The following is a 124,375-nucleotide window of genomic DNA, read 5'->3' on the forward strand; positions in this document are numbered from 1 at the left end:
CAAGACGTCGTCAGCAACCAGCACACCCGCACTAGGAGCACTCACCGCGTCAGAAGTGACGGCCACAGAAACTGCAGGGATGGGATTGTTGCTGTCGGGGAGTTGGGTGCTCGAAGGAAGCACATTGCTCGGTGTAAAGAACTCCGGAGCCACCGTTGGCGGATTTACAGACAACGGCGTGGCATGACTACACGGAAATGCTTCCGATGGATGAAGGTGGGAGGCAGGCGTACCAATCGGATTAGGTTGCAAGAGATTGGTATCATTATGTGGAATTTTCCGTCTAGGCGATTCGCTCAAGAGTTTGAGCCCAAGAAACTGTGATTCAAGGGCAAGAAATTTCTCGTTGAGAGCCACAAATTGTTTCCGGACATCCAGAAACCCAGTTCGAGTCTGTCTCATAAATGTGCGCATTTCGGCCTCAATCTCCCGACAAGCCAGACATGACCAAGACAGGCCCATGCGTTTTGAGATCAGATCATTCAGCCGGCTAAAATTTCCACCACCAGCACAGCCGGCAGCTAAGAAATGAATCACTTATGATAACACCAACGAATTCACATTTCTTTGCACTGTAAACAATTGCCATTATGGACAGTAGTAGAATCACTGTGCACGAATAAAAGAAGAACGGAGTGAGATAGCAGGTAAAGTAGGAGAGCAGACAGCAGAGCGAGCCAGACAATCAGCTGCAGCGGCAATAATTCAAAGCAGATGATCCAACGAAGTGCAGAAAACGAGCAGTAAACTCACCAAAGCAGAGACACAAAGGAAAAGTCCACAGAGAGGGAGAGTATAGGCAATCCAGAGAGAGTGAGAGCAACAATGCGAGCAGCCCGCTTATGCTCACGAGAGAGTGTGGGCGATGCAAAACACAACCGGCTTAAGCAAGAGCTAGAAGCAGTTTTAAATCAGTTGACTTAGCCGGAGAGCCAGGACGTGGCCGGAGGATGGACAGGGACAGGGTGAGGGACAAGGACAGCTGGCCAGGACATATCAACTTGTAATTGTGACAATTGCTGTCAACAAAGCCAGCAGCGATGGGGCATGGTGGCAACAGGAAGCCAGACAGCGACTGCTTAGCCAGACCATGTCTTTTTTTTTCTATCTCCATCTCTGTATCCACCTCTTTGGGTCTTTCTCTTTCCCCTTTCCTTGGCGTTGACAATTTTTTGACAAATGCTGGCTGATTTCTGGGCAGATCAGGAAGCAAAATGAATGTGTGCCTTACAGAACTTGGAAAATGTACAAGGAAATTTCAAATTTCAAATGATTTTCGCACAAAAGTAACCTACAGAATTCTCTACAGGTTCTCTCGCCATTTTGGGGGCTGGCTTTTCACAATAAATTCGCGATTTAGCTTCAGTTTGTTGACTCCATCCTTCTGCTGCTGCTGCTGCTCCTGGCTGGCTTCTTTGCCCCCAACCAGTGGCTCTTCACTTTTTTTCTGCCATTTGGACCATTGACTAAGCCAAACAAAGTCTGATGCCCGAATTTATTATGCTCACTCCAATTTCTGGCTGGACTTGTCCATTTTTTTTTGCTTTCAGTTTTTGTTGTATCCTTTTTGTTTTGTTTGTTTTTTGGTTCTCTAGCCTTTTTTAATTCAATTTATTTTTGGATTTATACGTATTTATGCACATGGGATTCATTTCCGCTTACGGTTTTCTAACTTTTCGCGAGAACCGTAGGAAAAAAAGCGCGTTTTTAATGAAAATTGATGCAGCAAAAGTGCGCAGAGGTTATTGGCGTGCCTAAATTAATGTCGAGGATATTCCCGGCCCGGCCTGACCCTGAAGCAGAGCCCGGAATCTGCATTGTGTTCAATAAAATTTTGACAAAGTGGCTGTGAAGAGCGGTGGAGCGGCGGGGAGAGAACTCAAACAAAAGCCAACAAACCAAAAATCAAATTACAACAAAATTTATCCCAGCAATGAAATTTTCACCGCAACACATCGCACAGCACACACGTCCTCCTTCACGTGTCCCTGATCAGCACATGGGCCAAAAATTGTATAACTTCATTAAATAATTGCGCGACCCGAAATGCAGCGACGACAGCCGCAAGGGGCTGTGGCAACGGTGTCCTGGAAAACTTTTCCGAAGGCATCACTAACTGGCAAAAGACGGACGGGACCCGGGATGGCCAGGTAAGAAGGCGACTTACAACTTGCAACTTCAACCAGACTCACCGACACCCCCCGGGTCCGGTCGCTCTCCTGCCACACTTTGTTGCCCCTGCTATGTTCTGGCCTGTTCCGGCATGTGTTGCAGGTGCTCAAATATTGAATTTACGATTTTCCATTGAACATTTTCGGGATCGTGTCCGTGTTGTGGCGTGGCCTTCGGGGTGTAAATTGGGCAAGGTTTGCCCAATACTTGTACTCAATTAGGCAAAATATCCAACGATATTTGAGTAGTTGCTGCGACCAGAGTTTGGCTGTGATGTGGGTTGAAGGAAGCACAAAAAGTACAGATTTAATAAAGAAAATTACTTGCTTTTAAACAATACGAATTAGTTGAAAAGCGTACGCACTACTTCACATATTTTAGCTGTATGCTTGGCAATAGGTTGTACGCCCAAAGATTGGCAGGTGGAAAAAGCAAAGGGGAAGCTCTTTCTTTCCAGAGACACCGAGCAAAGGAGTAGTTCCCCATGGACACATTGGAGGAGATCCTTTCAGGACTTCTGTTTGACTAGAAGCAAATCGGAACGCCCCCTGCTAAATGAAAACAATATATGCCAGGAACTAAGGAAAGTGCAATTCAGTGCAAAGTTATTTATTTGAATCGATCTCTTGGCACCTAAGAGTGTCTCCAGTCTCTCAATGTCCTTATGAAAAACTTTCGTTGCCATGGATCGACTTCGTTTTCTTAAATTTCCATACATTTGAGGCAATTAAAATCTGATTATCGGACTTAATTAAGGGCATATTGAAAATGTATTTACATATGCAGCCCAGCCGTCTTATCAGCAGTGCAATAATTTACAAATTATCAACAGTTGCAGTTGGTAGTGGCATAGCCCCCGCTGCTCATTTTCTGTAATTTTCAATAAATGCAGCGACTATCAACTGTCTGCCATCGTCGGAAGGGAGCAGGGAGGAGGTGGGGAGTTGGGGCCTGCCACAGACCACAAGGCGTGGGAATTATTTTAATTTTAATTTGCTTATTTTATATTTCAATTAAGTGCGTACTCTCGAAATATCGGTTGTAAAAGCCATCTCCTTTGACTACTCGCGTATTTAAGCTTTGTATTTGCTCTAAAGTGCAAGATTAAAACTACTATATTCATATCCTGGTATATTCTTAAAAAAGAGCGTATAAAACACTAATGAGGAACTGATGGCTAGAGCAACTGCTAGACGCTTTGCTTTGGTGCGTCTGTAGCGGCCAGATCTGGCTTACCACTATCAAAGTTGGTGAAATGCAAGGGCGTACGGATTCGTCGATGGCTAACCTCGCCGATGAACACGTGCCAGATGTAGGCCGAGTAGGAAAGCCTCGACAAGGGCTGCCAGGGGGGGGGGGGGGGGGGGAGAGGAAGCTGTTGGCCAGTCCACCATGGCCCTGCATGCAGGCAAAGACCACCCAGCAGAGGGCCAGGGGCCAGCCCATGCGGGTCGTGTAGAACACGGCCTGCGTCAGAATCGATGGCGAGGGTTTCAGCAGCTTGGCGTAGACAGAGCAGCCAGCCGGCCCACACGACGAGGCGGCTGAGCCGGAACGGGAACGGGAAGCCAATCAGCCACGGAGCCGCATGGGTGTGTGATGGAAAGTAGAGCTTCCGCTGCTTCTCCACGGTCGGGTCACCTTTTCTGATCGCGGAGGGGCATGAGCACGGGAGGAAAGAGTAGATCTCTCGGGGGGAAACTTACTTGAAGATCACTTGGTACTTGTTGGTCAGAATGGTGGCGAAGAGGCACGACGAGAGCAGCAGCATCAGCAGCAGAATTCCCGCAGCTCCCTTCTTGCCCCACCTGTAGAGAGCGATCAGAAGAAACGGGGCAACGAGATACAGCTGCATGTCCACGGCCAGATACCAACTATGGGGAATGCACTAAAAATAGTTCAAGGGTCAGAGGGTGTGTCGACGGGCGCCCCAATGTCACCCACAATCTCCTTGGTGGCGTAGTTCTGCACATAGAGGAGGGTCCAGAACCAGGTGCGCTCGCACACGGCATAGTCCCCAAAGTTGACTTCCTCGGACAGGGGTCCGTCGTCCAGGAGGGGCAGTAGCTTCATCGACACGAGAATGACGGCCGCCACCATCGGTGTGAGGCGCAAGTACCGGTGCTGGTACATCAGCGGCACGTTGATCCTGCCCTTGGTTCTGCCAAATCAGAGGTAAACTTAGACCAGCCTCGCCGAGACGGATTAGACGGCGGCACTCACTTCTCCAGAAAGCGCAGGGAGACCACGACTACCAGCAGCCCGCTGAGGAAGAAGAACGTGTCCACGGAGAACGGGGCGTATATGATGAAGCTGGAGAAGGCCTGCTGCACCCACTGCAAGAAGTTCGAATGGGTTGGAAAGGGTGTGACCGCCTAGATGGCATTGCTATGGCAGCGGTACCTACGCTAAGCAGATCGCTTTGGTTGATACTGGGCGATATCAGGGCGTAGATGTATTCGTGGCCAAATATCACCCACATAAGCGACAGGCAGCGTATGCCATTGAGGCAATGGATGACGTTGGGACTCGACTTGGGGTCCACGATGGCAAAGAGACTCCGGGAACTGGCTCGAGCGGAGAACGTACCGACCAGACGGGGCGGTGGCGTTTCTGCCGGAGAAGGGAAAAGCATTAGCCGGGCTGGGACAGAGTCCGGCTCTTCTCACTCACTCGTATCTCCGCACAGGAGGTAGTCGTAGACAGTGCAGATAATCGTCGCAGAAGCCAGAACTGATAGCAGCACACTGGCGTGAACAGGGTGAACAGCCTGGTTAGTCGCGGCCAAATGATTTCAGCTAACATTTCAGTACATACATGGTCACAATGGTGAGGCTGTCCAGGGATGGGGTCTCGCCTGTCCGGCAGGTCGCCTCGTCTATGGCAAACTTCTCCTTGGCATCACTGACACCGAGCAGCCGCTGAAGAAGCTGGCCCAAAATGGTCTCCATAAGCGCGGCAGAGCAGGAGGACGGGAAGCACACAGCGGTCCTCATGTTGGTGGCCTTCAAGAGGTCCATGTCAAAGCCAAGCCACTTGGCAATAGGCAGCTCCAAGAGGCAGTACTTCCCCTGAATGCTGTGCCCCTCGCTCACCGCCTTGTGCACCCCGGTGCACTTGTCGTAGTTGTCCATATCGATGATATTCCCCTTCAGATAGCCAGCCGGTATGGTGCCCCACGAATCAATCACTATGAAAAGTCACACATTGCCGAGCGTTTTGCAAAATTAGTTGAAAAATGCCACTTACTGTTGAGGGCCCACAGCCGTCCCGTCGTCAGACTCTGCATTAACTGGGCCATGTCTGCAAGGCACACCAGATCCTGCTGACTGGGCAGCCACCCCTCGAGGAGCTCTGAGTCCGCCTCTGAAATGTTCCGGAAATGCCGAAAGAACTCCGTGCCCAAGGTACGCAGATCCATGAGCCGTTCGTGGTCCACCATGCTGAATCCATCCTGCTCCCCCAAGCCCACCTCCCAATCGATAAAGTGCGGCTCGGCTCTGGCTAGCGACAGCCAACTGAGCAACAACGTGGCCAGAACACCTTTCATATTGGCCCCCACTACCGGTGTTTAATCGAAAACTGTTTCCTGATCCGATGGGGAAACCTATTTATACCTACCTGTAAGGCCCAATCATCGAATTCGATTCCGTTGAATGGACGTTATCTGTGCGGTAATTGTAGATTACTCGCTACTATGAAATGATTAACTTACAGGAGAACACCATATGTATTCCAGCCAGTGTCAATGTTTCTGATAACCAAACAAGAAACAAACAAAAACGAGGGGGAACGCTGTGAGTTGCAGCGGTCACCGCAACTCTACAGTTATACCCGATACTAAGTCAGTATGGCTCTCCTCCGGCAGACGCCGCTAATATTGAACGACACGACAAAGAGTGCGTGCGAGAGAGACAGAAAATCAGTCTGAGCGTGGCGTCGGGCGCTGCGTAGCCACTGCAAATTGATTTGTTGCTTTTGGCTATAAAAATGATCTGATCTAATCCAGATTCAGCAACCGAATAGATATGATCATTATCTATGATTCTGCGTTTTTAGTTTTCTCGTATCCTCAATATTGTGGATGCAACAGATTTTCGTCTTTTGTGGGGGCGGAAGGGGGTGCGGCGAAATTTTGAGATATACGTTTTATAGTGAGATCTAACAGGAGTGCGGATACCAAATTTGGTTACTCTAGCCTTAATAGACTCTGAGATTTGTGAATATCCCAGATTTTCATCCTTTGCGGGGGCGGAAGGGGGTGTGGCGAAATTTTGAAACAAACTCGTCTCGGTCCGATATATTAGGAGTGTGGATACCAAATTTGGTTGCTCTAGCTTTTATAGTCTCTGAGATCTAGGCGCTAATGTTTTCCTCTAAGCAAAGCCGGCTATGCTACGTGTGTGTTAGAGAGAGACAGGGCGAGAAAAAATGAAATTGTTTTCTTGATACTGGCTATAATAATGATACGATCCAATCATACGATCAGATTCCGCAGTCTTAAAGATACGGTCATTCTCTACAATTCTACGTTTTTGGTTTTCTCATATCTTTAAAATTGTGGATGCCACAGATTTTCGTCCTTTGTGGGGGTGGAAGTGGGCAGGCCGAAGTTTTGAAATATTTTTGTAGCAGTGACATATCACAGAAGTCTGGATTCAAAACATCGTTGCTCTAGCTCTTATAGTCTTTGAGCACTAGGCGCTAATAGGGAGGGACAGACGGACGGACGGACAGACGGACAGACGGACAGACGGACAGACAGACAGACAGACAGGGCTCAATCGAATCGGCTATTGATGCTGATCAAGAATATATATACTTTATGGGGTCGGAAACGATTCCTTCTGGACGTTACACACATCCACTTTTACGACAAATCTAATATACCCCAATACTCATTTTGAGTATCGAGTATAAAAAGACCCTTCAAGCGGCGAAGTGGAAATACCCTTGCGGATCGATCGTTCCCGTGGACTGGGATAAATCTTGCAACAGCCCTAAAGTCGCTCACATCCGACAGGTGATCGCCTCGACCGACCTGACTTGATCGGTCAAGGGTGTAGATACCAAAAATTTCGACAGAGCTGCCAGTCCATCACAATCACCGCCACACTTCCCAGAAGGCCGCCGCTTCGTTTGAAAGTAAAACGAGGTGGAACGTTGTGAGTTGCGGCGGACACCGCAACTCTACAGTTATACCCGATACTAAGTCAGTATGGCTCTCTCCGGCAGACGCCGCTAATATTGAACGACACGACAAAGAGTGCGTGCGAGAGAGACAGAAAATCAGTCTGAGCGTGACGTCGGGGGCTGCGTAGCTACTGCAAATTGATTTGTTCCTTTTGGCTACAAAAATAATCCGATCTGATCCAGATTCAGTAATCTGATAGATATGGTCATTATCTATGATTCTGCGTTTTTAGTTTTCTCGAATGTGCAATATTGTGGATGCAACAGATTTTCGTCTTTTGTGGGGGCGGAAGGGGGTGCGGCGAAATTTTGAGATATACGTTTTATAGTGAGATCTAACAGAAGTGCGGATACCAAATTTGGTTACTCTAGCCTTAATAGTCTCTGAGATTTGTGGATGCCCCAGATTTTCGTCCTTTGCGTGGGCGGAAGGGGGTGTGGCGAAATTTAGACACGAAACGGTCAAGGTCCGATATCACAGGAGTGTGGATACCAAATTTGGTTGCTCTGGCTCTTATAGGTTCTGAGATCCTTGAACTCATATTTTGCAATTGGCAAAACCGACCATGAAACCTGTGTGTTAGAGAGAGACAGAGCGAGAAAGAATGAAATTGTTTTCTTGATTCTGGCTATAATAATTATACGATCTGGTTCAGATTTTGCACTCTAGAAGATATAGTCATCTTCTACGATTCTGAGTTTTTAGTTTTATACTATCTTAAAAAATGTAGATGCCACAGAGTTTCGTCCTTTGTGGGGGCGGAAGTGGGCGGGGCGAAGTTTTGAAATATTTTTGTAGCAGTGACATATCACAGAAGTCTGGATCCAAAATATCGTTGCTCTAGCTCTTATAGTCTTTGAGCACTAGGCGCTGAAGGGGACGGACGGACGGTAGGACGGACGGACGGACGGACGGACGGACGGACGGACAGACGGACAGACAGACAGGGCTCAATCGACTCGGCTATTGATGCTGATCAAGAATATATATACTTTATGGGGTCGGAAACGATTCCTTCTGGACGTTACACACATCCACTTTTACCACAAATCTAATATACCCCAATACTCATTTTGAGTATCGGGTATAACGAGGGGGAACGTTGTGAGTTGCTGCGGAGACCGCAACTCTACAGTTATACCCGATACTAAGTCAGTATGGCTCTCCTCCGGCAGACGCCGCTAATATTAAACGACACGACAAGGAGTGCGTGCGAGAGAGACAGAAAATCAGTCTGAGCGTGACGTCGGGGGCTGCGTAGACAGTGCAAATTGATTTGTTCCTTTTGGCTATAAAAATGATCTGATCTGATCCAGATTCAGCAATCTGATATATATGATCATTATCTATGATTCTGCGTTTTTAGTTTTCTCGTATCCTCAATATTGTGGATGCAACAGATTTGCGTCTTTTGTGGGGGCGGAAGGGGGTGGGGCGAAATTTCGAGATATACGTTTTATAGTGAGATCTAACAGAAGTGCGGATACTAAATTTGGTTACTCTAGCCTTAATAGTCTCTGAGATTTGTGAATATCCCCAGATTTTCATCCTTTGCGGGGGCGGAAGGGGGTGTGGCGAAATTTTGAAACAAACTCGTCTCGGTCCGATATATTAGGAGTGTAAATACCAAATTTGGTTGCTCTAGCTTTTATAGTCTCTGAGATCTAGGCGCTAATGTTTTACTCTAAGCAAAGCCGGCTATGCTACGTGTGTGTTAGAGAGAGACAGGGCGAGAAAAAATGAAATTGTTTTCTTGATTCTGGCTATAATAATTATACGATCCGGTTCAGATTTTGCACTCTAGAAGATATAGTCATCTTCTACGATTCTTTTAGTTTTCTCGTATCGTCGAAATTGTGGATGCCACAGATTTTCGCCCTTTGTGGGGGCGGAAGTGGGCGAAGTCTGGTTCCAAAACATCGTTGCTCTCGCTCTTATAGTCTTTGAGCACTAGGCGCTGAAGGGGACGGACAGACGGACGGACGGACAGACGGACAGACAGACATGGCTCAATCGACTCGGCTATTGATGCTGATCAAGAATATTTATACTTTATGGGGTCGGAAACGATTCCTTCTGGACGTTACACACATCCACTTTTACCACAAATCTAATATACCCCAATACTCATTTTGAGTATCGGGTATAAAAATACACACTCTAGTACTTAGCAAGCATTTACGCATCAGATAAGGTATTTGTGGCTAAAAAGAGATTATTATGATTAAAGAAATATATGTTGTTTTCATTGAAGTCAAGGGACTACATATACCTACTTGTAAATACATTTCTTATGCCTCCTTCACTTTCAAGCCATTTGAAACAATTAAAATGGGACTTTATTAGTTGCACATTGACAAAAATAAATAGCTCTATGTGCGGTGTTATCGGAACTGCAATAATTTACAAGTAATCAACAGTGGCAGTGCCACACCTGCAGCTCTACCATCGTCACAGGGGGCACAGAGGTGGGGCCTACCATAATGCGTGGCAATAATTTAGTTTTAATTGGCTATTCTATATTTCAATTAACGGCGGGAGGGACAAAACCAAAACATGCGGAAAAGGTGCGAAAATCTGGATAATAAGTTGTGTGTGTGTGTGTGTGTGTGGGTGTGCGCGCGACTGCAGCTCTCATTAGTACCACACACACACACACAGGGAGTCGATTGTTGGTTTGCATGCGGTCGCATGGGGCGTATGAATAATATGTACAAACATTTCCTGATTCTGCGGTGAGTGGATACTGGTGGTTTAAAGCGAAGAGTTTTACTAAATTAATTTTGGAAAACTGCCTAGAATTTTTTCCCATCTCCGCGACCAGAGCAACCTTTGAACTGCCCATAAATGTCGGGAACACAGCAACAATCGCTTAATTCATAATTAAATTAATTGTTGTAATTACTTCATTAGCGTGTGCTTTCAGCCCCGCTCCTCTGAGCCTTCATTAGTGGCAATTCCCGCACCATTACGAGGGACCGTTCCATTGTTATGTCCTATGTAAATGGCGGCCAAAAAGCGACACCAGAATTATACAATTAGGCGACATTAACATTTGATGCGTTATGTTTACAGTTTCATTTAACTGTTTGCTTCTTCCATCCCTTTATTCGCTTTCCACCCTTCCTGGAGCTGGCCCTCTCCTGCGGGGGACACTATCTGCTTATAGACCGGCACGCAGGTCGTAAGCCTTTGTAATCGATTGTTAGCTAATAGAAAAGTTCTTTGGGGCGACATTATGGGTATTTTTATATAATTTTTCCTTTCTAGGTTAATGAATGTCGTAAAATGGTTGAGTAATGGCTGCGATGGTCTCATTTAATAATGTGAAATTATAAGGAGTCCATTCGGGCCGGCAGTTTAAATTAATAACTAATAGTTTTTCCCAAAACTCCGTTGAGAATCCAGTGGAATCTTCAAGGATATTGGCCATTATCGCTTCACTAATACTTCTTTAAATATAAAATCTTATAAACTCATTCCTATCGTTAGGGAATTCATAAAACATTTGCATTTCAGAGTAGGTTTAGTGATTCTAATCGCATACTAAACTGATATCAAATCCAATTAAAGTCGCTTAAGATTTGGTCAGTCTTCGCCCCCTCCCCCGAGCATTCCACTACCATTCGCTCTGGCCAACATTCATCAAACATTCACAAACATCGAGCATTCAATTAAAATTTTGGTGAAAATATTAACTAAAACATCAATCGAGAGAAACTCGTTCCCCGATCCCCATCCCCATTCCAAATCTCAAACCAGTCTCCCAGCCAACCGCTCGCTCTGCTCCCCAGCCAGCCACTCAATCCACGGGCAAAACTCAGGCGAAAGAGCACCAAAGAGAATGGGCGCCGCTTAAGAGAGAGCTCGCTGTGGATAAAATAAACGAGGGGGAACGTTGTGAGTTGCTGCGTACACCGCAACTCTACATTTATACCCGATACTTAGTCAGTATGGCTCTCCTCCGGCAGACTCAGCTAATATTAAACGACACGACAAAGAGTGCGTGCGAGAGAGACAGAAATTCAGTCTGAGCGTGACGTCGGGCGCTGCGTAGCCAGTGCAAATTGATTTGTTCCTTTTGGCTATACAAATTATCTGATCTGATCCAGATTCAGCAATCTGATAGATATGGTCGTTATCTGTGATTCTGGGTTTTTAGTTTTCTCGAATCTGCAATATTGTGGATTCAACAGATTTTCGTCCTTTGTGGGGGCGGAAGGGAATGGGGCGAAACTGTCAGATATACGTTTTATAGTGAGATCTAACAGGAGTGCGGATACCAAATTTGGTTACTCTAGCGTTAATAGTCTCTGAGATTTGTGAATATCCCCAGATTTTCGTCCTTTGCGGGGGCGGAAGGGGTTGTGGCGAAATTTTGAAACAAACTCGTCTCGGTCCGATATGTTAGTAGTGTGAATACCAAATTTGGTTCCTCTTGCTTTTATAGTCTCTGAGATTTAGGCGCTAATGTTTTACTCTAAGCAAAGCCACCTATGCTACGTGTGTGTTAGAGAGAGACAGGGCGAGAAAAAATGAAATTGTTTTCTTGATGCTGGCTATAATAATAATACGATCCAATTCAGATTCTGCAGTTTAAAAGATATGGTCATTCTCTACGATTCTGCGTTTTTGGTTTTCTCATATCTTTAAAATTGTGCATGCCACAGATTTTCGTCCTTTGTGGGGGCGGAAGTGGGCGGGGCGAAGTTTTGAAATATTTTTGTAGCAGTGACATATCACAGAAGTCTGAATCCAAAACATCGTTGCTCTAGCTCTTATAGTCTTTGAGCACTAGGCGTTAATAGGGACGGACAGACGGACGGACGGACAGACGGACAGACAGACATAGCTCAATCGACTCGGCTATTGATGCTGATCAAGAATATATATACTTTATGGGGTCGGAAACGATTCCTTCTGCGGCAAAAGCAACAGAAAGAAAATACTTGGGGAAAAAAGAAAAATCCACCCACAGCATCGCTCTCTCTATCGCTCTCCATCTCCGTCTCTCTCGCGGCACAGTTTTTTTATACCCGATACTCAAAATGAGTATTGGGGTATATTAGATTTGTGGTAAAAGTGGATGTGTGTAGCGTCCAGAAGGACCGGCATCTGCCGGAGGAGAGCCATACTGACTAAGTATCGGGTATAAATGTAGAGTTGCGGTGTCCGCAGCAACTCACAACGTTCCCCCTCGTTTCTTCTTTATGCGTGTGTGTGTGTGTGTGAGGAAAATTGCCTATGCGCCACCCCAAACTACTATGCGAAATGAGTGTAATGAGCGACCGAGAGAGCCGGCTCTGGGGATGGCTAGCTGGCTCTCTCCGTCTCCCACGCACGTTCCACATACGCCGCGTTATCTATGTATGAAATAGCTCCCCTCTCCCGCGCGCGAGCCATAGTTTTTCTCTTGTTGCTTTTTCTAACTGCATTGCCGTTGGCCGTTAGTGCTTAGATGACGCCTTCCACAGCCCGACCACCCGACCATCGCTGTACATACGCCGTATGTACAGAGTGCGTTGTGTTTTTTATGCATTTACTGGGCGCACGTTTTTTGTTTTTGTGGATTGCCTTCCGTTACGTTTTTTCTCCTCCTTTTTTTTACGGCCGCAAATGAAAAACTGTTCACGGCGCATGCTAGAGTGTTGGATAGTTGGAAGAAAACCCCATTTTTAATTGCAATTTTTAATTAATTAATTTAATTTGTAAACGTAAGAATTGCACACTTTTTCGTATTAATACCTCAGAAATATGACCAAAAACCATACTTTTTCTATAGATACGTAGACATACATAGTCCATCTGTAATCAAACACGATTAAAGCCTATACAACATGCATGCCCTGGCCTCCAACCATTGCAGGGCCTTCGCTATATCTCCTTTATTTCCATCCGCTTTTCTGTCGGAGTTTTTTCCATAGCCGTAGTTTCTATACAAAGCGTGTTGCCCACTTATTTGTGTGTGTTGCACGCTGGCCGTGCCTAGTTCCTGTTACCAGCTAACGGCAATTAATGATATGGCCACAGAGTCACAGCCGCATCAAATGACACGGCCTGGGAAAATGCGGAGCTAGAAAAGCCCTAAAGAACGCCATCAAGGAGAGCAAGAGGGAGTGCTTCCTGCAGCTTTGCGACTCAGCCGAGAAGGATCCGTGGGGACGTGCCTACAAGACGGTAATGAAGCGAATTCATGGCAGCAACGCGGGGTCGCCGTCTGACCCAGACCAGTTGCGGACGATTGTTGAGGCATTGTTCCCATCCGTGGCTCACGGTCTTGCCATCAGTGCCGTCGCACACCAGCCTGCATACTCGGTCGAACCGGTCACGGAGGACGAAATCGTCGCCCTGGCCCAAAGCTTAAAGGCCAAGAAGGCTCCAGGCCCTGATGGAATCCCCAACCGTGCGGTAAAACTGGCGATGGCATACAACCCGCACGAGTTTGCTAAGGCATTCACGCAGTGCCTGCGGGCTTCAGGAGTGGTAGGTCAACGGTGGACGCCATAGGCAGGGTAGTTGACATAGCCTCCAAGGCAGTGGAGGGAACTCGATGGAAGGGCGGCAAGAAGGAATACTGCCTGATTGTCACCCTAGACATCAGGAACGCCTTCAATACGGTGAAGTGGGAGTGCATCCTGGACTCACTTAACCGGCGCGGTGTACCCCAATACCTTCAGGCAATCGTAAGGAGCTACTTCGCGGGGAGGAGGCCGGCGCGCAGACTCACGGCATAACGGCAGGAGTTCCCCAAGGATCAGTGATGGGTCCCCTATTATGGAACATTGCCTACGATGGAGTCATGAGATTAGCTCTTCCAGGCGGATGTCAGCTAACCTGCTACGCAGATGATGTCGCCCTGACGGTGGTGGCCAAGCACCTGGACGTCGTCGAAGCAAATTGTGACACCGCAATCCAGCTGATTGCAGACTGGCTCCGCTCTGCGGGACTAGAGATAGCCGCTCATAAAACCGAGGCAGTATTGGTGAGCACCCGTTCGACTGTGGAGACCGCTCACATCAGGGTTGGCGACCAGAGACTATCGTCGAAACGAGCCATTCGGTATCTGGGCGTGATGATCGGCACCAGGCTCAGTTTCCGTGAACCTAAGCTACGTCCAGGACAAAGCGGCAAACACGAGTCGGGCGCTGTTCCGAATACTGCTGAACACCCGTGGCCCGAAGCAGGAGAGGAGGATTCTGCTGACCAGTGTAGTCCGCTCAGCCATGACCTACGCAGCAGACGTATGGGCGGATGGAATTAAAGTTGCCAGCTACGCTAGGGCGTAAAAGCCACTCATCGCCTCTACGCGCTCCGGATCTGCTGCGGCTTTCGGACCATATCCGACGACGCTGCCCTAGTCCTGGCGGGTGTCCTTCCAATTGACCTTCTGGTGCTTGAGGAGAGGGCCGTGGCCGAAGCCATCCGGGCCGTCGCGGCAAGGAGAGACGCGCGCAAGCAGGCCCGTGAAGGAAGCCTCAGAGCATGGCAAAGCCGCTGGGACGGCTCTGATAAAGGACGGTGGACATCCGGATGTCCGATATTGGATCGGCAGGCGACACGGTGTGGTCAATTTCCATTCCACACAGCTTCTGAGCGGACACGGCTGCTTCAGCCATTACCTTTGGAGGTTCGGCCACGAGGACTCGCCGAACTGTTCGTGGTGCGGCGACGCCACTGAAGACGCTGAGCACATCATTTTTCAATGTGGGCGCTTCTCACTTTTTAGGGAGGAGTTGTGGCGAGCCGCCGGCGGGCAGCTCACGCCGAACAACCTGATCGAGGCGATTGTGGAAGACCCCATGGTATGGTCGGCCTGGAGCAACTTTGCAGCCGGCGCCATGAAGGAGCTGCGTAGGTGCGTCGAAGGAACGAGAGTGGCTAGGAGGAACCATGGTCCCTGCGAAGCAATGCTTTGCGGCCGTCCCGCAGAGACCCGGAACTTCCTGCCGGTCTCTCCAACTCAATACAGCTCCCTGTCTAGCTTTAGTTAAGTCCCAGGCTTATAAAATTTAATAAAATTAAGAGTTAATACAGAATAAAAAAAAAAAAAAAAAAATAAACCTACATAAGTACTCGACTTGCAGCGAGCACGTTATGGCAGATCAGCGAACAGTACACCGTGAGCGACCACAACGCTATCCTCTGCAGTATCCAGACCAGAAGAGCCACCCAGAGTATCGCTACGAGGGGGCACTACAAAGAAAACACGCTGAACACACCAGCCTTCAGGGCAGCCCTAGCAGGACTAGCCGAGGTGGAAGGCGAAGACGATCTAGTGGCACAAGTCATGGGACAACTCGAAAGGGCGTGCAAAGCTAGCATGGAGCGCAGAAAACCATTTAAAGGCCATAGGCCGGTATACTGGTGGAACCAGGCAATTGAGGAGGCCCGCCACGCAGGCGCCAGAAGAGCATACCACAGATCCCGCGGAACAGCAGACTTTCAGGCTCTCAAGGAAACCTTCACCGGAAGAAGGAAGGCACTGAAGAAGGAAATCAAAAATAGTAAAAAACGAAGTTTCCTAGATCTCTGTGACGAAGCCGAAAACGATCTCTGGGGTAAGGCCTACAAGGTGGTCATGAAGAAGACCGGCGCATTCAAGCACGCGGCACCAACGGGAGCGTGGCAATCGTTATGGCGTGGAGGCAATCGCAGGATACGCAGGTAGTACCCCCAGTGACCCCGCATGAGTTGGCAGAACTAGTAAAGAGAGTGCCAAACTGCAAGGCACCAGGACCAGACGGCATCCCAAATCGGGCCCTCAAGCTGGCTATTAACCTGCACCCGACGATCTTTGCGCAGACCTATACCAAATGTCTCACCGATGGGTGCTTTCCTGGAAGATGGAAGAAGCAAAAGCTGGTGCTGATACCAAAACCTGGGAAAGACACGGAGGACCCATCGGCATACAGGCCTATCTGCCTCATGGACGGCGCAGGTAAGATGCTGGAAAGCGTAATCAGCGCAAGGTTAACGGAGGCAATCGAGGCCGCTGGTGGACTCTCCGACAGCCAGTACGGCTTTAGGAAGGCTCGCTCTACCTTGGATGCGCTAGACAAGGTGTGCGGCACTGCCAGAAAGGCCTTGGAAGGCACACGATGGCTCGGCGGGGCCAAAAAATACTGTCTGGTGGCAACACTGGACGTGAAAAACGCATTTAACTCGGCATCCTGGAGCAGGATAATGTCCTCCCTGCGCACACTCGAAATCCCCGGATATCTACAGGCGATTGTCAGTGACTACCTGGATAACAGATGGCTGATTTACGACACGGAAGATGGCCCTCGGTCATACTCCATCACGGGAGGGGTCCCACAAGGATCTGTACTGGGACCTCTACTGTGGAATACCATGTATTTATTTATTTATTTATTAAATTAACAAATTATCTGTTAATAATGGTACTTAGATTAAAGGCGGAAAAGGATAAGTTAAAAGTTAGCTAAATTTAAATGATTATAAATATTGCATGCAATTAGTTTAGGAGACAGTTCAGGGAGTTATAATTATGGCATAAAACCCTAAAAGGTTCATGATCAGCATAATTAGACCTGCATATGGGTAGACGGATAGGCCTAAAAGTACGGGTAGGTCTGGATGGAACGGCCAAGTCAATCTGACCCAAGAGAGTTTGGGAGTCAACAGTCCCAAGAAGGAGCTTGTGCACGAGCATTACGCCATTGCATATTCTGCGATGGTGAAACGACGGCAGGTCGATAAGATTTCGCCTAGACCGGTAGGGTGGCAAGATTCTACCCGAGTCCCAGTTAAAGTTCCGAAGGGCAAAAATTAAAAATTGCTTGTGCACGGATTCAATAACAGCCTGCTGCTCTTTATACTGCGGGCTCCACACACAAGAACAATACTCCAATATAGGACGTACTAACGAGATGTACAGTTGTTTCGTAACGTACGGGTCGTCAAACTCCATGGACCAACGCTTGATGAACGCTAAAACACCCTTAGCTTTATTTACAGTTGCAGCTATATGGGTGTTGAAACACATCTTATGATCAAAAAGGACTCCGAGGTCATTTGAACTCGAAATTCGCTCAAGGACATGATTTCCTAGAACATATGATACAAAATGAGGAGCGCAACGGTAAAATGTCATAAGTTTGCATTTGGAAAGGTTCAGAAAAAGAAGATTAGTTGAACACCACAATAGTAGTTCACTTAGATCAAGTTGAAGGCGTGTGTGCAAATACCAATCAGAGTAAGAAAGGCAGATTTTGACATCATCAGCATACATTAGTGTAGTAGAGTATGTTATAACTTGAGAAAGGTCGTTCACAAATAAAATAAACAGAAGCGGGCCCAGATGACTTCCCTGTGGCACACCTGAAGTAACATTAACAGTATTTGACAACACGTTAGAAAACAAAACACGTTGAGTACGGTTAGAGAGATAGGACAAAATCCAATCTAGAAGATTCGTTGGGAACCCTAATAAAGAGAGCTTTTGAATAAGCAGAGCATGGTTCACAGAATCGAATGCCTTGCTGAAGTCCGTAAAAACTACATCCGTCTGCAAACCAATTTGAAAACCCCGGTGGATTAGGTTAGAAAACTCAAGAAGGTTAGTCGATGTTGAACGATGTCTGAAAAAACCGTGTTGCAACGGAGATATCAAGCTGCAACAAAGATGTTGCAGTTGCCGGGTGACCAGGAACTCAAGAAGCTTCGGGATGGCGGAAAGCTTTGCGATGGAATGATGGAATTCTTCGCCTCAACTTTCAACAAGGAGTCGAAATCGTGGGATTCGCTGACGATGTCGCGGTGACGGTCACGAAGAAAACCCTGGCGGAGACCGAGAGCTGTATGAACGAGGCAATCGGAACCATAAGCGACTAGCTAGACCTGGCAGGGCTCAAGCTAGCCGAGCACAAGACGGAAGCGGTTCTCATCAGCAGCAGGAAACAGGTGGAGACGGCGAGGATAACCGTAGGAGGAGCCTCAATTACCTCAAAACGAGCGATTAGATACCTGGGAGTTATGCTGGACACCAGGCTGTCGTTTAGATAGCACCTGCAGCAGACACACCAGAAGGCACGCGGCGTAGTCATGGCGGTTTCACGCATGATGCTGAACCACAGAGGCCCAAAGTCAACGAGTAGGAGACTGTTATTTAACGTGGCCAAGTCATCCATACTATACGCAGCGCCAATATGGGCCCAGGCCACGAGGACCAGGAGCTACACTAAGGGCATTGAGTCGGACTTCAGACTCGGAGCCCTGCGGGTGAGCTCGGCGTTCCGTACTGACTCCACAGAGGCAATAATGGTAATAAGCGGCATACCACCAGTAGAGCTCGCAGCGAGGGAAGCCAGCGAAATCCACAAGGGAAGAAAGACCGCCAACACACAGGCAGACGCTAGAACGGTTAAGACCAGGGCGAGGGCTGAATGTCTTGAGAGCTGGCAACTCAGATGGGATAATGCTGAAACCGGCCGTTGGACCCACCGACTAATCCCCAACATTGCAGCATGGATGAATCGGCGGCATGGAGAACTTACGTTCTCGCTGACACAAGTTCTCAGCGGCCACGGGTGCTTTAAAGAGTACCTCCACCGCTTTGGCCACGAGGAAGATGGGCTGTGCAGCTGCTGCGGAAAAATAGAAAACGCTGAGCATGTCCTGACCGCATGCGCCAGATTCTCAGAGGCCCGCAGGCGAGCAGAAGGCACCCTAGGGGTGCCCATTACAGTGGAAAGTTTGGTACCTAGGATGCTTGAAAACGAAGCAAATTGGACGGCGATATGCAGTCTTGCATCAGAAATCGCTTCGAAATTGAGGCGGCTTGAACGCACACGAAACGAACGGCCGTAATAGGCTAGCCAGCCTTGCGAAGCGATGCTTCACGGCAGTCCCGCAAGTCTGGTCCATATATATATGTATGTAGTAGTTTAAGTTGCTTGATGGCAACGAGTAACATTTATTTGATAAGTATGTTCGACTTAAAATTATAACAGCTCCAAGTTTTACAAGTATGTTTGTGAATAATTATATGCGTGTACGTCTGATGCGTGGCTGAACTGACAACTGACTATCTCTCTCTCTTGCTATCGGCTCTCTCAGAGCCGTTTACTGCTCTATCCCGACGACACGACGAAAACACGACCGCTTCGTGTCTCTCTCTTTCCTTCGTTTCCTACATTCGGCTGTCCTGACGGACCATTCGCCTCGGATGGGTCTAGCCAAGGTTTCATATATTCTGAAACTGTAGAGGTCTTATAGGGACCCTCAGTATCCCCAATCTTCTCGACTTCGTACCTTCCATGATTCTTTACCCTAACCACCTTATACGGCCCTAGATACTTTCCTTTTAGCTTTAATCCAGTACCATACTGAGTACGCTTGATAGCTACTAGCTCATTAACCTCATACTGTCTATCTAGTTTCCTTTTTAAGTCAAAACTCTTCTTGTTTTCCTGCTGTAACCGTGCAATGTTTTCAACTACTTCCTTTCTAATTTTTTCGCAGTCCTTGTTCAACTCTTCGATAAGTGATTCTTCCAATATTTCTTTTATTTTTGGATCCATTCCTATACGCATGTCTAGCCCAGTCAATATCTTGAAAGGTGTTACCTTGGTACTTCGCGGCTCAACACTGTTGATCATTTGCTGTACTTTTCCTAGATGCTTATACCAACTACCGGAATTACCCTGACACAATTTCGACAACATAGGCACCACTATCTTGTGCATCCTTTAATTCCAAACCTGATGGAGTGAAAATACCTTAGGGCTTATCAACGACTTCCTTATCTCGAATAATGTTCGTATTCGATCTCTTTTCTTGTCTGGTTTCGACCTTGACATTACAGCTTGCAGCACGGTGTCCTGGTTGGCCACATTTGAAACAACAAAAATCATTTTTGGGACAATCTTTCCTCAAATGCGATTTGTCTCCACACTTAAAACATTTCCTAAAATTCTCTGCCATCGACCCTTTCACCGAACTCTCACTTTTATTGCTCAGCGGCCAATTCTTACTCATCGGCTTGGATCCGCCTCTAGCTTTCTGGTAAACATCGATCTAAAATTTAAGCTCCTTTAAGTTTCTAGCTTGGTACAGCATTGCCTTACTTGCCCTAGCGTCTGGTATACCATCCACAAAATATTCGATTAAACTCTCATCATCTAGTTTAATTGGCTTGGCTATCTCCATTAACGCATACAAAAACTCATGCAACGACTCTCCTTTTTTCTGCTGGCGCTTTTGCAACATTCTATGTACTTCTACGGACGACAGTTTAACACTAAACTCATCCAACAGAGTTGCCTTCAACGAATTCCAGTTACGAATATCACGCAAACTACGAGCGAAAGATTTTGCTGCACCAACTAACAACTGCTTGGCATAAATGAATAATTGTAATTTACTCCATTGAACAGTAGCTGCGCATTCTTCTAATTCCTCTATCCATTGATTGATGTCGGGGTTATTAGAACCAGAAAATTGTGACACACTACCTTCCACGTCTTTTAGCGTAAACCAAGATTTATACTCTGCCTGTCGCGTACCTGGTTGAACTGCTACGGTATCATCCACTGCTGTTACTACGGACTCATCCTCTGACTCTTCTTCATCCTCAACTGGAAAGCCGTGATGTATTAATAGTCTATCTTGCAAATCGCGCTTTCGTCCCGTCGTCTGCAACGCAAGCTCTCTTAACTTCTCTCGCAAATCTGCGACTCTCAGTGTCATTATCTCTTCAACTTGCATCGTGACGATTTAAATACAAAATAATTGATATTAGCTTATATCTAAGAAAATGTAATTAAATCAACTTAAACAACCTTATTACTGCTGGCCTGTTAACAATTTTCCAGTTAACATCGATTTCGAAAACGCCTTTAAAGTCGTCACTGTTAACGATCGCTTCTCTGTTAACGCTCACCTTACTATGGGTTTACCCTTGTTAACTCTCGCTTCTGCGCAGAACTTTCCAGACTCCAAATTTGACGCACACACACCACCACATCCAGATCTCGCTTGCCTGTCGATGTCGCTGTTGCCGTCCTCTCTTTGTTGCCTTGCCTTGCTCTCGCCGTTCGCCGATAACTCGTTGTCGCTTCCCGAATCGTCGCTGCTTCTGCTGTTACAAAATGAACTGCTGCTTGTCTTTTCTTGTAGTTGTAGTCTCCGTCCGACGCAGTGCAACACAACAACAATCAACGTCCTGAGAGACTTGCTGTTTGCTGCCGTCGTTTTGTCGCTTCTGCTTCCTTTGGAACGAACGCACTCAGATTGTCGTCTCTGTGCCGCTTGTCTCCTTGTAGCTCTAGCCTCTCAGACGCAATGCACAACAACAACAACGAAGGTTTTGATTCTTGCTGTGTTTGCTGCCGTCTGCCGTCGTTTTGTCGCTTCTGCTCTCTTTGGAACGAACGCGCTCAGATTGTCGTCTCTGTGCCGCTTGTCTCCTTGTAGCTCTAGCCTCTCAGACGCAATGCACAACAACAACAACGAAGGTTTTGATTCTTGCTGTGTTTGCTGCCGTCTGCCGTCGTTTTGTCGCTTCTGCTCTCTTTGGAACGAACGCGCTCAGATTGTCGTCTCTGTGCCGCTTGTCTCCTTGTAGCTCTAGCCTCTCAGACGCAATGCACAACAACAACAACGAAGGTTTTGATTTTTGCTGTGTTTGCTGCCGTCTGCCGTAGTTTTGTCGCTTCTGCTCTCTTTGGAACGAACGCGCTCAGATTGTCGTCTCTGTGCCGCTTGTCTCCTTGTAGATCTAGCCTCGTGTTCGCCAAAATTTCCAAATACACGCACAAATCTCACTTGCAAATGTTGTTGTCTTGGGCTTATTCCCGGACGAGCCCCCAATTTGTAGTAGTTTAAGTTGCTTGATGGCAACGAGTAACATTTATTTGATAAGTATGTTGGACTTAAAATTATAACAGCTCCAAGTTTTACAAGTATGTTTGTGAATAATTATATGCGTGTACGTCTGATGCGTGGCTGAACTGACAACTGACTATCTCTCTCTCTTGCTATCGGCTCTCTCAGAGCCGATTACTGCTCTATCCCGACGACACGACGAAAACACGACCGCTTCGTGACTCTCTCTTTCCTTCGTTTCCCACATGTATATGCTATATATTTTTATACCCGATACTCAAAATGAGTATTGGGGTATATTAGATTTGTGGTAAAAGTGGATGTGTGTAACGTCCAAAAGGAATCGTTTCCGACCCCATAAAGTATATATATTCTTGATCAGCATCAATAGCCGAGTCGATTAAGCCATGTCTGTCTGTCCGTCTGTCCGTCCGTCCGTCTGTCCGTCTGTCCGTCCCCTTCAGCGCCTAGTGCTCAAAGACTATAAGAGCGAGAGCAACGATGTTTTGGATCCAGAGTTCTGTGATATGTCACTGCAATAAGAATATTTCAAAACTTTGCCCCGCCCACTTCCGCCCCCACAAAGGGCGAAAATCTGTGGCATCCACAATTTCGACGATACGAGAAAACTAAAAACGCAGAATCGTCGAAATTGACTATATCTTCTAGAGTGCAAAATCTGAACCAGATCGTATAATTATTATAGCCAGAATCAAGAAAACAATTTCATTTTTTCTCGCCCTGTCTCTCTCTAACACACACGTAGCATAGCCGGCTTTGCTTAGAGTAAAACATTAGCGCCTAGATCTCAGAGACTATAAAAGCTAGAGCAACCAAATTTGGTATCCACACTCCTAATATATCGGACCGAGACGAGTTTGTTTCAAAATTTCGCCACACCCCCTTCCGCCCCCGCAAAGGATGAAAATCTGGGAATATTCACAAATCTCAGAGACTATTAAGGCTAGAGTAACCAAATTTGGTATCCGCACTCCTGTTAGATCTCGCTATAAAACGTATATCTCAAAATTTCGCCCCCCCCCCTTCCGCCCCCACAAAGGACGAAAATCTGTTGCATCCACAATATTGAGGATACGAGAAAACTAAAAACGCAGAATCATAGATAATGATCATATATATCAGATTGCTGAATCTGGATCAGATCAGATCATTTTTATAGCCAAAAGGAACAAATCAATTTGCACTGTCTACGCAGCACCCGACGTCACGCTCAGACTGATTTTCTGTCTCTCTCACACGCACTCCTTGTCGTGTCGTTTAATATTAGCGGCGTCTGCCGGAGGAGAGCCATACTGACTCAGTATCGGGTATAACTGTAGAGTTGCGGTCTCCGCAGCAACTCACAACGTTCCCCCTCGTTATTTTTAACTTTTATATTCTTATATTTTATATATACATATATCCTATTTTTACTAAGAATAAAAAAAAAAAAAAAAAAAACACACACACAAAGGAAAGCTGTTAAGAGCAGGTCACAGGGAGACACAGTGTGTATTCTAGTGAGTGCGGTCGTGTTTTTAAATCGTTCCGTATAATTCCGTGGAAAACGTCGGAAGTTAGCCTGGAAAAGAGGCAAAGAGTAGTTAGCGCGAGCCATAGTAGTGCTGCGTTGCTTACCTGCGCGGAACGCAAGTCCGCAAGCAGAGAAGCGGCCACCTGGCCAATAGTACTGGCCGAAATCCCAGTGGGACGCCGTCGAGCCCTAGGCCGAAGGGGGGGGGGGGGGGAAGGAACAGCAGGTAAGTGCCTGTTTTCCTATTCTTCTTCGCTGTGATTCTTGGCGCCCCTTGTTGGTTGCTGCCTTCTTTTTGTTTTTGGGCAAAATTGGCCAAGCACACCGCAAGTGGTGTTGGATAGCGACAGAGGAACAGCTGACTGCAGGCACGGAGCTAAGTGCTGGAAAACAACAGCGTCTGGCCAATAGAGGGCGCGGCCACAGCAACCGGAGTTGCCAGACCAACGGCCAGATCGGGGATGAGCGATCAGCGGGAACAAGCTGCGGCTTGCAGCACTGCGCTGACAAGCTCATTCGCCTGGGATGACGAGAATCCCTTTCGCCGGAAAAATGCTCTGGCGCGATCGCCAAACCAGCCGGCGGAAGCAGTGGAGGAGCGCGCAAGATCCTCTCCTCCAACGCTGCAGCGCCCCCAAGAGGAGCAAGCAGACCCGAAGGAGAGGGCCATGGCGCATTTGGCGAGCTTGGGCCAAAAGGCCAGAGAGTTGAGGAAGCTGATGGTGCTCCCAAAGAGGTCCATCACGAACCCAATGAGGGATCTGGTGGATGAGATCGAATATCTGCAGCGAGAGTTGGAATCGTGCTGGCAGGCGATCTCTGCGGAGCAGGCTGTAGCCAAGGTTACACAGCCGGAAGTGACGGAGAGGGCGGGAAAGAGGGCACGGCCAGAGCCCAGGAACACCACCCACCCGTCCCCGTCCCCAAGGCCGAAGAAGCCAAAACATGGACCCAAAAAGTCAAAAAAAAACGGAGAAGAAGCCGCAGGAAGGCCAAATGAGGGACGCCGTAGCTCGCAAGGGACCGGTGGACGCCCCAAAGGATCGAGAGGTGGGGTGGGTGAAGGTCGTAGCTAGGCAAAGGCCAAAGCCAAAGCAGCAGCAACGACCAAGACCGCCACGCAGCGATGCAATAGTCATCGCCGCCACCAGCACTGTCTCATATGCAGACATTCTAAGGAAGGTTAAGACAGAGCCAAGTCTTAACGAGGTGGAACGTTGTGAGTTGCTGCGGACACCGCAACTCTACAGTTATAGCCGATACTAAGTCAGTATGGCTCTCCTCCGGCAGACGCCGCTAATATTGAACCACACGACAAAGAGTGCGTGCGAGAGAGACAGAAAATCAGTCTGAGCGTGACCTCGGGCGCTGCGTAGCCACTGCAAATTGATTTGTTCCTATTGGCTATAAAAAATGATCTGATCTGATCCTGATTCAGCAATCTGATAGATATGGTCATTATCTATGATTCTGCGTTTTTAGTTTTCTTGAATGTGCAATATTGTGGATGCAACAGATTTTCGTCCTTTGTGGGGGCGGAAGGGGGTGGGGCGAAATTCTGAGATATACGTTTTATAGTGAGATCTAACAGAAGTGCGGATACCAAATTTGGTTACTCTAGCCTTAATAGTCTCTGAGATTTGTGGATGCCCCAGATTTTCGTCCTTTGCGGGGGCGGAAGGGGGTGTGGCGAAATTTGGACACGAAACGGTCAAGGTCCGATATCACAGGAGTGTGGATACCAAATTTGGTTGCTCTGGCTCTTATAGGTTCTGAGATCCTTGAACTCATATTTTGCAATTGACAAAACCGACCATGAAACCTGTGTGTTAGAGAGAGACAGAGCGAGAAAGAATGAAATTGTTATCTTGATTCTGGCTACGAACTGGTTCAGATTTTGCACTGTAGAAGATATGGTCATCCTCACCGATTCTGCGTTTTTGGTTTTATCGTATCTTTAAAAATGTGGATGCCACAGATTTTCGTCCTTTGTGGGGGCGGAAGTGGGCGGGGCGAAGTTTTGAAATATTTTTGTAGCAGTGACATATCACAGAAGTCTGGATCCAAAACATCGTTGCTCTAGCTCTTATAGTCTTTGAGGCGCTGAAGGGGACGGACGGACGGACGGACGGACGGACAGACGGACAGACAGACAGGGCTCAATCGACTCGGCTATTGATGCTGATCAAGAATATATATACTTTATGGGGTCGGAAACGATTCCTTCTGGACGTTACACACATCCACTTTTACCACAAATCTAATATACCCCAATACTCATTTTGAGTATCGGGTATAAAAAGCTAGGGCAATCGGTGCAAGGGGTGCGACGCACAGCAAAAGGAGAGCTGTTGCTGATGCTGGAAAAATCGGCGGACCCGAGAACCCACGAAATGCAGGCAGCAGTCAAGGAAGCGCTAGGAAGCACGGTTGAAGTAAGGAGTCTTACCGAAACTGTCATCTTGGAGGTAAGGGACATAGACGAAGTGTCCACCCAAGAGGAAGTCCTAGCGGAACTCAAAGCGCAGGCAGGGGTGGAAATCTGCGAGGCCGCAGCCATCTCCATCAGACCAGCCTATAGGAGCACGCAGACCCTGACTCTGAAAGTTCCACCGGGTATAGCAAAGCCCCTCCTGGAGAAAGGAAGAATTCGCCTGGGGTGGGGGTATTGCAGAATACGACCCTAGTCAACTCCTCAAAGATGCTACAAGTGCATGGAGTTTGGCCACATCGCGCCTAAATGAAGGATAGATGAAAATCATCCAACTAAACCTCAACCACTGCGAGATGGCACAGCAGCTGCTGGACCAGACCATAAGGGAGCACCGTATTGATGTAGCAGTCATAAGCGAGCAATACCGGAATCGCAACTCGGGAGAGTGGATTGCTGACTCGAGCAAGAAGGCAGCGATATGGAGCTGTGCGAGTCCCACACAGCAACTACTGCAAACATACGTCGGAGACGGATTCGCCAGAGCCCGGATAAATGGAGTGCAAATATATAGCTGCTACCTGCCCTCGAGCCTCAGCCTACAGCAGGCGACGCAGGCACTGGAAAGGATTGCTGAAGATGCGCGGGAGAAACACCCTACGCTCATAGCCGGCGATTTCAACGCTTGGGCGACGGAGTGGGGATGCCCGAGAACGAACCCAAGGGGACAGGCGACGTTGGATGCCGTACTGCTGAACACAGGCACACAGCAGACGTTCGGCAGAGCTGGAACGGGGTCTATAATAGACCTTACGTTCGTGAGCAGCAGCCTCAGCCGCAGGACAACGTGGGAAGTTAGTGGCTTATACACCGGAAGTGACCACCAAGCCCTCATATGTGAAATCCAGGAAGCGGGCGCACCTAACCCGTTCATTGGCAAGCAGATCGGTTGTAAGACCGAAACGATAGAGCCGGATATGGTCCGGGCCATGTTTGAGGACTACGAGACCAACGGTACGGCTGAAGAGAGAGCAAGCCAACTGGCCATACATACGCTGGAAGCATGCGATGCCTCCATGCTAAGGAAAAGAAGAAGCCTGAACAACCGCAGGCCAACGTATTGGTGGAACGCTGCAATAGGTAGCGCCAGGCAGGAGTGCCAGCGGAAAAGACGACTATACCAGCGTTCGAGAGGTTCCCCGGAATTCGAGAGGCTCCAAGGAGAATATTAGGAAAGCAGACGCTGCTTGAAGAGGCAGATCAAGGATGCCAAGCGCAAATGCTTCGAAAAGCTCTGCGATGACGCAGATGCGAACCCTTGGGGCTACGCATACAGGCTGGTAATAAAGAGACTGCGAGTGTTCAGTCCCCCGCCGCCAATATGTGCAGATCTGCTGGTTAACATAGTAGAAACCCTATTTCCAGAGAAAGTGGCAGCCCAGAGGGTGATGGATAGAATACCGCCACCTGAAATAGAAGCCACCACGGAAGCATAAGTCCTCGAAGCTCTACAACGGCTCAAGAACGGCAAAGCACCAGGACCTGATGGGGTCCCAAATGCCGTTCTCCGCACGGCTATTGAGACCAATCCACAAATGTACGTGGATTTATTCAATGCGTGCATGTCCGAAGGGACCTTCCCCAGACCATGGAAGCGACAGCGGCTAGTCCTCTTACCCAAGGGGAACAAGCCGACCGAGGAGCCATCATCCTATAGACCACTCTGCATGCTCGACACAGTGGGTAAGATCCTCGAGCGCATAATCCACACCAGGCTGGAGAAGGCAGTAACGCGTCAGCTCTCACCGAGACAGCACGGGTTTTGCAAAGGCAGGTCCACGGTGGACGCAATCGGCGAGGTATGTGAGATAGCAAAGCGAGCTATCGATGGCACCCGATGGATGTACGGGACCAAAGAGTATTGCATAGTGGCAACACTCGATGTCCAAAATGCATTCAACTCTGCCAATTGGGATCACATACTAGAAGAATTGAGAAACTTTCAAGTACCGCCGTATCTGCAGAATATCATAGCGGACTACCTAAGAGACCGAGTGCTCATATATGAGACGGATAAGGAGACACGTGAGCACCAAATCACTGGAGGAGTTCCCCAAGGATCGGTCCTCGGCCCGCTGCTGTGGAACATCATGTATGATGGAATCCTCAAGATGGATATGCCAATGGGCGCCACGGTGATAGGCTTTGCCGATGACATAGCAATAGTCGTAGTGGCAAAACAGAAAGAAGCGGCGGAAGAAATCTGCAATGACGCGGTAGAGAGAGCCAGAACATGGCTATCAGGGAGGGATCTCTCATTAGCCACCCACAAAACGGAGGCGGTGCTCATAAGCAGCAGGAAAGTAGTGGAGACGGCCACGATCCGAGTAGGAGACTGCACTATTAGCTCCAGTCCAAGCCTGAAGTACCTGGGGGTCATGATTGACCACAGACTCAGCTTCAAGCATCACATGGCGTATGCAAGCAGCAAAGCAGGAAAGACGGCACTGGCCCTATCCCGCATCATGGCCAACACCGGAGGCCCGATACAGCCAAGGCGAAAGCTACTAGCGAGCGTAGTTGGCTCAACGCTAATGTACGCTGCACCAATATGGGTTGATGCAATGAAGCATAAAACATATGCCCGAGAATGCAACGCAGTCCAGAGGCTGTGTGCCCTGAGGGTGTGTTGCGCATTCAGAACGGTATCCCAAGACTCCGCACTAGTGGTAGCAGGAATGATTCCCATCCATCTGCTGGCAAGAGGATCCGCAGGAATCAGGGCACAGCGAACCCTGGGGACTACGGACCAGGACACCAGAGGTGCCTTAAGGCAGCGCACAGTCCTGCAATGGCAAGATTCGTGGGATAACAGCAGCAAAGGGCGATGGACCCATAGGCTAATCCCAGACCTGAAGAGTTGGCTGAACCGTAGCCATGGACAAGTGGAGTATCACCTGACATAACTGCTGACAGGACACGGTTGCTTTAAAGCCTACCTGCATAGGTTTAAGCACGAGGACGACCCCTTCTGCGTGGTCTGCGCAGGGGTCATCGAAGACGCAGAGCACTGCTTCTTCGAATGTCCAAGATTTCGGCAAGATCGAGAGGATCTAAGCAACAAGCTTGGAAGAATGCCAGCGGTGACAAACCTGGCAGAATGCCTGCTGGAGTCGGAAGGAAACTGGGCCGCGATTAGATTCATGGCCGTAACTATGGCTACCAAACTGCGTCGCGAAGAAAGAGCACTCAATGCAAGGAGATAAAGGATAAAGGAGATTATTAAGAGAAGAGCCCTACGGGCATCTCCCCCCGGCGAAGTAATATCTCGCGACAGTACCGCCGGGATGGTTGGTTTTAGAGCGGTTAGAGTCCCTCACTTCGGCTTCGGCTGAGTTGGCATGAAGCTTTCCTGTAGTCACACAACAACAACAAAAAAAAAAAAAGAGCAGGTCACTGAAGCACCGGTACGTACTGCGTATGAAATCGGCCCTCGCCGACCACCCGTTCTGTTGCAGGGGCATATCCAGTGGGCTCCGTTCAGGAGGCGGAGAGGGGTGAACTCTTTTTTGGCGCCTTCCGCTATACACATTGTTGGTGGAGTTGAAGCAAAACAATTTTCTCACTCAAATTTTTCTTTCTTTTTCTGTTTACGGTTCCCGCCGGGAGCCTCCCACTCAGCAGCTGATCACTGAGCTGCCAGTCAGGTGATCGCGCAGGGTGGCAGCTCGGACGGTGTTGCCGGACAGCCTCGTACGGAACAGGGCTGCCGGAGGGCCGGAGCAGAGTTACGCGCCAAACGAAATTTCAAATTTCAAATTAAAAGCGACCCAGAATTAACTGAAACATCGATCAAAAGAATGGAAGAGGACGAGAACCTGGCTTTCATGAAGGGCAGCAAGCTCGCCCGATCGCCAGCAGCTGCGTCAGCTCCAGGAGCAGAGTTACAGAGCATGGACCCGGACGCCCGGGAGACCCCTAAGAGGGTACGGGACCCAGCCAGCCCAGAGAGTTTGCAAAGAAAAACGCCGCCTAAGAGAAGTAAGGCCTGCCAGGAGGCAACCTGCCTCGAAAACCTCCAAGAGCTGGGAAATATCTTGGATGAAGTCCATAGCAGAATGATGTATAAGAATACGCGCCACATCAACATGGCGACGAGAAACATGTTCGTGCGAATGAAGGAGCTTCACACGAGCATCAATGAAGCAAGCCAAGCATCAGCAGCGGGCAGAAGCGCCAGGCAGGAAGGCCTCGACGCCGCAGTCCTGTGCTCAAAATGCTCACAGAGCACCAAGAGCATGAGCATGGACAAAGAGCAGCAGACAACGACAGCCTGGAAGAAGGATGCCGCGGCGCAAACGGAGCCGTGGCGTAGGCTAAGCCAGCCACTGGTGGATCCGGATCGCCCCCCTCCCCCCACGCGCCCAAGGCAGCCAAAAGGCGCCAACGCAACCAGGAGGCCGCAGAAAAAAGCCCCGTTGCCGCCACAAGAAGACGTGGCGACGCCCAGCGTTATGAGCCAGACTAAGAGCCCCGATATTCCGGTCAGCGGATGGAGGGAGGTGGCCAAGAAGACGAGGGCAGCCAAGAAGCCGGCTAGGAAACCTCACCGCCCGGACGCCGTGGTCGTCGAGGCGAAAGGAAAAACCTACAGCGAGGTGCTGGCCATGATTACCCGGAGAGAAAACGGTCAGCTTCAGGACCTGAGTACGAGCGTCAACAAGGTCCGCCGTACCGCAAATGGTAACCTGATCCTTAAGCTGAACAGAGGCGATAAAGAAAGCGCAACAAGGATTTAGGAGAGCCTCGAATCGGTACTGGATGGAGTAGCGGAGGTACGAGGCCTTTCCGAAGACACGAGGACGAGGGGGCTAGCGATCAGCGTCCTGGAACCGCTAGTAACCGCGGAGGACCTTGTCAAGGCCTTAGCGACTTGGTGAATGTGAGACGCCCATCATACTGGGACACCCAGACTGCCGTAATTGGACTGCCGAGCAAGGATGCTCAAGTGGTCCTCGGCAAGGGCAAGGTCAAGGTGGGATGGACGGTATGTAAGATCAAGGAGAAGGACTCGCAGCCTAGGTGCTACAAGTGCTTGGAGATTGGGCACATTGCGCCAAACTGCCATAGTGCGGTGGACCGAACTGGGTGCTGCATTCGCTGCGGCGTCAATGGGCACAAGATAGCAGACTGTCCAAACAAGGCAACCTGCTTCGTCTGCGCCGGGAGAGGCCGAGAGGACAGAGGCCACCAATCGGGAAGCCGGCAGTGTCCCTTCTCGAAGCTAGGAGAGGTAGCCGGAACAAGAGGATGGAAGTGATCCAGCTCAATCTGAATCACTGTAGGGCCGCACAGGACCTGCTCCTGCAGACGGTGAGAGAACTCAAATCGGACCTGGCCATACTCAGCGAGCCGTACAAATCAGGTGACAACGAATCCTGGGCGACCGACAGAACAGGGAAGGCATCTCTGTGGGCATGTGGAGGCGATCCCTGCAAACTCAGCAATGTGCTGGCAGGAGACGGATTTGTGCGCGCGAGAGCTGGCAACCTACGGGTATACAGCTGCTACCTAGCGCCCAGTCTACCCTTCGAGTCCTTCGCCCGAATCATTGAGGAACTAGCTGAAGACGCAAGAAACCGCGGGGCAGTCCTAATCGCCGGGGACTTCAACGCGTGGGCACACGAGTGGGGCTGTCAAGTCACCAACGCAAGAGGCCGAATCCTGCTAGAAACTTTAGCATCGCTAGACCTAGCGCTGCTGAACGAGGGCTCCCAGCAAACCTTCTGCAGGGGTAGCGCTGGGTCAGTCATTGACCGGAAGCGACCACGAAGCCATAGTATGCACCATTGGCGAACGCCCCAGACCCAGCAGATCAAGCGCGAGGAGCAAAGCCTACATCGTGGACACGCTCAACACCAGCGCTCTGGCTAGAAGCCTCGAGAAGTGGGAGGCGCTCGGGGACACAAGTGCCAACGAATCGGCCAACCAGCTCGCCTTGCGAATGGAGGAGGCCTGTGACAGGAGCATGAGACAGCGGAAGCCATTCATGCGGCACCACGAGCCAATCGTGTGGTGGAACGCCGACATCGACAGGCTCCGGACAACGTGTCTAAGGGCCAAACGAGCTATGCAGAGAGCGCGGCGCACGACTCGGTTCGTCACATCGCATGAGGAGCATAGGACCGCCAGGAAGGCACTGAAGCATGCAATTCGGAGCAGCAAGCGGGAATGCTTTCTCCAGCTCTGCGACACAGCGGAACAAGACCCCTGGGGCAGGGCTTACAACATCGTTATGAAGCGGCTAAGTGCCGGGAGCAAGGCGCCAACGGACCCCAGCACCCTCGAGGACATAGTGCACACCCTGTTCGCCAGCGAGCAACAGAAGCGTCCAGGCCCCTTAGAAAGCGACGCACCGATCACGGGCATCGAAATGATCACGGAAGCGGAGATCCTGGAAGCCGGTAGGAGCCTGCCCAGCAAAAAAGCCCCAGGCCCGGATGCAATCCCAAATAGGGCACTACAGCCATCCGCCTTCGCCGAGGTCTTCAATAAGTGTCTGCTAGAAGGTACCTTCCCCGATAGGTGGAAGATTCAAAAGCTACTGCTGCTCAATAAGCCAGGGAAACCACCAGGCGAGCCTTCCTCGTACAGACCAATTTGTCTCCTGGACAACGCGGGGAAGGTATGCGAAAAGCTCATTGCACGTAGGCTCAGCCGTGCCATTGAAGATGCCGGCGGCTTGCCGCCCAACCAGTATGGCTTCCGGAAAGGCAGATCAACCCTGGATGCCATTGGCATAGTCACCAACATAGCGGAGAATGCAATAAGTGGGACCCGCTGGAGAGCGGGCCAAAAGCAGTACTGCCTGCTGGTTACCCTGGATATAAAAAACGCTTTCAACTCTGCGGACTGGGGTAAAACGATGGAAGCCCTACGGAGGCTACGGATCCCGGAATACCTCCTGAGAATAGTGGACAGCTACCTCAGTGAGAGGGTGCTGCTGTACGAGACGAGCGAAGGGATAAGATCATATAGAGTGACTGCTGGAGTCCCGCAGGGGTCGGTACTGGGGCCGCTCCTGTGGAATACGATGTATGATGGAGTTCTGCGACTGAACCTTCCCGAGGGCACGACGGTCGTCGGGTTTGCCGATGACGTCGCCATCGTAGTGGTAGCCAAGGACCTTGCAGCAGTTGAAGCAGCTGCAAACGGGGCAATCCGTGCCGTGGAGACGTGGCTCGCCATAGCGGGATTACAGCTGGCGGCCCACAAGACCGAGGCTGTTCTGATTAGCAGCAGGAAGAAGGTGGAGACGGCCCGAGTGTCGGTCGGCGGACACGACATTACTTCGCAAAGGGCTCTTAAATACCTAGGAGTAATGCTGGACACTAGGCTTTCATTTAGAGAGCACTTGGAGTACGCCAACACAAAGGCCGCACAGACTTGCCGAGCACTCTCGCGAATCCTGCTCAACACCAGGGGGCCAAAGCAAGCAAGGAGGAAGCTGATCACCAGCGTCTTCTCCTCTCAGCTCCTGTATGCTGCCGCAGTGTGGTCCAAAGCGACGAAGGTGCCGAGCTATATGCGAGGAGTCGAAGCAACGCACCGCTTATGTGCCATCAGGATCGCCTGCGCGTTTAGAACCATATCTGACGACGCAGCACTGGTCATCGCAGGACTAGTCCCAATAGCAGAGCAAGCGAGGGAAAGGGCAGAGGTGTACGAGCTATCTCGCAGGGACACCCACAATCCTCCCACCGGAGTCGAGAGAGAATCACCCAGGCACGAGACCGTCAGGAGGTGGCAGATGAAGTGGGATTCCTCGACTAAAGGACGCTGGACCCACCAGCTGATTCCGGATATCAAGCTGTGGTTGGAGAGGAAGCACGGACAGGTGGACTTCCACCTCACTCAGATGCTGAGCGGCCACGGATGCTTCAGATCGTACCTGAAGCGGTTTGGACACGAAACGGAGGACTGGTGCCCATCATGTGGTCGAGGTATCGTGGAGGACGCTCACCACGTCTTCTTTGAATGCCACCGTTTCGAGTACGAGAGGCGCCAGCTAGAGGATGAGCTAGCCACCAGCATTAGCGTCTGAGGGATCGTGCCGCTCATGCTAGCGAATCCCAAGGCGTGGGATGCCACCACTAGGTTCGCCGCCACTATAATGCGGGAACTATGGAGAGCGGAGAGGGAAAGGAAAGTGTCGGAGGAGTAAGGAGGAACGGCTGTGCGAAGCAATGCTTTGCGGCCGTACCGCAGAGCTACGCCCCATTAGGTTAGGTTAGGTTGAGGCGGCTGCCGGGCTCGCTCGGAAACCCGTCACACTTAGGCCGGTTTCGGCCCGTTGTGATACCGCATAGGATCATTTCCTTCCTGCGTTGTGAGACTTCCTGTCAGCAATTATCCCATCCAGATGCTCTCACAAAGTTCGCTATCCTCCTGGGACATAGTTTGGACATCTCTGAGATGTCGTGTAGAAAGGCTGAGCCCAGGTGCTGTAGCCTTCTTCTGCTGAGAGCTGGGCAGGAGCAGAACAGATGTTCCACTGTCTCCTCCTCTTCCTCGTCTCTACAGCTGCGACAAAACTTATGTGGGGCCCCCAGCCTGTTAGCGTGGGTGCCTATTAGCCAGTGTCCCGTGAGGGAACGTGTGACTACGCTGCACCTTTTCCTGCTTAACTTGAGGAGCTCGGAGGTGCGCTTCATGTCCATGGTCGGCCATGTTTGCCGAGTTGTGCGACATCGTGGCACTGTTTGCCACATATCGTTTTTTAGTCGCTTGTATTGCTCCCTTATAATGAGCTTACAGGTGGCCATTGGCATACAGATATCCTCCTTGTCTTGGAGAAGGGGGATTGTAGTGCCAGATTGGCCAGCTCGTCCGCTATACAGTTGCCCTCGAAGTCCCGGTGGCCCGGGACCCAAATCAGGCTAATAGCAAATTGCTGAGCCATCTCGTGCAGAGATTTGCGGCAGTCTGCCACGGTGGCCGAGTTCGAGGAAATCGCGCTTAGCGATTTGATCGCAGCCTGGCTGTCGCTATAAATGTTTAGCTTGGTTGCCGTGACGGCAGCCGCTTGTAGGCAGTCTAGAGCCTCCCTGATTGCTATGACTTCCGCTTGAAAGACACTGCAATGATCTGGGAGTCTGAAGGAATGCCTTATGCTTAGCTGTTCAGAGTAGATTCCCCTCCGACTCTGTCGTCCAGCTTTGATCCATCTGTGAAGATGTTTATGGCCCCATCTGGGCTTGGGAGTCCCTCGAGCCATTCGTCTCTGTGAGGGATGATTGTGTCGAAGGGAGTGTCTGTGTACTCTCTTGGAACTTGGTAGTCTGTTTTTGAGGGGACGGTACTGCTATTATTTAATATGGCTGAGTGACCTATGCACTGTATCACCCATTGATCTGAGTCTCTTAGACGTATTGCTGCTGCTTCTGCCCGTTCCTTTCCTGCGAGGTCAAGGCTCTGTAGGCATAGGATGGCATTTAGCGCATCATTTGGGGTGGTGCGAAGAGCTCCGCTGATGCATAGGGCGGCAGTCCGCTGGACTTTGCCCAGTTGCTTGGTGATCGCCCTTTTTGATAGGGCCGGCCACCACACCGTAACTTCGTAGAGTAGTATTGGTCTAACTATAGCTTGATATATCCATTGGACTATGCTTGGGATCATACCCCATCTTAGCCCAATAGCTTTTTTGCATGTGTAGAGTGCAGTCATTGCCTTCTTCACTCTGTCTTTGACATTCAGGTTCCAGCTAAGCTTCTTGTCAATTACCAACCCTAAGTAACTGGCACTGTCGCTAAAGGAGAGCCTGCATCCTTGTAGTATTGGAGGGTTGAGAGGCGGGACCTTGTATTTATTTGTGAATAGTACGAGTTCCGTTTTTGAGGGATTTACTCCCAGACCGCGCGATTCTGTCCAATCCGACAGCTGCGCTAGCTTTGTGGACATTAAGTCGCACAGTGTTTGGGGGTATTTCCCCGAGAAGATAATCGCAACGTCGTCCGCATAGGCCACGACTTTGCAGCCCCCCCTTCTAGGTCACATAGAATCTTGTTGACTGCTATGTTCCACAGAAGAGGAGACAGGACACCACCTTGCGGGGTGCCTCTGTTGACATACCTTGACTGGGCGGACGATCCCATCGATGATGTCACCGTCCTGCATGTGAGCAATTGATCAATGAGCATCACCAAGTGACGGTCCACCCTCAGGTCAGTCAGGGCCTCTGTAATGGCGCCCGGTACAACGTTGTTGAAAGCTCCCTTAATATCGAGAAAGGCTATGAGTGAGTACTCTTTGTGATGCAGAGATTTCTCTACCGCTGAGATCACTTCATGAAGAGCCGTTTCCGTGGATTTTCCTTTCCGGTAGGCATGCTGTGCGCCTGACAGCAACTGAGGGTGTATAGTTGTCCTCAGTTGCAGCCCGACGAGTCTCTCAAAGGTTTTGAGGAGGAAGGACGATAGGCTGATTGGTCTAAAGTCTTTTGCAGCTGAGTGCGAGGCTTTCCCAGCTTTGGGAATGAAGACTATCTTTGACTTAAGCCATGTTCGCGGGATTGTACCCACAGCCAGTATCTTCCTGAAGATAGCCTTGTAGCCAGTTGATGGCCGTATCCCCGGCCTTCTGAAGTTGGGCAGGGATTACCTGGTCTGGGCCTGGCGATTTGAACAGGTTGAAGCTGTTTATTGCCCAGCTTATGTTACGTTTTGTGAGGATGTGATCCATCGAGGTTACCGGTCCCTCTCCTGGAAGATGTGCCGTCTCGATGGTTGTGCACCCTGGAAAATGTGTGTCTAGTAGAATGTGCAGGGACTCCTCACTGGAGTTAGTCCACGTGCCGTCATTCCTTTTAAGATACCCTACCGAGGGGTTAGTTTTTGAGAGAATCTTGCGAAGCCTTGCGGCCTCTGACGTTTCCTCAATTTCCGAGAAAAATTTTTGCCAAGAGGCCCTTTTTGCTTTCCTTGTTTCCTTTTTATATAGTGACAGACTGATTTTGTAGTCTGCCCAGTGGCTCTCCTCGTTCGCGCTTTTAGCCCTGTTGAAGAGGGTCCTGCAGCTTTTACGTAGGATGTCTATTTGTTTTGACCACCAGGGGGTTTCTTTTTCCCCCTAGGTTTGCTAGAGGGGCACGCTGCCGCGAAGGCTTTGTTGCATGCCTCTGTGAACCTGTTCACTAGGCGATCTCGGTCGTCTTTTGTGTCAGGGCATGATGGTGCTTTGGAGGGGAGTAAGTCCTCCAGGGCTGAGCTATATTTTTCCCAGTGGGCTTTCCTGGGATTAATATAGTCCTTAGGTTTCGGACACTCGAGGGATAGTGTGGTCTCGATGTATCTGTGGTCAGAGAAAGAGTGGTCATCAAGGACTTGCCAACTCTTGACTATGTCTAACAGGTTGGAAGACACTAGGGTGATGTCAATAACCTCCTGTCGATTTTTAATTATAAAAGTGGGGTCGTTGCCCCGATTACAAATAAATAGATTTGAGTTAAGGATGAAGCTGAAAAGTGACTCACCCCTTACATTTGTGTTTGAGCTCCCCCATTGAGTGTGGTGAGCGTTGTCATCGCAACCTATTAATAGGTCTATGTCCGACCTCTCGCTGTCGCTGGCTAGTTTGCGAACCAGGTCGTTGGGAGGATCGTTTCCCTCATGGGCCATGTAGGACGACATCAGCCTTAGATGTGTCCCTTTCAGCTCTAGGCTTGCCGCCGTGTTGTCGCTATCGCTATAGTTATGGAGCAGAAAGATATTAAGGTGCTTCTGGCGAGAATGCAGGTGCGGGGTTTACCTTCATGTTGAGCTACAATTATCTTGTACTCCTTCGACCCTAGTCCACAAACCTTGTCTCCCACTATCCAAGGTTCCTGGATCAGGGCTACGTCTGCTCCGCTCTCTTCGAGGCGGAGTATAAGAGCAGCGGATGCTGCTTTACAGTGGTGGAGATTGATCTGAAGGAGCCTCAAGGACATCCTTAGTGTTCTCCACCACTGTAATGTCGGCATCCGGATCGTCCTCGACTTCCTCGTGGCAACACATCGCCTCGAAGTCGCATCTCAGCGTGCCATCGGTGGAGTAGCCCTCTGGGTCTATCTCTGTGTGATCGTCGGGTGCTTCGATCTCCGAGGCAGCGTCCTGCTCGACTGGCTTGTCGACAGGACGTGCCTCGGCCGCCGCATCCGACTTGTAGACCTTTACGGTCACAGAGCTGAACCCAAAATTGAGCTCGGCTTTGGCAGCCTCAATCGGGGCCAGCGACTCTTTGTTGAGGACGACCACCGCCTGGTTTGTGGGGCCCTGTGTCGTCTCAACTTTGACCACCTTCCAATCCGCTGTTGGGAGGTGGGGGTTGCATCTTTGCAACATTTTTAGGATGCGCTCCGGCTCCTTCATGGAGGCGGGCACCCAGACTCTCCCCCTTGGTCTACTGGGCACTTCGCTCCAGTCTATAGCGACGAGCTTCGCCCTGGGTAGACTTCCCCGACTTGCGCTACCGCTGCTTTGTACAGCTGTACGGAGCGCTCGTCTTCACAGGCTACGATTTTTATGCAGCCCTGGTACCAGCCCATGTCTTTGCAGACGGGGGGGGGGGGGGGGGGGGGGGGGGGGGTCCAGGCTGCTTTTCCAGCAGCTCGAAGCAGCGGTCGGCCAGTGCCGCTTCCACCCACTTCCACTGGTTTCTAGGTATCCGGGAGTCCGCGCTGCTTTTGTCCAGGACGCCAATCAGCGTCCTTTCTCTGGCAATCTGCGCGAATGATGTGTTAGGCAGCACTCTGGAGCGCTTCGGTGTCGGCTCGGAGTCTCTTGTGCGCGCTGCCTTTTTGGCTGAGGGGCTTCCTTCTTCGGTGCTTCCTTGCCAAAGTTCGGCAGCACCTTCGAGGCCCACTCAACCTTCTTTATCCATTTGTCCGTTGGGCTGGACATCTGGCTTGCGTTCTGCCGACGGAGTATATTGCCAGCACTCCTTCTATCGGCATATGTAAAAGATTTGGCTTGGACACTAGTAGATGGTGACTCATCACCCGCCACTTTACCAGCAGGCAGAGCAGCCGCAGGATTGCATAGCCACTCTGCCAAGGTATCGGTTTTGGGAGCCAATTCACCACCCACCCCGACACCGGGATGGGACCCCTTTGGGCTCTCCCTAGCATCTTCCGCCGCGCAGGTTTTCCCTGCTGATTTGCGGGTCGGGCCAGGCCTTTGGGCCGCTGCCTTCCCCTGTTTGGGATTGCTCCCTGTTGGCATTTGGGGAGTGCCAGACTCATTTTTTTTGTTTTTAAATTCTTCCATTCTTTTCCCACGAGCTGCAGAGAAGGGGTACGATCCGTCCGGGCAGAGATCCACGTTGCCCGGATAAGGCATACTTAGAACAGGGGGCTGCCAAGTCCCTGAGCTCTCCGTTAACGACTGGGCTAGTTTTATATACCGGGCCCCCAGCCAGGCTGACTCTCGGCACGGGTCGAATAACACTCTTAGTCCGGCCCGGTGTGAGCTGAATGTGGGGGGTTGGGATGTGGGTAGGTAGTGTGTAGGGATAGGGGAGTGTGTGAGCTACTTATACGAGGCGGCACCACAAGCGCATCGTCAGTGTTGCTACTTCGCGAACACCCGCTGGCTGTCCGGGGCTGCTTATTTTCGGTACTCTCCCTAGGGATGTCCGATTATTCGCAGCTAACCTACCTATATGACCTGTATATAGGTAGGTCGTTTGCTATCCGCAACCTGCGACCCGTCCGGTGGCCTCAGCTAGGCCCCCTTTGAGCCACCTCACATGCTCATCAGACCATTACCCACCCAACAAACCACAGTCCCAGACCCCCACCACTAGTTGCTAACCCTATATAAGATCTAGTATTAAAGCATAATAAAAGTAATAGAATACAAAAAAAAAAAAAAAAAAAAAAAAAACCGTTCAAGTGAACGGAAAGTGAACAGACGTGTTTCTAGTGTACCTCCAGTGATCATCAGGAAAAAACAAGCCTTAGACCCTCCTGAAAAAGGTAAACAAGTAAGCGCGTGGATTCCATTAGGAAGGGGTACGTACCGAGCCTGGCCCAAGCGTGAAGGGCAATCCCACAGCGCAGAAACCAGGTGAAATCGGGTGCTCCAGCCAGGGCTGAGGGGAGGAGGGGAAATCCAGTCCCGCTATCTCTCGCTCTCTCCCCCCTGGGACCACAAAAACAAAGTTTTTTCGCGCGAACTTCACTCCACATCGTTCTTCCATTCTCGGCGACTCGAGCAGCTGATCGATATAGTAGCAGTGTTAGATAGTGCGCAAACTATCAGCTGTACTATCGGCTACACAAATCTTGTAGCAACCAGCCGCCGACAAGCATAAAACCAAAAACAAAGAAGAAGAGGGAAAAAACAAAAAAGACAGAAAGGTGCATACCTCCAGCCGGAAATTATTTGTTCTGGTAAGGAGTAAGCGATACCTGCCTACATCTAGGCCAAAATTAGCTAGCACAAGTCTAGGTAGGGGAAAGGGCTGAAGGTCGCGGATCCGACTATTTTCCGACCCCCCCGCCTAGGCGGCGCCACGGAAAAAGGGGCTCTGGGGACCGAAAAAGGGGCGGTATATCCCCCATCGACCAGAAGCCAAGGGAAACGTGTGGCCAGCGCGGGATCCCCTATCGCCTGACCTGTTAAAGCACCTGTTAGCCACCCTATCCCTCCATGCAGTCGCCGCCAACAAACTCGCTGCAATGGGGAAGATAAGAGTCGGCTGGGTAAACTGCCGTATCAAACAAATGGTGTCGCCAAAACGATGCTACAAGTGATTGGAGTTCGGGCACATCTCGGTAAACTGCACCGGAGAAAAGGACCACAGAGGAGCGTGCTTTAGATGTGGAGGCAGAGACCATGAGGCCAGAAATTGCAGCAAGGACCCACACTGCATACTCTGCGCTCAAAAAACGGGTAGCCCCACGGACCATGCCTCAGGAAGTTTTAAGTGCCCAGCGTACCGCGAGGCAGTTAGAAAACTCAAATGTTAAGGATCATCCAACTGAACCTTAACCATTGCAGGGTGGCCCAAGACCTTCTCACCGAATCCGTTACAGAGCTCAACACGGACCTGGCACTGCTGAGCGAGCCCTACAAGACCGTGAGATCCAACACGTGGGTCATGGATCAATCGGGGAAAGCGGCAATCTGTATGTGCGGCAAACCGGCACAGCATCTAGACGAAGTTAAAAGATCCAAAGGATACGTACGAGGGAGGCTGAAAGACCTATGGGTATACAGCTATTACCTACCAGCCAGCTGGTCACTCGAAGAGTTCAGCGACACAATCGACAACTTGGCAGATGACATCAGAGCACACTCGCCGTCGCTAGTAGCTGGGGACCTCAACGCCTGGGCAACGGAATGGGAGTCAGCAACAACGAATGCTAGGGGCCGTGTCCTAGTGGAGGCTTTTGCCTCCCTGGACATAGTCCTAAAAAACGCTGGTTCCAACCCAACATTCAGCAACATACCACATCCATCATAGACCTCACCTACATAAGTACAGTACACCGCGAGCGACCACAACGCTATCCTCTGCAGTATCCAGACCAGAAGAGCCACCCAGAGTATCGCTACGAGGGGGCACTACAAAGAAAACACGCTGAACACACCAGCCTTCAGGGCAGCCCTAGCAGGACTAGCCGAGGTGGAAGGCGAAGACGATCTAGTGGCACAAGTCATGGGACAACTCGAAAGGGCGTGCAAAGCTAGCATGGAGCGCAGCAAACCATTTAAAGGCCATAGGCCGGTATACTGGTGGAACCAGGCAATTGAGGAGGCCCGCCACGCATGCATAGGCGCCAGAAGAGCATACCACAGATCCCGCGGAACAGCAGACTTTCAGGCTCTCAAGGAAACCTCCACCCGAAGAAGGAAGGCACTGAAGAAGGAAATCAAAAATAGTAAAAAACGAAGTTTCCTAGATCTCTGTGACGAAGCCGAAAACGGCACCAACGGGAGCGGAAAAAATGGAGGCAATCGTCAAGCACCTATTCACAGCGCAGGGCACGCAGGTAGACAGGATCACGAGTACGGGACACCAAGTACCCCAGTGACCCCGCATGAGTTGGTAGAACTAGTAAAGAGAGTGCCAAACTGCAAGGCACCAGGACCAGACGGCATCCCAAATCGGGCCCTCAAGCTGGCTATTAGCCTGCACCCGACGATCTTTGCGCAGACCTATACCAATGCCTCACCGATGGGTGCTTTCCTGGAAGATGGAAGAAGCAAAAGCTGGTGCTGATACCAAAACCTGGGAAAGACACGGAGGACCCATCGCCATACAGGCCTATCTGCCTCCTGGACGGCGCAGGTAAGATGCTGGAAAGCGTAATCAGCGCAAGGTTAACGGAGGCAATCGAGGCCGCTGGTGGACTCTCCGACAGGCAGTACGGCTTTAGGAAGGCTCGCTCTACCTTGGATGCGCTAGACAAGATGTGCGGCACTGCCAGAAAGGCCTTGGAAGGCACACGATGGCTCGGCGGGGCCAAAAAATACTGTCTGGTGGCAACACTGGACGTGAAAAACGCATTTAACTCGGCATCCTGGAGCAGGATAATGTCCTCCCTGCGCACACTCGAAATCACCGGATATCTAAGGCGATGGTCAGTGACTACCTGGATAACAGATGGCTGATTTACGACACGGAAGATGGCCCTCGGTCATACTCCATCACGGAAGGGGTCCCACAAGGATCTGTACTCGGACCTCTACTGTGGAATACAGTGGAAAGTTTGGTAGCTAGGATGCTGGAAAACCAAGCAAATTGGACGGCGATATGCAGTCTTGCATCAGAAATCGCTTCGGAATTGAGGCGGCTTGAACGCACACGAAACGAGCGGCCGTAATAGGCTAGCCAGCCTTGCGAAGCAATGCTTCACGGCAGTCCCGCAAGTCTGGCCCATATATATATGTATATGCTATATATTTTTATTTTTAACTTTTATATTCTTATATTTTATATATATATATCCTATTTTTACTATGAATAAAAAAAATCGAGGGGGAACGTTGGGAGTTGCTGCGGACACCGCAACTCTACGGTTATACCCGATACTAAGTCAGTATGGCTCTCCTCCGGCAGACGCCGCTAATATTAAACGACACGACAAAGAGTGCGTGCGAGAGAGACAGAAAATCAGTCTGACCGTGACGTCGGGCGCTGCGTAGCCACTGAAAATTGATTTCTTGCTTTTGGCTATAAAAATGATCTGATCTGATCCAGATTCAGCAATCTGATAGATATGGTCATTATCTATGATTCTGCGTTTTTAGTTTTCTCGAATGTGCAATATTGTGGATGCAACAGATTTTCGTCCTTTGTGGGGGCGGAAGGGGGTGCGGCGAAATTCTGAGATATACGTTTTATATTGACTTATAACAGAAGTGCGGATACCAAATTTGGTTTCTCTAGCCTTAATAGTCTCTGAGATTTGTGGATGCCCCAGATTTTCGTCCTTTGCGGGGGCGGAAGGGGGTGTGGCGAAATTTGGACACGAAACGGTCAAGGTCCGATATCACAGGAGTGTGGATACCAAATTTGGGTGCTCTGGCTCTTATAGGTTCTAAAATCCTTGAACTCATATTTTGCAATTGGCAAAGCCGACCATGAAACCTGTGTGTTAGAGAGAGACAGAGCGAGAAAGAATGAAATTGTTTTCTTGATTCTGGCTATAACCATTATACGATCTGGTTCAGATTTTGCACTGTAGAAGATATGGTCATCCTCACCGATTCTGCGATTTCGGTTTTATCGTATCTTTAATAATGTGGATGCCACAGATTTTCGTCCTTTGTGGGGACGGAAGTGGGCGGGGCGAAGTTTTGAGATATTTTTGTAGCAGTGACATATCACAGAAGTCTGGATCCAAAACATCGTTGCTCTAGCTCTTATAGTCTTTGAGCACTAGGCGCTGAAGGGGACGGACGGACGGACGGACGGACGGACGGACGGACGGACGGACGGACAGACGGACAGACAGACAGGGCTCAATCGACTCGGCTATTGATGCTGATCAAGAATATATATACTTTATGGGGTCGGAAACGATTCCTTCTGGACGTTACACACATCCACTTTTACCACAAATCTAATATACCCCAATACTCATTTTGAGTATCGGGTATAAAAAAAACACACACACACATATATGTAAATGCAGACGACACAGAGCCACATAGAGAGATAGATGGATAAAACCCAACCCCCACCCCCAAGCCCAGCTGTAACCCAAAACCAAACCCAATCACACGCCCAGTCAGGCTCTCGACAGCCAACCAATGCATGAAAACGCATTTTCCTCAACGAAAAGTCAAAAAGTGCGTAGCGCAGTCCACCCCACCCACCAATACATGCGCGCAGGCACACACATACTATCAGAGATGTGGCAGAGGAAATGCGATTGGTGGAAAGCCAAAAGGACCAGCAAAAAACTCCAACACATAAACGCGCTGCCGGGCAGGGGTACCGCAGGGGGAACCGCAACAATACAAAAGTCAAATTAGTGCAAATGCAAATACATGGCAAAAAAATTGAAAAAAAAACAAATGGGAAAGCTCTTCAAATGGAGCAACAAAAATTGTGTGTGACACTAGAAAATATAGACATGGCACATAGACATATGTTCAACAGAGGCAGTGGGGATGGAGGGTCAAAAGAGTGGATAAAAATGCTGCCATATTATAATTACATGGCTCGGAGCGCGGCAGAGACCCGAAACTACTGCATGCTTTTAGGCGCTGATTTTTCTATGCGCTAGCATGTGTGTGTGCGTATGTAAGGACAATTTTTTATAGACACTTTGCCCGATATTCATCAACATTTACCCGCACCCTTTCAGCCCTTTCATAATTGCTTTACTATCCCCCCTCCCCTCAATAATAAATTTTTCGGCCTTTTCATTGTATTTTTAAGACATTTTTTTGCAAGTTTGTCCACGAGTTCCGAAGGAGATTTACATGCGGGTATTGTGTGTGTACAAAGTTAAAGAAAGACCAACAAACTTTTTGGAGTGGGAAAACTGGCATTTTCTTTGTTTCAAACAAATATATTTGCACAAATATGAGAGTAACAAACGCAAAAATAATCCCATCAAATGACAGCTTTAAATAAAGATTGATAACAAATTTCCATCCGCAAAAACAAAAACTGCTGGAAATGTACCACAAATGTATGAATTTAAAAGATACAACTTTGCTGTTTATTTGCTTCTTTTTTTTAACCCCCAAACAAAAGGTATTATACAGATAAAAGATGGTGCTATTGATGCCATAAAATAGCCTAACATTGTATTTAAACAGCTGCATAATGGGGCGAACGAGGCGTATACTCGATGTCAACTTCCAACTGTTTTATCAACTGTTGGAGCGTGGCCTTTTCTTTCTTTTTTTAATTAACTTTGGCACTGTCTCTGGCATTAGTTGTGGGTGGCATTATCGGGGCTGGCCCAGTTGAGTTTTGGCTTCAAATCCGTAAGGTCTGGCCAAAATGTTTGGCCGCTGTTTAATCTGGCTCTTGGCCCTGGCTCCCGTTGCTCTGGCCTACTTCGAGGGCTGCGATAATACGTACAACCTGAGTCCGGGCACGACCTACGTGGAGTCCCCCTACTATCCCGGCAGCTATCCCGCGGGTACATCCTGTCGCTACCGGTTCGTGGCACCCGTGGACTATTCCGTGCAGGTGCAGTGCACCATTAGCCTGCCCCAGAGCAGTGGCCAGTAAACTACGGACAACTTCTGGCTGGACCCCGAGGGAGACCTGTTGATGCGCGGGGCCGAGAACTTCTGCGTCGCTCTTCACCGAACTGGTCTTCGCCTACATCTCGACGGGACAGCAGGGGGCAGCTTCAAGTGCACCCTCACCACCAGCCGGCAGAACTGCAACTGCGGCTGGTCGGTCAACTCCCGCATTGCCAATGGCCAGCCAGGACGAGTTCCCCAGCATGGTGGCCCTCAAGGACGTGACCAGCAATCAGCCCTCCTTCTGCGGCGGCACCATAGGGGAGTGGCGGAGTCTGAGAACAGCTGGTGTGACCTTTTAACCCGCAATTGGCATCTCCTGTTAGTGGCCCATCGCTACATCCTTACCGCCGCCCATTGCACGCTGCAGATCAAGCAGGCCACCAATATTGTGGCTATTGCCGGAACCAACAACCTACAGAACCGTGAGAGCTTCTATATCGAAAGCAAGGGGCTGACTGAACCCAATACTTTCTTCCGAGACAGCTTCAAGTTCGAGGTACTACCAGCAGAACGCCGTACAACAGATGATCCGCCATGAACAGTACGAGGACGAGCCCGATGTGAAGAACGACATTGCGGTTCTGATAACGGCCAAGAACATTCTCTGGTCCCGTGGCGTGGGTCCCATCTGCCTGCCGCCGGTTGGCACGTGAGTACCCAGAGTCCCCCCGAGAGAGCTCTGATTGGCTGGGGCACGCTCTTCTTTGCCGGGCCCACATCCGCCGCCATGCAGAAGATCAACCTGATGGTGGTGAACAACCAGGACTGCAAGGGGGGAATGCCTTCCAACTTCCAGACGCTGGCCCTGGCGTACTACTCGAGCAGCGCGCAGAGCCGCCAGAGAGCGCGGCTCAGCTGCCAGGCCGTGGCCCGTCCGGCGGCCTGCGACTGCGGCTGGTCCTACCCCAATCGTGTTGCCAACGGCGTGGAGACGGCCAAGCACGAGTGTCCCTCGATGGTTGGACTCAGGGACCTGGCCTCCACTCTGCCCATCTTCTGTGGCGGGACGATCGTGAGCGATCGCTTCATTGTGACAGCTGCCCACTGTCCGTCAGCCGGTGGCCAGTCGTCTGCTGGCGGTCGTGGGAGAGCACGATCTCAGCACGGGTGAGTGGTCCATGGGGCCATAGTCGGTGCAGCCCCCTAAAACCCTCTCTTGTGCAGCGAGCGAGTCGATCTATGCTGCCCAGCACCGAATCCTCAGCATCATCAATCATCCCGCGTACACGGTCACCTCCTCCGAAGATCTCAATGACATTGCTCTGCTGCAGACGGCCACAGCCATGGAATGGTCGAAGGGTGTGGCTCCGATTTGTCTGCCCGTCTGACAGTCGTAAGTGGCTCAAATGTATTTTGCTTCCAGGCTCTGAAATCTGCTTCCATCCACTCCCCCCCCCCCCCCACAGCGACAGCGCGTTCAGCTATCAGAACGTGGACATCACCGGCTGGGGCACCCTGGGATTTGCCGCCGCCAAGTCGAACACTCTGCAGAAGGCCACGCTGCTGACTCTGGAGAACTCGGTGTGTCGCCAGCAGTACAACTCGAGCATCTCCGCCAGCCAGCTGTGCACGTACGACTCGAGCGGACGGGGCCAGGACTCCTGCCAGTACGACTCCGGCGGCCCGGTTATCCTGCGCCAGCGCGAACGCATGTATTTGCTGGGCGTGATCAGCTACGGGCGGGCCTGTGGACAGCCCTACGGCATCGGTGTCAACACTCGCATCACATCCCACCTCAACTGGATGTGGCGCCATGTGGGCGGGGCGGTCTGTGTGCGTTAAGGATGTGCAGCATTGATTGCTTGTGTATCTAAAACTATGCATACTCGTATATGTAGTCCTTAGCAATTCCTTAGTCGTACGGCTGGGCGCCTCCTTGGCCTCGGGCTGCCAACGTTGTCATCGCCGTTGTCTTGAGTTTGCCAAAGTGTTGACAAAGGCCTTAATTTGCATTTAAATTAAAAAGCAGTGACATGTCTTTGCCCCCCCAATCACACCCCGCTGGCCTCAAAATACAACACCATCAGGCATGGTTCTTTCTCCGCAATAAACTTTTATCGAATACCCTATCTCAATCTACGTTGTTGCCGTACTTGCCGGCCAGAAAGTAGTCCCTGTTCGGTCAGACGATGGTGTTGATCATCTAATACTGTTTTCCATTTATTGTAAAATGGCAGACCTCATTCATAATTGTTGTTGTAATTGTGTACTAACTCAATTTGCAGACTCGCTCTCATCTCAAATTGGCCCCCAGCCGTGGCCCCCCCCGCGAACACCGATGAAAAATTAATAAATCTGTGGAAATCATGCGTTGAAGACGCATTCTGTGTCTTGCTTTGTTTGTCCGAACTTTGAATTGCTTTTGGCAATAAATAAAATCATGATATTTATTTCCACAGACTTACCTTTGTGATGTACCTATTTCAGGCAAAGGTAAGCTCAGTCCCGTCCAGGGGTCAATCCACAAGAAATTTTTAGAAATGGATGGAACTTCAAAGGAGACGTCGGGGGTGGCCTATCGTAGAGTAGATGGATCGGGGCTTGGGCGGGAGTTGCTAGCGTTGTTTATCGAATGGTGTACGTGGACGTGGAGTGGGGTGGAGTCGGTGCCTCGGCTAATTGGGGTGAACTTACGCGATCGGGTGTTTTTACTTTAATAATTTGACACTTTATTGTATTTCTTAGCGGTTTAAATGAACTTATTTTAAATTGTGCGCCGATTTCTTCTGGTGAGTTCCGGGTACCGCGTCTGTACTCCGGGTCGAGTCTCTGCGTAAGTTTTGGTACCACGACCGTACTGTGAGCCGGGTCTCTGCGAAAGTCTTGGTATCACGACCGTACTGTGAGCCGGGTTTCTGCGTAAGTCCCTCTTTGGTTCTCGTCGCCGTCTTTTTATACCCGATACTCAAAATGAGTATTGGGGTATATTAGATTTGTGGTAAAAGTGGATGTGTGTAACGTCCAGAAGGAATCGTTTCCGACCCCATAAAGCATATATATTCTTGATCAGCATCAATAGCCGAGTCGATTGAGCCATGTCTGTCTGTCCGTCTGTCCGTCCGTCCGTCTGTCCGTCTGTCCGTCCCCTTCAGCGCCTAGTGCTCAAAGACTATAAGAGCTAGAGCAACGATGTTTCGGATCCAGACTTCTGTGATATGTCACTGCTACAAAAATATTTCAAAAATTCGCCCCGCCCACTTCCGCCCCCACAATGGACGAAAATCTGTGGCATCCAAAATTTTAACGATACGAGAAAACCAAAAACGCAGAATCGTAGAGAATGACTATATCTATCAGATTGCTGAATCTGGATCAGATCAGATCATTTTTATAGCCAACAGGAACAAATCAATTTGCAGTGGCTACGCAGCGCCCGACGTCACGATCAGACTGATTTTCTGTCTCTCTAGCACGCACTCTTTGTCGTGTCGTTTAATATTAGCGGCGTCTGCCGGAGGAGAGCCATACTGACTTAGTATCGGGTATAACTGTAGAGTTGCGGTGTCAGCAGCAACTCACAACGTTCCCCCTCGTTATAGGCCTGTATTGCTGGGTCGGCGGGTTTGACAGATGCACTTCCGCGTCGGGGTGCACTTTGCCGTTCTTGGTGATTGTTGCAGATTTTGGCGGCGCCGACTTTCCTCCGTCGATGAACCCGGAAGGCCGCACTCGGCCGATGGCTTGGCTTGGGGGGGGGGGAAGCTCGCGGGGCCTGATGTCTTTGGTCATCGTTCTGGAGTTGGCGCGTGTTGATCGGTGGTTGCTTGCGGAGGGGGCGCTGGTTGTGGGGTGCGGTGCGATGTGCTCATTATAGGTCGGGGGACGGATTGTATCGAAACCTTTTAGGTTCGTTACACCCTCCCCTTTCGTTGCGCTTGCATTCTCGGCGATATTATGCCATCGGGCTCGTTTTTGTCCGTGTGTCCGGGTGTCCCGGGTTTCGCTGACTCAGTGGCGCCGTGGTTGGGGCGTCGGGTTGAGGTCTCGTTGCTTTCTTCGTGGATGTCAGCATTCTCGAGTGGGTCAGTGGGTTCTTCGGGCTCGTGATCGTGGAACTCTCTCAGGTCGTTGATATTTGCGGTTTTGTGTTTCCGGCTTTCGCAGTGTTGTAATTTGGCGATGTTTGGCGATGGAAAACTCTTGACCCGGTAGGGGCCGTCGAACTTCGGGGCTAGCTTTGCCGCAAAGCCCTCGGCGGCGTTTGAGAGGTGGTGTTGGCGTAGTAGTACCAACGATCCGACGGCGGGGCGCCATAGTCGCCGGCGGAGGTTGTAATGTCTCCCTCGTTCTGGACTGGCTCTCTGTATGTTGTTCCGGACGATGGCGAATACTTCTTTCAGCCTCGTCGCTTTGCTGGTGGCCGGCTCTGGCGTACTTCCTGTCCCGGGCGTGACTTCGTCGTAGAGGGCGCCGGGGAGTCGGGGCTCTCTTCCTTGCAGGAGGAAGGCGGGGCTGAATCCGGTCGTCTCGGAGACGCTGGAGTTGATCGCCAATGTCATATCGGGTAGGAGCTCGTCCCATGTGTTCTGGTGGTCGTCGACGAACTGGGCGATCATCGTTTTAACAGTCCGATTGGCTCTCTCCGTCGGGTTTTCCTGGGGGCAATATGGGGCTGTGTGTTGCAGCTCCACGCCTGCGCTTCGCATGAATGTTCTAAACGATCGGCTGGTGAACTGGGTTCCGTTGTCGCAGACGAATAGTTTCGGTACGCCGAAGCTGCTCAGTATTCGTTCTCTGAAGGCTCGTTCGAGGTTCGCTGTTGTCGCTTTCTTGAGGGGTACCAGTTCGACCCACTTGGAGAAAGTGTCGAAGAATACCAGTAAGATGGTGCTCCCGTGCTTGGACCGTGGTAATGGTCCGACGAAATCGGCACACAGGGTGGCGAAGGGTTCTTCGGCTTTACGTGTGAGCATCCTGCCCACGGCCTTGCGCTGCGTGGCTTTGAACTTCTGACAGCTTACACAGCCCTGCACGTACCGTCGCACGTCTCTGTGTAGTCCTGGCCAATAGTATCGTTGTGTTGTCCTCAGGATTGTTTTTCGGACGCCAAGGTGTCCTGCCGTTGGTTCGTCGTGGCATTCGCGGAGTACTCTCGTCCGGCCGTTTTTGGGCACGCATAGTTTCCACGGTATGTGGTCGTCGTCGTCGGCTCCGTGTCCTAGGTAGCGGTATAGCTGCCCATTTTCGTACGTGTAGTCTGAGTACTTCTGGGGTTCGTCTTGGACTTGTCGGATCCTTTGTTTAAGCCAGGTGCATGGTGTGTCGTCTTCCTCAATGCGGGAGAGGGTCTGCAGTGGTTGTCTTGACAGTGCGTCTGCGACTACGTTCTGGTTGCCGGCCCGATAGTGCACGTCGTATTGGTATTGCTGTAGTTGGAGCGCCCATCTTGCTACTCTACCGTAAGGGCTCTCGAGGGTATTCAGCCACTTTAGTGCGAGATGATCGGTTATGACGTCGAATCGGTAGCCTTCGAGATAGCATCGCGGGTTTCGGATCGCCCAGATGACGGCGAGGCATTCCTTGTCGGTGGCCGAGTAGTTTTCTTCTGCCTTGTTGAGGCGTCGACTCTTTCCCTTCGATCTCTTGGGTGAGGACCGCGCCTACTCCAAGGTTGCTTGCGTCCGTCTGCAGGGAAAATTTGACGTTAAAGTCTGGGCAGGCGAGTACCGGTGCGGTGGTGAGCAGTGTTTTCAGCACGTCGAAAGCGTCTTGTTGTTCTTGACCCCATGTCCATGCTTTCCCTTTCTGCAGCAGCAGTGACATTGGATTACGGTGGCAAAGTTTGGGACAAATCTGCGGTACCACCCGGCCATGCCTACGCATTGTCGTAGCTCCTTCAGGTTGGTCGGCGGCCTCAGATCCTTTACGGCTGCGATTTTGTCGGGGTCCGTGTGGATACCTTCTTCGCTGATCACGTGGCCCAGGTATTTTATCCGGCGCTGGAAGAAGGCACAATTGTCCGTGTTGACCCGTAGGTTTGCCTTTCGCAGTCGTGCGAAAACTTCTTTTACGTTGTTCAGGTGTTCCTGGAAGCTTTTCCCGACGATGACGATGTCGTCGAGATATGCGAACGCGAATGGTTCCATGTCTGCGCCGATAACGGCGTCGAGGGTCCGTTGAAACGTGGCTCCCGCGGAGTGTAAACCGAAAGGCATTACTTTCCATTGGTATAATCCTCGGCCGGGTATCGTGAATGACGTGGCTTCCCGGCTGTCGCGGGCCATTGGTATCTGCCAATATCCGTTTTTCAGGTCGAGGGTCGTGGTGAAGTGGGCATTTCGGAGTCGCTCTAGTATGTAGTTGATCCTGGGTAGCGGGTACGCGTCCGGGATGGAACGCTCGTTTAGCTGCCGATAATCTACACACATGCGCCATCTCCCGTCCTTTTTGCGGACCAGGACGATTGGCGCGCTGTGGGGGCTCCGGGATGCTTCGATTAGGTCCTCAGCTATCAGTTGGTCGACCTGTTCATCGATGATCCGCCGCATGGCTGGATTTTTCGGGTAGTACCGTTGTTTTATGGGTCGGTTGTCCCTCATGACGATAGTGTGTTCCGTTAGGCCCGTCGTCCCTCGGATGCCTGCGAGTGTTGGCAGTTCCTCGTCTAGGAATTTCCGTATTTTCGGCGCGATGTCGGGAGGCCATGGGTCGGAGATTCGTTCCGAATCGTCCTCGGGTGGGTCGTCGATTCCTGGGTCGCAAGTGTGGTCGGGGTTTTCGGGGAGGATGGTTGTGTCGAATGCGCTTGGTGGTTCGACTTCGCGAGTGTGTTCGCTTATGCTGGCGACGATGGCGAGCGCCTCGATCATGAGTAGGGGGCTCGTGTGGGTCCTGGGGGGTGCTTGCGCGACGTTGTACTCAGCGTGATGCACGAACGTGCGGGTCTCAATGGCGATCGTAGCGTTTGACCGACGGCTAGTTTGGGCGGTGAGGTTCACCGACATGGCTCCAGGCGTGGTGCTGGGCCGCATGCCGGCGCCGTACGAGGTGTTGCCCGGGGGGCGTTCCATGATGTCGGGGACGATCGATGGTGCGTCGGCTCCAGGTGCGTCGGGGTTCCGATGGGTGCCTCGCGTGGCAGTGATCGCCTTTCCCGGTTCCTGCCTGAGAGGACGCGGGAGTAGCGGGTCGGTCGGTGTCGTAGGGGTCGTTTTCGCGTCGAGGGCGGTGTCGACGCGTTCGTGGGCCAGGGTGGCTGTCGGAGGTGGTACCTCGAGCGCCTGGCTACTGCGTGGCGGCTGTCGTTGCTGGGGCCGGGTTGTCTTTTGGAGGGGCGTCCTGGGTTCTTTTCCCTTCGTTGGTGGAACCGCGTCGGTGCCCTCGGGAGACCGGCTCGCTTTCTTCGTGGCTTTGCTTAGTTTTGGTTTTCTCGGAGTGGGCCTGGGGCTAGTGTGCTTCGTCGTGGCCGTGGGTTCTGTGTTCCTTGTTCCTTGTGTTCTTGTCTCATGTCGTGGCGGGGAATTCATTGGCGGCGGAGGTCTCGAGTTCGTGGGTCCGGGGGCGTGTACTTGGCTGGCGGTGATAATCGGCGTGTTTGGGATGGGGCGTTGGGAGCCTTGGAGCTGGAGGCGTGTGGCGCCACATTGTATTGTGGTTTCAATGGCGCACAGGAAATCCACACCTATGATGGCTTGCTCTACCATATTGGGTAGTACCAAGAGTGGCATTTGTATCTCTTGTTCGTCTAGTTTGACGCGCGCTAGCAAGATCTGAGTTATCTCGCGAGCCGAGCCGTCTGCTAGGCGTATCGGGACGCATGCGGCTCGCAGGTCGTTGTCGCAGCCGAGTTTGCGGGCGAGGTCGGCGTTGATGAAGCTTCGGGACGCCCCGGTGTCGACCGTGGCTTCCGCGCGCCGTCCTCCGATGGTCACTCTCGCCATTATCCGGCCGTCGTGTACTTGTAGCGGGTTTCTTTGTTGGTTGTCTGAGGAAGCGTCGTGCCCGGCTGTTCCCGTGTCAGCTGGGGACGCGAGTCGTTTCCTGACGGGTCCCGGCGGCAACAGCCCACGGTACGCGTTCCGCGCCTGCCGCATTCCCAACAGAAGAGGATCGATGGGTTGATGCAGTCGCGAGAAACATGTCCAGCTTCTCCGCAGCGTCGACAGGCTGCGCGTGGGTTGGCGATGGGGGTGGTGATCATTCTATGTGCCGTTTCCTGTGCTGGAGCGCCGACCTGGTGCGGCTTCCTTGCGGGTTCCGAGGTGTTCCAGTGAGGCTTTCGGAATTGGGCCCGATTCGTCCCGCTTTCGTTTTGTTGTGCCGTTGGCCGCGTGTACCTGGGTGGTTGTCGAGGGGGGATGAGGGTCGCTGGTACGTTTCGTTCCTGGATACTCTCGAACTCTGTGGCCAATCTTGTTAATTGCGTCAGACTTCTCAGTTCGTGCCTTCGCACGTACAGATGGTACGCCGGGAGGGTGTTGTCATAGATCCGGCTAAGTTCCTTGGCTTCGTCGTACACGGCGTGGTGCATGAGCAACCGGAGCTCGATGACGAAGTCCTTGAACGGTTCGCCCACCGCTTGTTTGCGGTCCCTGATCTGGTCTTCCAATTGCTCGAAGTACCGGGGAGTCAGGAAAAAGGCTAGGAATTCCAGGCGGAAATCGGCCCAAGAGGCGCTCTGGAGGCGGCTGGTGCGGAACCAACGGTTGGCTCGGTCGGTGAGGAGCTCTGCCATAGCTCGCGGCACGTAGTTCATGTCTACCCCGTACGAGAGGGCACGCTCTTCCAGTAGTTCGACGAACGACAGTGGGTCGTCCCGCCCGTCGAACTGGATTCCCCACTTTCGGATCCGTTCCGCCATCTGTGCGGCGTGACTGTAGTAATAACCGTCTGTGGGGCCATTTCCTCCTGCTGTCGGCAAGATCCTTCTCATGGGCGAAGGCCTTGGCTCCGGGGGCGGGGGCTTCGGTAGATCTTCGACGGTTATCGATGTCGGTGAGGTGCTGGCTTTGCCCTCCATGACTCCTGGAACTTGTAGGCTGAGTTTGGGGTCCGTCTTTCGCTTCTCCGTTAGTGCTGAGATGTCGAGCTGGGGCGATCTGGCTCGTCCTGGCGATCTGGCGTACTGCCGCTCGAGCTCTGCCAACCTGACCCAGGCATCGTGTTCGAGGGGCCCGGCGACTAGCTCGGCGAAATTTCTCGGCAAATCTTCCACGTTACCTTCGCGGCTGAATCCGAATTCCTCCGCGAAGGACTCCAGCTCCTCTCGGCGGCGTTTGTGTATCCAGCCGGTACTCACCCCTGGGTTGGCGACGAATTCTCTAGGGTTATACCCACTGGGCTGTTCCTCTGTATGGGATTCCATCGCTTCGATTGTTACTCGAGCTGGCTGTTTCGCTGGGCTAGCGCTTTTCCTTCACTAGGGCACTGTGTCCAGCTTCGCGGCTGACGCTTCGAATTTCTTCTCGGGGTGACGGCACTGTTCCTGTTTCTCTGTCGCTGTGTCGCGCTTTCGTCTGCTCGTTGCGCAACTCTTGCCGTTGGTATTGTGCGAGGTCGGGGTTTTCTTTGAGTCGTTTTCTTTTGTTCTTCTCTAGTGGCCGTGGGGTTTTATTCCACAAGCCCTCGCTGACGTTCCCTTGGGTCCCTGCTCGGGCGCCACTTGTGATGTACTTCATGGATGGAACTTCAAAGGAGACGTCGGGGGTGGCCTATCGTAGAGTAGATGGATCGGGGCTTGGGCGGGAGTTGCTAGCGTTGTGTATCGAATGGTGTACGTGGACGTGGAGTGGGGTGGAGTCGGTGCCTCGGCTAATTGGGGTGAACTTACGCAATCGGGTGTTTTTACTTTAATAATTTGACACTTTATTGTATTTCTTAGCGGTTTAAATGAACTTATTTTAAATTGTGCGCCCATGTCTTCTGGTGAGTTCCGGGTACCGCGTCTGTACTCCGGGTCGAGTCTCTGCGTAAGTTTTGGTACCACGACCGTACTGTGAGCCGGGTCTCTGCGAAAGTCTTGGTATCACGACCGTACTGTGAGCCGGGTTTCTGCGTAAGTCCCTCTTTGGTTCTCGTCGCCGTCTTTTTATAGGCCTGTATTGCTGGGTCGGCGGGTTTGACAGATGCACTTCCGCGTCGGGGTGCACTTTGCCGTTCTTGGTGATTGTTGCAGATTTTGGCGGCGCCGACTTTCCTCCGTCGATGAACCCGGAAGGCCGCACTCGGCCGATGGCTTGGCTTGGAGTGGGGGAAAGCTCGCGTGTCCTGATGTCTTTGGTCATCGTTCTGGAGTTGGCGCGTGTTGATCGGTGGTTGCTTGCGGAGGGGGCGCTGGTTGTGGGGTGCGGTGCGATGCGCTCATTATAGGTCGGGGACGGATTGTATCGAAACCTTTTAGGTTCGTTACACCTTGTTTTCCACGTCATCTGTTCGTCATGTGTCAGGCAAAAGGAAATGGCAAGTAGTCCATGACAAAGGCAGCATTTGAGTCTGTTTCGAAGGACTGTCTGGGCATGTGTATTTCTCACAGTTTCCAAATTACTGTCTTCCCAAACACAACGAAAATTTTTTTGTTCGATCTTTTTTTTTCTAAATTTTAAGAAAATTTTTTTGTTAATTTCTCTCTTGAATTGTTGTTGTTGAAACAAATTTGTTGACGAAATTTCACAAAAAGTGTTTTTTTTTTGGCTCGAAGCAAAGTGTGCAAATATTCCCGAAATGCCGGCTCGCGTGAAACAGTTCTCATCGATGTGCACGTCGATGAAGCCGGTCCTCACTCTGTGCCTGCGCTCGTACAGTGGCTACTCGCCGTTGCACAATGCGGCGATTAATCGGGCGATGATGAATTTCGGCTGCGGCAGCCGGCAGTGGCCCGAGCGAGAGGACTGGTTCGCAGCCAGGCAGTTGATGCTGCAGAACCAGAACCAGAACCGCTACTGGAGCCACAGCAGTGGCAGGCAGGGACTGGACCAGACCAGGAGCTGGCGACGTCGATCCCAGGATCTGAGGGCACACACCATTGGCGATCTGGACACCAAAGTCGGAGCTCACAAGCGGGAGCAGCTCAGGCAGGCCTCGAGCGGGACGGAGTCCACCCCGGAAGATGAGCGGCGATATTACCCGGACCAGGACCGGAAGGCACAGGCCCTGGTGGAGGAGCGCTACGAAATGCAGGCCCCCCATGACGAGCAGCGGGTGGGCACCGTTCGCGAGGTCATCTTTCGCCAGCGACAGGACGACAAGGAGGACGAGGATGAGCTGGAGCGCAGGCGAAACAGCAAGGAGCTGCGGCGACAAGTGTCCGCCCAGCGAAACAAATACAACGTCATCTCCCGCAAGGTCATTTGTCCCTATCCATCGTACACCTCGCACTGCACCCGATGGGCGGAGTTCCGGCATGCCATGATCTACGGGCGAACGGCCTTCTAAGCTCTGGGCCTCGGGCCTCGGCCCTCTCTTCGATGGCATACTCTTTCGGAAACATTTCGAGCAGACTTTTACCAAATATATAATTAATACGAACGAGTAATTGGTAAACTTTTGAATGGAAATGGAATACTTTTGGAAGAATTGGAGAGGAGCATGGGAATCAGTTGCCTTGGAGTCATAATTCAAGGTAAAATATAAACCCATTTACATTTACGTTTACACTTCAGGCACGACAAGATAAAAAGAGGAACTCGAGTGCCCTCAAGTAATATGCTTCATAATTTTTATTGTCAAGCCTTTTTTTCTTTGGGTGCGGCTGCTGCACTCGACAACAAAAGCTCAAAAGCGCTTGGAAAAAAAAGGACTTTATAAAAAGGAAAGGCAGAAAATGAAGTGCTGTCCTGGAGGTGGAGCACAACAAAGCGCAGAGAGCGAGCACGAGTAACATAAATTTTATAATATACAAAAAAAATCAATGGCAGAAAAGCAAGGACTAGCTGGTCGAGTACTCAGGTCACTCGTCCTGCCGCCACTTCTAGTCTATTGCACTGTCCTATCCGCCAGCCCGTGTCGGGGCTCCTCCTTTCACCGAGTTGCACAATTAACTTGCCACCCCCTCCCCCCCCCCCCCCGACCAACCGCATATTCTCGCTCTCAATTGCTGCCAGTTAATTATACCCGATACTCAAAATGAGTATTGGGGTATATTAGATTTGTGGTAAAAGTGGATGTGTGTAACGTCCAGAAGGAATCGATTGAGCCATGTCTGTCTGTCCGTCTGTCCGTCTGTCCGTCCGTCCGTCTGTCCGTCCCCTTCAGCGCCTAGTGCTCAAAGACTATAAGAGCTAGAGCAACGATGTTTTGGATCCGGACTTCTGTGATATGTCACTGCTACAAAAATATTTCAAAACTTCGCCCCGCCCACTTCCGCCCCCACAAAGGACGAAAATCTGTGGCATTCACATTTTTAAAGATACGATAAAACCAAAACGCAGAATCGGTGAGGTTGTCCATATCTTCTACAGTGCAAAATCTGAACCAGATCGTATAATGATTATAGCCAGAATCAAGAAAACAATTTCATTCTTTCTCGCTCTGTCTCTCCCTAACACACAGGTTTCATGGTCGGTTTTGCCAATTGCAAAATATGAGTTCAAGGATCTCAGAACCCATAAGAGCTAGAGCAACAAAATTTGGTATCCACACTCCTGTGATATCGGACCTTGACCGTTTTGTGTCAAAGTTCGCCACACCCCCTTCCGCCCCGCAAAGGACGAAAATCTGGGGCATCCACAAATCTCAGAGACTATTAAGGCTAGAGTAACCAAATTTAGTATCCGCACTTCTGTTAGATCTCACTATATAACGTATATCTCAAAATTTCGCCCCCCTTCCGCCCACATAAAGGACGAAAATCTGTTGCATCCACAATATTGCAGATTCGAGAAAACTAAAAACGCACAATCATAGAAATTGACCGTATCTATCCGATTGCTGAATCTGGATCAGATCAGATCATTTTTATAGCCAAAAGGAACAAATCAATTTGCAGTGGCTACGCAGCGCCCGACGTCACGCTCAGACTGATTTCTGTCTCTCTCGCACGCACTCTTTGTGTCGTTCAATATTAGCGGCGTCTGCCGGAGGAGAGCCATACTGACTAAGTATCGGGTATAAATGTAGAGTTGCGGTGTCCGCAGCAACTCACAACGTTCCCCCTCGTTAATTGTTTAATTATGTTTTACGCTGCGCTCTCAAGGGCAAGTGTGGCAAGGGGGTGGCCAGATGGCGGGCAACTCGAGACTAAAGTGCATGCAGAGAGATTTTTTTTATAGAAAACAAGTCAAGGGAGATCTGACATCTTTCGATGTTTTCCTACGCCCCTCTCCCAAGAAAAACCATTTGCGTTTCAGAAACCTTTATTTTGAAACGGCTTAGTGCCGCTTTTCTCCAATTTATCCTGTAATTTTGCTCATCCTCGCATTCCACCGTCCACGTTCCTCAGCTAAAGCTCCAGTTCCCCCCCCTTTGGGGCCCTCTGCCCTGGCGGTCCTTCTCTTCTGCTTGCCCCTGAACGTGGACAGACAGTATCGACCGTCTAGCAGGCAGCGATAGGGCTTGAAGTTGGGCTTCCAATCGTCGATAATCTGAAGGATCACTGGGTCCGGCACAGGCCGCACTGCCGTAGCCACCATCATCCGCAATTTCAGATAGCTTTTGATCATCGTGAGGGGGGGCGTGCCGGCATGCCCGTAGACTTGGCTCTAAAGCATTGGGTGTAGGCGAGGGTCTTAAAAGTCTGGAGAAGCTTTCCCAGAGCCGAATTTCCTAAGCCGCGACAGATGGACATTATGCGTTTTGATGTCTGTTTTTTAATCGAAATATGGTATGAATGTAGGAAACTTATGATTTTGAGGGATACGAACACATCACCAAACTGATACTTTTGTGATTTTTGTCATGTTTGTGATTTCAGAGATGCGAAGGGATTTCATTGGCCTACTAGTATCGCCATAATACCAACAAAAAAACGCCCAAAAAACCCAAAAAAACCACCCAAAAACGATGCTAATTTCTGACCACGAAAGGAATTTCTTTCCGGGCCGTTCCCAGAAACGTTTTCCCTGGAACATTTTTGGAACATCACCGATTTTGTTATTGTGGTGCAGCCATTTTGTATTTTTGGCTGCTGGGGGCCTTGTGAGCGACGACGATTTGGCGGCTTTTGTGCGACGCCTGGTTTTATGTATGTAACTGGCCCCAATCGCTAGTCCCCCAAAATCAATTCCCCTCCCCCCCCTCCCCCACCCCCCTTCCCACACAAAACGTCAATTGCACGAGCGAGCGCGTCAATATTTTTGTCAATTTTTTCGACGGCCTCTTACAAATTGCTTTTTGAGCTTGTTAGTTTTTCGGCGCACACACACACACACACACACACACACACACGCACAAGGCGGCAACCTGTCAAAGCGATCCGCGGTGTTTCATCTGCACCGCTAACAACAGCAATGAGACGAACCATTATGCGGGTAGCAGGAGATGTCCAGCAGCCAGGAGCGTGCCCAGCTTGCCGGCCCAATAATGAAGGTTATGCAGCTCAACCTCAACCACTGCGCTGCGGCTCAAGACCTGCTGAGCCAATCCATAAGAGAATTGGCAATTGACCTCGCCATCCTCAGCGAGCCATATCAAACTAGGGAGTCCCCTGGGTTCATCTTGGATGCCACCAAAAAGGCCGCGATATGGCTATGCGGGGCCACGCCATTGCAGCTTTCCCTCTCAAGCGCTGCTGCTGGGTTTGTGCGCGCCAAGGTCGGAGGTGTGTGGATATACAGCGTCTACCTTGCCCCAAGCCTGACGCTCTCCGAGTTCGCAGGTACTCTAGACAACCTAGCGGCTGATGCTAGAGGACGTCACCCAATAGCCATTGGAGGGGACTTCAACGCGTGGGCTGAGGAGTGGGGAAGCGTGGCGACGAATGCGAGAGGTAGAGCTCTGCTGGAGATCATTGCGCCCCTGGACATCGCGCTCCTCAACGAGGGAAACCAGCATACCTTCTCCAGAGCAGGAACAGGATCGGTCATCGACCTTACATTTGTCAGCAGCTCACTTTTTAATTCATCGGGCTGGAGCATCAGCAACATCTACACAGGGAGCGACCACAGGGCAATTATATGGGACACAGGCCAACAGACGTGTAGCGTAGAGACAGCTGCGCCCAGATGGAGATGCTATCGCGCCGAAACGCTCAATACGGCCCTGTTCATGGAGCTTATGTCCAACCTCACGGCGAATGGAAATGCTGAATGCATGGCCAACCATGTCATGGAGCATCTGGAGGCAGCATGCAATGCCACCATGGCGTAGAGGAAGCACTACGGTCGCCACCACCAACCTGTGTTCTGGTGGAACGAGGACATTGCCGCGCTACGCCGGGAATGCAACCAAGCTCGACGCCGCTACCAGCGCTCGCGCGGAAGCACTGCCTTTCCGCAATGGCAATCCACGTTCAGGGACTGCAGAAGGGCCCTCAAGGCGGCCATTAGGGATAGCAAGCGCCAGTGCTTTCTCAAGCTATGCGACTCTGCGGAGCAGGACCCATGGGGAAGGGCGTACAAGTTGGTGACGAACAAACTTTGCGCCAAGAGGCAGGCACCCCCATCGGACCCCGACACGACAAGATCTATCGTGGAGGAACTCTTTCCGCACAGGGCTGACCACATCGGGGATGTCCGTTGCCTCACACTGCAGCCGCACAGTCAGGCACACATCGAGGAGGTGTCACTCGAGGAAGTCGAAAGCGCAGCCAGGAGCATCAGCCCGAACAAGGCTCCTGGGCCGGACTCTATCCCGAACAGAGCCCTCTTGCTCGCCCTCTCCACGCGTCCGGACATCTTTGCGAAGCTGCTAAATCAGTGCCTTCGGGAAGGAGTGTTCCCTGTGAGGTGGAAAATACAGAAGCTGGTGCTTATTCCCAAGCCAGGCAAGCCGCCGGGGACAGCGTCGTCGTATAGGCCTATCTGCCTGATCGACACCGCGGGTAAACTGCTTGAGAAGGTGGTCTGCGCGCGACTGGAACGCTCCATCGCGGAGGCTGGCGACCTCTCACCGCACCAATACGGCTTTCGCAAGGCCCGATCCACGATAGACGCCGTTCGTAAGGTGGTGGACATTGCCTCCGGTGCAATTGCCGGCACTAGGTGGAAAGGCGGCGGGAAAGAGTACTGCCTAGTAGTCACCCTAGACATTAAGAACGCGTTCAACACGGCGAGGTGGAGCTGCATCCTAAGGGCGCTGGAGAGTTTCGACACACCCAGGTACCTGCAGCGGATGGTACAAAGCTACTTTGAGAGAAGGCTGCTTTTGTACGACACGCAGGCTGGCACGGAGGAATACGAGGTATCGGCAGGCGTCCCGCAGGGTTCAGTGCTAGGCCCCACTCTGTGGAACGCAATGTATGACGGCATCTTGCGACTCAGCCTCCCCCACGGAGTACACATGGTGGGTTTTGCAGACGATGTGGCTGTCCTAGTGGTGGCAAAAGACCTGTCCGTCGTGGAAACGACCTGCAACCAAACGATAGCGCGCATTCAACAGTGGCTGGACCTGGTCGGGCTCGAACTCGCACCCCACAAAACAGAGGCAGTGCTAGTATCCAGCCGGAAGAAAGTCGAGACGGCCAACATCTCAGTGGCAGGTACCCCGGTTTCGTCTAAGCGCGCTATCAAATACCTTGGTGTCCTGGTGGACACACGTCTCTGCTTTCGGGAGCACTTGGCCTACATGGGCACGAAGGCGGCGACCACCAACGGTGCGCTCTCGAGGCTAATGCTGAACACCCGAGGACCAAAGCAATGGCGGCGACAACTGCTAACGAGTGTCACGAGATCGGTGATGCTATATGCGGCGCCAATCTGGGCAAAGGCCCTTCGAACAGCGAGCTACGCACGGGGTCTGGCAGCCACGCACCGCCTCTCTTCGATTCGGATCACCAGTGCCTTCCGAACGGTCTCGGACGAGGCAGCACACGTGATCGCGGGCATAGCACCCCTGGAATTCCTGGCGGATGAACGGTCCACATACTACCAGGAAACACATGGCAGAGGAATGGACGCGGCGGCGAAAAGGCAGGTACGCATGGCGTGCAAACAGGAGAGTCTCAGAAGGTGGCAACAGCGCTGGGACACGACCACTAAGGGGCGTTGGACCCACCAGCTTATCCCGTCCATCGACGCGTGGGTAAGCAGGAAGCACGGGCAGGTCAACTTTTACCTGACTCAGCTCCTCAGTGGCCGCAGCGGCCTCCGAAGCTACCTTCATCGCTTCGGGCACGCGGACTCCGCAGAATGCTCTTGGTGCGGGCACTACGTGGAGGAGGATGCCGAGCATGCGATATTTTCGTGTGGCAGGTTCGCAGCGCAGCGCCAGCGGCTAGAAGAAGCGCTGGGTGGAGCCGTAGTCAAGCAGAGCTTGGTGCCGTGCATGCTCCTGTCCCCGGAAAACTGGGAGGCGACGAGCTGCTTCGCGGCGACCATTATGAGGGAACTGCGCGCTGTTGAGCACCAGACAAGAGTCCAGTTAGTCTAAACGAAGCCTGCACATGTGTGAAGCATTGCTTCACGGCCGTACCACACATGTTGGGCTTCATAGCCTAACCTTTATTATAGTTTGCTTTAAGTATAAAATAAGTTGTAAATACAAGCAATTAAATGGAATTTAAAAAAAAAAAAAACACACGCGTCCCACCTTTTTTCATCCTTTCTCTCCTTTGGGCCGGTTCTCCCGTTCTTCTTCTTCACTCCAGGCCTCGCAGCTGATCGACTGGGTTACCAGGGCTGGATAGTGCAGGCCACTAACCAGCTGATCGACTGCAGTGCGGTGAAGGGGCACTAGGTGCCAAAGCATCCAGCCCTCGACAGAGCCCGCTGCGGAAGATAACTGCGCCCACAGCAGCTAGCTTCTGTCAGCGACCGCACCTGAGGGAAGGTACTGCCTAACTCCTAGGCGGGATCACTTGCAAACCGCACACACACCTACGCATAAGTTCCATCCCAAATTCACACGCGTGGAGGAATCCCGTGGCCGGGGCGCGGACCCTGGAGGCCCTGAGAGATGTTCCCCCGAATCCTGCTTCGCCGGTGGCACACTTGGCCGACGAAGCAAAATTCGCTACAAGCCAAGGAGCAATGGCTTTCCAAAAAGCCTCAAAGGTGGCCCGAACACCGCCACAAGCAGCTTTAGCACCGCCAATGAAGCAGAGCTCGTTGCACAGCTTTGCCAGTGGGGCTACGCAGGACGGCGGCAAGGGCACTGATACTCTGAAGAGGCCGAGGGACCCCCCTACACCATCGAGTAGCGGGAGAAAAACCCCCCCCAAGCGAAGCAGGAACTGCTTACAGGACATAGACGAGATTGGCGCAATCCTGGACGACCTACTCTACCAGATGAACGAGAAGGGCCAGAGGTCGATCAACATGGCCATCAAGAAGATGGTAGCACGCATGAAGGAGTTGCAAGTGGAAGTCAAATCCCATCTGCAGGCGCCAGAGGATAAAAGGGCAGCGCCAGGAGGATGCCTGTGCCATGATCACACTGCAGGCCCAACTGGCCCCCTACCCAGGATGACCAAGCCCAGTGCGTCTAAGGCGACGCAAACGGCATCAGGAGCCCACAAGAGCGAGGCAACACCCCGAACTGAGGAGAAGAGCAAGGACACCAAGCTGACGCCACTCGACAAGAGGAAACCAAGATGCAGTGCGGCAAGGCGGAAAACACCAACCCTACACAGAAGTGGAGTGAGGTGAGAGGCAGGCGTGCGAAACGCAAGCAGACAGGCCGACCAGACGCAGTGCTGGTCAAATGCACCGAGGAGGCATCATACGCCGACATCCTCAAACTGGTGAAGGCAGCACCAACACTCCAGAGCCTCAAAAGCAAGGTTCAGGGCATCAGGAAGACAGCCTCGGGCGAGCTGCTTCTAAGGATGCAACAATCCTCAGACCCCGCCACGCAGGAGCTGCAGATGGCCATTCAGGCAGCGCTTGGGGACAAGGCAGCCGTGAAGGCCATGCAGGAGACAGTCGCGGTTGAGGTACTCAACATAGACGAGCTCACGACAGGCGACGAGGTATGTGAGGCCATAGCTGCAGCGATCGACGGCGACTTAACACAAAGAGCAGTGCCGTACATGCGGAAAGCATATGGCGCAATGCAGGTAGCTACGCTGAACCGTCAGCCCGCACTCGCAAAGAAGCCCCTGGAGCTCGGAAAAGTTCGAATCTGCTGGGTTGTCTGCCGCGTGCGGCAACGGATTGCGCCAACCCGCTGCTTCAAGTGCATGGCCTATGGACACACTGCAGCCAGGTGCAGATCCAAGCGGCCTGTGTCAAGCAATGCATGCTACAAATGTGGTGGGGAGGGGCACAAGGACAACCAGTGCAACAACCCGCCAATGTGCATACTATGCGCTGGCAAGCCAGGAGACGTCCGCTCAGCAGCCCACTCGGCCCTCAGCCGCAGCTGCCCTGAGTATAAGAAGGCACTAGCAAAACTGGTTGATGGCTAAGCTCCTGCAGCTCAACCTAAACCACTGCCGAGCTGCTCAGGATCTGTTGGCGCAAACAGTCCTGGAGCAGAAGATCGACATAGCGCTACTCAGCGAGCCGTACGGCAAAAAACACGAAGGAGTCTGGCAGCAAAGCTCAGACGGAGGAGCAGCAATCTGGAGCTGTGGCCCACAACCAGGCCAGCTTACCCACAGAGCATCCAGAGTGGGATATGTGAGAGCTAAGCACAGCGGCACTTTTGTCTACAGCTGCTACATAGCACCAAGGTTCACGCAGCAGGAGTATGAGGCGATCATCAGCAACATCGCCAACGACGCACGAGGCAAATCGCCGGTCCTGATAGCGGGCGACTTTAACGCCTGGGCCACGACTTGGGGCAGCGCCAAGAACACACCCCGTGGGACATCGCTCCTGGACGAGTTTGCAAGCCTGAACGTCTGTCTCCTCAACACAGGAACCACACCAACGTTCAGCAAAGCAGGGCGGGAGTCTATTATAGACCTTACCTTTGCAAGCCCAGAGCTCGCACGCCACGCGAAGTGGCAAGTGCTGAGTGCTTACACCCATAGTGACCACTTAGCCGTAATGACGGAAACCTTTGCACCCAGGAACACAGGATACAGCGGGCGCTCCAGGCCGGGTACAAGGAGGAAAGCCTGAGCAGAGCCGCGCTCCTCTCGGCAGCAGAAAACCTAAGCGCCGCCGGGATGCTGAAGCATCCGCGCTTGCCGTTTACAGGACCGTCAAAGCGGCCTGTGATGCAGCCATGAAAAAAAGAAAGATCGGAGGAAGCAGGCACCGGCCAGTACCGTGGTGGAATGAGCACATTGCCAAGGCCAGGAGGGAGTGCTGCGCAGCTCGGCGTGCCTACCAGCGAGCAAGAGGCTCCGCACAATTTGGCAGAAATGGCGAGACATTCAAGGCCAAAAGAAAAGAGCTGAAGGAGGCCATCAGAAGCAGCAAACTCAAATGCTTCAAGGAGCTCTGCGATGCGGCCGATGCGGAACCTTTTGTTGGAGCATACAAACTAGTCATGGGGAGATTAAACAGACAGCCTATGCCCAAGGATCCGGTGCATATGAGAAAGATAGTCGGCACCCTATTCCCTGGACAACCACCCTTACAAGAGGAAGCTAGGCTAGAAGGAGCTAGCCTGAGGGACACCACCACCATCATCACTGCCAGAGAAGTACTGGAGGCCACGGGTAAGCTGAAGATCGGGAAAGCGGCAGGTCCAGATGGAGTCCCTAATGCAGCACTAAAATGCATAATTAGAGCCCATCCGGAAGCATTCGCCACAATGTACACCCAGTGCCTAGCGGAGCGGACAGTCCCACGAGCATGGAAACGGCAAAGGCTGGTTCTGATACCCAAGCCAGGCAAAGAGCTCAACGACCCATCGTCATACCGGCCGCTGTGCATGCTGGATACCATGGGCAAGATTTTCGAGAGGATGGTATGTAACCGACTGGAGGCGGAACTGGCTGAGCGTCGCGGACTTTCCGACCTCCAATTCGGGTTCCGCAAGCAGAGGAGCACCACTGACGCCATCGAGATGGTGACAAACCTTGCCAGGGAAGCCATGGCAGGAACGCGATGGGCTGGAGGCGACAAAAAGTACTGCCTAGTATGTACACTAGACGTACGAAACGCCTTCAACTCTGCCAGCTGGAAGAGCATCCTAGAGGCCCTGACCAGGAGGGGTATATCTGAGCAAATCACACGGACTCTGAATGGCTATTTCACGGACCGCGTCCTGATCTACGACACGGAAGAAGGAGCAGAACATCACCAAATCACCGGAGGCGTCCCACAGGGCTCGGTCCTAGGGCCGATACTGTGGAACGTGATGTATGACGATATCCTGCGGCTTACATTACCGGAAGGGTGCACCCTGGTGGGCTTCGCCGACGGCATAGCACTGATGACAGTGTCGAAACACGTAAGAGACGCAGAGGAGAAAACCAACGTAGCAGTCGGGATGATAGTGGCCTGGCTCGCAGCCAACGGGCTAGCACTGGCGGAGAAGAAGACGGAGGCTGTGCTAATGAGCAGCAGAAAAAAGGTCGAGCAGGCATGCGTGAGAGTCGGTAGCACGATCATCAGGACCAAGCCTGCGCTAAAGTACCTAGGGGTAATGATGGACCAGAGGCTGAACTTCAAGGCCCACCTGGAATACGCCAGCGCAAAAGCGACTGCAGCAACGGCGGCCATAAGCAGGATGATGGCCAATACAGGGGGACCACGGCAGCGTAGCAGGCAGCTCATCGCTGGGGTGGTCACCTCCATAATCTTATATGGATCAGCAGTGTGGGCACCAGCAATGATGGTTTACACATACAGCAGAGACTGCAGAAGCGCATACCGACGCTGTGACCTGAGGGTTACATGCTGCTTCCGGACGGTGTCTGAAGACGCCGCACTTATTGTGGCAGGCATGGTCCCACTGGATCTCCTGGCAGCTGAGCGGCAGAGCGGAGTGGAGGGAGCCAGCGAGCGGCGAGAGCGCACTATAGCCCAGTGGCAACGGCGCTGGGACCAAGCGGCAAAAGGGAGGTGGACCAGACGTCTCCTTCCCCAGCTTAGCCCATGGCTGCGAAGAAGGCACGGCCAAATGTATCATTATTTGGGCCAACTGCTGACGGGGCATGGCTGCTTCAAGCAGTACCTGCATCGCTTTAGGCATGCTGACGACCCGTATTGCAGCTGCTGCGGGCCTGGAGTCGACGAGGATGCAGAGCACGTCTTCTATGTATGCCCCCGCTTCTCGCAAGAACGAACGAGGCTAGGGGAGACGCTTGCAGAAGTGAGTGTGGACACCCTCACCGACCAGATGCTAGCCGATGAGCAATCTTGGAACGCGGTCGCCTACATGGCAGCAAGCGTGATCAAGGAGCTGCGCAGGCTGGAGCGAACCCGGACAAACTAAGCCAGAAAGATGACCCCACAGCCCGCACCGCGAAGTAATGCCTAGCGGCAGTCCCGCGGGAGCGGGAAATTTTAAAATTTGGTTACTCTAGCCTTAATAGTCTCTGAGATTTGTGAATATCCCCAGATTTTCATCCTTTGCGCGGGCGGAAGGGGGTGTGGCGGAAAATGTGAAACAAATTCGTCTCGGTCCGATATATTAGGAGTGTGGATACCAAATTTGGTTGCTCTAGCTTTTATAGTCTCTGAGCTCTAGGCGCTAATGTTTTACTCTAAGCAAAGCCGGCTATGCTACGTGTGTGTTAGAGAGAGACAGGGCGAGAAAAAATTAAATTGTTTTCTTGATTCTGGCTATAATAATTAAACGATCTGGTTCAGATTTTGCACTCTAGAAGATATGGTCATCTTCTACGATTCTGCGTTTTTAGTTTTCTCGTATCGTCGAAATTGTGGATGCCACAGATTTTCGCCCTTTGTGGGAGCGGAATTGGGCGGAGCAAAGTTTTGAAATATTCTTGTAGCAGTGACATATCACAGAAGTCTGGATCTAAAACATCGTTGCTCTCGCTCTTATAGTCTTTGAGCACTAGGCGCTGAAGGGGACGGACAGACGGACAGACGGACGGACGGACAGACGGACAGACAGACATGGCTCAATCGACTCCGCTATTGATGCTGATCAAGAATATATATACTTTATGGGGTCGGAAACGATTCCTTTTGGACGTTACACACATCCACTTTTACCACAAATCTAATATACCCCAATACTCATTTTGAGTATCGGGTATAACAACAGGCTTACAAGGGATTCCAGGCCCAGACACAGTCAGGCACCGTGCACCGTGCACCAAAAACTACAAAAGCAAACACAGATTCAATACATTCCCAAAAAGAAGGGAGAAAAACGCCGGCGAGCCGCATTGAAAAAGTGCAACGGCAAACAAAAGAGGCTCGCTCCTCTTCTAAAAATGGAATAAAAAGATGCCCCAAGCCACAGACATAGACATCCGGCAGAGACGATTCGCGTTGCCTTTAAGCCTAAAAGCGGGCTTCATCTGTTATGCGAATCGTTTAATTATTTATCTGAAAGGAAGCTACGGAAAAGAGTTTGTATTGACAGTACTGGGCCGGGTGGGTGGGGGGTTGCTGCCACAAACCCCCACACCGTTAATTAATTGACATTTGCTCTTAATTGCATTGCCTGCCCCACCTGGCTGGGCTCCATAGAGCCCCAGTGGAGCGTTCCGATTGCCATGCATCATTGATAGATGAATGGCGAACGCGTTCAGGCAAAGCGACAAACCTGACACCCACTTAGGGGTTAACGCGGCACGACAGGGCAAAAATGGAGCAAGAGTGGAGCGGGGGCGCGGCAGTGGGTTCTGTGCTCAGTCTTTCATGGGTTTCGAGCTGGTTTCCGATCTCCTTCAGCCCTATACCCTACTCGTACAATAGGCCACCTCGGCCACCAGACTCTTGGCCCTTATCCACTTGATGTAGGAGGCCACTCGCGTGTTGACCGATGGCTGGTTGGTGGCGCAGGCATGGCCGAAGCTCACAATTCCTACGGCCATCAGGCGGCCATTGATCCGCTCGTACAGAGCCCCGCCCGAGTCGTACTGGCACGTGTCGCGCCCGGCCGTGTACGTGCAGAATGTGTGCGGCGGGACCCCGGACGAGATGAGATTCTCCCGGCACTGCTGGCCGCTGATCACGTCCAGGGTGGTATTCAGCAGGCGATGGGTCTGGGGCCCGCCGTATGAGGTGGTGCCCCAGCTGGCTACTCACTGATTGCTACTCCGCAAAAGACCTTTCCCTGCTTCTTCGTCAGCACGCCAGCCATCGGGGGAAATTCGTGCAGGACGGCCTCCTCGCTGGTGGGACTGGCTATCCTGAGCGAGCGACTCCAGCCGCAGTTGCACGTGGGCACAAGGGCCTCCACGAGGCAGGAGAAACGCCCGCCACCGACGGCCAAGGGGGCGGATAACTTGACACAATCCTGGCACGTTTTGCGGAAGTCTTTGAGGTGCGATTTGGCAAGAGGCGGAGGTAGCGAGCATCGTTGTTGGACTCGGCCATGTAGGCCAGGGCATCGCTGACGCCTACATCCTGCAGTACGTTCAACACCTCGTTGCCAAGGTCCTCATCTTCCTCCTCCGCCTCCTCCTCTTCCTCCTCTTCCTCCTCCTCTGCTTGCGGCGACTCTGTGGTGCTTGTTGCTGGCTTATCCTTCAGCTTCAGGGTTGGCGGGGCCTGGCCGTACCGTGAGAAATGTAGGAAATCACGGCACGATTGAGAAAACTTTTGAGCTCGAATTTTCCGCTGCCACAAAAGTATTCGGAACTTGTTAACACCTCATCGCCCTCGGAATTGAAATGAAACGCCTGCGTTCGACACTGGAGGTCCGTGGACAGCTGAAAAGGTAAGAAAATTTCCAGAAATTCGTGTCTCTCTCTCTCTCTCTCTCTCTCTCGCTCTCCACCCCTCACACTCACCGTTTGCAGTTGCAGTTCGCACTTGAATTGCAGCACCTGATCCCTGGGAGTCTCCACCGAGTAGCGGCAGGAAGTGCCGACCGGATACAGGCCAGGATAATAGGGAGAGTTGATGAGCAGCTTCTGGCCCGTTGGCAGCGTAACCTGGTGATTGCACTCCTCGAAGAGTGCCACAGCGGAGTGGAAGAGCAGCAGCGCCAACAGCAGCTTTGTTGGGGCCGTCACGCGATCAGCCTACATGTCTCTTGAGAGACCTATCTCTCAACACCTGAACCGACAACCCACGCCCTGTTCCCGCTTTAAATATGAGTTAATTATGGTCTTTGAAGAAATCGTCAAAGGTGTGTCCGAAAAAGAAAAGTCTTTTGCGGCTAATTGAAAGAAAGTGCAAGTGTGTCAAACGAAAACCCGTTTGGAAGTCTGTGAAACACTTTGAAAATTGTGGATGGAAGTGACAGCATAAATAGCACACATTTGCCCCCCGTTTTGGGGTAGGTAAGGGTCGGCTTTGAGGGATCTCATTTACTTGAAACTCTTCCCCGAATTTTATTTAAGCCTTTGATAATTACTTTATTTTCATTGGCTCGTTAGAGCGGGCGCCCCCCGTATTCCCCGGGAACTCTTTTGGCCTATCTCCACCCCCCACCCACTGCTCATTTTTTAGACCATTTTCAGAGCTGCTTAATTGGATGTGCTGCATGTGAGAGAGGACGAGCGCACACGGCAACTACTCGTGGAAGCACAAACAAACGAGGGGGAACGTTGTGAGTTGCTGCGGAGACCGCAACTCTACAGTTATACCCGATACTAAGTCAGTATGCTTCTCCTCCGGCAGACGCCGCTAATATTAAACGACACGACAAGGAGTGCGTGCGAGAGAGACAGAAAATCAGTCTGAGCGTGACGTCGGGTGCTGCGTAGCCAGTGCAAATTGATTTGTTCCTTTTGGCTATAAAAATTATCTGATCTGATCCAGATTCAGCAATCTGATATATATGATCATTATCCATAGATAACAGATTCTGCGTTTTTAGTTTTCTCGTATCCTCAATATTGTGGATGCAACAGATTTTCGTCCTTTGTGGGGGCGGAAGGGGGTGGGGCGAAATTTAAGATATACGTTTTATAGTGAGATCTAACAGGAGTGCGGATACCAAATCTGGTTACTCTAGCCTTAATAGTCTCCGAGATTTGTAAATATCCCCAGATTTTCAGCCTTTGCGGGGGCGGAAGGGGGTGTGGCGAAATTTTGAAACAAACTCGTCTCGGTCCGATATATTAGGAGTGTGGATACCAAATTTGGTTGCTCTAGCTTTTATAGTCTCTGAGATCTAGGCGCTAATGTTTTACTCTAAGCAAAGCCGCCTATGCTACGTGTGTGTTAGAGAGAGACAGGGCGAGAAAAAATGAAATTGTTTTCTTGATTCTGGCTATAATAATTATACGATCTGGTTCAGATTTTGCACTCTAGAAGATATAGTCATCTTCTACGATGAAGTGGGCGGGGTAAAGTTTTGAAATATTCTTGTAGCAGTGACATATCACAGAAGTCTGGATCCAAAACATCGTTGCTCTCGCTCTTATAGTCTTTGAGCACTAGGCGCTGAAGGGGACGGACAGACGGACGGACATGGCTCAATCGACTCGGCTATTGATACTGATCAAGAATATATATACTTTATGGGGTCGGAAACGATTCCTTTTGGACGTTACACACATCCACTTTTACCACAAATCTAATATACCCCAATACTCATTTTGAGTATCGGGTATAAAAAGGAGCCACGCCACAGACAAGTTTGTCGCCCATTTTGTAAAATAAATATATTGAAAAACGAGGGGGAACGTTGTGAGTTGCTGCGGACACCGCAACTCTACAGTTATACCCGATACTAAGTCAGTATGGCTCTCCTCCGGCAGACGCAGCTAATATTAAACGACACGACAAAGAGTGCGTGCGAGAGAGACAGAAAATCAGTCTGAGCGTGACGTCGGGCGCTGCGTAGCCAGTGCAAATTGATTTGTTCCTTTTGGCTATAAAAATTATCTGATCTGGTCCAGATTCAGCAATCTGATAGATATGGTCGTTATCTATGATTCTGCGTTTTTAATTTTCTCAAATGTGCAATATTGTGGATGCAACAGATTTTCGTCCTTTGTGGGATTCTGAGATTCTGAGATATACGTTTTATAGTGAGATCTAACAGAAGTGCGGATACAAAATTTGGTTACTCTAGCCTTAATAGTCGCTGAGATTTGTGGATGCCCCAGATTTTCGTCCTTTGCGGGGGCGGAAGGGGGTGTGGCGAAATTTGGACATGAAACGGTCAAGGTCCGATATCACAGGAGTGTGGATACCAAATTTGGTTGCTCTGGCTCTTATAGGTTCTGAGATCCTTGAACTCATATTTTGCAATTGGCAAAACCGACCATGAAACCTGTGTGTTAGAGAGAGACAGAGCGAGAAAGAATGAAATTGTTTTCTTGATTCTGGCTATAATAATTATACGATCTGGTTGAGATTTTACACTCTAGAACATATAGTCATCCTCTACGATTCTGCGTTTTTGGTTTTATCGTATCTTTAAAAATGTGGATGCCACAGATTTTCGTCCTTTGTGGGGGCGGAAGTGGGCGGGGCGAAGGTTTGAAATTTTTTTGTAGCAGTGACATATCACAGAAGTCTGGATCCAAAACATCGTTGCTCTAGCTCTTATAGTCTTTGAGCACTAGGCGCTGAAGGGGACGGACAGACGGACGGACGGACAGACGGACAGACGGACAGACAGACATGGCTCAATCGACTCGGCTATTGATGCTTATCAAGAATATATTTACTTTATGGGGTCGGAAACGATTCCTTCTGGACGTTACACACATCCACTTTTACCACAAATCTAATATACCCCAATACTCATTTTGAGTATCGGGTATAAAAAGGAAAAGAAAAAGGAAAAGGGAGGGGATGACGGACGGCACAGAGACAAACGCTTAATGCTAATATTATTTTCTTGCTTAACAAGCGACGAGCTACACGTGGGGCACATCAGGTTGCGGCATCAGCGCCGTCCTCGAATGGCAGAGGGTACCAGATCGGTCCTGTCTCACTGGCCGGTGGTGGCCGGACGCCAGCATGTGACTTATTTGCACAAACCATAAAAAATTTAACTTTATTTCGCCACTTTTAATTTCCTACTCCGCGGATCGCGATGTGGCCGGGCGCATTCGGCGTAAACTGTCAACGTTGGACAATAACTACAAAACCGGTCCCGGCGACTGACGCCAGAGTCCCGCCAGAGTCCCCGTTCCCACGTTCCCCCATTCCTCCACCATGCATAAGCCAGGAGAACAATGCTGGACACAAAAACGAGGGGGAACGTTGTGAGTTGCTGCGGACACCGCAACTCTACGGTTATACCCGATACTAAGTCAGTATGGCTCTCCTCCGGCAGACGCCGCTAATATTAAACGACACGACAAAGAGTGCGTGCGAGAGACAGAAAATCAGTCTGAGCGTGACGTCGGGCGCTGCGTAGCCACTGAAAATTGATTTCTTGCTTTTGGCTACAAAAATGATCCGATCTGATCCAGATTCAGCAGTCTAATAAATATGGTCATTATCTATGATTCTGCGTTTTTAGTTTTCTCGAATCTGGAATATTGTGGATGCAACAGATTTTCGTCCTTTGTGTGGGCGGAAGGGGGTGGCGCGAAATTTTGAGATACACGTTTTATAGTAAGACCTAACAGGAGTGCGGATACCAAAATACGTTACTCTAGCCTTAATAGTCTCTGAGATTTTTGAAGATCCCCAGATTTTCGTCCTTTGCGGGGGCGGAAGGGGGTGTGGCGAAATTTTGAAACAAACTCGTCTCGGTCCGATATATTAGGAGTGTGGATACCAAATTTGGTTGCTCTAGCTTTTGTAGTCTCTGAGATCTAGGCGCTAATGTTTTACTCTAAGCAAAGCCGCCTATGCTACGTGTGTGTTAGAGAGAGACAGGGCGAGAAAAAATTAAATTGTTTTCTTGATGCTGGCTATAATAATAACTCGATCCAATTCAGATTCTGCTGTCTTAAAGATATGGTCATTCTCTACAATTCTACGTTTTTGGTTTTCTCATATCTTTAAAATTGTGGATGCCACAGATTTTCGTCCTTTGTGGGGGCGGAAGTGGGCGGGGCGGAGTTTCGAAATATTTTTGTAGCAGTGACATATCACAGAAGTCTGGATCCAAAACATCGTTGCTCTAGCTCTTATAGTCTTTGAGCACTAGGCGCTGAAGGGGACGGACAGACGGACAGATGGACAGACGGACAGACGGACGGACGGACAGACAGACAGGGCTCAATCGACTCGGCTATTGATGCTGATCAAGAACATATATACTTTATGGGGTCGGAAACGATTCCTTCTGGACGTTACACACATCCGCTTTTACCACAAATCTAATATACCCCAATACTCATTTTGAGTATCGGGTATAAAAATGTTTTGCCAGAGCTCCTGTTCCTGCTGCTCCCACTCCCACTCCTGCTATTGATGCCGCCTTCTATTTTTTTGCCCGTTTTGCCGCAGAGCGAGCGGGAAAAAACAAACAGCAAATAATTCAAAGTGTATCCACTCCAACAAAGTCAAAGCTAATATACGAAAATGTAATAAAAATTAAAAAGAAATAAAAGCGAATTAAAATGAATTTCGAAGGAAAAGCAAAGACCTTCTGGCGCAGAAATGAAAAAAAAAACAGTGGACCAGAGTCACATGGCAAGGATTGGGACGATGGAGGCGTGAGCTTGGAGCCACATAAAGCGACAGATGTAGGACTTCCCCTCTGCGGCCCCAGGGAATGACACATGAGAGTGGACGGTGTGGTGGTCCTTCGAAGGGAAGGAGGCCAGATAACATACACAGTTGTATGTGTATTAGATTTATGCTTCTACTAAAAATATAAATAGAATTAAATTTGTCTTGTGTACACATTGTTATGTCATTTTTAAATTTAATAATTATAAGAGTTTGGAATATAAGATAAAAATGTCGCAGAGGCGACATCTACAGGGCACAACAGGAGCTAAAGTAGTTTCGACATTTTACATAAAATATATGTATAAAACGTGTAGTATTTGGCGCCATTTATACTACGTAGTGTCTTCTAGACTACGTGGCGCCACTGTGTATTCCGATGTCAAATTGGTGTAAGATAAACCGCTGGTGGTTTGGCGAAGCTGGGATGTGTCCCTTTCCGCCCACTAAAGGCAATGGTCAAGGCGAAGCCAATGGGCCTCCTGCAAGATTGCCTGTAGGAGGGAAAACAGAAACACCTCGACTTTCAGGCGCTGGGAGCCCAAAGCAAGCCGTATCCTCCAGTGTCCTCCAGGCTGGCTTTTCCGTAGTGCCCCGACCGGACAGACCATTATACTGCCATGGAAGCTACTCCACTACGCGTTGAACCATATTAAAACTGAGACTTGCATAAGCCAAAAAAAAGGCTAACATTTAATTGGCGACTTCAAAGTCCTTGGTTCCTGCTTCAGCGATTGACTGATAGGGAAAGGGACTCCCTATGAGGGAACGCCAAGGAGAGAAGAGGAAAGGTCAGTCAATGGAACGAACGTCCTGGGGAGAGAGATGTATGTTCTTGGCTGCGTGAGGTCCTTTCCCACATGTGTTTATCCCGAAATTGAGTCTGGTCTGTGATTTCCGAACATTTCCACTGACCAGCGCTTTGATGAGCACCGCTCGGTGCAAATCTACTTAGCGCCGGCCGCAGGACGATAGAAGTGAGGGCCCGAATTGATCCATTATTGAATGTGTAGATTTGTTTGCTTACGTTGCGATTCGTTGCGACTACGGAGCTGCAGAGCTCACAGGACTCCCTCGCGTGGGCTACCTGTTTGAGGCTCCGTCGACGCTGGCAATCCGAGTCCTTGGGAAACGCACACCATAAGTGTGCGCGTATCAAATTACCATTTCATTCCAGAGTCCGTCCTTTGCTTAATTGCTCGACTAATGTGTGGACTCGGAAGCGGTGGAATGCAAATGAAGTCCATTTCTGATTTATGGGACATCGTACATGCTCCGTCGGTGCTCCTAATGGATTCCACATGTTCCCTGGCCAGTGGCCACCCACTCGAGTGCACGCATCCTGAGGCATCACTCTTAATCCTGACTGATCCCCGGGCTAAATACCTGTTAACCTGTTTTGCTGAACAAACAAACATTGTTGCCGTTGCTCCCCGGCGAACAATGAAATCTTTGAATCTTTCGCCCTGCCACAACAAAGGAGATTTTCTCAGCACCTCCTTGGACCCAGAGCTCAGACCCAGATTTCGTTCGGTTAACGATCTTATCGATGCGAGGGTGGGCCCACATCAAATTGGTTGCTGCCTGAGGACGCGGTTCCCACAGGCCTCTCGGCAGTGTGTGTGTGTGTGTGTTTGCCCTGGCCCATATTTTGCAATTTTTTTTTCATGTGGAAAATTTGTATTTTATTGTAAACAAGTTTACTGCTACCTTTCGTGGCAACTTAATCTAGTTTTACATTTAAGGGGAAAAACAATTGATCACAGGAGATACATACTTAAACTTAATGTTACATATATGGAGTAGGTACATACATTATTTAGAATATTTACAAAAAGTTAATGAGATGTTATAGGAGGGATCTAGTAGGGAGATCCAGTGGATGACTCCTTTTGAGTCTTCTTTTCCTTGGCGGGTTAATTAGACGTCTGGCTAGCGCATTAGGGTGACCACCAAGTCGTTGCAAGTACCTTGCTGCATGTAATTGTATAACATCGCCCACTTTGGGAACCTTTAGGTCCCTCTCGATGTCGCTGTTTCGTATGTACCATGGAGCATTGCATATTCGTCGTAGAATTTTTGACTGAGCAACTCTAATTTTATTTAAGTTGGTTTTTGACGCGATGCCGTAAACTTGAAGTGCGTATTTCCATATGGGGCTGAGGATAGACTTGTATATCGTGACTTTGCTGTACAGCGATAGCTTATTTCTTGGTGCAAGTAGCCACGCCATCTTTCCGCTTTCGCCATCACAGACTGTCGAACCATGGTAGTATGGGTTTTGAAATTTAGTGACCTGTCGAGTACAACACCCAGGTATTTGTACGAGCTCTTGTGCGTAAGTGTGGAATTTTGCAATTTAGATTTATATTTATTGTCTGGCCGAGATCCTTCCGCGTGCTCTTCTCCTTTTGCCGGAAGGAAGTGCATGAAATTTGTGTGTAATGTCTTAAACAGGAAATTAGCAAAAATCGCAAAACATGCGAATTTCATGCGAATTTATATTAATATTATAGGAATAAAGGATGGACAATGATGAAGTTGAAGGAACTAACATTTATTTAAGATAGTCAGGGGCAAATTGTAGCAAAGTTCTTTAGAGGCGATTTCTACCTAAAATATATTATAAATCTTTTAGAAATTCGTTGAGAATTTGGTTTTTTGTACTACATATATTTGAATGTTACTTTCAGCTCTCAACTACATAGTGATTCCGTCCAGCTTTCCCTTTCGCCTTCAGTCACTCCTTCACCATCTTCATAGCTGGATTTCTTCCTTTCTCTGCCGCCCACAATTTTCACTCCTTCCATCAAATTCACACCAGAAAAAGGGAGGAATAAGCGAATTCCCATCAGAGGGATTTACTCGCAAGCCCCAGACACCTTCGACAGATTCCCATAGCAAACAAATTTGACTTTTGCATACCTGTAGGCTGTACCCCAGCATAACCACCACCAGCACCAGGACCTGTTACCCCTCAGTGCATTCATTTCTCACGACCAGCAACGGTAACACTCCAACGCACACACAAAAGGACAATCCTGTGAACCCTGTGAAACAGGTTGATCTGAGAACGGACGGATAGGAATGGGAATGGGAATGAACCACAATGAGAATGAGAGTGGGAACCAGGACGATGACATGTCCTGAAGTGGGCGCTTCGTTTTCGGTTTTATTGATTCAGTTCGTTGATCATAATAAACGATTAGTGTAGCAGCCCAGAGCCCAAAGTATCCTTGCTGATCTGATCCCTTTTCCATTTTTCGCTGAGAAATTCCTCTATTTTTATACCCGATACTCAAAATGAGTATTGGGGTATATTAGATTTGTGGTAAAAGTGGATGTGTGTAACGTCCAAAAGGAATCGTTTCCGACCCCATAAAGTATATATATTCTTTATCAGCATCAACAGCCGAGTCGATTGAGCCATGTCTGTCTGTCCGTCTGTCCGTCCGTCCGTCTGTCCGTCTGTCCGTCTGTCCGTCTGTCCGTCCCCTTCAGCGCCTAGTGCTCAAAGACTATAAGAGCGAGAGCAACGATGTTTTGGATCCAGACTTCTGTGATATGTCACTGCTACAAGAATATTTCAAAACTTTGCCCCGCCCACTTCCGCCCCCACAAAAGGCGAAAATCTGTGGAATCCACAATTTCGACGATACGAGAAAACTAAAAACGCAGAATCGTAGAAAATGACTATATCTTCTAGAGTGCAAAATCTGAACCAGATCGTATAATTATTATAGGCAAAATCAAGAAAACAATTTAATTTTTTCTCGCCCTGTCTCTCTCTAACACACACGTAGCATAGCCGGCTTTGCTTAGAGTAAAACATTAGCGCCTAGATCTCAGAGACTATAAAAGCTAGAGCAACCAAATTTGGTATCCACACTCCTAATATATCGGACCGAGACGAGTTTGTTTCAAAATTTCGCCACACCCCCTTCCGCCCCCGCAAAGGATGAAAATCTGGGGATGTGCACAAATCTCAGAGACTATTAAGGCTAGAGTAACCAAATTTGGTATCCGCACTCCTGTTAGATCTCACTATAAAAAGTTAGTTTTACGGGTCTGCCCAGGGATACCTTTTGGGCTGAATTTACAATTATCGAAAATTTATGAATCCCTATTTGTTGTTTGTTTTGATAAGAAATTTTGTCAGCTTATCGGCTGGATAAGGGAATTCAGCCTGGGTTTACAAATTCTTTTTCCCGAGAAGAGCGAGGCGACACCTTTCCATAGAAACCTCCGACGGCAGTCTAGCCAGAGCCCAGGACAAGCTTGCATAACATTGCACCTCAATCCTGTGCCTGGATAACCGGACAAAGCCTTTCACAGACGCCATAAAAGGACGCAATAGACTTTCCTGGAACCAGAATTGACTTCTCTAATCGCCGGCAAACGTTTTTTACGCAAATCTAAGGAACTTTTTTACCCAAAACAAAAAAAATCTCTTGCAAGAAACGGGCAAAGAGGTCCTTGGAATTCCTGGAAGTCCGGGGGAAGCGAAGCCTCATCGAACCGACCATGCAAAAGCCGCTAATCGTCGTGCTAATGGCTGAAGGATTGCAAGGATAGCCCAGCATTATCCTTGCCACCCGTCGCCTTTAATGTGACCAAAGCAAATAATCACCCATTGCTCAATTGTCGAATGCTCAACGGGCTTTACGAGCCTCTCATAAAGTTATCCTTTCTTGCATCCTTCTGGGTTCCATCCCAGCCAAGTCCCGTCCCGGCCGAATCGCCTTACACGGAACTCCTCGCCCAGTGGAAATTTGCCAAATCATAAAACGTAACCTTGCCTCGAGGCCATTTCCACGGCTCGGTGCGAGTGCGTGTGCGAGTGGGAGTATCTGTGTGAGCACTATATATGATGGTGTGCACTATAAAGCAATTACTGGCTGGAAGACTGGACTCGGAAGAACAACAGCCCAAGGACTGTCTGCAATTCACCCAGTTTCAGTTCTTAACGAGGGGGAACGTTGTGAGTTTCTGCGGACACCGCAACTCTACAGTTATACCCGATACTAAGTCAGTATGGCTCCCCTCCGGCAGACGCCGCTAATATTAAACGAAACGACAAAGAGTGCGTGCGAGAGAGACAGAAAATCAGTCTGAGCGTGACGTCGGGCGCTACGCGGCCACTGCAAATTGATTTCTTGCTTTTGGCTACAAAAATAATCCGATCTGATCCAGATTCAGCAATCTGATAGATATGGTCATTATCTATGATTCTGCGTTTTTAGTTTTCTCGAATGTGCAATATTGTGGATGCAACAGATTTTCGTCCTTTGTGTGGGCGGAAGGGGGTGGGGCGAAATTTTGAGATACACGTTGTTCGGAGCAGAACCCAGCCGATTAGCTGCTTGCCAAATAGCACCTAATTCTTGGCCCTCAGCCGCTTATTTTGTTTGTTACTTTTGTCTATGTCACTCATTTGTTTGTTAAAGCTCTGCGCTTGCTTGCCCTGCTAAACGCTCTCTGCCAGCTCGCTCTTCGCTATCTCCGCTTTGCGTCTGCCTACCGACGTCGGCCGAGCGAAGCTGCGCTTAACGATCGGAGCGGCAATGTAAAGGGCAGGCAAGCCACACTTGCAATTTGGATGTCACGCATTAAAGAACATATCGTAATTTTATTTCTGCGCCGAGTTTTATTTAATTCGAAATAATTAGTCGGCCGATTGGGGATAAAAAACATTATCTCCACATAAAATTTGGTGACCCCGACGTGATCTCTGAGTTGCAGTGTCAATTAATAATCATTCGCGATCGACATTCGTTAGCCCTAGCAAATTTTCGGCGGTTAAGCACAATTCGGTGCTAAAACACACTTACATACACCTACATACACGCATTGCTGGCTATTAATTTCTCTGTCGCGACAATTCGGTCAGTGCAGTGCGGTAGGCAGTGCAGCGAACTCACTAATACACACAAGCGGAGTACAAAGCGGAATCGGACAGCTCGCACAGCCGCACAGCTAAAGGCATTAGCTGTAATCCCTTTGCTTTCGGTTCCCACGTTTATACGTATACAGGGTGTCTTTTTCGGTCGTGCTGAGTGACTCTTTTAAAACCTCAACATGGCAGCACCTGAGCCTACCAATGTCGCGAACGCAGCAATGCCTTGTGATGTAGATTTCTACAAGCACAAGGCCGAGTCCATCGCGCGCCAACTAAAGGCCATGGATCGCTTTCTCACCAAGGAAGAGCTTGCCGAGTTAGATGAGGCAGAACTTCAAGCTCGCTTAGAGCAGATCGAGCGAATGAATGCGGATTTCGATGCCGCTCAAACGAGCCTTGAAAGGCTGGATTTCCTGCAGTTAGCCCATGATGCCCGGCTGGACTTTTCGAATGTTTATGTCAAGGTTAGGTCCAGGCTGTCGCGGGAGTTGATGGCTGCTCGCACGGTAAATGTTGCCAATTCAACGGCTCGGCATACTCTCGAGGGGAATTCGTCGTTGTTCGCCTATAATAGTATAGGCCGTTCTCGAATGCCCGAGTTGCAGCTTCCGCGATTCAGTGGGAGCTACATGGATTGGCCAGAATTCCACGCGATGTTTTCGACAATGGTGCACAAAGACCATCGTATACCAATCATCGAAAAATTCCAATATCTTCGTGGATGTCTAGATGGTGCTGCGCTGGATACGATTCGTTCCTTGGAACTTTCTGAGGAGAACTACGACAAGGCGTTGAATTTGCTAATGTTGCGATTCGATAATAAACTGTTACATTTTCAGGCACACGTCAAGGCTATTTTCGGGCTGCAAGGGTTGGAGAAGGGCTCAGCTATCAGCTTGCGCGCGCTCAGCGACAAAATCAATTCGCACTTGCGTGCACTTCAGACCTTGGCGACCCCGCAGGAGATTTCGGATGGGTTGCTGATCTTCATCATAGGCACGAAACTGGACCACAAAACAAAGGAGAAATGGGAAGAGAACTTGCCGACGTCAGGATTGCCTCGGTGGTCAAGCATGGCCTCATTTTTGGAAGCGAGATGTCGGATGCTGGAGAATTTGGGATCAGCCATGGCAACAAGTCCTAGTCAACAGGTGGGAGAAGACAAACCTGTCACCCTTATCACCTCCAGTAACGACCATCCTAACCCCATATGTAACCATTGCAATTCCTCCGAGCATTACATATCTAGATGTCAGGCATTCCTGAATCTCTCTGCGTTTGAACGATACAAAGAAGCAAAGAAGAGCCGCTTGTGTTTGAACTGCCTCAACAAAGGCCATGAATTGCAGAGGTGCAGGTCAGGACTTTGCAGGCATTGCCAGGCCAAACATCACACGCTACTCCACATTCCATCGGGAACTGGTGCTTCATCTTCCTCTTCACCGGCCGAGGAATCGATCCAGCAAGAGGCCGCGACTGTGCTTCTAGCAAGCAGGTGTTCTAGCCCTCCCCCTCGATCCAGAAATCACAGCCTAGCCAGAACGTGTTGCTACCTACTGCCCTCGTCCATGTAACAGATCGTTATGGAGCACTTATCCCATGTCGTGCCATTTTGGATTCTGCATCACAGGCAAACTTTGTCCATTCTACCTTCGAGCAAGTCTGTACATATAGTTGTACAATCCCAGGACGCAAGCTATCGAGCTTCCTTCGCTGCAATTGTCACCAACTCAATTACGGAAATGCAGCCTAACTTCGGCGTAGACGCAAAGGATTGGCCAATGCCGAATAATATAAAACTAGCTGATCCTAATTTCTCCAAGCCCCAACGTATCGATCTGTTGATAGGTTCTGGTTTGTTTTTCGATTTAATGTGCGTCGGACAGATTCGACTATCAGCCCAATTGCCAACATTGCAGGAGACTAAACTTGGTTGGATAGTATCAGGAAGCATTGATAGCTCGGAGAATAAGCGTGCAGCTTTAGCCGCTTTTGAAAATTCCTCGTGCATCTCTATTGACGATTTTCGACCCACAACGCTGGAGTACCAAAACTTAGAGCAGCAATGCAGGAAGCAGCTGCTCGAGTGCCAGGTGCAAGTGGAAAAACTGCGATCGGAGAATCAGGAACTGCAGCGCGAGCTTTTCAATATATTAAAAACCTACATATCCACGCTAAATGAAATTCAACTTTCAACAATTTCTACATTGCCAAATTTCCTGCCATTCTATGCAATTACAGAGGTTCCCGATGATCAAGACGTAATCACGACAAGCCGCCTTCGTAAAGAAGCGCCGATTGCTGCGTTCGACGATCATCCCAGCGTAGCCGCCAGCTGCGCCCAAGCAAGCATCTTCAAGAGGGCCGTTTGAAAAATAGCGGTTCTGCCCCTTCAGGATGGATATGTTGAAAGCCTTTGCCTTCCAACGGGGGGTGAATGTTCGGAGCAGAACCCAGCCGATTAGCTGCTTGCCAAATAGCACCTAATTCTTGGCCCTCAGCCGCTTATTTTGTTTCTTATGTCTATGTCACTCATTTGTTTGTTAAAGCTCTGCGCTTGCTTGCCCTGCTAAACGCTCTCTGCCAGCTCGCTCTTCGCTATCTCCGCTTTGCGTCTGCCTACCGACGTCGGCCGAGCGAAGCTGCGCTTAACGATCGGAGCGGCAATGTAAAGGGCAGGCAAGCCACACTTGCAATTTGGATGTCACGCATTAAAGAACATATCGTAATTTTATTTCTGCGCCGAGTTTTATTTAATTCGAAATAATTAGTCGGCCGATTGGGGATAAAAAACATTATCTCCAGACACGTTTTATAGTGAGATCTAACAGGAGTGCGGATACTAAATTTGGTTACTCTAGCGATAATAGTCTTTGAGATTTGTGAATATCCCCAGATTTTCGTCATTGGCGGGGGCGGAAGGGGGTGTGGCGAAATTTTGAAACAAACTCGTCTCGGTCCGATATATTAGGAGTGTGGATACCAAATTTGGTTGCTCTAGCTTTTGTAGTCTCTGAGATCTAGGCGCTAATGTTTTACTCTAAGCAAAGCCGCCTATGCTACGTGTGTGTTAGAGAGAGACAGGGCGAGAAAAAATGAAATTGTTTTCTTGATGCTTGCTATAATAATAACTCGATCCAATTCAGATTCTGCAATCTAAACGATATGGTCATTCTCTACGATTTTGCGTTTTTAGTTTTCTTATATCTTTAAAATTGCGGATGCCACAGATTTTCGTCCTTTGTGGGGCGGAAGTGGGCGGGGCGAAGTTTTGAAATATTTTTGTAGCAATGACATATCACAGAAGTCTGGATCCAAAACATCGTTGCTCTAGCTCTTATAGTATTTGAGCACTAGGCGATGAAGGGGACGGACAGACGGACAGATGGACAGACGGACAGACGGACGGACGGACGGACGGACAGACAGACATGGCTCAGTGGACTCGGCTATTGATGCTGATCAAGAATATATATACTTTATGGGGTCGGAAACGATTCCTTCTGGACGTTACACACATCCATTTTTCACCACAAATCTAATATACCCCAATACTCATTTTGAGTATCGGGTATAAAAATGGCCCAAAAAAGCATCCATTTGTATCACTCTTAGGGGACCTGAGTATCCGCACTCCTGTTAGATCTTACTATAAAACGTGTATCTCAAAATTTCACCCCACCCTTTCGCCCACACAAAGGACGAAAATCTGTTGCATCCACAATATTGCACATTCGAGAAAACTAAAAACGCAGAATCATAGATAATGACCATATCTATCAGATTGCTGAATCTGGATCAGATCAGATCATTTTTATAGCCAATAGGAACAAATCAATTTGCAGTGGCTACGCAGCGCCCGACGTCACGCTCAGACTGATTTTCTGTCTCTCTCGCACGCACTCTTTGTCGTGTCGTTTAATATTAGCGGCGTCTGCTGGAGGAGAGCCATACTGACTTAGTATCGGGTATAACTGTAGAGTTGCGGTGTCCGCAGCAACTCACAACGTTCCCCCTCGTTTTTTCTCGCCCTGTCTCTCTCTAACACACACGTAGCATAGGCGGCTTTGCTTAGAGTAAAACATTAGCGCCTAGATCTCAGAGACTACAAAAGCTAGAGCAACCAAATTTGGTATCCACACTCCTAATATATCGGACCGAGACGAGTTTGTTTCAAAATTTCGCCACACCCCCTTCAGCCCCCGCAAAGGACGAAAATCTGGGGATACTCAAAAATCTCAGAGACTATTAAGGCTAGAGTAACCAAATTTGGTATCCGCACTCCTGTTAGATCTCACTATAAAAAGTATATCTCAGTTAGTTTTACGGGTCTGCCCAGGGATACCATTTGGGCTGAATTTACAATTATCGAAAATTTGTGAATCCCTATTTGTTGTTTGTTTTGATAAGAAATTTTGTCAGCTTATCGGCTGGATAAGGGAATTCAGCCTGGGTTTACAAATTCTTTTTCCCGAGAAGAGCGAGGCGACACCTTTCCATAGAAACCTCCGACGGCAGTCCAGCCAGAGCCCAGGACAAGCTTGCAGAACATTGCACCTCAATCCTGTGCCTGAATAACCGGACAAAGCCTTTCACAGACGCCATAAAAGGACGCAATATACTTTCCTGGAACCAGAATTGACTTCTCTAATCGCCGGCAAACGTTTTTTACACAAATCTAAGGAACTTTTTTACCCAAAACAAAAAAAAAGCCGATAATCGTCGTGCTAATGGCTGAAGGATTGCAAGGATAGCCCAGCATTATCCTTGCCACCCGTCGCCTTTAATGTGACCAAAGCAAATAATCACCCATTGCTCAATTGTCGAATGCTCAACGGGCTTTACGAGCCTCTCATAAAGTTATCCTTTCTTGCATCCTTCTGGGTTCCATCCCAGCCAACTCTGCGCATCCTTTCTAGCCCGTCCATCCGCTTCAGCAGTCCCGTCCCGGCCGAATCGCCTTACACGGAACTCCTCGCCCAGTGGAAATTTGCCAAATCATAAAACGTAACCTTGCCTCGAGGCCATTTCCACGGCTCGGTGCGAGTGCGTGTGCGAGTGGGAGTATCTGTGTGAGCACTATATATGATGGTGTGCACTATAAAGCAATTACTGGCTGGAAGACTGGACTCGGAAGAACAACAGCCCAAGGACTGTCTGCAATTCACCCAGTTTCAGTTCTTAACGAGGGGGAACGTTGTGAGTTTCTGCGGACACCGCAACTCTACAGTTATACCCGATACTAAGTCAGTATGGTTCCCCTCCGGCAGACGCCGCTAATATTAAACGAAACGACAAAGAGTGCGTGCGAGAGAGACAGAAAATCAGTCTGAGCGTGACGTCGGGCGCTACGCGGCCACTGCAAATTGATTTCTTGCTTTTGGCTACAAAAATAATCCGATCTGATCCAGATTCAGCAATCTGATAGATATGGTCATTATTCATGATTCTGCGTTTTTAGTTTTCTCGAATGTGCAATATTGTGGATGAAACAGATTTTCGTCCTTTGTGTGGGCGGAAGGGGGTGGGGCGAAAGTTTGAGATACACGTTTTATAGTGAGATCTAACAGGAGTGCGGATACTAAATTTGGTTACTCTAGCGATAATAGTCTTTGAGATTTGTGAATATCCCCAGACTTTCGTCCTTTGCGGGGGCGGAAGGGTGTGTGGCGAAATTTTGAAACAAACTCGTCTCGGTCCGATATATTAGGAGTGTGGATACCAAATTTGGTTGCTCTAGCTTTTGTAGTCTCTGAGATCTAGGCGCTAATGTTTTACTCTAAGCAAAGCCGCCTATGCTACGTGTGTGTTAGAGAGAGACAGGGCGATAAAAAATGAAATTGTTTTCTTGATGCTGGCTATAATAATAATATGATCCAATTCAGATTCCGCAGTCTTAAAGATATGGTCATTCTCTACAATTCTACGTTTTTGGTTTTCTCATATCTTTAAAATTGTGGATGCCACAGATTTTCGTCCTTTGTGGGTGCGGAAGTGGGCGGGGCGAAGTTTTGAAATATTTTTGTAGCAGTGACATATCACAGAAGTCTGAATCCAAAACATCGTTGCTCTAGCTCTTATAGTCTTTGAGCACTAGGCGATGAAGGGGACGGACAGACGGACAGACGGACAGATGGACAGACGGACAGACGGACGGACGGACGGACGGACAGACAGACATGGCTCAGTCGACTCGGCTATTGATGCTGATCAAGAACATATATACTTTATGGGGTCGGAAACGATTCCTTCTGGACGTTACACACATCCATTTTCACCACAAATCTAATATACCCCAATACTCATTTTGAGAATCGGGTATAAAAATGGCCCAAAAAAGCATCCATTTGTATCTTCTCTAATATTTATAGGCACTAGCCCTGGCTAGGCAAGATTTCAATAAAAGTTAGCCAAAAAAACTATGGAACAGCGACTGATGTACGGCCTGTAGTGTCCTGCTGCTTGGAGTTTACTGAAATCCATAATTTACGACATCTATCTGGATTCCAGTGAACCGTAATTTCTTTGGCAAACTTCATTTGTTTGCCCACTCCTAGGGGACCTCTCCCCAGACCCCTCTGCACACGCTTCTGCCACACATTTTCATTCCCTTCTCCCAGACTAGTTCCAACTGCGTCGCAGCTCGGATCGGCAAGGAATCTCTGAAACAAAATGGCTAAAGCGTGGCTGTGGCAGGAGTACAGAACTTTCACACGCGTTGCACACAACCAAGACAGGGGGCTGGTCTGGAAAGGGGAGAGGGAAGGTTTTTATACCCGATACTCAAAATGAGTATTGGGGTATATTAGATTTGTGGTAAAAGTGGATGTGTGTAACGTCCAGAAGGAATCGTTTCCGACCCCATAAAGTATATATATTCTTGATCAGCATCAATAGCCGAGTCGATTGAGCCATGTCTGTCCGTCTGTCCGTCCCCTTCAGCGCCTAGTGCTCAAAGACTATAAGAGCTAAAGCAACGATGTTTTGGACCCAGACTTCTGTGATATGTCACTGCTACAAAAATATTTCAAAACTTCGCCCCGCCCACTTCCGCCCCCACAAAAGACGAAAATCTGTGGCATCCACAATTTTAAAGATATGAGAAAACCAAAACCGCAGAATCGTAGAGAATGACCATATCTTTTAGACTGCAGGATTTGAATTGGATCGTATTATTATTATAGCCAGCATCAAGAAACCAATTTCATTTTTTCTCGCCCTGTCTCTCTCTAACACACACGTAACATAGGCGGCTTTGCTTAGAGTAAAACATTAGCGCCTAGATCTCAGAGACTAAAAAAGCTAGAGCAACCAAATTTGGTATCCACACTCCTAATATATCGGACCGAGACGAGTTTGTTTCAAAATTTCGCCACACCCCCTTCCGCCCCCGCAAAGGACGAAAATCTGGGGATATTCAAAAATCTCAGAGACTATTAAGGCTAGAGTAACCAAATTTGGTATCCGCACTCCTGTTAGATCTTACTATAAAACGTGTATCTCAAAATTTCGCCCTACCCCCTTCCGTCCACACAAAGGACGAAAATCTGTTGCATCTACAATATTGCACATTCGAGAAAACTAAAAACGCAGAATCATAGATAATGACCATATCTATCAGATTGCTGAATCTGGATCAGATCAGATCATTTTTATAGCCAATAGGAACAAATCAATTTGCAGTGGCTACGCAGCGCCCGACGTCACGCTCAGACTGATTTTCTGTCTCTCTCGCACGCACTCTTTGTCGTGTCGTTTAATATTAGCGGCGTCTGCCGGAGGAGAGCCATACTGACTTAGTATCGGGTATAACTGTAGAGTTGCGGTGTCCGCAGCAACTCACAACGTTCCCCCTCGTTTTTTCCTTTTTATACCCGATACTCAAAATGAGTATTGGGGTATATTAGATTTGTGGTAAAAGCGGATGTGTGTAACGTCCAGAAGGAATCGTTTCCGACCCCATGAAGTATATATATTCTTGATCAGCATCAATAGCCGAATCGATTGAGCCCTGTCTGTCTGTCCGTCCGTCCGTCTGTCCGTCTGTCCGTCTGTCCGTCCGTCCGTCTGTCCGTCCCCTTCAGCGCCTAGTGCTCAAAGACTATAAGAGCTAGAGCAACGATGTTTTGGATCCAGACTTCTGTGATATGTCACTGCTACAAAAATATTTCAAAACTTCGCCCCGCCCACTTCCGCCCCCACAAAAGACGAAAATCTGTGGCATCCACAATTTTACAGCTATGAGAAAACCAAAAACGTAGGATTGTAGAGAATGACCATATCTTTAAGACTGCGGAATCTGAATTGGATCGTATTATTATTATAGCCAGCATCAAGAAAACAATTTCATTTTTTCTCGCCCTGTCTCTCTCTAACACACACGTAGCATAGGCGGCTTTGCTTAGAGTAAAACATTAGCGCCTAGATCTCAGAGACTACAAAAGCTAGAGCAACCAAATTTGGTATCCACACTCCTAATATATCGGACCGAGACGAGTTTGTTTCAAAATTTCGCCACACCCCCTTCCGCCCCGCAAAGGACGAAAATCTGGGGATATTCAAAAATCTCAGAGACTATTAAGGCTAGAGTAACCAAATTTGGTATCCGCACTCCTGTTAGATCTCACTATAAAAAGTATATCTCAGTTAGTTTTACGGGTCTGCCCAGGGATACCTTTTGGGCTGAATTTACAATTATCGAAAATTTGTGAATCCCTATTTGTTGTTTGTTTTGATAAGAAATTTTGTCAGCTTATCGGCTGTATAAGGGAATTCAGCCTGGGTTTACAAATTCTTTTTCCCGAGAAGAGCGAGGCGACACCTTTCCATAGAAACCTCCAACGGCAGTCCAGCCAGAGCCCAGGACAATATTGCATAACATTGCACCTCAATCCTGTGCCTGAATAACCGGACAAAGCCTTTCACAGACGCCATAAAAGGACGCAATATACTTTCCTGGAACCAGAATTGACTTCTCTAATCGACGGCAAACGTTTTTTACACAAATCTAAGGAACTTTTTTACCCAAAACAAAAAAAAGCCGCTAATCGTCGTGCTAATGGCTGAAGGATTGCAAGGATAGCCCAGCATTATCCTTGCCACCCGTCGCCTTTAATGTGACCAAAGCAAATAATCACCCATTGCTCAATTGTCGAATGCTCAACGGGCTTTACGAGCCTCTCATAAAGTTATCCTTTCTTGCATCCTTCTGGGTTCCATCCCAGCCAACTCTGCGCATCCTTTCTAGCCCGTCCATCCGCTTCAGCAGTCCCGTCCCGGCCGAATCGCCTTACACGGAACTCCTCGCCCAGTGGAAATTTGCCAAATCATAAAACGTAACCTTGCCTCGAGGCCATTTCCACGGCTCGGTGCGAGTGCGTGTGCGAGTGGGAGTATCTGTGTGAGCACTATATATGATGGTGTGCACTATAAAGCAATTACTGGCTGGAAGACTGGACTCGGAAGAACAACAGCCCAAGGACTGTCTGCAATTCACCCAGTTTCAGTTCTTAACGAGGGGGAACGTTGTGAGTTTCTGCGGACACCGCAACTCTACAGTTATACCCGATACTAAGTCAGTATGGTTCCCCTCCGGCAGACGCCGCTAATATTAAACGAAACGACAAAGAGTGCGTGCGAGAGAGACAGAAAATCAGTCTGAGCGTGACGTCGGGCGCTACGCGGCCACTGCAAATTGATTTCTTGCTTTTGGCTACAAAAATAATCCGATCTGATCCAGATTCAGCAATCTGATAGATATGGTCATTATCTATGATTCTGCGTTTTTAGTTTTCTCGAATGTGCAATATTGTGGATGAAACAGATTTTCGTCCTTTGTGTGGGCGGAAGGGGGTGGGGCGAAATTTTGAGATACACGTTTTATAGTGAGATCTAACAGGAGTGCGGATACTAAATTTGGTTACTCTAGCGATAATAGTCTTTGAGATTTGTGAATGTCCCCAGACTTTCGTCCTTTGCGGGGGCGGAAGGGTGTGTGGCGAAATTTTGAAACAAACTCGTCTCGGTCCGATATATTAGGAGTGTGGATACCAAATTTGGTTGCTCTAGCTTTTGTAGTCTCTGAGATCTAGGCGCTAATGTTTTACTCTAAGCAAAGCCGCCTATGCTACGTGTGTGTTAGAGAGAGACAGGGCGATAAAAAATGAAATTGTTTTCTTGATGCTGGCTATAATAATAATATGATCCAATTCAGATTCCGCAGTCTTAAAGATATGGTCATTCTCTACAATTCTACGTTTTTGGTTTTCTCATATCTTTAAAATTGTGGATGCCACAGATTTTCGTCCTTTGTGGGTGCGGAAGTGGGCGGGGCGAAGTTTTGAAATATTTTTGTAGCAGTGACATATCACAGAAGTCTGAATCCAAAACATCGTTGCTCTAGCTCTTATAGTCTTTGAGCACTAGGCGATGAAGGGGACGGACAGACGGACAGACGGACAGACGGACAGATGGACAGACGGACAGACGGACGGACGGACGGACGGACAGACAGACATGGCTCAGTCGACTCGGCTATTGATGCTGATCAAGAACATATATACTTTATGGGGTCGGAAACGATTCCTTCTGGACGTTACACACATCCATTTTCACCACAAATCTAATATACCCCAATACTCATTTTGAGAATCGGGTATAAAATTGAACCAAAAAAGCATCCATTTGTATCTTCTCTAATATTTATAGGCACTAGCCCTGGCTAGGCAAGATTTCAATAAAAGTTAGCCAAAAAAACTATGGAACAGCGACTGATGTACGGCCTGTAGTGTCCTGCTGCTTGGAGTTTACTGAAATCCATAATTTACGACATCTATCTGGATTCCAGTGAACCGTAATTTCTTTGGCAAACTTCATTTGTTTGCCCACTCCTAGGGGACCTCTCCCCAGACCCCTCTGCACACGCTTCTGCCACACATTTTCATTCCCTTCTCCCAGACTAGTTCCAACTGCGTCGCAGCTCGGATCGGCAAGGAATCTCTGAAACAAAATGGCTAAAGCGTGGCTGTGGCAGGAGTACAGAACTTTCACACGCGTTGCACACAACCAAGACAGGGGGCTGGTCTGGAAAGGGGAGAGGGAAGGTTTTTATACCCGATACTCAAAATGAGTATTGGGGTATATTAGATTTGTGGTAAAAGTGGATGTGTGTAACGTCCAGAAGGAATCGTTTCCGACCCCATAAAGTATATATATTCTTGATCAGCATCAATAACCGAGTCGATTGAGCCATGTCTGTCCGTCTGTCCGTCCCCTTCAGCGCCTAGTGCTCAAAGACTATAAGAGCTAAAGCAACGATGTTTTGGACCCAGACTTCTGTGATATGTCACTGCTACAAAAATATTTCAAAACTTCGCCCCGCCCACTTCCGCCCCCACAAAAGACGAAAATCTGTGGCATCCACAATTTTAAAGATATGAGAAAACCAAAACCGCAGAATCGTAGAGAATGACCATATCTTTAAGACTGCGGAATCTGAATTGGATCATATTATTATTATAGCCAGCATCAAGAAAACAATTTCATTTTTTCTCGCCCTGTCTCTCTCTAACACACACGTAACATAGGCGGCTTTGCTTAGAGTAAAACATTATCGCCTAGATCTCAGAGACTACAAAAGCTAGAGCAACCAAATTTGGTATCCACACTCCTAATATATCGGACCGAGACGAGTTTGTTTCAAAATTTCGCCACACCCCCTTCCGCCCCCGCAAAGGACGAAAATCTGGGGATATTCAAAAATCTCAGAGACTATTAAGGCTAGAGTAACCAAATTTGGTATCCGCACTCCTGTTAGATTTTACTATAAAACGTGTATCTCAAAATTTCACCCCACCCCCTTTCGCCCACACAAAGGACGAAAATCTGTTGCATCCACAATATTGCCCATTCGAGAAAACTAAAAACGCAGAATCATAGATAATGACCATATCTATCAGATTGCTGAATCTGGATCAGATCAGATCATTTTTATAGCCAATAGGAACAAATCAATTTGCAGTGGCTACGCAGCGCCCGACGTCACGCTCAGACTGATTTTCTGTCTCTCTCGCACGCACTCTTTGTCGTGTCGTTTAATATTAGCGGCGTCTGCTGGAGGAGAGCCATACTGACTTAGTATCGGGTATAACTGTAGAGTTGCGGTGTCCGCAGCAACTCACAACGTTCCCCCTCGTTTTTTCTCGCCCTGTCTCTCTCTAACACACACGTAGCATAGGCGGCTTTGCTTAGAGTAAAACATTAGCGCCTAGATCTCAGAGACTACAAAAGCTAGAGCAACCAAATTTGGTATCCACACTCCTAATATATCGGACCGAGACGAGTTTGTTTCAAAATTTCGCCACACCCCCTTCCGCCCCCGCAAAGGACGAAAATCTGGGGATATTCAAAAATCTCAGAGACTATTAAGGCTAGAGTAACCAAATTTGGTATCCGCACTCCTGTTAGATCTTACTATAAAACGTGTATCTCAAAATTTCACCCCACCCCCTTTCGCCCACACAAAGGACGAAAATCTGTTGCATCCACAATATTGCACATTCGAGAAAACTAAAAACGCAGAATCATAGATAATGACCATATCTATCAGATTGCTGAATCTGGATCAGATCAGATCATTTTTATAGCCAATAGGAACAAATCAATTTGCAGTGGCTACGCAGCGCCCGACGTCACGCTCAGACTGATTTTCTGTCTCTCTCGCACGCACTCTTTGTCGTGTCGTTTAATATTAGCGGCGTCTGCCGGAGGAGAGCCATACTGACTTAGTATCGGGTATAACTGTAGAGTTGCGGTGTCCGCAGCAACTCACAACGTTCCCCCTCGTTTTTTCCTTTTTATAACCGATACTCAAAATGAGTATTGGGGTATATTAGATTTGTGGTAAAAGCGGATGTGTGTAACGTCCAGAAGGAATCGTTTCCGACCCCATGAAGTATATATATTCTTGATCAGCATCAATAGCCGAATCGATTGAGCCCTGTCTGTCTGTCCGTCCGTCCGTCTGTCCGTCTGTCCGTCTGTCCGTCCGTCCGTCTGTCCGTCCCCTTCAGCGCCTAGTGCTCAAAGACTATAAGAGCTAGAGCAACGATGTTTTGGATCCAGACTTCTGTGATATGTCACTGCTACAAAAATATTTCAAAACTTCGCCCCGCCCACTTCCGCCCCCACAAAAGACGAAAATCTGTGGCATCCACAATTTTACAGCTATGAGAAAACCAAAAACGTAGAATTGTAGAGAATGACCATATCTTTAAGACTGCGGAATCTGAATTGGATCATATTATTATTATAGCCAGCATCAAGAAAACAATTTCATTTTTTCTCGCCCTGTCTCTCTCTAACACACACGTAACATAGGCGGCTTTGCTTAGAGTAAAACATTATCGCCTAGATCTCAGAGACTACAAAAGCTAGAGCAACCAAATTTGGTATCCACACTCCTAATATATCGGACCGAGACGAGTTTGTTTCAAAATTTCGCCACACCCCCTTCCGCCCCCGCAAAGGACGAAAATCTGGGGATATTCAAAAATCTCAGAGACTATTAAGGCTAGAGTAACCAAATTTGGTATCCGCACTCCTGTTAGATCTCACTATAAAAAGTATATCTCAGTTAGTTTTACGGGTCTGCCCAGGGATACCTTTTGGGCTGAATTTACAATTATCGAAAATTTGTGAATCCCTATTTGTTGTTTGTTTTGATAAGAAATTTTGTCAGCTTATCGGCTGGATAAGGGAATTCAGCCTGGGTTTACAAATTCTTTTTCCCGAGAAGAGCGAGGCGACACCTTTCCATAGAAACCTCCGACGGCAGTCCAGCCAGAGCCCAGGACAAGCTTGCAGAACATTGCACCTCAATCCTGTGCCTGAATAACCGGACAAAGCCTTTCACAGACGCCATAAAAGGACGCAATATACTTTCCTGGAACCAGAATTGACTTCTCTAATCGCCGGCAAACGTTTTTTACACAAATCTAAGGAACTTTTTTACCCAAAACAAAAAAAAAGCCGCTAATCGTCGTGCTAATGGCTGAAGGATTGCAAGGATAGCCCAGCATTATCCTTGCCACCCGTCGCCTTTAATGTTACCAAAGCAAATAATCACCCATTGCTCAATTGTCGAATGCTCAACGGGCTTTACGAGCCTCTCATAAAGTTATCCTTTCTTGCATCCTTCTGGGTTCCATCCCAGCCAACTCTGCGCATCCTTTCTAGCCCGTCCATCCGCTTCAGCAGTCCCGTCCCGGCCGAATCGCCTTACACGGAACTCCTCGCCCAGTGGAAATTTGCCAAATCATAAAACGTAACCTTGCCTCGAGGCCATTTCCACGGCTCGGTGCGAGTGCGTGTGCGAGTGGGAGTATCTGTGTGAGCACTATATATGATGGTGTGCACTATAAAGCAATTACTGGCTGGAAGACTGGACTCGGAAGAACAACAGCCCAAGGACTGTCTGCAATTCACCCAGTTTCAGTTCTTAACGAGGGGGAACGTTGTGAGTTTCTGCGGACACCGCAACTCTACAGTTATACCCGATACTAAGTCAGTATGGTTCCCCTCCGGCAGACGCCGCTAATATTAAACGAAACGACAAAGAGTGCGTGCGAGAGAGACAGAAAATCAGTCTGAGCGTGACGTCGGGCGCTACGCGGCCACTGCAAATTGATTTCTTGCTTTTGGCTACAAAAATAATCCGATCTGATCCAGATTCAGCAATCTGATAGATACACATTTTCTCGAATGTGCAATATTGTGGATGAAACAGATTTTCGTCCTTTGTGTGGGCGGAAGGGGGTGGGGCGAAATTTTGAGATACACGTTTTATAGTGAGATCTAACAGGAGTGCGGATACTAAATTTGGTTACTCTAGCGATAATAGTCTTTGAGATTTGTGAATATCCCCAGACTTTCGTCCTTTGCGGGGCGGAAGGGTGTGTGGCGAAATTTTGAAACAAACTCGTCTCGGTCCGATATATTAGAAGTGTGGATACCAAATTTGGTTGCTCTAGCTTTTGTAGTCTCTGAGATCTAGGCGCTAATGTTTTACTCTAAGCAAAGCCGCCTATGCTACGTGTGTGTTAGAGAGAGACAGGGCGATAAAAAATGAAATTGTTTTCTTGATGCTGGCTATAATAATAATATGATCCAATTCAGATTCCGCAGTCTTAAAGATATGGTCATTCTCTACAATTCTACGTTTTTGGTTTTCTCATATCTTTAAAATTGTGGATGCCACAGATTTTCGTCCTTTGTGGGTGCGGAAGTGGGCGGGGCGAAGTTTTGAAATATTTTTGTAGCAGTGACATATCACAGAAGTCTGAATCCAAAACATCGTTGCTCTAGCTCTTATAGTCTTTGAGCACTAGGCGATGAAGGGGACGGACAGACGGACAGATGGACAGACGGACAGGCGGACGGACGGACGGACGGACAGACAGACATGGCTCAGTCGACTCGGCTATTGATGCTGATCAAGAACATATATACTTTATGGGGTCGGAAACGATTCCTTCTGGACGTTACACACATCCATTTTCACCACAAATCTAATATACCCCAATACTCATTTTGAGAATCGGGTATAAAAATGGCCCAAAAAAGCATCCATTTGTATCTTCTCTAATATTTATAGGCACTAGCCCTGGCTAGGCAAGATTTCAATAAAAGTTAGCCAAAAAAACTATGGAACAGCGACTGATGTACGGCCTGTAGTGTCCTGCTGCTTGGAGTTTACTGAAATCCATAATTTACGACATCTATCTGGATTCCAGTGAACCGTAATTTCTTTGGCAAACTTCATTTGTTTGCCCACTCCTAGGGGACCTCTCCCCAGACCCCTCTGCACACGCTTCTGCCACACATTTTCATTCCCTTCTCCCAGACTAGTTCCAACTGCGTCGCAGCTCGGATCGGCAAGGAATCTCTGAAACAAAATGGCTGAAGCGTGGCTGTGGCAGGAGTACAGAACTTTCACACGCGTTGCACACAACCAAGACAGGGGGCTGGTCTGGAAAGGGGAGAGGGAAGGTTTTTATACCCGATACTCAAAATGAGTATTGGGGTATATTAGATTTGTGGTAAAAGTGGATGTGTGTAACGTCCAGAAGGAATCGTTTCCGACCCCATAAAGTATATATATTCTTGATCAGCATAAATAGCCGAGTCGATTGAGCCATGTCTGTCCGTCTGTCCGTCCCCTTCAGCGCCTAGTGCTCAAAGACTATAAGAGCTAAAGCAACGATGTTTTGGACCCAGACTTCTGTGATATGTCACTGCTACAAAAATATTTTAAAACTTCGCCCCGCCCACTTCCGCCCCCACAAAAGACGAAAATCTGTGGCATCCACAATTTTAAAGATATGAGAAAACCAAAACCGCAGAATCGTAGAGAATGACCATATCTTTAAGACTGCGGAATCTGAATTGGATCATATTATTATTATAGCCAGCATCAAGAAAACAATTTCATTTTTTCTCGCCCTGTCTCTCTCTAACACACACGTAACATAGGCGGCTTTGCTTAGAGTAAAACATTATCGCCTAGATCTCAGAGACTACAAAAGCTAGAGCAACCAAATTTGGTATCCACACTCCTAATATATCGGACCGAGACGAGTTTGTTTCAAAATTTCGCCACACCCCTTCCGCCCCCGCAAAGGACGAAAATCTGGGGATATTCAAAAATCTCAGAGACTATTAAGGCTAGAGTAACCAAATTTGGTATCCGCACTCCTGTTAGATCTAACTATAAAACGTGTATCTCAAAATTTCACCCCACCCCCTTTCGCCCACACAAAGGACGTAAATCTGTTGCATCCACAATATTGCCCATTCGAGAAAACTAAAAACGCAGAATCATAGATAATGACCATATCTATCAGATTGCTGAATCTGGATCAGATCAGATCATTTTTATAGCCAATAGGAACAAATCAATTTGCAGTGGCTACGCAGCGCCCGACGTCACGCTCAGTGATTTTCTGTCTCTCTCGCACGCACTCTTTGTCGTGTCGTTTAATATTAGCGGCGTCTGCTGGAGGAGAGCCATACTGACTTAGTATCGGGTATAACTGTAGAGTTGCGGTGTCCGCAGCAACTCACAATGTTCCCCCTCGTTTTTTCTCGCCCTGTCTCTCTCTAACACACACGTAGCATAGGCGGCTTTGCTTAGAGTAAAACATTAGCGCCTAGATCTCAGAGACTACAAAAGCTAGAGCAACCAAATTTGGTATCCACACTCCTAATATATCGGACCGAGACGAGTTTGTTTCAAAATTTCGCCACACCCCCTTCCGCCCCCGCAAAGGATGAAAATCTGGGGATATTCAAAAATCTCAGAGACTATTAAGGCTAGAGAAACCAAATTTGGTATTCGCACTCCAGTTAGATCTAACTATAAAACGTGTATCTCAAAATTTCGCGCCACCCCCTTCCGCCCACACAAAGGACGAAAATCTGTTGCATCCACAATATTGCACATTCGAGAAAACTAAAAACGCAGAATCATAGATAATGACCATATCTATCAGATTGCTGAATCTGGATCAGATCAGTTCATTTTTATAGCCAATAGGAACAAATCAATTTGCAGTGGCTACGCAGCGCCCGACGTCACGCTCAGACTGATTTTCTGTCTCTCTCGCACGCACTCTTTGTCGTGTCGTTTAATATTAGCGGCGTCTGCCGGAGGAGAGCCATACTGACTTAGTATCGGGTATAACTGTAGAGTTGCGGCTTCCGCAGCAACTCACAACGATCCCCCTCGTTTTTTCTCGCCCTGTCTCTCTCTAACACACACGTAGCATAGGCGGCTTTGCTTAGAGTAAAACATTAGCGCCTAGATCTCAGAGACTACAAAAGCTAGAGCAACCAAATTTGGTATCCACACTCCTAATATATCGGACCGAGACGAATTTGTTTCAAAATTTGGCCACACCCCCTTCCGCCCCCGCAAAGGACGAAAATCTGGGGATATTCAAAAATCTCAGAGACTATTAAGGCTAGAGTAACCAAATTTGGTATCCGCACTCCTGTTAGATCTTACTATAAAACGTGTATCTCAAAATTTCGCCCTACCCCCTTCCGCCCACACAAAGGACGAAAATCTGTTGCATCTACAATATTGCACATTCGAGAAAACTAAAAACGCAGAATCATAGATAATGACCATATCTATCAGATTGCTGAATCTGGATCAGATCAGATCATTTTTATAGCCAATAGGAACAAATCAATTTGCAGTGGCTACGCAGCGCCCGACGTCACGCTCAGACTGATTTTCTGTCTCTCTCGCACGCACTCTTTGTCGTGTCGTTTAATATTAGCGGCGTCTGCCGGAGGAGAGCCATACTGACTTAGTATCGGGTATAACTGTAGAGTTGCGGTGTCCGCAGCAACTCACAACGTTCCCCTCGTTTTTTCCTTTTTATAACCGATACTCAAAATGAGTATTGGGGTATATTAGACTTGTGGTAAAAGCGGATGTGTGTAACGTCCAGAAGGAATCGTTTCCGACCCCATGAAGTATATATATTCTTGATCAGCATCAATAGCCGAATCGATTGAGCCCTGTCTGTCTGTCCGTCCGTCCGTCTGTCCGTCTGTCCGTCTGGCCGTCCGTCCGTCTGTCCGTCCCCTTCAGCGCCTAGTGCTCAAAGACTATAAGAGCTAGAGCAACGATGTTTTGGATCCAGACTTCTGTGATATGTCACTGCTACAAAAATATTTCAAAACTTCGCCCCGCCCACTTCCGCCCCCACAAAAGACGAAAATCTGTGGCATCCACAATTTTACAGCTATGAGAAAACCAAAAACGTAGGATTGTAGAGAATGACCATATCTTTAAGACTGCGGAATCTGAATTGGATCGTATTATTATTATAGCCAGCATCAAGAAAACAATTTCATTTTTTCTCGCCCTGTCTCTCTCTAACACACACGTAGCATAGGCGGCTTTGCTTAGAGTAAAACATTAGCGCCTAGATCTCAGAGACTACAAAAGCTAGAGCAACCAAATTTGGTATCCACACTCCTAATATATCGGACCGAGACGAGTTTGTTTCAAAATTTCGCCACACCCCCTTCCGCCCCCGCAAAGGATGAAAATCTGGGGATATTCAAAAATCTCAGAGACTATTAAGGCTAGAGGAACCAAATTTGGTATTCGCACTCCAGTTAGATCTTACTATAAAACGTGTATCTCAAAATTTCGCGCCACCCCCTTCCGCCCACACAAAGGACGAAAATCTGTTGCATCCACAATATTGCACATTCGAGAAAACTAAAAACGCAGAATCATAGATAATGACCATATCTATCAGATTGCTGAATCTGGATCAGATCAGATCGTTTTTATAGCCAATAGGAACAAATCAATTTGCAGTGGCTACGCAGCGCCCGACGTGACGCTCAGACTGATTTTCAGTCTCTCTCGCACGCACTCTTTGTCGTGTCGTTTAATATTAGCGGCGTCTGCCGGAGGAGAGTTATACTGACTTAGTATCGGGTATAACCGTAGAGTTGCGGTGTCCGCAGCAACTCACAACGTTCCCCCTCGTTTGGGGTGTCTTTAAGAAAAATCATTCGCTCAAGCAAAAACAACAGCTGCAAACGAAACGCAAAAGCAAAGACAAAGAAAACGAGCGCCCAGCGAAAGGTCGTTGCGCCTCAGCGACCTCTGGAAACCCTCTCCTGCTGCTCCTCCCCCTGCCCCTGACCAAGCCCCTAACTGACATATCCATCCCTCTGGTTGTACATTTCGCAAGAGATTTCACAAGCGTCAAACAAAAGGAACACTCGCCAAGGGGTGGCACAGGGCTGCGCATGCGCAGGAAACTTTTCTCGTTTTTTATACCCGATACTCAAAATGATTATTGGGGTATATTAGATTTGTGGTAAAAGTGGATGTGTGTAACGTCCAGAAGGAATCGTTTCCGACCCCATAAAGTATATATATCAGCATCAATAGCCGAGTCGATTGAGCCCTGTCTGTCTGTCCCTCCGTCCGTCTGTCCGTCTGTCCGTCCCCTTCAGCGCCTAGTGCTCAAAGACTATAAGAGCTAGAGCAACGATGTTTTGGATCCAGACTTCTGTGATATGTCACTGCTACAAAAGAATTGCAAAACTTCGCCCCGCCCACTTCCGCCCCCACAAAGGACGAAAATCTGTGGCATCCACAATTTTAAAGATATGAGAAAACCAAAAACGTAGAATTGTAGAGAATGACCATATCTTTAAGACTGCGGAATCTGAATTGGATCATATTATTATTATAGCCAGCATCAAGAAAACAATTTCATTTTTTCTCGCCCTGTCTCTCTCTAACACACACGTAGCATAGGCGGCTTTGCTTAGAGTAAAACATTAGCGCCTAGATCTCAGAGACTACAAAAGCTAGAGCAACCAAATTTGGTATCCACACTCCTAATATATCGGACCGAGACGAGTTTGTTTCAAAATTTCGCCACACCCCCTTCCGCCCCCGCAAAGGACGAAAATCTGGGGATATTCAAAAATCTCAGAGACTATTAAGGCTAGAGTAACCAAATTTGGTATCCGCACTCCTGTTAGATCTTACTATAAAACGTGTATCTCAAAATTTCGCCCTACCCCCTTCCGCCCACACAAAGGACGAAAATCTGTTGCATCTACAATATTGCACATTCGAGAAAACTAAAAACGCAGAATCATAGATAATGACCATATCTATCAGATTGCTGAATCTGGATTAGACTTTTCTCACAGTTTCTTAAAAAAAAACGGAATCTCTGCTTCCTTTGACGTTTAGTCGATCCCGAAATGCCAGAGCATGTCCTGCAGGCCGGAACGACCAGCTGTTCGACGGGAACAAGAGGGGGAGGGGGAGATACTTTGGCGCGTGCCAAGGGAAGGCAGAACACCGGGCCCCCGACGTTCAAAGTAACGTTCATTTCAGGATCATTGATAAAAACGAGGGGTAACGTTGTGAGTTGCTGCGGACACCGCAACTCTACATTTATACCCGATACTTAGTCAGTATGGCTCTCCTCCGGCAGACGCCGCTAATATTAAACGACACGACAAAGAGTGCGTGCGAGAGAGACAGAAAATCAGTCTAAGCGTGACGTCGCCGCTGCGTGGCCACTGCAAATTGATTTCTTGCTTTTGGCTACAAAAATGATCCGATCTCTTCCAGATTTAGCAATCTGATAGATATGGCCATTATCTATGATTCTGTCCTTTTTGTCCTTTGTGGGGGCGGAAGGGTGTGGGGCGAAATTCTGAGATATACGTTTTATAGTGAGATCTAACAGAAGTGCGGATACCAAATTTGGTTACTCTAGCCTTAATAGTCTCTGAGATTTGTGGATGCCCCAGATTTTCGTCCTTTGCGGGGGCGGAAGGGGGTGTGGCGAAATTTGGACATGAAACGGTCAAGGTCCGATATCACAGGAGTGTAGATACCAAATTTGATTGCTCTGGCTCTTATAGGTTCTGAGATCCTTGAACTCATATTTTGCAATTGGCAAAACCGACCATGAAACCTGTGTGTTAGAGAGAGACAGAGCGGGAAAGAATGAAATTGTTTTCTTGATTCTGGCTATAAAAATTATACGATCTGGTTGAGATTTTACATTCTAGTCATCCTCTACGATTCTGCGTTTTTGGTTTTATCGTATCTTTAAAAATCTGGATGCCACAGATTTTCGTTCTTTGTGGAGGCAGAAGTATTCGGGGCGAAGTTTTGAAATATTTTTGTAGCAGTGACATATCACAGAAGTCGACCATCAGGTCGGCCAGGTCTCCACAGATCAGTGGGAAAAAGGGTTACGCGAAAATATTTGCAGAAATCCGTAAATTGGGTCAGTCCTGAGAGTCTCATTATATTATATATATATAGTGACATATCCATAATTCCCCACATCCCATACACATTATGTTTATGTACAATTCATCCACCCCATCCACACAAGTAACAGGACCCCACTCAAGAATCAATAACTGTTTCTTCCCATACTCCAAGCTAGGGCCCCCCATAATATAAACAATGGACCACATTGTTTCATCAACATTAGAATCACGCAACTCTCGAGAAATCGATTCTTTAGAATCTCGCCACTCATGAGGACCAATCAAAGCTAGACATAAAACCAAGGAGTATCACATTCCTAGCTCCGTAATGGAATGCAACACCGATCGCCAGCAGGTGATGCCTTTCATCAAAGCCGACGCATCCCCAAATATCGATCCAGGCACGTACGCCACCGACACGAAGATGCAGCCGAGGAAAGCAACGCCCGAAGCAAGAGTCGGGAGTTCCAAAAGAAGGGCTCATGGAAACTAGCCAGCAGCAGAGAGATCAGTTCCGTTTGAGACAAGCAGACCCAAAGTCAAGTCGGGGAATTCATTTAAATCTTGTGACATAAAGATATTTAAGTTGTAAAATAAAAGTCTTTTTTAAAAAACTTAAAATCGAGTTGCGGATATTTAACTGGCGCAGTCGGTAGGATTTCGTTTAAAATTAACTCCTATATTTCGGTAATGGTCAGCTTGTGTAATTTCTAATTACTGTGATCACGTAATCCCGGAATCGTTAATAAAATTGTGAAATCCGCTAAAGAACCTATGTGTTACGAGCACATACGATTTGCAAAACTAAAATTAAGTGAACTGAAGTAAGCGGAGATAGTGATCCACCAAGAACAGTGAAACACTAAATACAAAATCAAAAAACTTACAAGTGAACCAAAATAAAGTTAAAAACTACTGAAAACAAAACAAAACCCAATCAACACCAACAACATGGCGTTACCACCACTATCATTGAGCGAAATCCACTTGAACCAGGCACTGCTGTCGATCAGACAAATACCTGCCTATGACGGTTCATCTGGACAGCTAAGCTCATTTATCAAACGAATCGAATATGTATGCGGATTATATCCAACTGAAGATCTTCGCCAACAAAGGATCCTATTTGGAGCGACCGAGATCCAACTGTCAGGAGAGGCACAACGCATATCGCAAATGATACAACCCAACACGTGGCTCGAACTGAAGACGGCGCTGATCAACTAGTTCAAAAATCACACACCATATGAAGAACTCTTACGACAACTATACACCACCAGATTCAACGGCAGTCTTCGTAAGTTTATAGAAGAATTAGAGATAAAAGCAATATTAATAAACAATAAGCTAAACTTAGAAAACATACCATAAAATAATGTCATTTATAAAAACGCTTTGAACAACACAATTAAAGATGTCATTACTCGAAAACTTCCTGACAGAATGTTCATGACCTTAGCAAGAAAAGATATTACCACATTGTCTAATCTTAAGAAGGCAGCACAAGAAGAAGGATTGTACGAAGCTAGTACAACAGATTCAGGTACAAATAAAGATCAATCGAAATCGTCTCAATCAAATCGAAAGAATGTTGGAAACTATTATCCAAATTATAATACTACTAACTATCACAATCAAACTCAGAGTTCATCTGGAACCGGTCAGACTAATCGAACAAATCAAAATCAAAATTCCCAAAATCCTGGATTATACAATGAGTTCAAAAAATCCTTGAATCAAGGTAGGGCTCAGAATCCATTCAATCAGCAAATATCTCAAAACCAAGCTAGTGGGAGTGGACCCAACCAACCTACTAAAAGAGGGAGGGAGAGCCAGAGTGGCCAAACGAAGATGGACGTAAATATTCATCAAGCCGCCTCGGAAGAAACCGAGGAGGACCCTATATAAACATTACCATTAATAAAAGAATATTAAGGTGTATCGCTGACTTGGGATCATCGATCAACATCATGAAAGAAAATTATACAGATTCCGAGATAAAAGACGATAACCTTACGGTCCATACCATCAATGGACCTGTCCGTTTAACTAAGAGTATAATGAGGAATGCGAACAAAACATGTCCGTCCGAACAAAAGTTCTACATACATAACTTTTCCGAAAATTATGATATTTTATTAGGAAGAGAATACTTGATGGCAAGTAAAGCCGTCATCGATTACAGAAATGACACTGTAACACTAGGAGCTAGGTCGTACCCAATCATTCAGAGTGGAGAAGCTATTGAAGCCGGCAAGACCGCACAGAAGTGCACTGATCCCTCTACAAAAGAAGAGAAGATCGCACCTAAGTGCCTTGACCCATCTCCAGAGGGTGATCAATACTTCGCTTCCGCTCTAGACAGTGAATTAAGGGAATGTAATCAATTAAGATTGGAACACTTAAACGACGAAGAGAGGGAAGAGTTAAAGAAGGTCTTATATGAGTTTAAGGATGTGCAGTACAGAGAAGGTGACAATTTGACTTTCACAAGTACAATCAAGCACGAGATCAAAACTCAACATGAAGACCCGGTCTACAGACGACCATACAAATATGCCCAGATACATGATCAGGAGGTAAACCAGCAAATCAAAAATATGATCAGGCAGGGAATAATTCGAAAGTCGAATTCTCCTTACTGCTCGCCCATATCTATGATTCCGAAGAAGATAGATGCTTCGGGAAAGCAAAAATATCGAATGGTAGTAGACTATAGAAGTCTAAATAAAATAACAGTTAAGGACAAATTCCCAACTCCACGAATGGATGAAATCCTAGACAAACTAGGTAAATGTCAGTATTTTACGACAATCGATTTAGCAAAAGGTTTCCATCAAATACCCATGGAACATAGCTCAATCCCCAAAACTGCGTTCTCCACTAAGCATGGACATTACGAGTTCACTCGTATGCCCTTTGGGCTAACCACTGCCCCAGCTACCTTCCAAAGATGTATGAACAATCTGCTAGAAGAGTTAATCTTCAAAGATTGCTTTGTATATTTAGATGACATCATTATATTTTCCACTTCATTGGAAGAACACTTGTTGTCACTAAGGAGAGTATTTGGAAAGTTGAGAGACGCCAACTTGAAGCTACAAATGGATAAATGTGAATTCATGAAAAAGGAAACTGAATTCCTAGGTCATGTAGTCACTACTGAAGGAATAGTACCAAATCCAGGCAAAATCTCTGCCATTGTCAAATTTCCAATACCAGAAACGACTAAACAAATAAAGTCATTCTTAGGTCTGTGCGGGTTCTACAGGAAATTCATTCCTAATTTTGCAAACATAGCAAAACCCATGACACTCAAACTAAAGAAAGGAGCTGTCATGGACCCCAAGGAAGAAAAGTACGTCGAGGCATTTGAGAGACTAAAAGTACTCATCACCTCAGACCCTATCCTTGCGTTCCCAGACTTTGACAAAATGTTCACGGTAACAACCGACGCTAGTAACATAGCATTGGGAGCTGTTTTGTCACATGAACACAAACCGATCTTCTACGCTAGCAGAACCCTAAATGAACATGAAATAAACTATTCAGCCATCGAAAAGGAATTATTAGCGATCGTATGGGCAACCAAGTATTTCCGTTCATACCTGTTCGGTAGAACATTCGAGATACAAAGCGATCATAAACCCTTGATTTGGTTGAACAACCTCAAGGAGCCAAATATGAAATTACAAAGGTGGAAAATAAAACTGAATGAGTTTGATTTTAAAATGAAATATCTACCAGGCAAAGAAAATCATGTAGCTGATGCCTTATCAAGGGTAAAGATTAATGAAAATCTCCTTGGAGAAGCTTCCAATATCGTTGGTGCAACTGTACATAGCGCACAGGAAGACAATCTAAATCGCATTGCTATCACGGAAAGACCAATTAACTATTACAATCGGCAAATTGAGCTAATAGAAGGCAATGAAGATAAGGTAGAAACAATTCGTTATTTTCACAAGCTAATCATCAAGATTATCTATGATTCTGTCCTTTTTGTCCTTTGTGGGGCCGGAAGGGTGTGGGGCGAAATTCTGAGATATACGTTTTATAGTGAGATCTAACAGAAGTGCGGATACCAAATTTGGTTACTCTAGCCTTAATAGTCTCTGAGATTTGTGGATGCCCCAGATTTTCGTCCTTTGCGGGGGCGGAAGGGGGTGTGGCGAAATTTGGACATGAAACGGTCAAGGTCCGATATCACAGGAGTGTAGATACCAAATTTGATTGCTCTGGCTCTTATAGGTTCTGAGATCCTTGAACTCATATTTTGCAATTGGCAAAACCGACCATGAAACCTGTGTGTTAGAGAGAGACAGAGCGGGAAAGAATGAAATTGTTTTCTTGATTCTGGCTATAAAAATTATACGATCTGGTTGAGATTTTACATTCTAGTCATCCTCTACGATTCTGCGTTTTTGGTTTTATCGTATCTTTAAAAATCTGGATGCCACAGATTTTCGTTCTTTGTGGAGGCAGAAGTATTCGGGGCGAAGTTTTGAAATATTTTTGTAGCAGTGACATATCACAGAAGTCTGGATCCAGAACATCGTTGCTCTAGCTCTTATAGTCTTTGAGCACTAGGCGTTGAAGGGTACGGACAGACGGACGGACGGACGGACGGACGGACGGACGGACGGACGGACGGACAGACGGACAGACAGACAGGGCTCAATCGACTCGGCTATTGATGCTGATCAGGAATATATATACTGTATGGGGTCGGAAACGATTCCTTCTGGACGTTACACACATTCACTTTTACCACAAATCTAATATACCCCAATACTCATTTTGAGTATCGGGTATAATTACCCAAACAGGACGCCGCTGATGAGTCTCGTTGCGGCTCAATGTGCAACTGCAACCCCGAGTTTGAGCCTGAGCCTGAGCTGGAGAGGGATAGAGCAGGGTAGTGCTCATTGCAGGACCCTTATTGTGGAGCGGGGACCCTCGTTTGTGTACCTTTGTTGGTCGGATTTTTCGTCCTGTGCCGCGTGCACTGCATTGTTGAGACGGGAAATTAGTCCAAGTAACGTATTTTTTACAACCTCAGCAGCAGATGATTTCCTGGCACGTGTGGCACGCTCAGGACTCCTTTTGAAGGCGTGATGGAACTCAGTTCCCCCGCACTCTCTCTCTCTCTATCTGACAGCTTCCGCTTCTCTAATTGAAGTTAATTAAATCAATGTGATGTGGCACAACAAAACCATCATCTGCCCGAATCACAATGGCAATAACAATAATGCGAGTAATGCCGGACAAAACGTGTCACAATTGAGGGGCCCAGCAGCAGCAGAAAGAATCTGTGGCAAGTGCTCCTCCTGCCCCAGACTCAACATCAGTTTGAACATCAATTATGAGTTCTGTGACTGAATGGGATCCGAATGACGGTACGGGGACCGTGGGGAGACCATCAAACATGTACCGAGGATGAGCACCACTCAGCATGCAGACGCACACAAAAGGGGTGGTGGCACAAGCCAAGATGCAGCACAAAGGCCCGACATGCCACCGACAGCCGCATCATCCTTATCCCCAGCAAGGGGTCTAAGGCACTATTCCATGGCTCCCTATCGCCCCCCCTCCTGCCAATGGCTGGCTACACAACTGGGCATCAGCATCCACCTAACCTACATTCAACTCACTCGAAGAGGCGCCTCACAGCCCCCCAGCACCCAGCCACCCAGCCCCCTAGCCCCGTCCAGTCCCTCTTCAGTTCTTTTCAACTGCTGTGAAGTGACCCAAATTGCGTTTGCATAACCGACAAAACTGTCGATGTCCAATGAAATCTGTTTCCAGGGTCATTCCAACCACAGACCACAAATCTTTTCTTCTTGTTCCGATCCAACTGTCCCCCAATTAACTGAAATTATACTCAAAATAGCCCTTATTCGATTTTGATTTTTGGTCTCTTTTGTGTTTTTTTTTTAAGGGGCGTTTAAGGGGCATAAATTTGTAGTTTCTGTACTTGAGAACATATGTATGTCAAGTGCTTTGACAGCTTGTGAATTTAGCGATGGACCATCAGGTCGGCCAGGTCTCCACAGATCAGTGGGAAAAAGGGTTACGCGAAAATATTTGCAGAAATCCGTAAATTGGGTCAGTCCTGAGAGTCTCATTATATTATATATATATAGTGACATATCCATAATTCCCCACATCCCATACACATTATGTTTATGTACAATTCATCCACCCCATCCACACAAGTAACAGGACCCCACTCAAGAATCAATAACTGTTTCTTCCCATACTCCAAGCTAGGGCCCCCCATAATATAAACAATGGACCACATTGTTTCATCAACATTAGAATCACGCAACTCTCGAGAAATCGATTCTTTAGAATCTCGCCACTCATGAGGACCAATCAAAGCTAGACATAAAACCAAGGAGTATCACATTCCTAGCTCCGTAATGTAATGCAACACCGATCGCCAGCAGGTGATGCCTTTCATCAAAGCCGACGCATCCCCAAATATCGATCCCGGCACGTACCCCACCGACACGAAGATGCAGCCGAGGAAAGCAACGCCCGAAGCAAGAGTCGGGAGTTCCAAAAGAAGGGCTCATGGAAACTAGCCAGCAGCAGAGAGATCAGTTCCGTTTGAGACAAGCAGACCCAAAGTCAAGTCGGGGAATTCATTTAAATCTTGTGACATAAAGATATTTAAGTTGTAAAATAAAAGTCTTTTTTAAAAAACTTAAAATCGAGTTGCGGATATTTAACTGGCGCAGTCGGTAGGATTTCGTTTAAAATTAACTCCTATATTTCGGTAATGGTCAGCTTGTGTAATTTCTAATTACTGTGATCACGTAATCCCGGAATCGTTAATAAAATTGTGAAATCCGCTAAAGAACCTATGTGTTACGAGCACATACGATTTGCAAAACTAAAATTAAGTGAACTGAAGTAAGCGGAGATAGTGATCCACCAAGAACAGTGAAACACTAAATACAAAATCAAAAAACTTACAAGTGAACCAAAATAAAGTTAAAAACTACTGAAAACAAAACAAAACCCAATCAACACCAACAACATGGCGTTACCACCACTATCATTGAGCGAAATCCACTTGAACCAGGCACTGCTGTCGATCAGACAAATACCTGCCTATGACGGTTCATCTGGACAGCTAAGCTCATTTATCAAACGAATCGAATATGTATGCGGATTATATCCAACTGAAGATCTTCGCCAACAAAGGATCCTATTTGGAGCGACCGAGATCCAACTGTCAGGAGAGGCACAACGCATATCGCAAATGATACAACCCAACACGTGGCTTGAACTGAAGACGGCGCTGATCAACTAGTTCAAAAATCACACACCATATGAAGAACTCTTACGACAACTATACACCACCAGATTCAACGGCAGTCTTCGTAAGTTTATAGAAGAATTAGAGATAAAAGCAATATTAATAAACAATAAGCTAAACTTAGAAAACATACCATAAAATAATGTCATTTATAAAAACGCTTTGAACAACACAATTAAAGATGTCATTACTCGAAAACTTCCTGACAGAATGTTCATGACCTTAGCAAGAAAAGATATTACCACATTGTCTAATCTTAAGAAGGCAGCACAAGAAGAAGGATTGTACGAAGCTAGTACAACAGATTCAGGTACAAATAAAGATCAATCGAAATCGTCTCAATCAAATCGAAAGAATGTTGGAAACTATTATCCAAATTATAATACTACTAACTATCACAATCAAACTCAGAGTTCATCTGGAACCGGTCAGACTAATCGAACAAATCAAAATCAAAATTCCCAAAATCCTGGATTATACAATGAGTTCAAAAAATCCTTGAATCAAGGTAGGGCTCAGAATCCATTCAATCAGCAAATATCTCAAAACCAAGCTAGTGGGAGTGGACCCAACCAACCTACTAAAAGAGGGAGGGAGAGCCAGAGTGGCCAAACGAAGATGGACGTAAATATTCATCAAGCCGCCTCGGAAGAAACCGAGGAGGACCCTATATAAACATTACCATTAATAAAAGAATATTAAGGTGTATCGCTGACTTGGGATCATCGATCAACATCATGAAAGAAAATTATACAGATTCCGAGATAAAAGACGATAACCTTACGGTCCATACCATCAATGGACCTGTCCGTTTAACTAAGAGTATAATGAGGAATGCGAACAAAACATGTCCGTCCGAACAAAAGTTCTACATACATAACTTTTCCGAAAATTATGATATTTTATTAGGAAGAGAATACTTGATGGCAAGTAAAGCCGTCATCGATTACAGAAATGACACTGTAACACTAGGAGCTAGGTCGTACCCAATCATTCAGAGTGGAGAAGCTATTGAAGCCGGCAAGACCGCACAGAAGTGCACTGATCCCTCTACAAAAGAAGAGAAGATCGCACCTAAGTGCCTTGACCCATCTCCAGAGGGTGATCAATACTTCGCTTCCGCTCTAGACAGTGAATTAAGGGAATGTAATCAATTAAGATTGGAACACTTAAACGACGAAGAGAGGGAAGAGTTAAAGAAGGTCTTATATGAGTTTAAGGATGTGCAGTACAGAGAAGGTGACAATTTGACTTTCACAAGTACAATCAAGCACGAGATCAAAACTCAACATGAAGACCCGGTCTACAGACGACCATACAAATATGCCCAGATACATGATCAGGAGGTAAACCAGCAAATCAAAAATATGATCAGGCAGGGAATAATTCGAAAGTCGAATTCTCCTTACTGCTCGCCCATATCTATGATTCCGAAGAAGATAGATGCTTCGGGAAAGCAAAAATATCGAATGGTAGTAGACTATAGAAGTCTAAATAAAATAACAGTTAAGGACAAATTCCCAACTCCACGAATGGATGAAATCCTAGACAAACTAGGTAAATGTCAGTATTTTACGACAATCGATTTAGCAAAAGGTTTCCATCAAATACCCATGGAACATAGCTCAATCCCCAAAACTGCGTTCTCCACTAAGCATGGACATTACGAGTTCACTCGTATGCCCTTTGGGCTAACCACTGCCCCAGCTACCTTCCAAAGATGTATGAACAATCTGCTAGAAGAGTTAATCTTCAAAGATTGCTTTGTATATTTAGATGACATCATTATATTTTCCACTTCATTGGAAGAACACTTGTTGTCACTAAGGAGAGTATTTGGAAAGTTGAGAGACGCCAACTTGAAGCTACAAATGGATAAATGTGAATTCATGAAAAAGGAAACTGAATTCCTAGGTCATGTAGTCACTACTGAAGGAATAGTACCAAATCCAGGCAAAATCTCTGCCATTGTCAAATTTCCAATACCAGAAACGACTAAACAAATAAAGTCATTCTTAGGTCTGTGCGGGTTCTACAGGAAATTCATTCCTAATTTTGCAAACATAGCAAAACCCATGACACTCAAACTAAAGAAAGGAGCTGTCATGGACCCCAAGGAAGAAAAGTACGTCGAGGCATTTGAGAGACTAAAAGTACTCATCACCTCAGACCCTATCCTTGCGTTCCCAGACTTTGACAAAATGTTCACGGTAACAACCGACGCTAGTAACATAGCATTGGGAGCTGTTTTGTCACATGAACACAAACCGATCTTCTACGCTAGCAGAACCCTAAATGAACATGAAATAAACTATTCAGCCATCGAAAAGGAATTATTAGCGATCGTATGGGCAACCAAGTATTTCCGTTCATACCTGTTCGGTAGAACATTCGAGATACAAAGCGATCATAAACCCTTGATTTGGTTGAACAACCTCAAGGAGCCAAATATGAAATTACAAAGGTGGAAAATAAAACTGAATGAGTTTGATTTTAAAATGAAATATCTACCAGGCAAAGAAAATCATGTAGCTGATGCCTTATCAAGGGTAAAGATTAATGAAAATCTCCTTGGAGAAGCTTCCAATATCGTTGGTGCAACTGTACATAGCGCACAGGAAGACAATCTAAATCACATTGCTATCACGGAAAGACCAATTAACTATTACAATCGGCAAATTGAGCTAATAGAAGGCAATGAAGATAAGGTAGAAACAATTCGTTATTTTCACAAGCTAATCATCAAGATCACGTATAAGGAAATGACTAACACCTTAGCGAAGGATATAATAAAGTAATATCTATGCACCAAAAAGAGCGCATTATATTTCCATAACGAAATAGATTTTCCTCCATTCCAAAAAGCCTATTTAGAAATCATTAATTCTAACAATATAACCAAAGCTATTAAATCAAGCACGAAACTCCTAGATATTCAGAATTACGCTGAATTTAAAGAAACCATATTAAAGAATCATAAAGGCTTACTCCATCCAGGGATAGAGAAAACAGTCAATTGGTTTAGGGAAAATACTATTACCCGGATTATCAAACACTAATCCAAAACATCATAAACGAATGTCCTACTTGTAATATTGCCAAAACAGAGCATAGAAATACGAAGTTGGCATTCGAAACTACACCGGAAATACTGAACATCAGAGAGAAATACGTCATAGATTTCTATATGGTTGGTAACCAACAGTTCCTATCATGTATTGACGTATACTCGAAGTTTGCCACTCTTGTAGAAGTAAAAAGTCGTGACTGGTTAGAAGCAAAAAGAGCCATGATGAAAGTTTTTAACGAGATGGGCAAATCAATTGAAATCAAAGCCGATAAAGATTCAGCTTTTATGTGCACAGAATTGCAAGCATGGCTGAATGCGGAAAACGTCAAAATAGAGATCACTTCCAGCAAAAATGGAATATCTGACGTAGAAAGATTTCATAAAACAGTAAATGAAAAATTAAGAATAATATCTAGCGAGGATAACCCAGAAGATAGATTCACGAAGTTTGAATTAATTCTTTATACTTATAATCATAAAACCAAACATAATACCACAAATAGGACACCAGCTGATATATTCATTTATGCAGGCTAACCTGAGTATGACACCCAACTAAATAAAGTGAATAAAATCACTCAATTAAATAAAAACCGCATAGAGTATGAAGTAGATACCCGCTATAAACTATCACCTCTAGTTAAGTCTAAGGTAACAAATCCTTTCAAAAGGACGGGCGAAATTAGACAGGTAGACGAAAAACATTATGAAGAAAAGAATAGGGGTAGGAAAATAACTCATTATAAATCAAAATTCAAGAAAAAGAAGAAATCTAATAGAAGCAAATATAATAATTCCAGAGAAACCGAGGAAGTTAATGGAATCGGCGAACTTCAACACAATTAAAATCCTCATCTTCCTCATAATTACCATCGTAACGGCACAGGGCCAAAACATAGAAATAAATCCTATAAAATCCCAAAACGGATATATGATATTCAAAACTGGATCGATTAACATACCTATCAATTACGAATACCATTATCTAACTGTTAATGTAACTAAAACCGAAGAACTATACCAAAATTTATAAATGCAAGCCACTAAATTCCAGGACATAATCCAAATAAAATATCTAGTAGACAAATTGCAAAGAGAAATGAACGGGCTAAAAATAACCAAAAGAAATAAAAGAGGCCTAAACAATATAGTAGGAACAGCCTACAAATATCTCTTTGGAACACTAGATCAGGAAGATAAAGTCGATTTGGAACAAAAAATAGAAAATTTAGCCAGCCATAGCATTCAAATGAATGAACTAAATTTGGTAATAGATGCAGTTAATAGCGGAATAAACGTTATAACCAAACTAAATGAAGAAAAAGACAGGAATCAACAAATAGAAATTTTGATATTCAATCTACAACATTTCACAGAATATATCGAAGATATAGAACTAGGTATGCAATTAACTAGGCTCGGTATATTTAATCCAAAATTATTAAAACAAGACTACCTGGAACAAATAAATTCTGAGAAAATACTAAATATAAAAACCTCCACATGGCTAAAATCCGATACCAACGAAATTCTAATAATTTCCAACATTCCCAAAGACATTACAAAAGTACCAATCTATAAAATCATTCCGTATCCAGACGAATTAAATAACATGTTAACAGATATGACATACGACAAGTACTACATAGAAAATGAAGAAGTATTGTTTAAGAAACTAGATTGAAAACCAATGACAATTGTATAATAAGAATTTTAATGCAAATTCCCACTAAATGTCCATATTCCAAAACTTTTCAAAACTTTCAAATAAACTTTATTGAACCCAATATACTAATCACATGAAATCTTCCAAAAACAACGCTAAACCAGAATTGTGTAAACCAAGAAATCATAGCGGAAGGAAATTCCATTATAAAAATCTACAACTGTTCAATCCAATTAAATGAATTTACAATATTAAACACAATGTTAGATTTTGCCCAGAATGTTTATGTCAACAACAACATAACTAAAATAAAACCACTGTCGTATGTCCAAACTAATGAAATAATTATGCAATACACCAAATATAGTAACCTATTACAAATAAGTCTACTAATTTCATTTGTCATAATTATATTAGTACTACTAAGTTATGTAGCTGTTAAATTTAAGAAAACTTCTAAAAGAGTCACGGTTAAATGTATTAACCCTATAATAGAAGCAGAAGAGGAACCAACCTCAGCCACCGCACTTGACAGGACAGGCTAATAACAAACGTTGGGGGAGTGACATATCCATAATTCCCCACATCCCATACACATTATGTTTATGTACAATTCATCCACCCCATCCACACAAGTAACAGGACCCCACTCAAGAATCAATAACGCTTTCTTCCCATACTCCAAGCTAGGGCCCCCCATAATATAAACAATGGACCACATTGTTTCATCAACATTAGAATCACGCCACTCTCGAGAAATCGATTCTTTAGAATCACGCCACTCATGAGGACCAATCAAAGCTAGACATAAAACCAAGGAGTATCACATTCCTAGCTCCGTCATGTAATGCAACACCGATCGCCAGCAGTGGATGCCTTTCATCAAAGCCGACGCATCCCCAAATATCGATCCAGGCACGTACGCCACCGACACGAAGATGCAGCCGAGGAAAGCAACGCCCGAAGCCAGAGTCGGGAGTTCCAAGAGAAGGGCTCATGGAAACTAGCCAGCAGCAGAGAGATCAGTTCCGTTTGAGACAAGCAGACCCAAAGTCAAGTCGGGGAATTCATTTAAATCTTGTGACATAAAGATATTTAAGTTGTAAAATAAAAGTCTTTTTTAAAAAACTTAAAATCGAGTTGCGGATATTTAACTATATATATATATATAATTAAGGAAAAAGTACTCATAATTTTTGTAGTTGCTAGAGGACTCAAATGAACAACAACTCAACTAGGATTCCCTTTTAAGACACAGAACGATCCACCCTCGAAACTCACCGAATATTTTTCACACCTCCGCAAATGATTCGCCTGGGACACCTGTTAATAGCCTGGATTCCCAGGATGTCAGGACAATGGCAATCCCAACTGTAAAATGCACAACAAAGACGAAACGAAAGATTTGCGGGAATGGCTCGGATCCGACGGAACAGGGAAGAGAGGGAGGAGAACTTAATTGTACCGCTATGGGATCCACAGCGAAGAAAAGTCGGAACACAGCAACGGAAGTAGAGAAGAGGAACTTCCGTGTGCCTTGATAGACCACACACACACACGGCCGGGCACTAGGACCTGGTCCTAGGGTGCTAGCGCCTGTCCTCTCCTCCGAGAGAGAGACCCTCGATAAGCGCAGTGCAAATAGCGACTCAATCGCCTCTCAAGCAAATGTGTCAGTTCTAACAAGTGTTTATTTGCTCAACCCCGCCGCCAGATAATTTATGGACTGGACCCAGAGCTGTTATCAACCCAGGCGGGTTCCCACAAGTGTTATGTAAAGCGATAGGAACTCCCAGACCCACCCGCACCCGCACCTTCTCCTCTACTTCGTTGCATTGTAAACAGGGAAACATGAGAGAAATCATAAAACCAATGCACACAAAACATGGGAGCAGGGCCCTTATCAGTGCGGGGGCAGGTCAATATTGGGGACAAAAACGGTTACCGGGACGGGGACGGGGGACTGTAACCACAACAGCAAACAAACAAACCTATAAAAATCACTTCCCCCATCGCCATCGCGAGCCGAAACCCGAGAAGAGAGGAATTTCAAACTTTAAAACGGAAATTTCCAATCAAAATTTGAAGCGAAGAGCGACGCAGGCGCAACTTTGACACTAGGTCTCAATTAGCTGCTCTTTCGCGCTCTCTCCCTCTCTCTCTTTCAGTCACGTAAAGATGTCAGACGTTTGCTAGTGTGTGGGTGCACGTTCTATCTCTCTTTATCTCTCTTTCCTTGTCTGAAGCTAGTTTGAAACGGTCAAACATTTGTTTTTGGTCTTAAACGCTATACATATACCCTTTAGTACCAGGCAACTAGTTCCGCACTGGTGCCGCACTAGCTACCATTCTCACCTCCCTGGTTCCAGATCGATTACCCGCAATGTATTTCAGCGGAGAATTTAACACATGCATGTCTTAGGGCGGAACCACCCCTGGTTCCCGCTCGATTACCCTTCGATTACCTGACCTAGCTCTGACCTAGTTACCAGTAACTAGTTCCTAACTGACTACTGGTAGTAGTCAATCTGGCAGTCTGGAATAATACAAAAATAAAAACACAATGTCTTTCAATATAACGAATAATTTTTAATTATATGATGCTTAGCCTACTCCTGGTTTTTGGCAAGATACTTCTTTTTAAACACCCTTTTCTTCATCCTTTGCATTGCCTTCCGTACAGTTTTTTCGGGGGCTCATTGCCAGGAGGACCCCATCGACGTTATATGCCAGAACAATGTCCTCACTCAAAATAAAGTTCAAGCCGCTCAAAACGCCAGCTGGCTGGAGAATTGATTTCATTGCTGTTATCTGTAAGTGAAACATTAAAATATAAAGATAAGACAGAGAAAAAAGTCATACAATTTAGAGTTTAGATTTACTTACATAAGTGTCCCTATTTAATTTTATTTTTTCCTCCAGTTCATTCCACGAGCGCAACTACAGTAAAATATCACGATTAACTTACCATTTCGGTGCTTATTGCATGGCGTGGATCGGTAAAAACTAGCTGAGTGGGCACTGTAACTCCAGGGAATTGCGGTTATTTACCGACTTCGAAAACAAAACGAAGGCGGCTTTGTTTTTCGGTTCTTTTTCGACTGGTCCGCGTTCGCTTCCCGCGTAACTAGTTACAGAACTAGTACATTGTAGTCGACGAAGACCTGGTCCGCGTTCGCTTCCCGCGTAACTATTTGCGTAGCTAGTTGCGCGGTAAACAGCGCAGAACTAGTTCGAGAGGGGTCAATTGACCACTTTGGTTCTACAGGGTACATATCCTTGCAGAGTGTGGTATGAAATGAAGAGTCGAGTGGATTGTACTATATGTATGTATGTAGTCCTCAGTCTGCAAGGGTAGCAAACGCTTCGGCTCCCGCGCCTACACTCCGTTTCTTGCGGTTGCCGTTGGCCAGTCTTTGCCATTTGACGACGTGCAGGAATTCTGGCCGTATTACAAGGTGCCTCATTGGCAGCGCACACATGGACACCACATGCAGGCGGCGGCAGCGGCAGAGGCAAAAGTGCTCTCATTTCAGCCTAATAAGCAGCAGTTCAAGTACTCTCCCTCCCACTCTTGCCTTGTGTGTGTGTGTGTTAGTGTTGTGTTGCTCATGAGTGAGTGAACAAAAAAGAGTTGTTCACTTAAGTGAGCAACTGAACATGTTCCTTCCAAGCTGTTCTTTTTTGTTCACTTGTTCTTTGTTGTTCACTTGTTCTTTGTTGTTCACTTGTTCTTTTTTGCTCACGTGTTCTTTGTTGTTCACTTGTTCATTTTTGTTCACTTGTTCTTTACTCACTTTTTGCGCAATTTTGCTCCTCAAAGGGCATTTTGCGATCTGTCAGCTGTTGCTCATATTTGCGTTTACTTCACACTTTTTGTATTACCGGCAAAGCTGTTTACTCTTTCAAATATTCTGTATGTCGCTAATTCGAAAGTATAGTGAAATTTGGAACCATCTGCGCATGAATAGTGAACAACTGAGTGAGCAAGTCAGCAACGGAGCAAGTGAGCAACAGAGCAACTGAGCAACTGAGCAAGTGAGCAACTGAGCAAGTGAGTAACTGAGCAATCTAAGAGAGCAAGTGAGCAATATGAGTGAGTTGACTCACTTACTAAAAAAGAACAAGTGAACATGTTCACCAAAATGAGCAATGTTTACCCAACACTAGTGTGTGTGTGTAAAAACGTCCTAAAAACGTCCTAAAAACAACACCACTTGCACTCCTCCGCACTGCCGCTCTCGCTCCCACTCTGGTGGCCGATGGGGCTTGGTTCTTGCTCTTCTTCGGAGCAGCAACAGCACACTCTGCGTTCATTGTTCGCCAAAGCCAATTGCTTCGAATGGAGTTAAGTGCTGCGTCAACGTTGTTGACTTACACACAGACAAGAGCGAGAGAGAGGCACGCACATGCACAGAGACGTACAAGCATGCCTTCACCGTCCCACTCTCGCTCCATGTTTCCAAATCTTTCACCAATGGATTTCCATTTTACGCTTTATACGGCATTAATTGAGTGCCTTTCAATTGGGTTATGGATTAATTTTTCTGAATAAATTAAATAGCTATATGTACACACATGTCCGTGTGTGTCCATGTTTTTTTTTTTTTTTTTTTAAATTCATATTTTATCAGGTAGTGAAAAACAGAAAGGAAAAGCGTTTACATGGTATATACAGCAGTATAGAAAGAAGTATTAGGTGTTTAAGTAGGTAGGTTTGGTTTGCCAGGTGCTCCTGCGGGACGACCGTCAAGTATTGCGTCACAGGGCCCGGGCGGGCACTCTATGCCCCTCCTGTCTGCCGTCTTCTGGCGCGCTCGTCCTCGCGTAGCTTACGCATTACTACGCACGCAAAGTTGCATACAGCATCCCATTTGCGCGTGTCTTCCAGCATCACTCTCACAAGTGTTTCCTTGGTCAGCCTTTCTCCACAGACATCCTCCATACTCTCTCTCTCCGCTTCGAATCTCGCGCAGTTGAAGAGTATGTGCTCCGCATCCTCTGGCGTTCCGTCGCAGGCAGGACAATCTCCGTCTATTTCGTGGCCAAATCTATGCAAGTATGCTTTAAAGCAACCGTGGCCGCTTAAAAGTTGCGTCAGGTAGAAGTTTACACTCCCGTGACTTCGCGTGCACCACTCTTCGACTCTTGCGATTAGGGTGTGCGTCCATCTCCCCTTCGTCGACTCCGTCCATCTGCGCTGCCACTCGGCCATTGTTTGCTGCCGCTCCCGTTGTCCGATAGCGTCCCTATTTGGCTCCGCCGGCGCTATATCTCTTCGCTGCGAGTATATTTTGGCCGCCTTCCTTGCTAAAAGGTCGATTGGTGCCGTCCCAGCAATGACCAGAGCCGCGTCGTCGGATACCTTGCGGAATGCACTGCATAGTCGCAGGGCTCCCAGCTGATATGTTGCCTGAATCTTCCTCATATATGCTTTTGTGTTGGCCGCCTTCGCCCAGACCGCTGCACCGTATAGTACTGTCGCCTTTAGCACGTTGTGTAGTAGGAGCCGCCGTCCTTGCTTCGGGCCCCTCGTGTTGAGCATTATTTTGTTTAGTGACCTACCCAGCGCCGCAGCTCTTATGCTCACCCGGCTGAGGTGCTAACGAAAGCATAGCCGTGTGTCAAGCATCACTCCCAGGTACCGTATGGCTCTCACGCACTCTATCCTGCAAGTTCCCACGTTCACCAGCGCTGTTTCGGTTTTTTTGCGGCTGCTGATCAGGACTACTTTCGTTTTGTGGTCGGCCAGTTGTAGCCCAGCGGAGCCCAGCCACTCTCTGATTCTCCTTATTGAGGCGTCACATTTGCCTTCCGCATCCTTGAGATTTTTTGCTACGGCCACTAGTGCCACGACGTCGGCGAACCCTATCATTTTCGTGTCCTCGGGTACTTGCAGACGCAGGATGCCATCATACATAGCGTTCCAAAGTAGTGGCCCAAGGACCGATCCTTGTGGGACGCCGCCAGTTATCTCGTGTCTCTTAGTACCTTCTTCAGTCTCATACATTAGCACCCGGTCCCGGAAGTAGTCTTGGACCATGCGAATGAGATGGCCTTCAACTCCAAAGCCCGTTAGCGCCCTCAGGATGCAATCCCAGTTGGCAGTGTTGAACGCGTTTCGTACGTCTAGTGTCACCACGATGCAGTATTTTTTGGCACCGCCCTTCCAACGGGTGCCTTCGATTGCCTTTGCTGCAATGTCTGCCACCGTTGATAGCGCGTCTAGTGTGGAGTGGCCCCTGCGGAAACCAAATTGCATTGGAGACAGGTCGCCACCTCGCTGGATGGCTCGCTCTAGCCTTGTGCAAATGATCTTCTCGAGGATTTTCCCCACGGTGTCCAATAGGCATATCGGCCTGTAGGACGAGGGCTCCTCTAGCGGTTTGTCTGGCTTCGGGATCAGCACTAGCTTCTGTAGCTTCCATCACTCCGGGAAGATTCCTTCCGCCCAGCATCTGCTGAACATCCTTGCGAACATTTCCGGGTGGAGCATAATGGCCGTCTTTAGTGCTCTGTTTGGGATGCCATCTGGGCCCGGAGCCTTAGCAGCTGGGATACTCCTAGCTGCGGCCTTGACCTCTGCCTCGCTAATTTGCTCTAGCTCACTTTGGTTCTCCGCATACTCCTGCCTTGGTGGGATGCCCCCCTGAAGCATACAGGGGAATAGAGTCTCCACGATATTCTTCATTTTCTCTGCTTCAACCGGTGCCTTCGGTTTCAGGGCATTCATTTTTTATACCCGGATTTGTGGTAATAGTGGATGTGTGTAACGTCCAGAAGGAATCGTTTCCGACCCCATAAAGTACATATATTCTTGATCAGCATCAATAGCCGAGTCGATTGAGCCCTGTCTGTCTGTCCGTCTGTCCGTCCGTCCGTCTGTCCGTCCCCTTCAGCGCCTAGTGCTCAAAGACTATAAAAGCTAGAGCAACGATGTTTTGGATCCAGACTTCTGTGATATGTCCCTGCTACAAAAATATTTCAAAACTTCGCCCCGCCCACTTCCGCCCCCACAAAGGACGAAAATCTGTGGCATCCACATTTTTAAAGATACGATAAAACCAAAAACGCAGAGTCGTAGAGGATGACTATATGTTCTAGAGTGTAAAATCTCAACCAGATCGTATAATTATTATAGCCAGAATCAAGAAAACAATTTCATTCTTTATCTGCGGCGGTCCCTTGTGCCGCTTTGGTGAGAAACGCCTGCTCTTGTGTGACTCCTCTCGTACCCGCTTGTACACGCTTCCTCTCTTATCTGCCTCCCTCTCTGGCGAGGTCTGCGAGGCCCTCTCTACCATACATATGTGGGCTTCCCTTCAGCGTTTTCCCTTCATTGGAGGGTTTCTCCTTGGTCGAGCTCTCCCAGCATTTAACCACCGTTGTTTGCAGGTCTGCTATTCCTGCCGCGAGATCCCTCATGGCAGTGTTAACGTGCCGCTGCTCGCTCATCATGGTTGTCAATTCTTTTACTCTCTCGCCTAGGCTGAGTCCATGTGTGTCCGTGTGTGTGTCTGGGGCATTTAGAAAGCCATTTCAAGTGGGGGCCTCCAACAGTATGCACTCCATTTCACATGCACACGAGTATGTGGCGGCATATAGGGTGTGGTCGGGATTTAAAATTGCACCAGCCTTGCGCCTTATATGGGCAAGAACCGGATAATGGGTGTTTGAACTCTTTACAGGCTAAATAATAGAATGACACACACTGTACGCCCAGAGATTTTTCTAATGGTCTAAAAATTAAAACACTGGAAAGAGTAAACATTAAATTGGTCTCGCTGAATGATTTAGCTGTCCGACTGACTCAAAAGCGCTGCCCAGGTGAGCTCGGGCCTGAGTCCCACACACTCCCCACCGTTCGCCATTCGCTATTCAACAGAGTTTCTGCTTAAAAACTGTATTAGTCAACCGCTGGAGAATGTTGTGTTGGGGGTTGCATCGCAGGCGATTTCGAAATTGAGCGTCTCGGCGTTAATTGAGAGTCGCGAGCCGCAAGACCAAACACCCAAAACACCCAAACACCGGCAGTAGTGTAAACCATCGACAAGACAAGAAATGGAATTTTCGTTCTTTTCTCTTTTTTTTATACCCGATACTCAAAATGAGTATTGGGGTATATTAGATTTGTGGTAAAAGTGGATGTGTGTAACGTCCAGAAGGAATCGTTTCCGACCCCATAAAGTATATACATTCTTGATCAGAATCAATAGCCGAGTCGATTGAGCCCTCTCTGTCTGTCCGTCCGTCCGTCTGTCCGTCTGTCCGTCTGTCCGTCCGTCCGTCTGTCCGTCCCCTTCAGCGCCTAATACTCAAAGACTATAGGAGCTAGAGCAACGATGTTTTGGATCCAGACTTCTGTGATATGTCACTGCTACAAAAATATTTCAAATCTTCGCCCCGCCCACTTCCGCCCCCACAAAGGACGAAAATCTGTGGCATCCACATTTTTAAAGATACGATAAAACCAAAAACGCAGAATCGTAGAGGATGACTATGTTCTAGAGTGCAAAATCTGAACCAGATCGTATAATTATTATAGCCAGAATCAAGAAAACAATTTCATTCTTTCTCGCTCTGTCTCTCTCTAACACACAGGTTTCATGGTCGGTTTTGCCAATTGCAAAGTATGAGTTCAAGGATCTCAGAACCTACAAGAGCTAGAGCAACCAAATTTGGTATCCACACTCCTGTGATATCGGACCTTGACCGTTTTGTGTCAAAATTTCGCCACACCCCCTTCCGCCCCCGCAAAGGACGAAAATCTGGGGCATCCACAAATCTCAGAGACTATTAACGCAAGAGTAACCAAATTTAGTATCCGCACTCCTGTTAGATCTCACTATAAAACGTATATTTCAAAATTTCGCCCCACCCCCTTCCGCCCACACAAAGGACGAAAATCTGTTGCATCCACAATATTGCAGATTCGAGAAAACTAAAAACGG

The 124,375-nt window shown here is 48.1% G+C and overlaps 2 protein-coding genes and 3 pseudogenes across 5 annotated transcripts; 2 read left to right on the plus strand and 3 right to left on the minus strand.

The window, feature by feature from the left end:
• Window positions 1–3,361: 3,361 nt before the first annotated feature.
• LOC117191604 lies at window positions 3,362–4,825 on the minus strand (annotated as a pseudogene).
• A 145-nt stretch (window positions 4,826–4,970) lies between these two features.
• Window positions 4,971–5,722, minus strand: LOC117191605. Its single transcript, XM_033396423.1, has 2 exons — window positions 5,422–5,722; window positions 4,971–5,362 (listed from the first exon to the last, which is right to left on the minus strand). Exons 1-2 carry the CDS (start codon window positions 5,720–5,722, stop codon window positions 4,971–4,973), a joined length of 693 nt encoding a protein of 230 aa, XP_033252314.1.
• Window positions 5,723–45,672: 39,950 nt separating this feature from the next.
• On the plus strand, window positions 45,673–47,955 carry LOC117189409 (annotated as a pseudogene).
• An 8,440-nt stretch (window positions 47,956–56,395) lies between these two features.
• LOC117190659 lies at window positions 56,396–118,215 on the plus strand. Of its 4 annotated transcripts, XM_033395713.1 has the most exons (3): window positions 57,309–57,498; window positions 59,788–60,633; window positions 60,691–61,206. In XM_033395713.1, exons 2-3 carry the CDS (start codon window positions 60,354–60,356, stop codon window positions 61,179–61,181), a joined length of 771 nt encoding a protein of 256 aa, XP_033251604.1. In that variant the 5' UTR covers window positions 57,309–57,498; window positions 59,788–60,353; the 3' UTR covers window positions 61,182–61,206. The 4 variants fall into 4 exon arrangements, with proteins under 4 accessions (XP_033251606.1, XP_033251605.1, XP_033251604.1 ...); XM_033395715.1 differs by lacking the exons at window positions 59,788–60,633; window positions 60,691–61,206 and adding an exon at window positions 118,108–118,215 and having other exon boundaries at window positions 56,396–57,498; XM_033395714.1 differs by lacking the exon at window positions 60,691–61,206 and having other exon boundaries at window positions 56,396–57,498; window positions 59,788–60,065.
• LOC117191606 lies at window positions 69,745–108,287 on the minus strand (annotated as a pseudogene).
• Window positions 118,216–124,375: the final 6,160 nt, after the last annotated feature.

Source organism: Drosophila miranda (genome assembly GCF_003369915.1).
Source record: "Drosophila miranda strain MSH22 chromosome Y unlocalized genomic scaffold, D.miranda_PacBio2.1 Contig_Y1_pilon, whole genome shotgun sequence".
Classification (NCBI taxonomy): domain Eukaryota; kingdom Metazoa; phylum Arthropoda; class Insecta; order Diptera; family Drosophilidae; genus Drosophila; species Drosophila miranda.

What these genes read in the sequence shown, in the direction of transcription:
- LOC117191605 (XM_033396423.1), bottom strand. Translation starts at nt 5,722, where the DNA reads ATGAAAGGTGTTCTGGCCACGTTGTTGCTCAGTTGGCTGTCGCTAGCC. An exon ending in ACGGCTGTGGGCCCTCAACA is followed by an intron (nt 5,363 to 5,421) that starts GTAAGTGGCATT and finishes GACTTTTCATAG; the next exon opens with TGATTGATTCGTGGGGCACC.
- LOC117190659 (XM_033395712.1), top strand. Translation starts at nt 60,354, where the DNA reads ATGTCCAGCAGCCAGGAGCGTGCCCAGCTTGCCGGCCCAATAATGAAG.